General features: G+C 37.0%; 1 protein-coding gene across 7 annotated transcripts; it reads right to left on the bottom strand.

Annotated features, from left to right (window-relative positions):
* Nucleotides 1-52,106: 52,106 nt before the first annotated feature.
* On the bottom strand, nucleotides 52,107-105,854 carry LOC105033842 (uncharacterized). Of its 7 annotated transcripts, XR_012141541.1 has the most exons (14): nucleotides 105,474-105,854; nucleotides 105,092-105,213; nucleotides 104,853-105,001; nucleotides 97,934-98,057; nucleotides 67,312-67,361; nucleotides 67,095-67,149; nucleotides 66,928-66,970; nucleotides 66,539-66,765; nucleotides 65,540-65,794; nucleotides 57,230-57,328; nucleotides 57,040-57,090; nucleotides 56,102-56,188; nucleotides 55,568-55,655; nucleotides 52,464-52,506 (listed from the first exon to the last, which is right to left on the bottom strand). XR_012141541.1 is itself a non-coding variant. In XM_010908783.3 (13 exons), exons 1-13 carry the CDS (start codon nucleotides 105,652-105,654, stop codon nucleotides 52,340-52,342), a joined length of 1,605 nt encoding a protein of 534 aa, XP_010907085.1. In that variant the 5' UTR covers nucleotides 105,655-105,854; the 3' UTR covers nucleotides 52,107-52,339. The 7 variants fall into 7 exon arrangements, 5 of the variants coding, with proteins under 5 accessions (XP_010907085.1, XP_010907084.1, XP_073114063.1 ...); XM_010908783.3 differs by lacking the exon at nucleotides 56,102-56,188 and having other exon boundaries at nucleotides 52,107-52,506; nucleotides 67,312-67,355; XM_010908782.3 differs by lacking the exon at nucleotides 56,102-56,188 and having other exon boundaries at nucleotides 52,107-52,506; nucleotides 105,474-105,832.
* Between the last annotated feature and the right edge of the window lie 38,325 nt (nucleotides 105,855-144,179).

Here is a 144,179-nt window from a genome sequence, read left to right as displayed (position 1 = left end):
GAGATATGCTTCATAGTAAAAATTCAAAACTTCTTCGATGATGCCCTCAGGTTGAAACTATTCCCTTTTTCACTTAAGGACAAGGCCAAGCATTGGTTAAACTCCCTAGATTCCATAACCATTTCAACTTAGGACCATCTTCAGAGAGAGTTCCTTAAGAAATACTTTTCAATTGGAAAAACAAATCAAATTAGAAAATCCATCATTAGTTTTTCCCAATTGGATGGTGAACTTTTTCATGAGACATGGAAAAGGTTAAGAGACCTTATTCGTAAATGTCTCCACCATGCTGTCCCCAAATGATAATTTGTTCAGTATTTCTACGATAGTCTATCAAAGAAACAGTGATAAATGATCGATGTATCATGTGGTGGGATATTCATGCTAAAGAGTGAGGATGAGGCTTGGTAGCTCTTTGAAATACTTAGTGAGAACTCCCTGCATCACATGTCTGCCATCTCTAGAGAACAACCCATATCTCAACAAAAAAGAGATGGAATCTATCAGATTGAAAATGTTATGGATATCCATAGTAAGGTAGATGAATTATCTCAAAAATTAGATCGTCTTCTGAATACGGGACACTCTCTGATTCTACCTAACCCAGTCCAAGATGTTTGTGCATTGTGTGCAAGTCCAACCCATTTTGTTAGTGAATGCCCAACCGCACCTCAATTTTCTGAGTTTGTACATGAGCAGGTCCAGCAAGCTCAAACCCAACAAGTTCGTAGATTAGAAAATGATCCATACTCAAACACGTATAACCCCAGCTGGAGAAACCACCCAAATATATAGGCATGGATCGTACCACCAGTTTCAAAATACTCCTCAACCATCTACCACTGGTCACAATTCAGCTTTTGAGGAGAAGGTTTTAAAAGCGCTAGAATGATTAGAAGTCAACACCCAGATCCTTAACTCCCACACATAATCCATTGCTAAGCTAGAGACCCAAATAGGTCAACTAGAAACCGCATTCAGTAGGAGGAAAAGAGAAAAATTACCGAGCCAACTTGAGAGCAATCCGAGAGGATAATTCATGGCTGAGAGCTCCAATGCCCCAGAAACTTTTTCTGAACACACCAAATCAATCACGACTCTTAGAAGTGGGAAGGTCATTGAACATACGAGTAAAACCAATGAGACCAACCCTAAACCTTAGATAAAGCTCGAATCACCTAAGAGCAAGGAGGACACAAAAGTAGAGAATGGACCAACTGCACTGGAATCACCTTACTTACCTAAAACTCCATTTTTGAGTGCCCTCAAAGCCCCTACTCCTATGGATAGAAGGGAGGAAGACTTGATGAGATATTGAAATTATTTAAGCAAGTCCAAATTAATCTTTTCCTTCTAGATGCAATCAAACAGGTCCCAGCTTATGCAAAATTTTTGAAAAAATTATGCACCCAAAAACGTAAATCACTATCACAACTTTCGAAGAAAGTATGCCTAACCGAACAAGCTAGCTCTGTCTTCCAACATGCTATCCCTCCAAAGCTTAAAAGTCCAGGTGCACCTACTATTTCTTGCATTGTAGAGGACTTTCACATAGAACAAGCTCTCCTGGATCAAGGGGCCAGTGTGAACCTTTTACCTAGCTCGGTATATGAACTTTTTGGATTCGAAGAACTAAAACCCACATCGGTCACTCCATAGTTAGCTGATAGATCAATTAAGACACCACGTGGGATGATCGAGGATGTTTTGGTCAAGGTAGATGAGTTTTATTTTTTAGTTGATTTTTTAGTTCTTGACATGGAACTAAGTGGCAATCCAAGGCAAATTTCCATTATCTTAGGCAGATCCTTCCTAGCTACGGCAAACACGTGCATCAATTCTAGGATAGGAGTCATGGACGTATCATTTAGAAATAAAAAACTGAAACTGAATATGTTTAGTGCATCCCAGTGACCATCAACGGATAGTTGCTTCGAGATAGATACATTTGAGGACATTATAGAGGAAGCAACATCAACGATTTTTGCACATGATTTTCGAGACACCCATTTGACGTACTTTAGAGTGGATGACTGTGATATGGAAGGAAGTAGCGAAGAAGTAAACATTCTAGTTGATACATCAAATGATCAAACTACTCCCCCATGGACAATCAAGTACGAACCATTGCCTGCATTAGCCAATACACCCACAGCTCTGACATTAAAATCACCACCTACACTAGAATTAAAGCCACTTCTAGCCACACTCAAGTATGCATTTCTAGGACCTAATGACACCCTTCCAGTGATCATTGCATCAGACTTGACCCCAGATCAAGAAGCACAATTGGTTGGTGTTCTGAAGGAAAATAAAGAGGCTATCGATTGGTCCATTGTCGATCTAAAAAAAATTGATCCCTCCATCTGTATGCACCACATTCATTGCGAGACAGATGCCAAACCCCATCGAGACATGCAGAGGAGACTGAACCCAAACATGCGAGAAGTAGGGAAGAAAGAGGTGGTAAAATGATTAGATGCTGGAATCATCTATCCCATATCCGACAGTAAATGGGTTAGCCCTACCCAAGTAGTACCTAAAAAATCAGGTATTATTGTGGTGGAGAATGAAGAAGGTGAATTATTCTCCACTCGCACACCATCTAGCTGGCGAGTATGCATTAACTATAGAAAACTAAACGATGTACTAGGAAGGACCATTTTTCATTATCCTTCATCGACCAAATCCTAGAATGGCTAGCGGGTCAATATTTTTTCTATTTTTTAGATGATTATTCAGGGTGCAATCAGATACCTATATTTCTGGATGACCAAGAGAAAACCACCCTTACTTGCCCTTATGGCACTTTCATTTTTTGGTGTATGTCATTCGGGCTCTACAATGCACCCGCTACATTTCAACGGTGCATTTTGGCCATTTTTTCGGATATGATGGACAAATATCTTGAAATTTTTATGGATGATTTCTCTGTGTTTGGAACCATCTTTGAGGATTATCTTCATAACCTCTCCAAAGTCCTTAAGTGCTGCACGAAAACAAATCTGGTTTTAAGTTGGAAAAAGAGTCATTTCATGGTTCGAGAAGGAATCGTATTGGGATATATTGTTTCTGAAAGGAAGATTGAGGTAGACAAAGCTAAAATTGAGGTCATTTCAAAACTACCACCCTCCACTTCGATTCGACAAATACGATCCTTCCTAGGTTAGCTGGATTTACAAATGCTTCATTAAAGATTTTAGCAAAATATCGAGACCCTTATGCAATCTGCTAGCCAAAGACACGCTATTTATCTTTAATGAAGAATGTCTACAAGTCTTCCACATATTACGAGCAGCCCTGATAACAGCACCCATAATAAAACCTTCTGATTGGTCCTTCCCATTTGAAATCATGTGTGATGCTTCCGATTTCGCAATAGGGGCCGTTTTAGGTCAAAAAATCAATAAGGAGCCACATGTGATCTATTATGCTAGCAAAACTCTATCTGATGCCCAATTAAACTACATCATGATAGAAAAAAAGCTACTAGCAATGGTGTTCGCCCTTGATAAATTTTGTTCATATCTATTAGGGTCTAAGGTTCTAGCATATTCTGATCACGGGGCTCTGAAACATCTACTCTCAAAGAAAGATACTAAACCATGATTGATCAGATGGATCCTTTTACTTCAAGAATTTGATCTAGAAATCTAAGATAAGAAAGGTTCCAAAAATGTGGTCACTGATCACATTTCTAGAATCTTAGTTGATCATATGATGAGTACAGATGAAGTTAAGGAGAAATTCTCTGATGAATAACTTTTTGTAACTTCCTCTAATCAAATCCCATGATTTGCCCACATCATTAACTATTTGGAAATAGAGCAAGTTCCTCTCCATTGGACAAAATAGGAGAAGGATCGATTCTTCTCACAGGTTAAACATTATTATTGGGAGGAACCCGAATTGTTCAAATATTATCCTGACCAAGTGATTCGACACTGTGTCCCTGAGAGTGAGTATCAAAGTATACTTACCTTTTGTCACTCTCATGCATGGGGGGGATATTTCAGTGGGAAGAGAACGATCGTGAAAGTATTACAAAGTGGGTTTTACTGGCCGATATTGTTTAAGGATGCACATAAATTTTGCCTTGAGTGCTTACGCTGTCAGCAGACGACTTCCATTTTAGTCATGAAAGTTTTTGATATTTAGAGAATCGATTTTATGGACCCCTTTTCTCCATCCTATGGATACGAATACATTTTGGTTGCAGTAGATTACGTATCTAAATGGGTTGAGGCTATGGCAACCAGGATGAATGATCATAAAGTGATAATCAAATTCATTCAACAGAACATCTTAAGTCGATTCGGTTGCCCAAGGGCCATTATTAGTGACGGAGGTGCACACTTCACGAATAAACACTTTGAAAGTTTAATGAAGAAATATGAAATCACTCACAAAGTTGCCACACCATATCAACCCCAAACTAGTGGCCAAGTGGAAGTCTCCAATAGGAAGATCAAATAAATTCTTGAGAAGATGGTTAGGCCTGATCGAAAAGATTGGTCTGGATGATTAGACGATGCATTATGGGCCCACCATACTGCATACAGGACTCCAATAGGAATGTCTCCTTACCGACTCATTTTTGAAAAAGCCTGCCATCTGTCAGTAGAGCTAGAACACCGCATATTTTGGGTTATAAAGTAATTCAATTTCGACATGAAAAATACGAGTAGTAATAGGAGACTACAATTGAATGACTTGGAAGAGCTACGCAATGAAGCATACGAGAGTTCAAAAATTTATAAGGCTCGAATGAAAGCTTATAATGATAAATATATTTTATGAAAAATATTCGAACCTAATCAAAAAGTATGGCTTTATAATTCAAGGTTACGACTATTTTCTGAAAAACTCCATTCACATTGGGATGGATCATATTTTATAACTCAGGTATTCCCTCATGGAGCAATTGAAATCAAAGATCCTAAACTGAAAAATACCTTCAAAGTAAATGGCCAACGATTGAAACATTATGTGGATGAAATCAGAGATGGCGAGCAAGTTGACTCAATTGAATTGCAGGATCCAGTCTATAATTAAACTTTAGCTTGGTCTGGCTGAAGACTTTAAACTTAGCGCTTGTTGGGAGGCAACCCAATATTTTATTTTTCAGTTATCCAATTTTTTTTTTTATTTTGTAAAAATTTTTTAGAAAGATAATTAGCTAAGTTGGGAGGAGCACCACGATCAATGGAGTCAAGAACACACCATACCCAGTAATGAAGGACCTCTCAATCAAGATTACACACATCGAACTCAGGTGGTGTCCTTCCTTGTTACATTCTATTTTAGCTTTATTGTGATTCTCTTCTTCCATTGGGGACAATGAAAATTAAGTTGGGGGAGAGAATAACTAATTTAATTAAATCTTTGAGTATGGTCAAAAATAATTAGTTTTATGTATCTGAATTTTATCTTGATTTGAAGTTAACTAGACATCCTAATCAATGAGTGATTAATGATCTAGATAATTTTAGAGATATTGAAGAAAAAATTATTAAGGATGTCCAATTAATGAGAGAATTTAGATCAAACTAAATTTTAGAGTGATTCTGGAACCCTCTTCCCACCATCTCAATGAAGAATCTACTTTATGGGGCTATGCGTGGAAAGATCGAGGTATGCAAAAATCTCTTTTTATTATAAAAAAATAAAATTAAATTAAAATTAAAATTTCTCACTAAGTAACCGGGTTCCTTTGTCTAAGTAAACGTTGTTATTCGCATCAAAAGGTGAGAATGCGAAGAAACCTCTTGTATAGTTAGTTTTTAACTCGTAGCCTTTTTGACTCGAGTCAGTAAGCCTGAGGAGTATTTTACACTTAATGTCCTAAAGCCAACTAGTTTGGGAGTCATTGGCTTAAAGCTCACTATAAGAGTCAATTAGAAAGCTTAAGCGGTTAGGACATTGCACTGACTGTACATATAAATATTTCTACAAAAAAAAAAAGAAAAGAAAAGAGAAAGAATAAGGAGACTAAATTATAAGAAGACAATAAACTTTGCTCACATCAAGTTAGAGGACTTAAAGAGTAGAATAAAAAATTGATGAAAGAAGATCTTTAAAAAATTTTATGGCTAATACTCAACCATTAATTGGGTCAAATTGATAATCCAATGAAATATCTCATTAATAGTCTAGCCGGATATCCACTACAGTTAGAAATATCTAGGATAACTTTCGATTCAAGGATAATTTGGTGCACAATGCTAATGTATCTATTTTACTCGAGGACGAGTAAAAGTTCAAGTTAGGAGGGTGATGAATACTTAATTTAAGTCACTAAAGGCACTAAATATTGTAATAATTAATGTTATTTTATTAAAATTTGATGCTCTCTAGTCTATTTTGCAGGTAATTAGGAGTTTAGGTTCATATGACTCAAATTAGACTCAAATAAGATCAGACTTGAGTGAACCAGACAACCAACTCCTATTCCAGTGTGAACACGACTTAAAGATTAACGGAGGAGAATCAATATGAAGATCAAAGGATCCTTATTCACACTCCCACCTCTTTTTTTATGAAACTTTAGCTTCTTCACTCTATAAATAGAATCCCAAGGCCTCCATCTTCTTCAATCAAGCCAATCCTAAGTTCTCTTCAAGCTTCTCTCTTTCTCTCTCCTTCTTTTTCTCTTCATAAGTTTAGGGGAGGTACTAACCCTAGCACGACACTATATTCTTTCATAGATCTCTTTTTCACATCCCATCAAATCTAGGAGAGGTCCTAATCCTAGTGCCGCTATCCTTTCTCTTCTACATATCCACTTCCATCAACTTTTCTTCCTTGGAGTTCATAGACCAAGCCTTCCAGCTATCCTACGGCTATCTGCATGAAGGAAGATGAAGGATTCAAGGAGACACATCCACCATCAGACGCAGCAAGAAGATCAACTTGATTTAGTTATCTTGTATCATAATTTTATTTTTTTCTTTATGTATGCTTCTTTATTTGATTAATAAAAAGTACTTTTATTATAATTTCTATGCTTCTTTCTTAATTTTTTACAATCTATTATTTTTTTTTTATATTTTCAAAATAATCGATTAAGATCCCTGTGGATACGATCCCGACTTACCCTATCTACATAGTAGTGAGTAGGATTAATTTTGATATATTATGACATGCATCAGGTGACACCCTCAGGCTAATCAACCAAGGTCCGCACTTGGTTGGTGTACATAGAGTTCATTTGGGATTTTATGACTTCCAGCCATCTATCTAAGTTTCTACTCATGACAGCTTTCGAATAGGTCAGTGGATCATCATCTTGAATGATGTTGATCGAATTATTATTCTCAATGACAAAATTATATCTTAGAGGTGCTTGACACACTTTATCTGATCTTCGGAGAGGAGGTGTGATGTGCCTTATCCTTGGATACTTCTGGTTGAGGATCTCCTTATAGTCCAACCACAGGCATTCTTGGATCAGTTTGTAAGTCTTGAACTTTTTTAAGTTCAATATTCCTCCCATTGCCTCCTTCTTAGATGAATTCATTTTTCAAGAAAGTAGTGTGTCTACTAACAAATATCTTTTATTCAGTAGAATGGTAGAAGTAGTATCCATTAGTTTTCTTAGGATATCCTACAAATCTGTACTTATCTAATCTAGTACTTAGCTTATATCCAAAGATATTTTTGACATAAACAGGACAGTCCCAATCTTAAGATGTTTAATATTAGGCTTTCTTTCTTTCCATATCTTATATGGAGTACTAGTAATAGACTTTGAAGGCACCCTATTTAATATGTATGCGGCAGTCTCTAGCGCATATCTCCAAAATAATATTGAAAGATCAGTGAAACATATCATAGACCGCACCATATCCATCAAAGTATGATTTTTTTTTCTGCTACACCATTTAGCTGTGGTGTATAAGGAGGGGTACATTCAGAGAGAATACCTTTTTTCTTTAGATGATTAAGAAATTCACTAGATCAGTATTCTCTTCCTCAATCAGATCAAAGAATCTTGATATTTTTTTCAGTTTATTTTTTGACCATACTTTGATACTCCTTGGACTTATTAAAGGCTTCGAATTTATGTTTCATAAGATATACATATCCAAACCTTGATAGATCATCCATAAAGATAATAAAATAGGAGTACCCTCCCCTGACCTGAGCTGTCATCAGCCCACATACATCTAAATGTATTAGGGCTAGTAGCTCCTTTGCCCTCTCTCCATGTCCAGAGCGTGGAGTCTTGATCATTTTATCCATGAGACAAGATTCACAAGTTTTCAATGATTCATAATCATATAGGTCAAAGAACTATTCTTTGTATAACTTATTTATCCTTGACTCACTAATATGACCAAAGTGGCAATACCAAAGATATGTGATATTCACATCTTCTCTCTTTCTTTTCATATTTTTTTCAATATGAAAAATATTTTCATTGAGTGCAAAAATTAGAAGATTGTTATCAATATAACCACTATCATAAAATTTATTAAAAAATAAAATAAAGCAATCATTGCCCATTAACTTTATTTTATAATCTTATTTTAATAATAAAGGTACAAAAATAATATTTCTAATGATCTTAGGCATGTAATAACAGTCTTTTTAATTTTAAAACTTGCCCAAAGGCAAATTGAGCATACAGGCTCCCACAACCTCTGTGCTAATAGACTCTCTATTTATGTCGAAAAGCTCGAGGTTATCTCTTTTCAGTCCTTTGATATTCTATAGTCACTGCAATAAATTGTAAATATGTGATCTACAGATAGTATCCAATATCCAAGTATTAAAATTTAAGGCACTTAATAAAAAATAGATCGGTATCAATACACACCTTTCAGTGCAATCTTGCATCCTGCTTCAAGTTTGCAAGATAATTCTTGTAATTATTGTTTCAATGTCCTAACTTGTCACAAAAATAGTAGGTAATATCCATGAGGACACTCTTTGCCTTCTTATTATCACTGACCGAACCAAGGTCGAAATTTTTCAGAACATCGGTGATCTTTTTCTGTGCGAATCTAATTTACAAGTTCCTCAACCAGTCTACATAGATCGAGTCGATCAATATATTTTCATCTATAGTGTCATGTAGTGAGAATAAAGAAGTCATAATATAGAATTAAATCTATATAAATTAAGAATAATAGTATAAGCTGACCACTCATGATGATATGTATAACTAGATGAGATCTTTTATTCTAGTTATTACTCCCACTATTTTATCATATACCATAGTCCTCTCTATGGTAGATGAGAAAATCTTAAACAGATTTTTTAGTGGGGTTGAGATCCTAATTCTTCGATAAAATCTTATGGATATCACAACAAATCTCAATGAGTTCAAAAATAGAAAAATCTTTTCAATTGCATCTCATGCAATTCTCAACATAATCCTTGCCTCTAAAAATACTCATAGCCTTATGGATATCATAAGAAACTATAATATTTTTTAGTTAAGTCAGATCCTTCATTTTCATATAGTCATAACTGAAAAATTCTGTCCTTATGGATATCACAACAAAGTAATATTTTTAAAATATGTTGTAAGCATCTAATATGCATCAGGACAACCCCACATCAATCTCCATAGCAAGCTTTATGGATATCACAACAAACCTACTATGATTTTTAACAGGGTATACGCTTAGCACGAAGGAAGACATATATAGTGTTTAAAATACTAAGCAACCTTCATTCAAAATTTGAACTAATCCAATTGGCTAAAAAAATATTAAGATTGGTAGGGGTCCCTCCGTTACTTTCCTTAGACACCAATAAATTGGCCAAATCAGTGAATAGAACCAATTAAATAATCACCGTACTTGAAACACTCCTTAGACACTAATCAATTACTCGATTTAAAAAATTGATCAACTTCTAGGTCACAATATTATAACTTAATATGATTTTTAGGAGGACTTTAATGATCTCATGCACATCCTAGCTTAACCAATCATAATAATGCACTATTATAGTTGCATCCAGATAATCATGACAACTAAACATTAAATAAAAGCATCTAATCATATCTCATGATTATAATCATGATATCATACAACTAAATAGATCTCTAAGATATATTAACATGATCAAAATCATAACATTATGTATCTAATTAATATATCTCTAAGATATGTTAGGGTTTAGATGTTCAATTGGGTTCAAATGTTGACCAAACTTGAACCAAACCAAAAATCCTAGCTTGATCACAATTAGGACTACATTTCAACCTTTGATTATATAAATCAAGATAGGCTCTGATACCACTATTGGATTTCAGTAGCATTGCGAAAGGGCTAGTTGTTTAAAATTTTCATTCAAAATATCCTAGCACATCGAAACCCTAGAACTCAAAATCTCTTGACTATATCAATCAAAGCATAATAAAATAAATATGGATAAGAGGAATATCTGTAATGCTTAATCTAATTTTCACTAAGCATCCAAATGCTCATCCTCCAATAATGATCCATAAGGAAATTAAACCAAGAATAACGTTCCTCTTTTACCTTACTTCAAGAGTTCTAGCCTCTAGAACTCGATTAGCCTCGTATTGATCAGGTTTCACCAAGAACCTGACTTCACCCTCACTCTACCTTCTCTAGACTTCTAATTTTTCTCCTTTAAGACCTTCCTAACTCTTGTCTGGACCTCTGATTAGACTTTGTCTTAAGTACCAAAGCCTTGTCCGAAGACTAAGATGGGATGTAAGAAAGAAAGGAGAGCAAATGAGATAGAATTGGAAAGAAGTTTAAAATGCTTGGAACACCTAACATGCCATCTATTTATAGGTGTCAAGGGGATGCCCAAAAGAAAGGCCATACACTTTCCCAAAAAGCCTATCTGATATGCATATCAAGGATTTAAGAGTCTTCAAATAGAAGGACTCTTTCAGCCTAATACGTCAATCAGAACTCTCACCCGTGCATGCACATAGAGAAGGGATGCTTTGGCATCCCATCTCAAATTAAAAAAATCTAGAACATGCCACATGAAATGGGGATTTAATTTTGATTTCAAATCTACTGATAAGGAAAGAAGGAATTCCCTCAGAAGGACTCCTCTTCATGTCTCTTCGCATGATTCACTTATCACCATGCATGCACATGCTAAGGGGCATTTCTGCCTTCCGATTGACCATTAGATAAATCTAAAAATATTCTAGATAAACTATCACTTAATTATATAACCAATTAGGAATATAATCTGATAAGTCATGCCCCATTCAAATAAAATTTGAATGGCATAAAGATTTCTTAATGCAAGGAGATGCGTGAGTCATCCTCGTGCGCTACCGCACATCCCAAGCTTTCTTTCCAATTTCTACACCTCATAAAATTTTCAAAAAATGACATGTCATACTTTGAGATATGTGCCAAAGGATGGAGGGCAATGTGGGCTACCACACACATCTGAAAACCAAATCAGAAGGATTCATTCCTTCTGCTCATGCCAATACACACATGCCCATCATTTTTACGCACCTAGAGTCCAACCAAGCTTGGACTCTAGGTTATGGCACCCTATAAGGCCATGTGTGCTGGATGTATGCCCTAGAAGTCAATCTTGACTGACATATATTATATTTTTAGGATATAATTTTATACTTTTAAGCATTTATATTACCATTCATATTTTATGTATTGGACTCTAGGTTATGGCACCCTATAAGGCCATGTGTGCTGGATGTATGCCCTAGAAGTCAATCTTGACTGACATATATTATATTTTTAGGATATAATTTTATACTTATTAAGCATTTATATTACCATTCATATTTTATGTGTCCATGAATCATCCTAGGGATTAACAGAATGATGACACATATTCTCAAAGAGTTGAGAATTTGAGACATGTATCATTGATGGTTAATTTTTAAATTACTTTGGGTCATAGGATTATCATGGAGATGGTGATTGATCCAGATAGACTAGTGCACAGATCACTTCCTTCAGATAGATGGGTCTTGAGTCTACAGTGTAGTGACACTGGAGGGAGAGTGCAGGTGATTGTTAGAGAACAACTATTACTAAGCATGACCAACATAAAAAGTCACATGAATGTCTGCTCACTCGTTAGTGACTTTCTTGATGCTGCAGTTGTATGACTCGTCCTTTGACCTGAGATGGCATTACTACTCATAGTGAGACTGCTGGAGTTTGACTGACACATCAACATAGATCTCAATGAGCCCTTGTAGTGGATGTTGGCGATAGTTGGTCTACTGTAGGAGTAGAGTGTACATCAAGATAGAATCTATCGATCCTAGCAGAAAGAACTAGTCCTATGAGATTTAAGAAGCTAAGTCTTTAAGTCTATGGCCATAGCAGTGTAATTGATGAAAAAAAATTTTCATAAAATCACATATGGACTCGAGCTGATTGAATCTATCATATGACCAATGATGAGATTTGATGATTCATCCATGACCTGCCATCTGATCGGGACTCACGAAAGAGAAACTGTATCATGCGTTAATTACACCTAGAGGTTCATCATCTTTTACTCTGCTGGGTTGCTACTACATACTGCTAGGTGTCACTGGTGGATTGTGAGATCCATGAGTATCATCTTGATGATTGATGATCCTTGATGGGCAGAGTTGGAATGATTCCAACCCATTGAAAAGAGTTTTGATGATACTAGGATAAAGATCACAATATATCTCACTACCAAATAGAATAGAACCTATGGGGTCACACATAAAAGAAGCTTTTGACTGATCAGATAGTTGAATTATGATTATGAATCATAACGAGATTTGATTACCAATTTGATTGATGATTGATCTAATGCAAAAGTTGCAATCAAGTAACTCGCTAAAGAGTTGTGAGTTATAGGAGGATTAATTAGTAATTAAATTGCTATGTGGCTTAATTTAATTGAACTATGGGGCTTGCATCAAGTCTAATTAAATTAAATTTAATTTGGCTTGATATGGATTTGATTTGATCAAACCTGATTGGTTATAAGATAACCTAGATTGCATGGAAGAATGATTCCTATTTGAATTAGGATTTAGGTTTGACTCAATTTCTAATTAGACTAGGATGTATGAGTTTCTATTTGAACTAAAAATTTTTATTTTCATGGGTGCACCAAATCCTAATTGGATTAGGATTAAATTGAGTTTGACTCAAGTACCAAGAGAGAGTCCAAAAGGACTAGGACTCCTCTATTTAGGTGATATCTAATCTAAATAGTTTGAGCTCTAAATTAGATTTAATTTTCTATCTATTTAAGTCTAATCTAGTCTTAATATGATTAGGATTGATTGGAGTTTTATTGGGTTTAAAACACCCACCTAAAGGAGAGTCCCATGTTGTTTAAATTCTTCCTTCTATGCACCACAAAGGAGGTCCCATGTTAAACCAGTTTGGACACCACCTCTCCACTTCTTTTTAGCATGTAAGAGCCTTAGAAAATCCATATAATTCCCATGAGAAACCTGGGTGAAAAGGATGTGGGGTGGGCAGCATCAAAATTGCAAGAGTCCTAGTATCTTTGGACTCTTATCTCCTAATCAATATCTAGCTCCCTTTTGCCTATTTAAACCATGGACTTGTGGGATGGTTAGATGACTAGATATGGATCAGGTTTGATGCCCAAAAAGAGAAAAGTGTGTGTGTGAAAAATCAAGGGAGAAAAAAAGCGACGGCATGAAGATGTTGGTGTGAGGTATGAATCTCCATATCCCTTCCTTCCTACAACAACCAAGGGTTGGTTGTTTGGACCATCTCTCCCTCTCGTTTGTCCATGTTTAGACATGGGTTTCTCCTCTTCTCCTTATCCAAAAGTTGGATAAAAAATTTTTGCATCTCTATTGTAGAGATTTTGTGCATGGGTTAAAGGAAGAAAAGAGAGAAGAAAAGGTTCTTCTTATGATCTCTAACGTAGAGATCAACATCCTCTTAGTTCTTCTTATTCTCTAAGAGTATCTTAAGAGAAAAAAAAAAAATTAATCATCAAAATATGATCTCTACAAGAGAGCTAGCACTCTGATGAGATCAAAAGACTTCTGGTCAGATCAAAGTCTCGTATGGATATCCGTAGAGGTCGGATGCTTGTACGGCTACAAGAGACCTTCGGAAGATATCTATGATCATCAGTTCGTGATGAAGATTGATCCATATCAAGGTATGTTCTTTATTTATCTTTTTCTATTTGATATCTGTATCTGAATCCTATCTCACATATGATGATCTTGTTTGTGATTTGAAGATATGATCTTATGTATGCTTAGATTAAATTAGATTTAATCAGAAAATTTTTAAATTTTACTGCGTATTTGTTTTATAAATTTTGCATGCATAAAACTATGAAACTCTAACAGTGGTATCAGGGCCATGTCATATGCATAAAATTAGGATTTAGATCTAAAATCTGTAGAAAAAAAAATTGAAATCTAAAAGATTTTGATGTCGTTCTAACATAAGGTTGTCGTGGCATAACTTGTTATGCTGAATGATTGTCCTAGAATAATGTTAAAATTTTTATTCAAATAAAATTTTGGATCTGATTTTTATAGCATATATGTGATATATATTTTGTTGTTCAGATCTGAAAAGAGTTTTGAGATCTATTTTGATTCATATATATGATATATGATGATGTTTAGGACTGAAATTTATTTCTATGATCTGAACTTATTCATGTATATGATACATATTTATGTGTATGATTTAAAATTATTTTGAGATCAAAATTTACTTTTCATATAAAAAATTTAAATCTAAAAATTTAGATTTAAGATCTGAAATTAGTGTTTATTCATGAGGGATTGGTCATGGGTAGATCAAATTAGGTCATGTAGTTGATTACATCAAAAGATTTTGATTTGATCATGTTGGGTCTAAATCAATTTAGTTGTTGATCAAGCAGAGTCAAATATTGATTAAGGTAAGGTCAATAGAGCATAAAATCATACAATTATTGTTGATCGAATCGATTGACACCCATATGTAGAATCGATTAACCTAAGGACCTAATTCGACTCTATAGATCGAAACTGATTCACTTAGGCAAATCTATTTGGATCAATTATCCAATTGGTGTCTAAGATAAGTAATTGAAAGGTGATTATTTAATTGGTTCCATTCACTGACCTAATCAATTTATTGGTGTTTAAGAAAAGTAATGAAGAGATCCCCACCAATCTCCACTTACTTGGCCAATTTAGAAGATTGAGTCTCAAATATGGTTGTTTAGCAATTTGATTTAGCCCATGTCAATTAGATCGATCATGTGATGACTAATTAGGTGAGATCTAAATTTAAATCTCTCCATAAATATTAAGTCCAAAGTCTTCCACCATTGTAAATGTACGGACGTGCTACCGGTGTTGATTGTTCTCGACTGATCACAGTGGTTCAGTTGCATCAAAAACATGCAACCACTCTATTAGCAAAGAGTTACTCCAGAGTAAAGATAGGATTGGGCTCAATAACTGTTAGGTGAGGGATCCAATGATGGCTTTGCACCTGCTTGTGAACGATGGGTCTGACTTAACTAAGGAGTGTGAGCAATAACTGTTAGGTGAGCCCACATAACTTAGAGACCAAGTAGCTGCAACATGCTTAAAAAAGTATCTGGGCAAAGAGTTGTCTACACATCGATGTTTATTCGTATTATCAATAACTGTTAGGTGAGGTGTACAGCATCGGTGGGACTGCAACACCCACTAGAAATCTAGTTGTCATGTTAGGGATTTCATTTCTTCATTCGAAGAGTGTTGAAGATTTGATAAAATAGTGAGTCTCTTTTCATATCTAAAAATCTTTAGAATAAATTATAAAAAATAAGTATAAATATTTAATTAAAATTTTTGCTTTCTGTTGTTTATTGTGTCAGCTTCCAACCTTCTAGCTTGAATCCTAGATATCAACCCATTAACAGAAACTGATATAAAGATTGGCTCACAAACCTAAGAATTATTTTTAATTTTAAAAAATTAAGTAATATTCTCTACCAGATTATTCTGATGTTAACAATCCATCCAACCCATAGTCAATGAGCTATACTTGATGAGTGGATGGACAATGTCAATAAAGATAGGTGCTATATGTTGAAGTCCATGTTAGATGAACTCCAACATATGCATGAGAACATGTTCACTGTCAATGACACATTGATTTATCTACAAGTGTTGTGAGATGATTAGAGTCGCACAGTGCATCTGATGCGTAATGGGCAGTAAGTTTATGATCGTTTTTTGATAATGATCAAGGACATTAAAGAGCCTAAAAGGCTCGACATGACCATGAATGAGGAATTGCTTATGAATTTAATCGTGGATCCCTGATTAATTTATATGAATAGTTTATGATAAACTACTATATGAATGACCATCATGGCACCTTATCTGAATTGGTCAAAATATTAGTAACAAAGAAATTTTGAAAGAGTTTAGAGGTAAATATCTGAAGAGCCTAAAGAAACAAAGACATGCCTAGAGTAGGCATGTCGAAATTGCTCAATACGATCCTTACGATTTTCTCTTCTCTCAGTTGAGTTTTGGACTCTAGTGTAGAGTCTATGGGAAGATAGAGGGCAGAAGAAGCAACTCTTGAATTGGCAATAGGGTAAGAGTTGCTGCTGTCGCTATGGGTATCTATCCTTTGTGATTATCGTTTGAATTTAGTTCTTAGAGACAGTCTCTATCACTTGCATGGTGATGCATCTGTAAACTTAATTGAGCAAGTAGTGAATGCCATTGGACCTGAGAGATCCAAAGTTGAGATAAAATTTAAGTATATGTGAAACCTTAGGCTAAGTCATATTGGAGAAGAAATGATTAACAAACTGAAAAAATATGGGCTTTGGGCTCATTGACTGTTGAGTCATATCTAGTTTGTACATTATTTCTTTGAGAAAATATGATCAAGCTACTCTTATGGGATAAGAAAAAAAAGACTACTGAGATACTTATTCTTGTACATATTTGATGTGTGTAGTCCATATGATGTGCTAACCAAGGAGTTGTCTAAACTTTGTTATTCTTTATCGATGATCAGTCATGGTATGGGTAAGTGTATGAGATACAAATCTGAAATTTTTGAAAGGTTCAAAGAATTCAGATATAAAGAGGAGAAATAAATCAAAAAATTTCTATAGGTACTTCGATCGGATCGAGGATGCAATACCAATGAAAAAAAAATTTCGATTATCTCATAAAATGACATAGTTTCATACTAGACCCCTCTTATTACATCTCAACTCAATGAGATAAGAAGAGTTATGGGACTATATGAAATATGATCTGGTCCATAATAACTTCACTGATTTATTTTGTTAGGGATATGCTTTATTTCTATAAAATTAGATTCTCTCTAAGCTTATTCCTACCACACCGTATCAAATATGGCATGGTGAGAACTGAATCTTAATTATTTTGAGATCCAAAGATGTCCATCCTGTGTCAAGGACAACAGGTGGATGTGTTAGAGGATAGGTCCATAAAGCTCATCCTAAAAGAGTTTGAGATACTACTTTCTGAAAAGGATTACCATGTGATTGTGACCCGACATGCTCTCTTGAAAAATTATTTAACCAAGATGAAGCAGTGGGAGGAAAGTTTAGCTCTAAGAGAGTGTCTCTGAAGAGCAATGAGCTATAGGACCTAAAGAACCTATTCATGATAAGCCAGTAGACGTATATTCCTCTTACACCTTGTACACATAGTAGGATCTCCAATCCTCTCGAAAGATACTTGGGTATGCTTAACAGAGAATGTAGAGAAAGTCGTTTCTCATGGGAGATGGAGAACATAGAGATGATCCCAAAACCTACAACGAGGCGATGTGAGACATCGACTCCAAGAAGGGATGTGAAATAGCTTTTCTAATTAGATATCTTTTGAAGATTTCTAAATGGAATAGCCTTAAATTTTACTTCTCGTGATAGAAGATTACAAAGTCTATAATAATCTTAGAGTTGGAACAATTATTTTGATGATATGATCAAATTGTTTGATCAGAAAAGAAAAATTATGTATTTTCAAAAGGATCAATGGGAGTATCAAATACTGACATCTGTTAATATATGATTGTATATAGAATTCTCCATGAAAGACATAAAGCAGACATCCTAAAGATCTATAGAGATAGATGCAATTGGATGCTTGTATTTTCATAGATAAAGTACAAAGACTAGATACCGAAAGGATTCAGCATAGAAATCTCGAAGAGGGATCTGTTTCCCTCTTGGGCATAAATGTATGCCATGTAATGTACTTGAACTGATATAGATAATACTATGAATGTCACAAGTAGATATCAGTTGTACCCAGACTAAGAGCGCTGGATTACTGTGAAAATATTTTTAAGTACTTAAGAAGAACTAAGGATATGTTCTTAATTTGGAGAAATATCAAAGCTAGGAGTGGGAGGATACATCAATTCAGATTTTATCTATCATTGATGGTAGAATATCTACATCATGGGGTGTGTTCCTATGTTGATATCTTGGAAGAGTTCCAAATAATCAATCGATGGAAGCTGAATACACTGAAGATGTGTAGAATGCATTATGGTTCTTATATTAGTTGTAAAATTAGTTGTCATACCATCAAATACCATGACACTATACTGCAAAAATAATGGCACTACAGCCCTTGCTAAGGAGCCTAGGTCTCACCAGATATCCAAGCACATAGAGCAGCAAAACACGCAACTACCTCAAGTAGAAATATATTGAGGTGTAGAGAGCAAACTGTACATGAGATGTGAATGACCCACTGGTAAGTCACTTAGCTAGTCTAAGACTAAAGTCTATCTTGTGAAGATGGGGCTTGGTATATGGCAGATTGACTTTAGTGCAAGTGAGAGATGTTGGATGTATGTCTTAGAAGCCGATCTTGACTGATACATATCATATTTGTAGAACATGATTTTATATTTATTGAGCATTCAAATTACCATTCATGTTTTATGTGTCCATGAATTATCCAAGTGATTAACAAGATGATGACACATATTCTCAAAGAGTTAAGAACTTGAGATATGTGTCATTGATGGTTAATTTCTAAATTGCTCCTGGTCATAGGATCATCATGGGGATGGTGATTGATCTAGATAAATTAGTGCATGGATCGCTTCCTTCGAACAAATGGATTTCGAGTCTGCGGTATAGTGACACTAGAGTGAGAGTACAGGTAGTTGTTAGAGAACAACTAGCACTTAGCGTGACCAACACGAAAAGTTATATGGATGTCTGCTCACTCATTAGTGATTTTTTCGATACTGCAGTTGTATGACTGGTCTTTTGACTTGAGATGGCACTACTACTCACAGTGAAACTGCTGGAGTTTGACTGACACATCAACATTGATCTCAATGAGCACTTGTAGTAGATGTTGGTGATAGTTGGTCCACTATAGGAGTGGAGTGTGCATCAAGATGGGATCTATCGATCCTAACATAAGGGAGTAGTCCTATAGGATATAAGAAGCTAAGTCATTAAGTCTATGGCCATAGCAGTGTGATTGATAGAAAAGAGTTTTCATAAAATCACATATAGACTCGAGCTGATTGAATCTATCATATGACCGATGATGAGGTTTGATGATTCATCCATGACCTATCATCCAGTCAGGACTCATGATAGAGAGACTATATCATGCGTTAACTGCACCTAAAGGTTCATCATCTTTTATTCTGCTGAATTGCCACTACATACTGCTATGTGTTACTAATGGATTGTGAGACCCATGAGCATCATCTTGATGATCGATAATCCTTGATAGGCAGAGTTGGATCGGTTCCAACCCATTGAAAAAAGTTTCAATGATATTGTGACAAAGATCACAATATATCTCACTACCAAATAGAGTAGAACCTATGGGGTCACACATAAAAGAGGTTTTTGACTGATCAGATGGTTGAATTACAATTATGAATCGTAACAAAATTTGATTATCAATTTGATTGATGATTGATCCAATATAAAAGTTACAATCAAGTAACTCGCTAAAGAGTTAGTAAATTATAGGAGGATTAATTAGTAATTGGATTGCTAAGTAGCTCAATTTGATTGACCTATGGAGCTTGCATCAAGTCTAATTAAATTAGATTTAATTTTACTTGATATAGGTTTGATTTGATCAAACCTGATTGGGTTATAAGATAACCTAGATTGCATGGGAGAATGATTCCTATTTGAATTAGGATTTGAATTTGACTCAATTTTTAATTAGACTAAGATGTATGAGTTTCTATTTGGACTAAAAATTTTTATTTTTATGGGTACACCAAATCTTAATTGGATTAAAATTAAATTGAGTTTGACTCAAGCACTAAGAGAGAGTCCAAAAAGACTAGGACTCCTCTAATTATGTGACATCTAATCTAAATAGTTTGGACTCCAAATTAGATTAGATTTTCTATCTATTTGAGTCTAATCTGATCCTAATAGGATTAGGATTGATTAGAATTTTATTGAGTTTAAAACAGCCACCTAAAGGAGAGTCCCATGTTGTTTAAATTCTTCCTTCTATGCACCACAAAGGAGGTCCCACGTTAAACCAGTTTGGATGCCACATCTCCACTTCTTTTTAGCATGTAAGAGCCTTAGGAAATCCATATAATTCCCATAAGAAACCTGGGCAAAAAGGATGTGGGATGGGCGGCATCAAAATTGCAAGAGTCCTAGTATCTTTGGACTCTTATCTTTTAATCAATATCTAACTCCCTTTTGCCTATTTAAACCATGGACTTGTGGGACGGTTAGATGACTAGATATGGATCAGGTTTGACACCCAAAAAGAGAGGAGTGTGTGCATGAAAAATCAAGGGACAAAAAGAGGGATGGCATGAAGATGTTGATGTGAGGTATAAATCTCCATATCCCTTCTTTCTTACAACCACCAAGGGTTGGTTGTTTGGACCATCTCGCCCTCTCTTTTGTCCATGTTTAGACATAGATTTCTCCGCTTCTCCTTGTCTAAAAAGTTGGACAAAATTTTTACATCTCTATTGCAGAGATTTGGTGCATGGGTTAAAGAAAGAAAAGAGAAGAAAGGGTTTTTTTCATGATCTCTAGCGTAGAGATCAACATCCTTCTATTTCTTTTTATTCTCTAAGAGTGTCTTAAGAAAAAAGAAGATTTTCAACCATCAAGATGCAATCTCTGCAAGGGAGCTAGCACCCTGATGAGATCCAAAGGCTTCTGATCAGATCAAAGTCTTGTGTGGATATCCATAGAGGTCGGATGCTTGTGCGGCTACAAAGAACCTTCGGAAGATATCCATGTGTTGTCAATTTTAGTGCAGGGGTAAAACGGTAATTTTAAATTTTTTTCAAAATCACTATTTTACAGTAAAAATTATTAATTAATCTAATTAATTAACATGTGTTTATTCTACACTAGGATCTAAATATGATATATAGTATGCATGCATTTAAATTTAAAATTCAAATTTTTACAGTAAATAATTTACTGTTATGTGTTCAGAACATATTACTTTTGTGTGGATAGTTGATCACCGTAATTTGATCACCGTCGGAAGGATCTGATCATCACAATGCAGCCACACAGAGTGTCTGGCCTCTGTGGATCGTCCACACAAAGTTCTCGATCTGATCGGCTCCTCACGAATGCTAGTTCGTGACTGCACCTTTTTGATGGCCGATGTTGATCGAACTCCTTCGATCGATGTCTGCCAACTCCTCAGATACTCTGAATCATCAACAAAGATGGTAGAGAGGTTGATGATGCTCTCTCTGAAGTTTGGTGGGCTCACGATACTCGTAGCTCATGTTCTCACTTCCCGAACCCTAAGCCAAAACCCTAGAGTACACAAGAAAAGCTTGCACCCACTTCTCTCTCCTTTTCTCTTCTTTTCTTTTTTTTTCTCATGCAAGAAACCTCTCTCACGCCACCCTTTTTTTTCTCTGATTCTCTATGTGCACGCCCTCTCTTATCTCCCTTTTAAAACGATGCAAGACCGCATCTTTGCAGCATTTTTACCGTGTGAGAGGATAAAGATAAGTGGTTGCTCATTTGAATTCAAATCGAATTTGAATTCAAATGCCAACCAACTCATTCCTATCCACTCTATGCATGAGAAGAGAGGAGGCATGGCTTCTCTTGTGCATGGAGAGTTTTCATGAGAAACTCTTTCTCGTGTATGATAAATGGCGCACAAGATGGATAAGGCAAGAAGGCGCAAGGGATAAGTTATCCATTTAAATTCAAACACCCTTTGAATTTGAATTGCTAACAAATCAAGTTTATCCAAAAATTGGTGCACAAGTGTGGGCGTGAGATGCCTTCTGCATGGGAGAAAATTCACAAGAAGTTGCTTCTCGTGAATTCAAATGGGTGCAGATAAATGAGGTGGCATAGGGAGTTGAATTCAAAAGGTGGTTTGATCATAATTGAACCAACCTAATCAAAATAGGTTAAGCACAATTAGACTAAATTAAACCCAACTTAATTAGGCTTAATTAAGCTCAATAAAATCTTAATCAAATCAAAAATTGACTAAGCCCAACCCCTGATCAAATCAGGGACCAAACCACTTCGACGATTAGGTCAACACTTAACCTAATCGGGTCAAACCCAACTGAATCCAATTCAATTGGACTTGATCCAAAAATAATTACTCAATCAAATTGAGTTAATTAGTGATCAAATCACTAATTAAATCTCTCATAAATACTGAATCCAAATCCAATGGATAATCGGGTATCAAAGTCCATCGATATGAAACCTTGATCGAAGAGTCCCAAACCACTGGGACTCTTGACCCGGGTATCCAAAATATGTGGAACTCGTGATCAGAGAATCCTGATTCTTGATCACAGAGTCCCAGACACGTAGGACTCATAGTCTACAAGTATTAGGACTCTTCATCAGCCATCAGATCAGATAGGAACCTCTAATGTGTGTGACCCCACAGGTTCGAACCTAAGCCGGTAGCATAGGAACCAATTTCTGTACTAATCAAAGTGACCATCTAGCAATGGTACCCGACATCTGGATAGATCGAATAGTCATAATCGCAACACTCAGAACCTACGTGAATATGATTACTATATAATTCATCCCTTTTGACCCCTGTGTTTAGGACGACTCAGGGTTAAACTGTCAACCCTGATTAGATCATCCGAATCATGCTCAACTCAAAATAGTCCTGTGACTCCTCACTAGGACTACCCTGACCAAGGTTTTGCTAAATTGAAACATGACTATACACAGCTCCTGAACTGGAGTGGTCAATCCCATCTTGACACACGCACCAACAAGTCAAGTACTTGACTACACCCAGCATCCTTCCATCACTGAATTAGAAATTCAGGTAGTCCAGTGCCTAAGTGCAGTGAGTTGCTTGCAAGTCACCGTGGCGATCTCAGATCAGAGGGATATTTATACCCATATCCCATCAGAGCAAACTTGACAGCAGAAATAGCTCCGGAATCGATCACGTTCAGTGCAGATGTACCCTTATATCTCACCTGTATGCCATACCAGTGTCTCCACACTCCTTGGTTAAGAGGACAACCAACCCATATGGCACACAGCGACCTATGCTTGATAAACGTTGTCATCCTTGGTAACAGCATATCATTTGATCACGAACAGGTTTAAGGACTAAACGACAAATCCTCCTTTGTCGAGTCTACATAGTCCTAAGGACTTCACCACAACACAGGAGTTCATTAGAAGATGAAAAAATTTATGATGAAAAATACCAAAATAATTTTTATTTATTTATAATTTATATACTAATACAAGAAAGAGCACAACCATCAACAGGCTGATGATTGGCTTTGGGACACTATTCCCAACACCATGATCATCAATTCACGGTGAAGATTGATCCATGCCAAAGTATATTCTTTATTTATTTTTTTCTATTTAATTTCTGTATCTGAATCCTATCTCACATATGATGATCTTATTTATGGTTTGAAGATATGATCTTATGCATACTTAGATCAAATTAGATTTAATCTAAAAATTCTTAAATTCTACTACATACTTATTTTATCAATTTTACATGCATAAAACCTTGAAACTCCAACAATGTGGCACCATCTAAGGGATGCCACACCCAAATCTAAACTCAAATTAGCCCATGGCTCAATTTGGTTTGATCAAGAAGCAAGATTCAAATCAATTTTGAATCCAATTCAAAGAGCTAGGGTTTCCACATGTGCTAGCATGCTTACCAAAAGTCCTAATTGGATCCAAAACTCCAATCAACCTTATCAGAAAGGGTCTTTGACTAATTTTTTTTATGTATGTGATCCATTGGATTCCACATCCAACCAGTAATAGGTCTGGATGCAAGTTGATGTAATTTGATTAGACTCCTTCTAATTGATTAAGGTCTAAAACGAGCTAACCCAAGTCAAGCAATTAGAACCTTTTCTAATTGACGATCAAATTAAATTTTATAATTTGATCAAATCTACAAGTCAAAATTGACGTTTAGCAATATATCACGATAATTCAAAAGATGTGAAATTTGATAAAAATACCAAATATATCCTCCAGTAGTAAGTTACCGTACAATTCAATCCTTCGATCATCCCTATATTTCGAATATATTCATGAGTATGAAATTATATCAAACTCTACCATATATTCATATCAATTTTCTATCAACCATTGATGACTCTAATGATAAAGTATTAGAAACTCTTTCTAATCTTCATCCTATTTTTGACCAAAAAATTTTTTCTTAGTCATCTAGAGATGAAAATTCATAAGATGCCATCTCCTCTTACTAGGAGTGATCAATTCTTTGTTGACCGACTCACAACCTTCATATATACCTCACCATATTCAGAATATCCCGTATATATCTTAATATCATGTCTGTGTATGAATGAAAATATAAGTTCATGTGCACAAAATTCCATAGTGATCTCAGGTCTAAGGATTACTTACATAACTTTCATTTAGAGAACCATCTTTTGACATGCATGTAAGGCTCGATAAGAAGTTCTCTATCAATGAGTTAATTCAGTGACTCATTTTCTAATGAGCACTCACATCCTTGTATTAGTATCTCCACACAAGTGGCTAGTGAGGTCAGCCATCCTCTGTTAGAAAATGTAGATGATTTCATGCATCTATTTCAAAAATTTTTGAAACAAAACATAGCAAAAGTCAACTAGATTAATCAAATTAATTTAACATATATATGATTTAATTATTAAATTAATCTACTCTAGAATCTATGATATGATATGTTACATATAAAATCTGAAATAATCACATGATAAAATCTACATGCATAGATGTAAGCAGTAGATCAAATCTACACCTATCTGAGTACAGAACTCGATACCTAAGCACAGATTGACGATCGCCACTATTGAGAGATATGGTGAAGATGATCCTTGCTAGTTGCTCGCAGCCACACATACATCCGACCACTACAAAAAAAATTCACTCGAAGCTCTGATCTAATTGGTCTTTTCAGGAGTGCTAGCTCGCGCGAAGATATTCTTTTTGGCTGATCTGAATCTTTTCTTCAAATCTTTAGAATCTTTTTAAAGATTGAAGATGGACTTCTAGAGGAGATGAGGAGATAGAAGAAGGATGAAGAAGAAAAATAATTTTTCTCTTATTTTTTCTCTCTTCCCAAACCCTTAGGACCAAAACCTTAAAAATTAGGTTTTGTGCACACCCCAAGAGAAAGGACTCTCCTCTTCTTTTTCTCCATGAATCCAAGTCCCAAAACCTCCACAACATAGAGAACTCCTTCTCTTCTATCTTACACACACAAAAGAAATAATAAAAGCTTTTTTTATTAGCATGTAATAAGGTTGGGATGAAGAGTCCTAGAGATCTTGGACTCTTCCAAGAGAAGTCGCCACCCTTCACTAATCCACGCCAAAACAAGCATGGGATGCCTCTTTTCATATATTTTCATGGTAAAACCAAATCACATCTAATTTTCCACCATGAGAAACCCCAATGTTGTCACACAAAATAAAAGAATAAAAAGCAAGTGGCAGCAAAGTTGTAGATAATGTCAAACATTATCTATAAGGTATCCAATTTCAAATCATATTTGAACATACCAAATAAAACCAGATCTCATCTAATTTTGGATGTGAGAAAGAGAAGGGAAAGAGCTTTTGGTCTGAAGAAGTCTCACACAAAAACATTTTTCGCGTGATGAAAAGTGGGCATTGAAAATTGGTGGAACAAGGGAGAAGAGTCCAATGCAATATGGACTCTTAATTTTTTTATTTAAATCTAAATAAAATTACATCTGATTTAGCCCAAATAAAATAAATAAAATCTAATCTAATTAAGTTTATAAATTTTTAATTAAATTTTAATCAAATAAAAAATTGATTGAATCAAAGTCCTAATCAAATCAGGAACAATTCTTCCTTAGCGATTAGGTCATCTCATAACCTAAACGGGTCAAACCTAATTGAATCCAATGTCATTAGATTTTATTTAATCCTCTTTGCTCAATCAAATTGAGCTAATTAAAAATTTAATTACTAATTAATCCTTCATTAATTTACTAACACTTGATGAATAAATTTATTGCAACTTTTGTATTAGGTTAACCATCAATCGAATTGACGATTAAGCCCTTGAATGATTCTCAATTGTTGATCAACCATATGATCAATCAAAAAAATTTTTTGAGTGTGACCCTATATGTTTGAACCTAAGCCAATAGTATAGGAATAAATTTCTAAATCAATCAATGTAACCATCTAGCAATAGTGATCCGATGTCCGGATAGGTCGAATGATGGTGAAACAACATTCAAGAACCTATTGATGTATGGTTACCATATAATTCTATTGGGTTCCAACCACATAGTGAAAAATAATTTTTAAAAGTTTTAAAATCATACAAATCAGTAGTTCTATCACATAAAATTATCAAACCAAAATCCAAACCCTAGAATCACCTTGCCGATAACGATCAAAGCAAAATCAAGCATGCATAGGGATCTAATTTTATACTTTCATCAAAATAAAAAAGTGACACATTGGCATTCTCCATAAGACCCCAAGATAGAAGTCCTCTAATGGTGATCCACACAGAAGATGGCCAAGGTTCTTCCCAACCGGTGCACTGTCGCAGCCTTGTCTTCTTAAGAACATTGCTGGCTTCAAACTTGCATCATAGTCGCACCAAAGCCTAATTGCTTTTGATTTTATCATCAAAATGACACCAAGAAGACACTCTTCAGATGTCATATAATCTAGGATTTGATTTTTAGCTTCAACATATGGAAAAATCAAATCCTGGGGCACTCAAGCAACACTTGCTAAAAATCTCACCACCCTTGTAGCAACTTTTGCCACTCAAAATTTTCTCTTTTTTTTCAAACTTTTTTCAAATTTTTTTTTTATATTTACCACATCCTTTTTCTCTAATTTTATCTAAAAATCATAGCAAGAAACCATTTGGAGCATCCCCTATAAATAGGGACCAAGGGATGTCTCATGGGATGGAGGGGCGCCAACCTTTGGCGCTCCAACTTCCCACGCACCAAATAAATTCATCGAGTAAATTTTTGGTATTTTAATTACTTGGAATAGAAGAAATCTTAGTTTTCTATATGTCATAAAAAATTTAATAAATTTTGGTAACAAAACATAGGATTTCTGATCGAGAATTTAAGGCAATGCATGTTAGTTAAGAGCCTTCTTTAAGAAGGACTCTTTACTTCACACGCCAAAATAAGGGGGGCGACATTCATTTTTGTGTGTGGATTCTAGTGGGTGCAAAGGACTCCTTCTCCACTTGAAACTGATCCAAGTTGAATAAGGATCCAATCCAAATTGACTCAATCCTATTAGGTCAAAGCCAACTGGTCTAGGTTAGCTCAAACAATTTGACCTAAACCAATTTGGAAACTTGGGTTAATACAATGTGCTAGCATATCAAATTAATCTATAAAATTTATATTAAACTCTAATTAGATTAGATCAAGGCTAAATCTCAAAGTGCGTGACCCATTGGGTTTCAAATCTAGCAAGCAGTAAACCCAAACTTTCGATGTAACCCTAATCCGATGATATTAGGTTACCCGAAGAGTCCCAATCAACTTGGACTCTTCCAAATTGATTTCAGAATCAAATTCTTTCAATTCTAATTAGCCCATAAGTCAAGATTGATGTCTAGTAATGTATCATGACGATCTGAAAGATTTAAAATTTTGATAAAAAATTATCAAAATATCCTTCAGTGATAAGTTTTCATGTAATTCAATCTTTCAGTCAAACAACATCCCAGATGAGTTATGGGTATGAAAATATGTCAAACTCAATCACTTATTATTATGTATCTTGATCAGAAGGTGATGATTCAGTTGATGATACATTAAAAATATTTTTTAATTATCCTTCTGCTTTGGCCAAAGACTTCCGAATCAACGACCTATGAGATCACATAGGATGTTCACTCTCCTTATTAAGAATGACTGATCTCTTATTGATCACTCACAATCTCCATGCACTCTTCACCAATATCCAGAACACTCCACATAAGAATCAGAGAACCAAGTTAGGCAGTGAACCAAAATATGGATCCAAGTACATAAGGTACCATGGTGACCTCAGATCTAAGGATCACACACACAACTCTCACTAGAGAATTATCAGTTGATATGTAAATAAGACTCCATCTGATATTCTGTCATAGGTCAATTCAGTGAACTCATTCTCTAATGAGCACCTATATCTTTGTATTAGTGTCTCCACATAAGTAGTGAGATCAACCACCCTCATTTCTGAGCATACATAAGACATGTCAGTCTTACCGGTATCATTGATCCCTGACTCAATGTACCAATGACTAAAAATATTTTAGGTTAGGGCTATCAAGGAATTAGATCTCACTAGCGTGATCTCATCATGACCCTAAAACTATTGTCCAGACCTATGGGGTTCATTATAATCTTAAAATAAATAAGATGCAGCATATAATGAATCAAAAATATTTTATTTTAATAATAAATATTAACTACATGAGTTTGAAAGATAAATTATAATAAACATCCAATCATATCTCATATGCGATGGACTTGTAGGGTATTATTCTTTCAAATTCATCCCTTTGACCCTAATGCTCAAGGACGACCTAGGATTTAACTGTCATTCTTAGATAAGTCATCCACATTGTATTCTAATATTTCAAATCTATCACATGGATTATCCGAGCTTAGATTTTGCTAAATTGAAATACATTGATATATTAACTCCTACTAATTCAGAGGGGTCAATCTCATCTTGACTTGCGCACTGACTGACAAGTACTTGACTGCACTCAGAAACATTCCATCACTAAATTATAAACTCAGATAGTCTGATACTAAAGTACAGTGAGTTGCTTGCAAGTCACCATGGTGATCTCAGGTCAGAGGGACACTTATACCCATATCCTTCATGAGCTACCTTTGACAGCAGAGTGCTCCGTAATTGGTCACGTTCAGTGATGATATACTTCTACATCTCATCTGCATGCCATATAAGTGTCTCCATATCATTTGGTTACGAGGACAGCTAATGCATATGGCACACAACGACCTACACTTAATATCGCTATCATCCTAAAAATAGCATATCATCTGATCACGAACTAATTTAAGGACTACGTGATAAATCCTCTTTTATTGATCAAAATAATTCTAAAGACTTCATCACAACATAGGAGTTCATTAGAAGATGTAACTTTGTGATGAAAAAAAATCAAATAACTTTTATTATTGATCAATTCATTTATTGCGCAATCGTCAAATGATTAGCTTTATGATACATTTTCCAACAACTCTCACTTAGACTAAAGCCAATCAGTATAGTATCATATACCTATCTTTGATTTATCATTTAGAACTCCTAGATATTGAGGTTTTAGTAAATAGATTGGTCAGGTTCTCCTTTCTGTTGATCTTCAAAAGTTTGATGTCACCTTAATTCATGATTTTCAAATAAGGTGCTAGCGATACAAAATGCTTGGTAAGCTAATGGGACTTCAGCTCCTGACATAAGCTATGGCTTCGATGCTGTACAATACAGCAGGACCATCATCAAAGGGTGCCACTCCTAGTTTGTCAGTGAACCTGTACAATCACATAGCTTCTTTGCAAGCATTGAATGCAGCAATGCATCCTGCCTTGCAAATTGAATTGGCTATATTGCTATGCTTGAAATTTTTTCAATAGATTACTCTATTATTTAGGATAAAGATGTATTTCGACATGTTCTTACTATTATTATGTCTAACTAAAAATTGAAGTCATACTCTACAAGTTTTAAGTTAGATTCTCCATAACCGAGTCACTGATCCTTAGTATTTCTCAAATACTTAAGGATGACCTTTCAGTGGTTCTCATCCAGATCTTGCAGGTATCCACTCACTATCCTAGTGAGTATTTCATATCCTATCTCATACATGGTGTATATGATAGAACAAATTTTACTTATAAATATCCTATGTATGTTGGACTAAAAAAATCCAAGTAGCCTCTTAGATCTATCTCTATAGATCTTTATCCCTAGGATAAAAGATGCTTTTTCAAAGTCCTTTATGGAGAACTATGATAATAGCAAAATCTTTATTTTCTATAATGTAAGGAATATCATTTCTGATTAAGAAAATTTTATTCACATACAAAATAAGTAATACACTTACAGAACTATTAATCCATTTGTATTTGCAGGGTTTATCTTCATTCTTAACGAAGCCATGCATTTTGATCACTTATCAAAATGCATGTTCCAACTCCGAAATATTTAGCATTGCCACAGGAGAAAATATCTCATTATGGTCAATACCATAATGTTGACAATATCCTTAGGCAACTAGACGGGCTTTGTAGATCTTCACCTTCTCGTCTGTGCCATTCTGATCCTATTGAAGATCTACTTACACTCTATGGGCTTTACCCTTTCGAGTGGATCAACGAGTGTCCATATACCATTGACCTTCATGGACTCAATTTTAAACTTTATGGCTCCAAGCCACTAATCAAAGTTGGAACTCTGTATGGCATCCATGTAGATGATCAGATCCTTATTGTCCTCATCGAGTTCAACAAGATCACGTCCCAAAACTAGAAATTGAAGTATCTATCCGACGGATACGGTACTCTATCGGATCTCCTTAACGATGCCTGTACAATGAATTTCGAGTTTGATGTAATCAAATTCAGTTCTATAGGTTCATTAGATTGTATCGATTCTTCTACCTGTTAAACTTCATAAGTTCCATATTAAAGGTATCAGTTCCTTCACCAAGATACTCCTTTTTCTAAAAGAAATATAAGTTGTTGTTTAGTAAGGTAGAAGTTATATCCCTACAAAATAATACATATAGGATCAGGATCCAAGCTAATCAGTCTATAAATATTTGATATAAAACAAACACTCCCAAATCCTAAGGTAAGAGAGAATCACCTTACGTCTAATCCATATCTCATATGAAGTCTTTGCGACTGATTAATTCAGAATCTAGTTGAGAACATGACAAGTAGTCTCAAGAGCATAACCATAATAGAAGACTGGCAGACTTATAAATCCCATCATAGATCGAACTATATCTAACAAAATTGATTCCAATAGGAGAGAATCTTATTCTCTTCTAGATATATCAAAAATTCATCGAAAAGATATTTTCCTCTTGGTCTCGTCAAAAAGTTTCAATATTTTTCTCAGTATGTTTCTCTATCTTATTAAGAAATTATTTGAACATTTCAAATAATTCAAATTTATGATAAATATGTTCGTAGATCTAATACATCAATATGTATCAGACTCAGAACATCATTGGCTTGTTCATCTTTTCTAGCAAAAGATGACTTGGTCATCTTACTAAGGAGATGGGATTGACAGGTTGACAATGATTCACAATCATTAACTTCGAGAATTATCTCATGTTGATCCTATTCTTATCTTATATGATCATGCCTAAATTATTGAAGATAGGAATCCATGACATTATCTACTCTTAAAGATTTGTTTGATGTGTACAACACACTAATAGGCTATATAAATATCATTTCTTAATTGTCCACTAAGATTTTGACATCATCTATAATGATATCACAAAAATCATTCTATATTGACAATGTTAATCTATTCTTGGCCAAAAGGCATACGAAAATTACATTCATCAAAATGGATAATGGTGACAATCACCTAAAACAATATTATTAGAATTGAAAATAGACTTGACAATTCCTAAAATCAAGATTGGAACATAACTTCTATCTCCAACATTTAGGAACCTCTTACTGTTTTCAAACTTTCTACTAACTTGAAGTCGTTGTAATAATTTATATGAACTTTGGATATCCAATATCTAAGTAGTAGTGTCACTAATAGAGAAATCATAAGGTATTATCATATAAATACCATATCCAGCAACCCTTTGTTAATTTCTCTTCCTTAGCCTGTTCGAATCAAGAGACTTTGTCAGACTAGATTAACCTCAGACTCTTTTGTTAGTTTGGGCTCCTCAGCCCAAGCATGATTCTTTTGCACCTTTTTTTCTTTTTTTTTTCTCAAAAAATTGTTACCCCACTGAAGACACATCTTCAGAGGTGCAAAAGAACTCCTTTCAATATTTGAAAGATTTTCTTCCACTGAGCATCATCGAATTTATAATTAAATTCATGTTCTTCACTGCTCTCAAAAATACCATATAGTGATACGATTATTTGACCACTTCTGATAAGTGCTTTTGATCGCATCATATGTGTGGGATGTGCAAACTTCAGGTGCTAGATCTATAATCATATATATGATCCATTAGTACTCTAAAACTATTTACAACTTTCGATACCATCTATCAAAGGTGGATCCTATAAATAACTCACTGTCAAATAATGAACAGAGTACAGACATCTAACCATAACTGAAAGAAAAACAGAAGACCTCTATGTTTATAAATTGATTAAGCCTAAAGACTTGGACTTTAGACTAAAGGTTCTCTCACTATTTTAATCAAATTGGTAGCCTCTATCTCCAATCTGAGAAATTATCCTAATTTCTCAGCAGGTACTAGAATCCACACAGACTACACATGAGCCCGACTTTGGCCAGCTCATCCATGTACATCTATGGGTAGGTTCTTAACCAATTATTTCAGTAAATAATTTTAAATAATTAATTCAACCCCAGATAACTTTTTAGTTGACTTTGATCTTCTCTGCAAGCCCTGATTAGGTCCAACCATTAATGTGATCGTACTCAGAAATCTAACTACCAAATGATTAGGCCCGACTTTGATTAGTTAACCTGACCACTTGTTAGAGAGATTCGACTGAGTGATCATATTATAAATGATAATTTCAATAGCAGATGAGTACTAGGCTTTTGGGTCTCCAATGATCATCATACTAATGGACCCATTATCACCCAACTTAATGGGAGGCTATGATTTAGTTATCACCATAACTATCTCATTTAGAGACTTAATAATTTAAAAAATTTAATTTATAAATTGAGAAAAAAAAATCAACCAATAAATCATAATCCTCTCACTGACTTCACCAAGTCATTGAATTAGATTAAAATCATACTGGTTGAACTGGCATCTAGATCAGTCACACTGATCAACCTTAATGGCATGGGTCAACTCAAATCACTTAGCGATCTAATCAAGACATAATTCACTAAATTGATCAGGTAAGTAAGATCGATGGGAGGGTCTGCTAAGCTTGCCTTAAATACTATCGAAATGGTCAGGTAAGCTGCTCCCAATTAAAAATTATCGATCAAAATGCCAAACTTATCTTAGACACTAAATGATTAGTTTTTCCATTCATTTTTTCCAGACTTATAAATAGTTTCGATTTGACCAACTTAATGATTCAAGTTCAACCACTGAGCCACAATCAAGATCCATTTGGTTAAATCAAAGACATGGATTTGACCATCTACAACTATTGTATTGGTTCTAGAAAAAAATTAATTTAATCTAATTCAATATTTGATTAGATTTAATCAATTTCTCTACACAATCTATTAATTCTTTGATTCTAATCTTAGGTCTAACCCAATTAAAAGAACTTGATCTGAGCTAACCTTGTTGGATGTATGCCCTAAAAGTCAATCTTGACTGATGCATATGATATTTTTAAGATATATTTTTGTACTTCATGGATATTTATATTACCATTCATAATTTATGTGTCCATAAATCATCCAAGAGATTAACAAGTTGATGACATATATTCTCAAAGAGTTGAGAATTTGAGACATGTGTCATTGATGATTAATTCTTAAATTACTCTTGATCTTAAGATCATCATGGGTATGGTGATTGATCCAGATAGATCAATGCACAGATCGCTTCTTTCAAGAAGATGGATCTCGAGTCTGCGGTCTAGTGACATTGGAGCGAGAGTGCAGATAGTTGTTAGAGAATAACTAGCACTGAGCGTGACCAACACTAAAAGTCACATGGATGTCTGTTCACTCGTTAGTGACTTTCTCAATACTGCAGTTGTATGACTGATCCTTTGACCTACGGTACTACAACTGCACGCAGTAAAGCTACTGAAGTTTGACTACCCATAAACATGGATCTCAATGAGCCTTTGTAGTGGATGTTGGCGACTGTTGGTCCACTGTAGGAGTAGGATGTTCACCTAGATAGGATCTATCGATCTTAGCAGAAAAGAGTAGTCCTATGAGATTTAAGAAGCTGAGTCTTTAAATCTATGGCCATAGCAGTGTGATTAATAGAAAAGAGTTTCTATGAGAATCATATATGTACTCGAGCTAATTGAATCTATCATATGACTGATGATGAGGTTTGACGATTCATCCATGACCTGCCATCTGGTCGGGACTCATGATAGAGGGACTGTATCATATGCTAACTGCTCCTAGAGGTTCATCACTTTTTATTCTGCTGGATTTTTACTACATACTGCTAGATGTCAATGGTGGATTGTGGACCCACGAGTATCATCTTGATGATCGATGATCCTTGATGGGCAGAGTTGGAATAGTTCCAACCTATTGAAAAGAGTTTCAATGATATTGTAATAGGAATCACAATATATCTCACTACCAGATAAAATAGAATCTATGGGATCACACACAAAGAGGCTTTTAACTGATCAGATGATTGAATTATGATTATGAATCATAACAGAATTTGATTATCAATTTGATTGATGATTGATCCAATGTAAAAATTGTATTAAATAACTCACTAAAGAGTTAATGAGTTATAGGAGGGTAAATTAGCAATTAGATTACTAAGTGACTCAATTTGATTAAACTATGGGGCTTGCATCAAGTCTAATTAAATTAGATTTAATTTGACTTGATATGGATTTGATTTGATCAAACCTAATGCGATTATGAGATAACCAAATTGCATGGAAGAATGATTCTTAATTAAATTAAGATTTGAGTTTGACTTAATTTCTAATTAGACTAGGATCTAATTAAGAATGTTTGAGTTTCTATTTGGATTAAAAATTTATATTTTCATGGGTGCACCAAATTCTAATTGGATTAGGAGTAAATTGAGTTTGACTCAAGCACCAAGAGAGAGTCCAAAAGGACAAGACTCCTTTAATTAGGTGACATCTGATCTAAATAGTTTGGACTCCAAATTAGATTTGAATTTCTATCTATTTGGATCTAATCAATTTTTAATATGATTAGAATTGGTTAAAATTTAAATTGATTTAAACCAGCCACCTTAAAGAAGAGTCCTAAGATCATTAAACTCTCCCTCCATGCACCATAAGACAAGGTCCCACTCCAACCAAGTTTTAATGCCTAAATACCCCACGCCCCTTCTTCTTTTTAGCATGTAACAATCCCTCTCTAACTCCTTTCTTTCGTGAGGTATATGGGGCGCACAAAATTCTGGGTTGGGCGGCATGAAAAGATAAGAGTCCTAAATTATTTGGACTCTTATCTCCTACCCAATCTCTAACTCCCATCCTATTTAAACCATAGGCCAATATGGGGCATGTGAAAAATCAGATATGATTAGGTTTTAATGCCTAAAAAGAGAGGTTTGCATGGAGAAAAAATTAAGGAGAGAAGGGCATGGTGAATTGCTTCATGGCATGAGGTATGTGACTCCATATCTCTTCTTTCTTACAACAACCAAGAGTTGGTTGTTAGGACTCCTCTCTCTCTCTCTCTTTCTTGTCCATGTTTTGACATGAATTTTTCTCATTCTCTTTGTCCAAAAATTTGACAAAAATTTGTACATCTCTAGCATAGAGATTTGTTGCATGGGTTTTAGGAAGAAAAGAGAAAAAAGGGTTCTTCTCATGATCTTTAGAGTAGAGATCAATCAATATCCTTCTACTTCTTCTTCTTCTCTAAAATTATCTTGAGAGAAAAAAAATTTTTAACCATCAAGATACAATCTTTGCAAGGGAGCTAGCATCCCGGTGAGATCAAAAAAAGCTTTGATCAGATCAGAGTCTCGTGTGGATGTCCGTAGAGGCCGGATGCTTGTGCGGCTTCAAGAGACCTTTGGAAGACATCCATGATTATCAATTCATGGTGAAGATTGATCCATGCCAAGGTATATTTTTTATTTATTTTTCTCTATTTAATTTTTATATCTGAATCCTATCTCACATATGATGATCCTATTTATGATTTTAAGATTTGATCTTATGCATACTTAGATTAAATTAGATTTAATCTAAAAATTTTAAATTTCACTGCATACTTGTTTTAAAAAATTTTGCATGCATAAAATTATAAAACTCTAACAGTAATATCAGAGCCACATCATATGCATGAGATTAAGATTTAGATCTAAAATTTGTAGAAAAAAATTTCAGATCTGAAAGTTTTTGATGTCGTTCTGACATAAGATTGTCTTGGCATAACTTGTTATGCTGTATAGTTATCCTAAAATAATGTTAAAATTTTTATTTAAATAAAATTTTGGATCTAATTTTTCAGCATATATATAATATATGTTTTGTTGTTTAGATTTGAAAAGAGTTTTGAGATCTATTTTGATTCGTATATATAATATATGAAAGTATGTTTAGGGCTGAAATTTATTTCTATAATCTGAACTTAATCATGTATGTGATATATGTATATATGTATGATCTAAAATTATTTTGAGATCAGAATGTATCTTTCATGTAAAAAATTTAGATCTGAAAGTTTAGTTTTAAGATCTGAAATTAGTGTTTGTGCATGAAGGATTGGTCATGGGTAGATCAAATTAGGTCATGTAATTGGATTACATCCAGGATTTCTGATTTGATCATATTGGGTCTTAATTGATTTAGCAGTTGATCAAATCGAATCAAGTATTGATTAGGATGAGGTTAATAGAGCTCAAGATCATACAATTATTGTTGATCAAATCGATTGACACCCATATGTAGAATCGGTTAACCTAGGGACCTAATTCAACTCCATGGCTCGAATTTGATTCACCTAAGCTAACCTATTCGGATCAATTAACCAATTGATATTTAAGATAAATAATTGAAAAGTGATTATTTAATTAATTTCGTTCATTGATCTGGCTAATTTATTGGTGTCTAAAGAAAGCAACGGGGGAACCCCCACCAATCTCTACTTACTTGGTCAATTTGAAAGATTGAGTCTCACATATGGTTGCTTGACGTTTGATTTAGCCCATGCCAATTAGATCAATCATGTAATGACTAATTAGATGAGACCTAAACTCAAATATCTTCATAAATATTTAGTCCAATGATCTTCCACTATTGTAGATGTGCGGGCATCTACCCGTATTGATTGTTCTCGACTGGTCACAATGATTCAATTACATCGAGAATACACAACCACTCTATAGCAAAGAGTTGCTCTAGGATAAAGATAGGGTTGGGCCCAATAACTGTTAGGTGAGGGACCCAATGATGATTTTGCACCTACTTGTGAATGATAAGTCTGACTTAAAGGAGTACGAACAATAACTGTTAGGTGAGCCCACATAACTTAGAGACTAAGTAGCTACAACATGCTTAAAGAAGCATCTGGATAAAGAGTTGTCCATGCATCGATGTTTGTTCATATTACCAATAACTGTTAGGTGAGGTGCACGGCATCGGTGGGACTGTAGCATCCATTAAAAATTCGATTGTCGCATTAGAATTTTTATTTCTCCACTCGAAGAGTATGGAAGATCTGATAAAATAATGAGAGTCTCTTTTTGTATCTAAAAGTCTCTATAGTAAATTATAAAATAAGTACAAACATCTAATTAGAATCTTTGCTCTCTGTTGTTTATTATGTCAGCTTCCAACTCTCTAGCTCAAATCTTAGATATCGACCGATTAACCAAAATCAATTACATAGGCTGACTCGCAAACTTAAAAATTATTCTTACTTTTAAAAAAATTAAGCAATATTTTCTATCAGATTATCCTGATGTTAACAACCTGTCCAACCCAAAGTCAACGAGCCATACTTGATAAGTGGATAAATAATATCAATAAAGATAGGTGCTATATGTTGAAGTCCATGTTAGATGAACTCCAATATATGCATGAGCACATGTTCACTGCCAACGACACATTGATTCATCTGCAAGTATTATGAGGTGGTCAGAGTCGCATAGCATATGAGATACGTGATGGGTAGTCAGTCTATCATCATTATTTGATAATGATCAAAGATATTAAGGAGCTTAAAAGGTCTCGACATGATCATACACAAGGAATTGCTTGTGGATTTAATCCTGTAATCTTTGATTAGTTTATATGAATAGTTTATGGTAAACTACCATATGAATGATCATCATAGCACCTTATCTGAATTAGTCAAAGTGCTGCTAACAAAGAAACCTTGAAAGAGTTCAGAGGTAAATTCCTGGAGAGCCTAAAAAAATAAAGACACGTCTATAGTAGAATGTCGAAATTGTTCAATACTATCCTTACAATTTTTTCTTCTCCCAATTGAGTTATAGACTCTAGTATTTTTATAGAGTCGATGGAAAGGTAGAGGGCTGAGGAAGTAACCCATAAAATCAGTAATAGGCCAAGAGTTGTTGCTATGGCCATGGATATCTATCCTTTGTGATTATCGTTTGGATTTAGTTCTTAGAGACAGTCTCTATCATTTGTATGGTGATGCATTTGTGAACTTAATTGAGCAAACAGTGAATGTCATTGGATCTGAGAGATCGAAAGTTCAGATAAATCTAAAGTATATGTGGAACCTTAAGCTAAATCATATTGGAGATGAAATGATTAACAAATTAAATAAATATGGGCTTTGGGCTCATTGACTTTGAGTCATATCTAGTTTATGCATCATCTCTTTGAGAAAATATGACTAAGCTATTTTTGTGGGACAAGAGAAAATGGACCACTGAGATACTTATCCTGGTACACATTTGATGTGTGTAGCCCATATGATGTGCTAACAAGAAAATTATCTCTACTTATTACCTTTACCGATGATCAGTCATGGTATGGGTATGTATATGAGATACAAATCTGAAATTTTTGAAAAGTTCAATGATTTCAGATGTAAAGTAGAGAAGCAAATTGAAAATTTTTTAAAGGTACTTCGATCGGATCGAGGATACAATACTAAAGAAAAAAAAAATTGATTGTCTTATAAAATGACATGGTTTCATATTAGACTCCTCTTAATACATCTCAGCTGAATGAGATAAAAAGAGTCATGGGACTATATGAGATATGATCCAGTCCATGATGGACTTCATTGATTTATTTTATCTCTTTAGGGACATACTTTAATTCTATGAAATTGAATTCTCTCTAAACCTGTTCCTACCACACCGTATGAGATATGGCATGATGAGAACTGAATCTTGATTATTTCGAGATCCAAAGATATCCAACCTATGTCAAGGACAGCAGGTGAATATGTTAGAGGAAAGATCTACAAAGCTCATCCTAAAAGAATTTGAGATACTACTTTCTGAAAGGATTACAATGTGATTGCGACCCGACATGCTATCTTCTTAAAAAATTGTTTAACCAAGATGAAGCAGTGGGAGGAAAGTTAAGCTCAAAGAAAGTATCTCTGAAGAGCAAGAGCCGTAAGACCTAAAGAACCTATTCATGATGAGCCAGTAGATGTATATTCCTCCATCTCGTACACATAGTAGGATCTCCAATCCTCTCGAAAGATATTTGGGTATGCTTAATAGAGGATGTGGAGAAAATTATTTCTCATGAAAGATGGAGAATATAGAGATGATCACAAAACCTACAATGAGACGATGTAAGACATCGACTCTAAGAAAGGGATGTGAATTAGCTTTTCTGACTAAATATCTTTTGAAGATTGTATGTATGGAGTAGCTTATGAATTTCACTCCTCGTGATAGGAGATTACAAAGTCTATAATAATCTTGGAGTTGGAGCATTCATTTTGATGATATGATCAAATTGTTTGATCAAAAAAGAAAAATTATGTATTTTTGAAAGGGTCAATGGGAGTATCCAATACTGACATCGGTTAAAATATGGTTGTATATAGAATTCTTCATAAAAGACATAAAGCAAGCATCCTAAAGATCTATAGAGATAGATGTAATTAGATGCTTATATTTTCACAGATAAAGTATAAAGAGTAGATGCTGAAAGAGTTCAGCATAAAAATCTCAAAGAGGGGTCTGCTATCCTTTCGGACATAGATGTATGTCATGTAATGTACTTAAACTGATATAGTTAATACTGTGAATGTCATGTGTAGATATCAATTGTATCCAGATCAAGAGTGCTAGATTACTATGAAAACATCTTTAAGTACTTAAAAAGAACTGAGAATTTGTTTTTAATTTGGAGAAGGATCAAAGCTAGGAGTGAGAGGATACACCAATTCAAATTTTATGTCTGATATTGATGGAAGAATGTCTATATCAGAGGTGTGTCCCTATGTCGATATTTTGGAAGGGATCCAGGTAATTGATCGATGGGAGCTGAGTACACTATAGATATGTAGGATGTATTCTGATTTTAATATTAGTTATAGAAATGGATGTCATGCCATCAGATGCCATGACACTATACTGCAAAGACAATGGTACCATAGCCCTTGCTAAGGAGCCTAGGTCTCATCAGATATCTAAGCAAATAGATTAGTAGAACATGCGACTACTTTAAGTAGAAATACATAAGAGGTGCAGAGAGTAAATTCTACATAAGATGTGGATGAACCACTGGTAAGTCACTTAGCTAGCCAAAGACTAAAAACTATCTTTTGAAGATAGGACTTGATACATGGCAGATTGGCTTTAGTACAAGTGAAAGATTGTTGGATGTATGCCCTAGAAGCCAATCTTGACTGACGCATATTATATTTTTAAGATATATTTTTATACTTTATGGATATTTATATTATTATTCATATTTTATGTGTCCATGAATGATCCAAAGGATTAACAAGATGATGACACATATTCTCAAAAAGTTTAGAATTTGAGACATGTATCATTGATGGTTAATTCCTAAATTGCTCCTGGTCTTAGGATCATTATGGGGATGATGATTGATCCAGATAGACCAGTGCACGGATCGCTTCCTTTAGGCAGACGGATCTCAAGTCTACGGTGTAGTGACACTGGAGTGACAGTGCAGGTGATTGTTAGAGAACAACTAGCACTGAGCGTGACCAACACGAGAAGTCACATAGATGTCTGCTCACTCGTTAGTGACTTTCTCGATGCTGCAATTATATAACTGGTCTTTTGATCTGTGATGCTATAACTACTCACAGTGAAGCTACTGGAATTTGACAACACATAAACATGGATCTCAATGAGCCCTTATAGTGAATGTTGGCGATAATTGATCCACTATAGGAGTAAGGTGTGGACCTAGATGGGATCTATTGACCTTAGCAGAAGGGAGTAGTCTTATGAGATTTAAGAAGCTCAATCTTTAAGTCTATGACTATAGCGGTATGATTAATGGAAAAGAATTTTCATGAGAATCACATATGGACTCAAGCTGATTAAATCTATCATATGATCGATGATGAGGTTTGACGATTCATCCATGACCTGCCATCTAGTCGGGACTCACGATAGAGAGACTGTATTATACGTTAACTACATCTAGAAGTTCATTACCTTTTATTTTGCTGGGTTACCACTACATACTGCTAGATGTCACTGGTGGATTGTGAGACTCACGAGTATCATCTTGATGATTAATGATCCTTGGTGGACAGAGTTGGAATGGTTCCAACACATTGAAAAGAGTTTCAATGATATTATGATAGGGATCACAATATATCTCACTATGAGAAATAATAGAATTTATGGGATCACACACAAAGAGATTTTTGACTGATCAGATGGTTGAATTATGATTATGAATCCTAATAGGATTTGATTGTCAATTTGATTGATTATTGATCCAATACAAAAGTTGCATTAAGTAACTCATTAAAGAGTTAGTGAGTTATAAGAGGATAAATTAACAATTGGATTGCTAAGTGGCTCAATTTGATTGAGTTATAGGGCTTACATCAAGTCTAATTAAATTGGATTTAATTTGACTTGATATAGGTTTGATTTGATCAAACCTGATTTGGTTATGAGATAACCAAATTGCGTGAGAGAATGATTCATAATTGAATTAGGATTTGAGTTTGACTTAATTTTTAATTAGACTAGGATTTAAACAAGAATGTTTAAGTTTCTATGTGGATTAAGAATTCTCATTTTCATGGGTGCACCATATCCTAATTGGATTAGGATTAAATTGAGTTTGACTCAAGCACCAAGAAAGAGTCCAAAAGAACTGGGACTCCTTCTCTAATTAGATGACATCTAATCTAAATAGTTTAAGCTCCAAATTAGATTTGAATTTTTATCTATTTGGATCTAATCAATTTCTAATATGATTAGAATTGGTTAAGGTTTAAATTGGTTTAAACTAGCCACCTTAAAGAAGAATCTTAAGATCATTAAACTCTCCCTCCATGCGCTATAAGACAAGGTCCCACGCCAACCAAGTTTTAATGCCTAAATACCCCACGCCCCTTCTTCTTTTTAGCATGTAATAATCCCTCTCTAACTCCTTTCTTCCAAGAGGTATATGGGGCGCACAAAATTCTGGGTTGGGCGGCATGAAAAGATAGTCCTAAATTGTTTGGACTCTTATCTCCTATCCAATCTCTAACTCCCTTCCTATTTAAACGATGGGCCAATATGGGGCATGTGAAAAATCAGATATGATCAGGTTTTAATGCCTAAAAGGAGAGGTTTGCATGGAGAAAAAATCAAGAAGAGAAGGGCATGGTGAATTGCTTCATGGCGTGAGGTATGTGACTCCATATCTCTTCTTTCTTATGACAACCAAGAGTTGGTTGTTAGGACTCTCCTCTCTCTCTTTTTTGTCCATGTTTAGATATGGATTTTTCTTCTTCTCTTTGTCCAAAAGTTGGATAAAAATTTTTATATCTCTAGCATAGAGATTTGGTGCATGAGTTTTAGAAATAAAAGAAAAGAAAGAATTCTTCTCATGATCTCTAGAGTAGAGATCAACATCCTCCTACTTCTTCTTCTCTAAGATTGTCTTGAAAGAAAAGAAGATTTTCAACCATCAAGATACGAACTCTGCAAGGGAGCTAGCACCCCAGTGAGATCAAAAAAAGCTTCTGATCAAATCAGAGTCTTGTGTGGATATCTGTAGAGGTGGGATGCTTGTGTGGCTTCAAGAGATCTTTGGAAGATATCCATGATCATCAGTTTACGGTGAAGATTGATCTGTGCCAAGATATATTCTCTATTTATTTTTTTTTATTTGATTTCTATATCTGAATCCTATCTCACATATGATGATCTTGTTTATGACTTTAAGATTTGATCTTATGCATGTTTAGATTAAATTAGATTTAATCTAAAATTTTTAAATTTCACTGCATACTTATTTTGAAAAATTTTGTATACATGAAACTGTAAAACTCCAACAAATTCATGCCCCCATATTTTATGCAATGTCATTAGATCTTAAATTATAATTCTAGATCTAATCGATTCTATACTTAATTCTTAATTAAGTTTCAACATCAACATGAATATAGGATTAGGTTTAAAATAATTTTAATTTTTTATTTTATAAATAATTTATAATAAATTTTATATAAAGATTTTTTATTCTGAAACTAGATCAACTCAATCAACATCGAGCTGCTACACAAGGGGACTGGGTCAACTCAGTTCAAAATTGGGTCAGCTCAGTAATTGTGTGAGCACTTCTCAAAGAGTTTCAGATCTGAAAAATCTTACATAATACTAAAATAAAATCAATCATAAATACCTTTTAAATTATATCTAAATATTTTATGATTCAAAATTTTATTTTCTCATGATTAGATTAGATGTTTTATTTTTCATATAACTTTGTATCACATACAACAAACCTAGGATTTCAAGATCTAAAATTTTGCAGAAAAATAAGTTCTTCCTTTTGCATTCCTCTTCATGAGATTTAATCACATGGCACCTCTATATGTCCTAAGAGTACTCCATCGAATGGAAAGAGGAGGCCTTCGAATCTTTTTTGCTCCTATGACCAGACGACCTGATGATCAACTCAATCCAAGTACTTACTAATCGGATCATTTAATTTAATCACATATCATAATTTAATCGGATCATTTAATTTAATCACATCATTTACTAATCACATATCATTTAATTTAATCACATCTAAATTAGATTATAAACATCACATGCAATACATAAAATTAGATTTTATCAAAGATCAACTCAAATTAGGATAATCTATTCACTATAAGGGACAAATCCTACAGCAAGACAACCTTATTTCAGTTTGTATGATCAATCATTAATTAAATTTAGATCTAAAATATCACATAACAGATCTAAATAAAATTAAATTTTAGATTTAATATGCATATAAAATATATCATAATAATCTAGGTTTTGATACCACTGTTGAAAAATGTAAACGATTTCATGCATGTATTTCAAAAATTTTTGAAATAAAACACAGTAGAAGTCAACTAGATTAATCCAATTAATCTTACATGCATATGATCTAATCATTAAATCAACCTACTCTAGGATCTATGATATGATATGTTGCATATAAAATCTGAAATAATCATATGATAAAATCTATATGCATGGATGTAAGCAGTAGATCAAATCTACACCTATCTGAGTTCAGAACTCGATATCTAAGCACGAGTCAATGAGTGCCACTGCTGAGAGATATGGTAAAGATGATCCTTGTTGGTTGCTCATAGGTGCACACACATCCGACTTCTACGAGAAATTCACTCGAAGCTCCAATCTGATCGGTCTTCTCGAGAGTGCTAGCTTGCACGAAGACCTTTTTTTTGACTGATCTGGATCTTTTCTTGAAATTTTTGAATTTTTTTCAGAGATTGAAGATGGACTTCTGGAGGAGATGAAGAGATAAAAAAAAAGATGGAGAAGAAAAAAAAAATTTTCTTATTTTTTTCCTCTTCTCAAACCCTTAGGATCAAAACTTTAGAAACTAGGTTTTGCACACACCCCAAGGAAAAGACTCTCCTCTTCTTTTTCTCCATGAACCCATGCCCCAAAACCTCCTCAACATAGAGAACTCCTTCTCTTCTATCTTACACACACAAAAAAAATAATAAAAGCCCTTTTTGTTGGTGTGTAATAAGGTTGGGATGAAGAGTCCTTGAGATCTTAGACTCTTCCAAGAGATATCGCCTCCCTTCACTAATCCATGCCAAAACAAGCATGGGACACCTCTTTTCATATATTTTCATAGTAAAACCAAATCACATCTAATTTGCCACCATGAGAAACCTCCATGTTGTCATACAAAATAAAGGAATAAAAAGCAAGTGGCAACAAGGTTGTAGATAATGTCAAACATTATCTATAAGGTATCTAATTTCAAATCACATTTGAACATACCAAATAAAATCAGATCTCATCCAATTTTGGACATGAGAAAGAGAAGGGAAAGAGCTTTTGGTGTAAAAAAATCTCGCACAAAAATTTTCTTGGCATGATGAAAAGTGGGCATTGAAAATTGGTGGCGCAAGGGAGAAGAGAGTCCAATGTAATATGGACTCTTAATTTTCTTATTTGAATCCAAATCACATCTAATTTAGCCCAAATAAAATAAATAAAATCTAATCTAATTAGCTTCATAAATTTTTAATCAAATTTTAATCAAATTAAAAATTGGTTGAACCAAAGTCCTGATCAAATCAGGGATAATTCTTCCTTAGTGATTAGATCATCTCATAACCTAATCGGATCAAACCTAATTGAATCCAATTCAATTAGATTTTATTTAATCTTTTTTGCTCAATCAAATTGAGCTAATCAGTAATCTAATTATTTACTAATCTTTCATTAATTCATTAACACTTGGTGAATAAATTTATTACAACTTTCACATAAGGTTAACCATCAATCGAATTGATGATTAAGCTCTTGAACGATTCTCAATCGTTAATCAACCATATGATCAGTCAGAAATTTTTTTTGAGTGTGACCCTATAGATTCAAATCTGAGTTGGTAGTACAAAAATGGATTTCTGAATCAATCGATGTAACCATCTAGCAATGGTGACCCGACGTCCGGATAGGTTGAATGATGGCAAAGCAATATTCAAGAACCTATTGGCATATGGTTACCGTATAATTCATCTCTTTGACCCTAATGCTCAAAGATGACTTAAGATTTAACTCTCAATCCTAAATAAGTCATCCACATTGTATTTCAATCTTTCAAATCCATCACATGGATTATCTGAGCTTTGATTTAGCTAAATTGAAATATATTAATATATTAACTCTTACTAATTCGAAGGGGTCAATCCCATCTTGACTCGCACACCAACTTGATAAGTACTTGACTGTACTCAAAAATCTTTCATCACTGAAGTATAAACTCAGATAGTCCGACATCAAAGTACAGTGAGTTGTTTGCAAGTTATCGTGGTGATCTCAGATTGGAGGGACACTTATACCCATACCCTTCGCGAGTTATCTTTGAGAGCAGAGTGCTCTTCAGTTGGTCATGTTTAGTAATGATATACTCTTACATCTCATCTGCATGCCATACCAGTGTCTCCGCATCATTTGGTTATGAGGACAATCAATGTATATGGCATACAACAATCTACACTTGATATCGCTATCATCCTAATAATAGCATATCATTTGATCGCGAATCAGTTTAAAGACTATACGATAAATCCTTCTTTATCGATCAAAGTAATCCTAAGGACTTCATCATAATATAGGAGTTCATTAGAAGATGTAATTTTATGATGAAAAAAGATCAAATAATTTTTATTATTGATCAATTCATTTATATTTATAATTAGCACAATCATCAAACGATTGACTTTAGGACACATTTCTTAACACCCTCTCCATCGAGTATATATAGGATGTGTTAGTCTATCTGTAACATTGATCTCTGACTCAATACTCTCACAATCAGAAATATTTAAGATTAAAATTTTAGGATTTTAGATGTCACAGGCATGACCCATTCATGTCTCCTAAAATCATTATCCTAATCTTTGAGATTCATCATAATCTTAAACATAGTAAGATGCGTCTAATATGATGAATCAATGTCTCATTTTATTATCAAATAAAAATATGTCATTACATGAGTTGAAAGATTATAAAGAAAAATTTTATTGCATCACTCATGCGACTGGCTTATAGAGCACTCTTCTTGTACTAGGTACGGCTGATTGCAACATGAGAGATAGGGTTCTCATAGGCTTTCATAAGAGATGGGGTATTCAAGAGCTTCAAAGAATCTATTCTGAAAAGCTACTTTCATAGAATCTCGAGGGCATCACACTTTTATTGTCGCATGCCTTGGGAATGAAAGTTTCGTAAGGGAATAGGATTCGAATTCTCGATCGACAGTCGAGGTAGTTTTCACAGTTCTTCCCTAGCTAACATTCATCCTTAATAGGCAGGAGTTGTCAGGAGGGGTGGCCTACTTTCCTCTTCTTAAAAGAGGGACCCTTCATCATCTCAGGATGGAGATCCGCTCGCAATCCTTCATGGTGCGGCGGTGCGGTCCCTCTCTCCAACAAGCAACGGACGTCTTGTGGCTGGAGAGCTGGTTCTTCAAACAGGATCGCCACCAACCATGCAGACTTCGGCTTGGAATGGGAGGTATTGAAAATTCTTTACTGCATTGGGGGAGGATTCGGATCCATGGCAGCTGGGGGTTGTTCGCTTGCCATGCTCGAAGGGGAGGTCTTTGGCTTTTTAGCGCATTCCTCCTTCCTCTTCACCAGGATGGCTTCTTCCATAATCTTTGGTGGGGCATCTAGCCAAAGGATTTATCCATCTAGACCTCTCCTGCAGTGTACCTAAGAGATACGTGCTCCCGAGAGGGATGGCCACCTAGTCGTTGAAGGGGCGCACGAAGAGACCACGACCTTTGCTGGCGTTTGAGTGCGAAGATGATCTTCTCCAACTTGGTGTATCTGGTCTCGACATCATGGAGAGTTCTGCTAACATAATAGATTAATTTCTGAACCTTGTCTTATTCTCGAACTAGTATGGCACTCACGGCTACTGGAGAGACTGCCAAGTATAAGTAGAGTTCTTTGCTTGACTTCAACTTACTAAGTGGGGCGGAGCCGAGATAGTCTTTCGACTCCTCAAATGCATGTTGGCATTCTTCGGTCTATTGGAAACTCTTTGGCTGCTTTAAGACTTGGGAAAAAAAAAAAGATAGTGCTCGACTGATCCCAACAAGAAAACCTAAGACTTTCAATGAAAGGGTCCGAAACAAACAAAAATTGACCCTTCCACCCATAAATCGAAGAGGAGGCTTCCTTTATCAAAGCAAAGACCCCTTAGGAGAGGAAACATACCACCAGTCTCCGGTACATCTCTTTATGGTATAAAAGGACCAAAAAAGATGAATGGATGGTTGGACTCTGATCAGGAAGCAAACAGCAACAAAGCCGATGATAAAGCTGAAAGAGTTTGAGATGACAGAATAAAGAGAAATATTGAAGAAGTGAAAAATTTCTACAACAATGGGGTGAACAAGCAATCTAAGATAGGCTTTACATACTTCTTCATACAGGCCGATCCTACTAGATGGAGGATCACCGATCTTACTGCTGGGCCCTGGGGACTCCAACTCATACGAAGCTGGAATCCAATACTGGATCCGTATCAAATCCAGATCCTCTGAATCTAACCCAGATCCAATGGTGTCCGATATGAAAGGTGGTCCACCCTCATGCCTGACACCAGAACCGACAGAATTTCCCCCCAAAGAAGGGGGGACTCAAAAGACCAACTCTCATTAAAGGGTAAAGGGAAGAAGAAGAGAGAGACAAATCAGGAAAACTAACAAAACCAAAAGAAAGGGGAGAAACCAAAAATTGGTAGGGAAATGAAGAGATCAACCTATGACGGTGCAGGAGACGAGGACAGTTAACTAGAGGAAGTCACTGCAGGAAGTCGCCGGCAACCCAAGGAGATTGGATGAGACAGCCAGAAGGAGAACTTCTCTAAGAGCTCGAAGGAAGCCGAAAACTTGGTTAACAAGAAAGAAAAGACTCTGGGGGATTTGGTCAATACAGTTCGGATACCAAATCTCCCTGACCGTTAGATGGCTAACATCTGACACACCCCTGTGGGCCTACAGAAATCAATAGATGGCTCATTTATGAGTAACATCTAAAAGAAGCATGTCGTCCTTCGAATCCCACAAAATTGTCCTACTTTTCTCTGTCATAATTAACCCCTAACATGACCTTTCCATTCCTCGAAAAGGTGTAGATGCATCATCCCAACCGTGATAGGGGCGTGTCTTCAGCAGCCATCGATCAGCATACTCTCTTCGTCCGAAACCTACTCAATTCGAACTCGAAAATAGGGGCATATGTTGGGGGAAAGTACATCGCCCATGCTGAAAACACATAGCAATGGGGATCTTACTTCGAACCTCTCTGGTCCCCACTCTCCATGGTTGCTACCACAGTGCCAAGCGAAAGTAAATAAGTACAATCTCAATAGTAGATATGTCATCCCAGACTGTGAAAAAAGTCATACTAAAGGAAGTCATTTAATACATAATGAAGCAATGGATCTCACTTCGGATCTCATCGATTCTCACTCTCTCACTGACCCTTTCGGATGAAGCTTTCATGATAGTTGGTGGAAGATCCGGCCGATCTTGACTTCGGCCACCCATCCTATATTCGACTGCTAAGCTTGGCTCTGGCTGCCCATCATAGCTCTGCCTGTAGATCCTTAACCACTGACACTAGGGTGATACCCGAATGCTAGACATCGATCCAAGAAAGGTCCTGAGCCCAACATCGACTTCGACTGAAGGATCCCATACCAATCTTTGCTTCTAGCCATGAGCTACATTCCCTTCAATACTCACAGACTACCACATTTGGAAGAGTTAACCCCTATACCATCATATCAAGTCGCATCGCCCTACGTGAGGCCATACCACTCCAATGGCTGGTTGCACACCAAGGGATACCACATCAAATCAAGCGACCCCTGTGAGTGGCTGATTGCACATGGAATAAGATGACATCCGCCACCAAAATCCAAACCGAAAGAAATCATTACCTGGATCACGCCTCGGTAAACTACTCGAGTCCCACGATGGGTCACATGCCATGGCAACCCTTGTATTTGTCAAGTTTGGGCATCACGAGGGGTATGGGCAGAGAGGCCAGAACGGTCTCCCATCACTTTCTCTTTGTGGCTCTCGCCTCCCTATAAATAGAGATAAAAAAAAGACCCCCCCAAGTACACTCATACACACGTTCTCTATCCCTCTCGCTCTCCTTCTCATCGTTGCATTTTCTTGGCTTGACCGTCGGAGAATTCCAATCAGAGTATAGGAAAATCTCTACCGGAACCAACTTCGATCGGAACTTATTTTGCAAGTCTCACCACACCAGCCATCTCTAGCCACTCCAACTAGAATCAAAAATCTCATGCAACAATTATCATGAAGAATTTACATGTGTTTTCTTTAAAGTGATTGCATTATAGGAGGTCCACCCTCCCTCAAAGCAAGTCACTTTCTTATTCTTAATAATAGAAATCCATTGCAGGATTGGTATCAAAATTCGCTGGTTCTAGATAATGGTCAATGGCAGGATGAGGCTATTGCTCGCTTTGATGCCTGTATTCAATAAAGGCAAATGGTATCCAATGTTCAGGAGGTTCCCACACATCATTATTATTGTTGTTGAATGTGGCCACAATAAATAACGCTGCCGACTCCAAAGATGACTAATTCACTTGCTAGTTTAGTCATAACAAGGAAGAACGCTAAGTAGACACTTCTGTTGATCAGAAGAAAGGCAACAAACAATGGATACTTGAGCTATCCATCTTAATGTCTCTTCATTTGATCTATTGATGCTCCTTGGTTTGATGATTTTGATCCAATGAGGAGGATTTCATCTAAGTAATTTTTTGGATGCCACCAAATTTCTTCAGATTTGTGGCCACTGATTGCTTTTCAGTGGCACCGATGTTCTTTGAGCGTAACCGATGAAACACCTTGCTGACTTTGTTCATATGGTTTGGATGTAGCACTTTCGCACTGAAGTGACATGCTCGGACACCTTAGAGAGATTGTGGGAGCACTCTTTCACCAAAACAAATAAACTACTTTATAAATAAAAAGCCATCTATCACAAGATTATGATAATACAAGAACTATGTACGAAAACTTGTCATCTAGTTGATAGATCTGCAAAATTGCAACATAAACAAATATTCTGGACCTGGCTAGGCACTGGAACCGTAGCCCTCCACATTGATGGTCCAGACCTATGTTCAATCATCAGAACTGCTTCTTGCTCTCAAAATAATAATCAAAGTTGAAGGCTTATTTTAATAAGTGACCAGCTTATCCTGGTGATTTCTCCCATGAATATGGTTAAGCACGAAGAGACGAGGCAGACTCATGAAGAAGCCGAAGGAATTACCAGAATCTTATATCTGACAATCCCAAGGATAGGTTTCACCAATTATCCCACATCTATCGTCCCTTTCTCCATTTAGCAATCTTGCGGGGTAGATATCTCATAGTTAGGGTAATCAATAACCAAATTGAAGCTTAGACATAAAGAAAGTTACTCCATGAATTGAACTCAATGCCTCTTAAGGTGATTGAACTCCATTCATAATCACTAGGATGGTGCAAAAATTCCATTTCAAATACGGTTCACTCATTAAAGAATATCAGAAAATAAAAAATTGAAGCACGTGCTTGTTACTTTTTATCTTTTTAAAACTGGAACCCTGCTCACAGTTTCCAAAGTCAAAATCTCACATCATACCAACGTATATAGAGTGGATAAGGTGGCAATGTAAATCTAACACAAACTGTATGACCTTTTTGTCAAAATTGAGACCTTTGGCTGCAAATTTAGTGCAACCTGCCGGTGAAGATACCATTTCCACTTGGGACCATAATGGGTCGGATGGCAGGGAAAGGCTGTGTGAAGGGAATGTTGCTCGGAATCATCAAAGGTTGGTTACTGCCAGATACAAGATGTGGAGTCATGCAGAGCTGCAATGGCGGGGCTGCAGTACCTGAAAATAAACATGAATTCCCTGATTGATATCAGCAGCTCCATGAAAACAGAAGGCATTCACCTTAAGATAAATATATACTATAAATCTCCATAAAGGAAGCAATAAACCTTATGGTAATTAAGAAAACCACTAGTATATCACAATAACATTGACCACTGAACCAAAAAATTTGGAATGCACTTTAAACAGACCTGGAACATTGACCCCTAAAAAGTAAAAGTGGCCATACATATGTGATATATGCTTCTGAAAGATGAAAACACCACCATTATCACCTTAAGGCATTGAAATTAAGGGTGAGCAAAAACCGAATCTGAACCAATCAAACTAGTGAAACCGAACCAAACCATAGGTTTGGTTGGTTTGGTTTGGTTTAAAATTTTATTCGGTTTGGTTTGGTTGGTTGTTGACATATAAAAAATATATTTGGATTGGTTCAGGTTTGTCAGTAAATAAAACCATTCTCAAACCGAACCGGCTTTAATAAAATGATGTCATTTTGATTAGGATGTTATTTATGTTAAAGTATTAATGTATTAGAAAATAATTCTGGATTTATGGTGTTGTTTATCAATTTGGTTTTATGTTGATTAGCCTTAAATCCTAAGTGACTTACTTATTGGATTGTTTATTTTTTTTGTAATGTGTTGGAGATCTTTATCTTAATCTTTAATGATGATATTTGTTTAAAAATTTTATTTTATTGAGTGACAATATCTTATGTCAATTCAAATCATTTTACTTGATAAATTCTCTTGATGGTACTCTTATGTGAAAAGAAAATAAGTCTTCATGAATTACAAAAAATAATAATAATAATAATATAAACTGGTAAACCAAACCAAACCAGACCATTTAAATCATGCTGGTTTGGTTTCGTTTCAATGTTCTATTGGTCCGGTTTGGTATCTAGAAATACCAAACCATTTAGAACTGATTCGGCTTAGGTTTGAGCATGAAACCAGTCCAAACCGAACCATGCTCACCCCTAGTTGAAATTATTAGGGATTTGAGTCAGTTCACTAATAAGAACAACTTTGACAGAGTCTGAGCATCAAAATCCTTGATGTATAACAAAATGCTATCACAACATTGCCTTATCGCCATGTGTGGATCGTATGCACCATACTAATATACTGTGTGCCTTTTGGTTTAACATGACCAAGTAAAATCATGCTAAAACCATAAAGGATACATAACATAAGGGTTAACATGAAGAGAGACTGAAGAAGAGGGTGTGAATACCAAATAGTCAAAATAAAGCAACAAGGTGGAAGAAAAATGAAGAAAAACTAGGATAACATTAATGGAAGCTACACAAGAGGAGATCAAGTAAATTGCATTGGTATAAGATCAAGACCCTATATAACAAAATACAAATGATCATAGAAGGCTACCAAATTCAAACTTGGCGAGAAGGATTAACCTTAGAAGACTCTTTGAATGGTGATACGATCCATATGGAACAATTTTGCATCTTCTTTTAGATGGAGTAAAGTGCATCCTCCTATTTCAGTCTTAGGTGTTGTTTGGCATTGCTTTTGGTTGGCCAAAAAGTAAAGTGCATCTTCAAGGGATAGAAGCTTTTTCAGATGAATTTGAGGTGCTTGGTAAAAATTTTAAAACAGCTTTCTGCTGCCTACAAAAGCTGGAAAATGTCTAATAGGGAAGATTCAATTTGGAAATCTTAGGCAAAAGCTCTCCTTAAAATGTGTCAGGAAGGTGTTTTTCAAAACCTTACCTGAAAGACTCGGGTTTGAGTCCTATCAATGAATTTTTTTAATTAATATAAATTACTTTTATTACCATAATCATTTAAGTTTGTGTCTTTTTATTGCATAATCATGCAATTAAGGATTTTTGAGTTTCAACCTTATGATATTCTTTGTTACTTGATAATCACCCTAAAAAATAATTATACTATTTATTGTATTATTTAGATTAAAATATAAAAATAAATTTAATTAATAATACTTTGTACTATGATATAGTAAAATATAATAATATTGTATTATGTTATAATAGTTTTTATTTTTCTTATGATTATATATTTATAAACATATCATAGTAATATATTATATGATAGTAATATAACAACATAATACTATTATAATACTATATTACAATAATAATGTCATATTATATAGTATAATATAAATTTTTTTTAAAATATTATTATAATTTCAGAATAAATTTAAAATATTTTACAATAATAGTTTTTGATAGCACAAATACTTAGACAATTGAAAGCACAACGCAACATCCATTATTGTCATTTCTTGGTACTAAAAGCACTCTCTCAGTTTGGTTAACAAATAGATGTTAAAGTTCCATAACAATTCAAAAATATAGTTAACAAACAGCTTTTTATTAAAAGTTCTACTACTTAAAGCTCTATTTCCCAAATTCTACAAACAAAAGCTCTACTACCTACAACATTGCCAAATAGGGCCTTGGTGAATCTGAAGTTAACATTAGATGCATGCTTATGCACTAGTCTCATAACGATTCGCCATTCCCACAACTTACGAATGACTTAATAAGTTCTTCCTTAACAACTCTATAGAAGGAACCGGCTCTATTTAAGTGAGAAGTATTTATTGCACAGTCCGAAAGGCATGTGTTAGTTTCAAGGTCTAACATGTTGGCATATATCATACTACATCAAGCAGAAAATGAAATGTCATGACCTTGGTCGCATGATAGAAACATTGTATATTATAGCATCTTTTAGTGTCACTCTGTAATCTATTTATAAATGTACTCACAAATCTGTGATGATACACAAATATGTACTGATGTGTATTCATTTCATCAAGACTGTACATTTTGAAATTGTACGTTAAGTTTTCTTTCCACCATACTTAAGTAATATGTGCTCTTCCAGCAGCTTTCTATTCAACTGTAATAAGAAATATTCACCTTTTATATGAAGGTATCAGCATCGCCTAACTATATATCACAACCATTCAGAAATATGTGGCCAAGAAAAACAGACTAAATTCATTCACTTGCACAAACCAAAAGAATGTCAAACATAAAATTGTCAATCAACTACCTTGAAGCTTAGGCATATTTGCTTGATATGAAGTTAACAAAGAGTGTGGGACTCCTTGTGAGATAATCTGTGGTCCTTGAATTGGATCCTTAAAAACAAAGAGACAAATTCAATACAAAAGACAAAAAGAAGATACATGGATGGGTGACAAATAAAAACAAAATATGCAGGGGGAAATATTAAAAAGGGAACTGAAAGTGATGTACCAGCAGGATCATTGATAAATTGACTATACAACCCATTGCATGTACTATTACAAAGAAAGTTATAATCTCATAAAAGGAGCTCATAAATAACTGAATGCATGACATAAACCCCAACATGGTAATCTAAAACATTATTGGCCTAGTGGGAAAATGAGACAAAGTATGTCTTAGTGGTGGTTTCCACCACACGGTTGCTATTGCTCCAAAGTCTAGTTTCCAGTCCAGGCATAGAAAGAGAATCAAGTTTTTCTGGCTTAGAAATACAAGGGGTGTTCATGTGATATCACCTATCTATATGATAATGGATATATTGTGAAAAACAGTGTACCGTGTTAAAATTTTTGCCTCACTAGCTGCTGATTAGGAGAACAAAAGCCTCCACTAGTCCATTCTGCAGCGTGGCCGGTGTGCGCTTCTGGAGGTAGAGACCTTTTAGACAGCTGTGAGGTCAATCATATGGAACAGCAATAGCTTGGGAACCATATTTAAGAAAACATCAGTGGAAAAGCACAAGTCATGGAGCAGAAAGAGGTTCTCAAAAACAAAAAAAAGGGGGGGGGGGTTGTACGGAATTGTTTAAATAATACATGCCTATAGAGACATGCATTGCCTACATGAAATTTCTAACTCAAAAATGTTGAAGAACCACAATATCAAAAATGGCTGGAGCCTGATCACAGCACTTAACAGATTGCCTTGATCTCTTCCAGAAAAGCCTGGAGAGGTAAAATATAAAGACACCACTGGCAGTATTTGAATTTAAAAATCTCAGGTGATTTATTCTATGAATATTATAAGAAAGCAAAAGAGTAATGCTTAAGCATTATTTGGTGAATAATGTTATAATTGTTTGGGAAGGCAGTAATGGAAGATAAAAGTGTGAGATTAGCATGCATGACTGGTAGAAAAAGATGTGCTGGTTACAATTACTTAGATATTAAATAAAGATTGATGATCAAATTCCAGAATCAAAACCATTTCCTGAACCAGCACATTTGCTGCAACAAATATAAGTGAAGGTGATGCAAATGATATATGGCAATAAGCAAAATTTAAGAACTACTGTGATGTATATTGGATTATAGTCTCAGGAACAGATTTCAATGCATAATTTTAGTCTTAAAAAATTGATGCCCAGGCTATATTACCATTCACACCTCAAGCACAGAAGAGATAAACATGTAACTCCATACAAAGATAAGAAGCACTTGAGTTATAACAAAAGCATTTCAAAGATGCAAAGTCACAATAGAGATCTTTTTCTACCTGAATAATCGGATTAACAAACACAAGCTGACCCATCCGTCCAACCATTACCTAATAAGAAATAATAGTGACAATAGTTTGAACCACTAACTTTATGACAGATATAGTCAAGCTGCAACACAACAAACTGCAAAATAAAGTATTTCAGATGAAAATTAGAAATCAAAATTGGATTGTACCTACAACTTACCGTTTGAGGATTTGGATTTACATATGGTCTTGTCTGAACAGGATGATTTTCGGCACCAAATCTAGCAGGTTGTTGCCTAGCACTAGCATGCCCCATAACCTATCAAACAATAGAAAACAATATAATTCCTAATGTAGAATGTAAGCATTTTCACAGAAAAATATACACTCAACAAGCACGTATGGTTTTAATTTTTAAAAACTAGGATTGTAAAGATTTAGTCAAACTAAATATCAAATGATCATAATAAGCTCATTCAGTTCACACAAGGAAAAAGAATAGCAAGCCCTGAAATAAATTAATGTTCTTGTTTTTAAGAGTGAACTGTTAGGGTACACAAGAAACTAGACTGAAAGCAGGTAAGTCTAAGGATATTGGAAATGGTTACAAACTTAATTTTAGGTAAGTACAATAACAAAATTAGATAGTAGCAGATAAAAAAATGAACAACAAAATTGCAAACGTAAAAAGGATAAGTAATAGATTAATACTTCTGCACTGCAAGTAGCCTTGGAGTAGGGGACTAGCAAACACCTTTCAGAGATGGATGAATTCAAGAAAAAGCATTCCTGATGGAGAAATAATAGGTGACAACTTAAATGGGCATGTAGGGAAGAAGGGGAAGAGCAGCACAGGATGTGAAAGAGTTTATGGTGGATTTGGTTTTGGTGACAAGAATTTAATGAGAAGGTTGACAATTAAGTTTATAGTGGCTTATGATCTAGCAATTGCTAATAAGCATTCTAAGACGAGAGATGAAGATTTCAGAATCTTAAGGGTGGATCAAATTAGTCTTAAATAGATTAATTTTCATGGAAAAAGAGGAAAAGATCAACAATGTAGAGATCGTAATGAGATACTATGAAAAAGCTTCAGTACAAAAAATAGGTTAGTGGCTTTAGATGTACATAGTAAATGCAATAAGAAAAGAAACTAATAAATATATAACGATAAGACAATGCAACTTAAAAAGGGAAAACATTACATCTTCAAGAGACATTATTGAAAAAAAATTGAACTTAAAAATCAAAACAAAGAATGTGGGAGTAGATGAAAATTTATAAAAGCAAAGAATACCAATTTGAATCCTTATTTCAAAATTTTGAGAAAGATAATGAGAATAGGAAAGAGAAATCTCTCAAAAATTCAAAATTTTAAGCCAATGCAAAGAAAATACTATTGAAAATCGCCGATACTCTACGTGGACCTAAGGAGATATCAATTGTTAGGACTGCTGTGCATCTAAGTGGACCTGAGGAGACCTGCGACAAAGCCCTCTGCAAGAGCCCACTGCGATCCGGACTTTCTAAGGGCTGCAAACTTCATGCACTGGGTCGCTGCACACTCTAAACCCTGCGCAACGACCTAGTTCGTGTCCCCCCTCGCTTCTAGGGATCTGGGACGCACCTCCAGATCTGATCTTCCACCCCCAAGGTACCACACCCAAGCCCTAATTCTTAGGATGTTGAGAGTGGAAGATCAGATCTGAAGGTGCGTCCCAGGTCCCTAGAAGCAAGGGGGGACACGAACTAGGTCGTTGCACAGGGTTCAGGGTATGCAGCGACCTAATGCATGAAGTTTGCAGCCCTTAGAGAGTTGGGATCGCAGTGGACTCTTGCAGAGGGCTTTGTCGCAGGTCTCCTCAGGTCCACGCAGGTGCACGGTGGTCCTAACAAATATAAGATTACATCATTCTTTTACTGAAAGCTGAATCCCCAATTTGCTTAATACTTTCGATCATAATTGCAAAGAGAAACACAATAGCATAAGAGAAAGCCATCCTTCCTCTTACTCAGATCCAAGACTGTCCTAGATAAGGTATAACTAGACATGGATTGGGTTAAAACTTAAAAGAAACTAAGCCTAGTCCAACCAACAAGATGAACACCTACAATCATTTGATTGACATATTTTAAACCAACTTGAATCTAAATTTTTTTCTGCATATAAGACCACCTAGCCTAATTGAACCAACAAAATGTACAATACCACCTAACCTAACCTTACAATACACCTTATTAACCAAATTTAAATGCTAATTCCAAAATTAAAATAAGACAAGCAAAAAAAAAAATCTTCTAATTGGAATCTAATTTGAAACTTTCTTTATTTCAAAAATATAGAAAGAAAAGGATAGAAAAGAAAATGACATCTCCCCTATTCAAACCTAAGTCTTCTAGGTTAGGTTGAGTTAGAATCTCTAGACATATGGTAAGTTATGGGATAGATTGGTCAGAAATAATAAAAATATAGGCATGATAAGGTCAATTGGAAACTTAGTCACAGAAATTTGGTCTGATTCAATGAGGGTCAAGTTGTCCAAACCCTTAATGCTAGCCAAACCCAATGTAAAATTAAATTAGCATTTACAACTTCAGCCCAATAAGACATACAAATTAGGTTGGGAGAGGAGCCCCATATTCTACAAATTTGTTAGGTTTGGATTGGATGGGGTTAGAAGCTCTAAAATGCAGGTTGCATATGAGCTGGGTAGACTTAGTCAAAAGCTTGAGAAATATGAGTTAAATGTGGGCAATTTAATTGAGTTGGGCTACAATTAAAGTAATACTAATGAAAACAGCTTGCATGAGTTTTAGTTACGGTTAATCCTGTTTCCTCCAAAAAGAAAGTACACTTAATTTAAGGAGAATAACCTCATCCATAATTCAAAGAAGGTAATATCCAATTCCTCACAACAGTAATACTAAGATAAATTTGGTTTTCTTTGATTTTCTTTTACATGTTTGAATGATCCTTAACAAAGAATTTATTATATGTTTTCAAATCTATAATTTATAAAAGCAATGTGATCTGAATTTACTTTCAACTTTCCAGTCATTCGTAGATGCCATAAAATTGTATTTGAGAACTCGCACACAACCATGTGTAATGCACATTAAAAATATAATGACAAATAAAAAATAAAATAGACAATAAAAAATTAAATTTTCAAGAACAAATTTCCTACTAGAGATTTTAAATTGACGGTGTCAAAGTGGTAAAATATTTAGAGAAAAGCTATTTGGTAGATGTGGAATATCACCTAGAGTCCTAAATGTGAGTTTGGATTTTTCCACATCACTTCATGATTGCGATTCTCTTAATCAATCGTGAGATTAATTGATATGTCACGCTACATGGAAAAGCATGTACATTAGTATTTATTGTATTCCAGATTTGAGCAGAGATCGTCTTACAAAGAAACAGTGACAAACAGAATCAACAAATGATACTGTGATTTTGAAAACATCCTTTCCGTAATATTAGAATAAAGAAAAATTGTAGGATAACAATTTTGCTCCCATTATTTCAACTTTGTTGTTCTAATCTAATTTAGCAAGAATTTTTATATATATACATATATATATATATATATATATGAAGATTTTAAATTTCTTTTCTGTGTCTAAGTTTTGTTTCAAACCTTTTCTAAAAAATCTTAATTTTCTTTTATCACCCTCCATATTTCTAAGAGAGATGAAGATATAGGTAACAGAAATATAGCTAGTTGGATGGAGCAGAGAAGGGTCTCGAGGGTATTATATGATCAATGCATACCTTGGAGACTAACAGAAAACTTTAAAGAACAAAATAATGTAACGATGTTGCATGGCTCAGAATATTGAGCAATAGTGATGGTTCAGGAAAACAAGTTGAGTATGACAGAAATGAAAAAAAAAATGTTATGATGGATGCATGGTAAAACTAAAAAAGATAGATTAGGAAATGAATATGTTAGAGAGGTTGTAGGAGTTGTACAGACTAAAGAACAAATGATGGGAAATCAATTTGAGAAGTATAGCATGTGAAATGAAAATACGAAGGGCATCTAGTAAGGAAATGTACTTCAATTTGTACTAACAGTAGTAGAAAAAGGAGGGAAAGACTTAAGATAACATGGATGGAGTTTATAAGGTAGCCTTAATGAGGATCCATATAGCTGTCATTAAATATTTAGGATAAGGTTAGACAGTTATGCTCAGTAAATTGCTAAAGGATGTTCCTCATGAAGTCACCTACTGTCTTTCTTGAAAACCCATATCTCACTGATGTTTTCAAACCTGCCACCTTCATGGTTTAGTGAGTTTTATAGAAAAATTCCTTTTCCTTTATGTTTGGAACCAAGAATGTTTTAACTGATTGTGTAAACATGACAGATATGCTTTCTAATGCAACAAGTTTGGTTTATAAAGCCAATACATAGCATTTATATGATTTGCAACTAATCAATAATAATAAGCAAATTAGTCTTTTTGGTCGCCTTATACCACAAGCATCATGTTGACACACACATAAACACACAAAACACATGCACAAACCTACCAATAACTCCAACCAAGAACAGGTGGTTCATGTTGCTTCCTTTTATGGTAATCAGTGTTCATGTATATAACCAATTATCTGAAGAATCTCTATGCATTGTAATGTCAACACAAAAGTAGAGATGGCTGACTTGTGGACCATGTCTATTAATCTACTACTTGAACCAAGGTATGTTATATCATACCGAACCAGGCAGCACGGGGTGTATCATACCATACCGGTTCGGTACAGGGCATACCGGACCATATCGGTTTGGTACAGGGGCTTACCGACACTCAGTATACCAAGCCGGCTCAATACCAACACAATAATGGGTTCATACTGATAGGGGGCCTGGTATTGAGATGGCATACTTTGACTTGAAATCTTGGACTACTTGTTTAGGCTTAAGGTGTCCCTATTTTAGTTAAACTGAATATGCTCACGTTTCCTTGGCGCTAAGGTAAAACATGAATAATTATACCAAGGATCAGCAAGAAAGTTAAAGATGCAGAATGGATCAAGTTCTCAAATTATGATAACAAGAGAAATAGAATGAACCCCATTCTCTAGTGACAGAATGAGTCCCAACATATTCATTCACATTAAGTTTTTATAAATAACAAAGACATATGGGACACTCCTATTTTATAATTACCAATATAACCAAAAAAGCACTGTCAAACAAGCAGGCTATTCGTAAACCTGCTCATGTTCAAGATGAAATTTTGCTTGAGTTCATTACTAGGTTAACAAAGTGAGTCTGCGATTGCCATAGCTTGCTTGAGCCTGACTTGATTATGCTAAAAAATGAATACATGAGTAAACATGTAATTTATATAATATATTATTTTAATTATTTTTGCACAATTTGTTATATTTGTTTTTTATAAGTAAACATAATTTGGATAAAGTAAAATGCATTTTCATTTTTTGAGCTAATATATTATATTATTTTAGTTATTTTTGCACAACTTTTTACATTTATTTTTTTATAAGTTAACATAATTTGTATAAAGTAAAATGCATTTTCATTTTATGCTCAAAATATAATTGGAATAATTAGCTCAAGTGTATCAATGAAAGTCTTAAGAGACCTCAGCTCTCACTCGATCTCTTTCAATGAGCTGTTCATGAATGACTCTAGTTTGGCTCAAAATTTAATGAGCTGGCTCAAGTTCAACTCCATTACCAAACGAGCCAGGCATGAGCTAGGCCTAACTTGCTTGAGCTCAGCTTGTTTACACATCTAAGAAACTAAAATATTTATCAAATCAATGAGCAGATTTTTTTCTTATAACATGAGATCTCTGGGAGTACTTACTATGATGCATTAAAAGATGTGACCGCATACTGCTCATAATTGAGTGACATGGTGTTATAGCCCAAAAAAAAAAAAAAAAAAAACAGAAAAAAATAGAGGATTCTAAAACCGGGAAGAAGACTCCCGATAGGAGTCTTCTTCTCCGGCGAGACCGGGCAAAATCAGGACTCCTAGGACCCCTCGGAGTCCTAGGATCCTCTATAAGAAGACCCCCTCCCCCTTGAGACCGAACATCGGCCTCCTCCCTCTCTCTTTCTCTCCGATTTCCTCGAATTAGAGCTGCGGACACCGCTTTGTCTTCGCCGTGATTGCTCTCCGACGAAGTCACCGGAGGTCAAGGTAAGTTTTCCTCCTTTTCCTCCCTTCCTTCCTCTTCCTCCCATGCCCTGTGCGCGGCTGCCGGCGACGAGCGTCGCCGGTTTCCGGTCGGGGAAAAAGACTCTGTTTTTGGTCTCTTTCCCGTGAACTTTTCTGGCACCAGCGATCGAAATTGACCGCCGGCCATACTCCTCCGTGACCGGGGGAGTGGCCCCCGTCGGCCGCCGGCCTCCGCCGCGGCGGCCATGGCCCGAACGGCCAATCAAGGCCGGAGGACCAAGAGTCCTCTGTTCCGGCACGGGAAGAACCAAGAAAAGAAGAAAAGAAGAAAAAGAAGAAAAAGAAAAAGAAAAAAAAGAAAAGAGAAAGAAGGAAAAAGAGAAAAAGAAAAGGAAAGAAAAAAGAAAAAAAAAAGAAGAAAAAGAAAAGAAGAAAAAGAAAAGAAAAGAAAAGAAAAAAAAATAAAAAATAATAATATATATATATATATATTTATATATATATATAAACAAATAAATAAATAAATAAATAAATAAATAAATTGAAATTGATGAGAGAGAGAGTTTCTCTCTTCTCTCTCTTCTTTCAGTCTGAACCCTGACTTTCTCTCTCTGAAATTGGACTTTCTCTCTCTACTTTCTCTCTCTAGAATATTTCTCTCTCTTGATGGATTCCTCTCTCTCTAAAGTTATTCCTCTAGGATTAGCGTAGTGGGAGGTCTCATCTGATGATTTTGATCGAGTTTAGGAAAGAGTCGATTTTAAACGAGATTTTGATTTTGGGATTTGTCAGATTTAATTTTGAATTAAAATTAATGTAAAAATATAATTTTGGATAATAGGCACGGAAGAATCTCCTAGAAGTTAGTCGATCTATTCATTCAGTGCTCCGTGAAAGGTAAGTAATGAATCATCTTCTCGAGATATTCCATATTTATTCTGAAAATAAATAATTATTCTCTGAAATTATGTATGATTTATGAAATTATGTTTTGAAAGAAAAGTGCTTTTGAAATATTTTGGTATGTCGATTTATGCACATGTTCAGTGAAATATTTATGATATAAAGTGTTTTGATACAGATCGGATTTATGCTCTCAGCCTAACTATGTTTCAGTGGGCCCCGCCAATGGGGATTATACGTTGGTATTTGTGGACCCTGCCAGTGGGGGTTGTGTGCTGGTGTTTGTGGACCCTGCTAGTGGGGGTTGTGCGCTGGTATTTGTGGACCCCGCCAGTGGGGGTTGTGCGCTGGTATCATGTGGACCCCGCCAATGGGGGTTAAACGTTGGTCATAGTCAAGACTGTTGAGTTATGAGTGTTTTGAATCGAATCGGATTTATGATTATATTATATGTGAATATTTGAAAATATTTGATTTGTATTAAATCAGCATGAAATATACTCTTATGTTTATTTGCAGCATTATTCTTGAAAATTATATAATATCTGAAATATCTGGTAGAGATACTTGTTACTTACTGGGCTGTCTAGCTCATTACCTTTCTTTCTATTTTTCAGATTCAGATAATTAATTTCGAGCGTGGGAAGAAATATTGAGACAGAGCTTTAAGAGGCGAGATTTAGCATTGTCAACTTCATTGAACTTAGATCTATTGTTTTATTGTTACCAAAAATTTTATTGGATGTAAGACATTTGATTTAATTACTTGAATTAAAGTTGAATAATAATTATTTGAATTTATTCCGCTGCGATGCATTGATATCGTGATGAGATGCCTTGCATGCTTATGGAGAGAGTTCTTCATGAGTATGCGGCGGTTGCCGTGACCCTCGATTCACAATCTCGGGTCGGGGGCGTGACACATGGAGAAGCAAAAGCAGCAAAAAGTGTTCGAAGCTGTCAATTCCAATCTAATCTATGTTGACTCATCATCTAAGCCTTTTGTCTCTCTTACCTTATGCATTGTTTTCCCTTCAAGTTTCCATATTTTAGAATGAAATATGATTAGAATGCTAAGCATTTAAGAGCAATGATTCTGAATATACTCCAACTCAGTTTGTAGTGAGACTTGGACATCTTATTTTGTCATTTGATCATTTTAAATTCCATTTGTCATTCATTGATTATTACCAACAAATGTAATCATATTATAAGATGTAGCATAGTTATTGGTGTCCAGGTTGTTGCGCCCATTACTAGAAGTCTAGAAAATTATGATGTCAATATCCTAAAACAAATAGTGTTTCTCAAAAACAAGATGCATCCTTGTCAAAATTTGCATAATAAACAAGAAAACACACAAGAAGAATAGGAAAAAGAAAACCAATACATCTAAAAACTGCCATTTGTAAATAAATTATCTCAATGAACATCATGGTTTTATTCATAAAAGAGAAACATACAGATCGAGGATATTGAGCACCAATTCCACCATGTCCAGCAACTAGGCTGTTGTAAGGGACAAATTTACTGGGCATAGATGAAAGGCTTGCAAAAGGGCTAATCTCAATTCCGGATTGTACACCAGCAATAGGCCTAGCAGGAAGGCTGGTCGGCATATAGATGGGGCTTACAACAGGTGTTGCAGTAGTGGATGTTGATCTAGAATTTGCAAATGATGGTGAAAAAACTTTTGCACTTGGATTGAGCTTGGACTCCTGCAAGATTTTCTTGAAGCCATAAATAAATACTAGCATGAGTGTATGACAGAAAATAAGTTAATCTGAGACTAGCCTGGGCACAGACATCAAAACCAACCTGCTACAGAATTGAGAATAGATTAGAACCTAAAATGGAACACACAGTACAGGAACTGTTTCCCCATTCAACATATAGATCCACTAAGGTTTTAAACCTTTTTTGGTAGATCATATATGTTATTGATTATGTCTGGCATGTTCTCATGTAAGCAGATATTAAGTGACCCATTCACTCAAATATCCAGTAGTGCACCAGTATCCAGGTTTCAAATGTCCAGCAGAGATAGATCTTATAGATGCATCCCAAAATCATTAGTTTCAGAAACAATTTTAGTTATTCATCACCTTACCATCACCATTTGTCCATGTTTTCCATATGTGACGACCTATTAGGTTGGACACAACATGACATATAACCAGTAACCATGAACAAATATAGGACATTTCATGAACTGCTGCTTTTTCTTTTTCTTTTTTTCTGAAAATCCAGCAAATAGTGCATTCAAATAGATATGATCATTGAGTTTGAATAGACATCATTATCTGATTGGTGTGATTCTAGGACATTACTCATTCCAGCAATAGCTTTTCCAATTATCAATCTTTAATTAAAAAGATTCAGGAAAGTGATCTTATAAACTTCCATTCAAATATGACCTGCGTCTTAAGGATTTCCATCCAAAATATGTAAAATAGCCTCACCTTGGCACTAATGGTGCCAAATGTGTTCTTTTTAGATACTGACAAAATCGTAGATTCTGATTGATGGAGGTATGAAGAGGCTTTATCATCTGAAACTGAAGCGAAAGAAGTGGAAATAGCTGAAGTATTAGCATATGATGATGGAGAACTTGTACAAGCAGGATCTTCACTCTCAGTGGCTCCCTTCCAGGAAGGGATAGTAGCAAGACAACCACATCCCACTGCATCTGCATTTATGGAACAACAAGAATTAAGCTAAAAAGCTCCCAAGCTGATCAAATACCCATATGCCAAAGATGACTAAAACAATACTAAAAAAAGTTATTCTTTTAATTATGGATGGATAGACCATTAAATGATTCCAGAATAAGGGAACTATACTGACTTACAACTAGGACTCAGACAACAGTCACAACACCTGTCATGCATTATCTGAACCAAAAAAAAAAAAAGGATATAAATACATGCCCAACATAAGGAATATGAATATTAGTTATTACACAGAAGATAATGTCAAATTATGTCTGCTTCAACATAACAAAAATGCAATGAGAACCTCATCCATATGATTACAATCCCTTTTCCCTTGTCCTCTGCATTCGGTGACCCGTCTGCAGAAGAGAAAATTGTTTAAAAACCAAAGGTTAGTTGTTAACAGTGAAAAGATAGCGTCGCATGGTTGAGAGGCACATATGCAATTTCAGTTTATTGGACCTTATATCATTAGGAATGTACAAATTGAGTAACATATTTGACATGGTGACAAATCTCACCTGGCATGAACGGAAACAATTGGCATAAGATATGGTTCTTCAACCTGTAACTTTAAAAATGTCCAAATAACAGATGATCACGTATCCATACAAGAGTAAATGATAATACACAGCAGAATATACATACTAGTGAATGCTGGAGCAAAAATAATAAGATACACAATTTAAACTCAAAATGTGAGCCTTGGCACAACAGTAAGGCAGCTCGATTTGTGACAAAGAGCAAGCGTCTCTACACGCAGGGTTAAGGTGTTAGAAGTATGTCCTAGAAGCTAATATGGCAGACATATTGTATTTTTCTAGGGTACAAAATTTGTACTTAAAACATTGATTTGATCAATAAAAGGGCAGTTTTTATTTTTCATTCAAGTGCGATATGTTCTTGAATCGTCCAAAAAATTAATGCTTACGATACATATTCTCAAAGAGTTGAAACTTAGAGATATATATAATTAATTCCTTAATTGTTCCCAATCATAGTATCATCATGGAGATGGTGATCGATCCAGATAGACCGATGCACGGATCGCTTCTTTCGAGGTAGATGAGCCTCTAATCTACAGTATAGAGACACAGAACGGCAAGTGCAGACAGTTGTAAGAAAACAATTAGTACTGAGCGTGACCATACGAAAGATCATGTAGATTTCTAATCAATCATCAGTGATCATCTAGATACTGTAGTTGTGTGAATGGTCCTTTGACCTGCAATGCCACGACAGCTCACAGTGAGATTACTGGAGTTTAACTGCACAGAAACATGATCTCTTAGCCACTTGAGTCCTTGTAGTGTATGTTGGCGACAGTTGATCTACTGTAGGAACAGGATGCGATCTAAATAGAATCTATCGATCTTAATAGAAAAGAGTAATCCTATGAAATTTAAAAGGCTAAATCCTTAAGTCTGTAGCCACAGCAGTCTGATTGATGAAAAAGAGTTTTCATGTGAATCACTATTGAACTTAAACTAATTGAATCTATCATATGACTAATGTTGAGATTTGACGATTTATCCATTACCTGCCATCAAGTCGGGACTCACAATAGAAGGATTAAATCACATGGGAACTACACCTAGAGATTCTTTATTTGGTTCTGCTGGATTGCCACTATATACTACTAGGTGTCACTGATAGATTATGAGAGCTCACTAAGATTGTTTTAGATCGACGATCCTTATTGAGAGAATGAAATCATTCCGATCCATTGAAAAGAATTTCAATGATACTATGATAGAGATCATTATATAAATCTCACTACCATACAGAATTAAACCTATGGGATTACACAAACAAAAGAATCAATTTGGATTGACCAATTGGACTTGTGAAGTCCTAATGAGATTAAGATTTAGTGAAATTCTATTGAGTTTAGAAAAGCCTTGCTAGCACATAATTAAATCCAATTCTTCTTTGGATTTGAATTTCTTATTTGATAAGGATTAGACCAAGTTAGTTACATGCATTAGACCTAATCCAAATTGGATTTGAAATTGAGTTCAAAAAGCTCAATTGTTAGATGCCTACATGCTTTAGATAAAGCCTTTATTGCGTCATTTGATTTGATCAAATTGGGCGCACCATATGTGGATAAATGAGAGGGTCCACGCCTTCATCAAATCTGATTTTGGGCGTTGGCTATTGGATAGCATGAGAGAGGCGCACGCCCATCTCCTTGTGGCGTAAGGAATTCTAGAGGACCAATAGTTGGCGCCTTATCTCTTTTCTTTATGAGATAAAGAATGCCTTGGGTTTAAAAGAAAGAATCCTAATGAGATTAAGACTCCTTTTTAGATAAAAATTAGAGTTTGGTTTGGACTCCAATTAAAGCATTATATAAGAGGACCTCCTCTTAGCCTTTAGGCATAACAACCAAGCCATCAAGAGAGCTCCTCCAAGCCTCCATGCCTCTTCTCTCTCCCTCTTTTTCTCATACACCCAAGGGTTGGGCCGTCGAAGGTTCCACACGCCCAAGGTGTTGGGCGGTTCATCTTCTCCACGCCATATCCTTTGGTGGCTGATTGTTCTACATCAAGTAGAGTAAAGGAAGAAGAAAGGCTAATCAAGGTGTTGACCAAGAAGATCAAAAGGCTGATCAAGGGTTGATCAATTGCATGTAAAGAAAAAAAAAAGAGCAAGCCAAGTAGTTCCTGCGAGGATATCCGTAGAGGCTGAATATTTGTATGGCTAAGATAGAACCTGTTCATCTTCCAAATCTAGATTTGAGAAAAAAAATGAAACAGATATATGATTTGATCACATATTTTTTATTTTAGATTAAAATCTACATATGTTATTTTCAGCATGTGAACTAGATCTTTAAGTGCTTTGATCATATGTATGCATGTTCTAGATTAAAAGAGGTTTTAATCTATTGTTCCGCTGTGTTGTTTTTCAAAAAAATTTTGAAATCTACATGCACCAACACCTATGAAAATTCCAATAGTGGTATCAGAGCTATGGGTTCATATGTATGTAAATAACATACAAATTTTGAAAAAAAAAATTCAAAATCTGATTTTTAATCATACATGAGATGCATGGCTGTTTCATCTAGATCTAAAAATTATTTTAGATCTAATTTCAATTTATATATGAGATATATGAAGGCATACTTAAATCTAAAATTTATTTAGATTTGATTTTCAATTCGTATATGAGATATATGAAGACATATTTAAATCTGAAAATTATTTTAGATCTGATTTATAATTCGTATATGAGATATATGAAGGCATGCATAAATTTGAAATTTGTTTAAGGTCTGATTTTTGATTCATATATGAGATATATGATTGCATGTCAAGATCTAAAATTTAGTTTAAATCTGAATTTTGATTCATATATAAGATATATGATTGTATGTTAAGATTTGAAAATTAGTTTCGAGATTAAAAATTTACTTTTCATGCAAAGAATTTAGATCTGAAATTTAGTTATAAAGATCTGAAATTTGTGTTTACGCACGAGGGTTTCGTTATGGATAGATCAAATTAGGTCATGTAATTAGATTACATCTAAAATTTTTGATTTAAACATAATGGGTCTAAATCGATTTAGCGGTTGATCAAATAGAGTCAAATATTGATTAGAATTAGATCAATAGAGCTTAAGATCATACAATCATTATTGATCGAATCAATTAACACCCATATATAGAATCGATTAACCTAAGAACCTAATTCGGCTTTATAGCTTGAGCCTCATTCGTTTAAGCTAACTTATTTGAACCAATTGACCAATTGGTGTATAAGACAAGTAATTGAAAGATGGTTATTTAATTAGGATCCCTGATCCATCAAGAGGGAGCCTCCCATCGATCCCTACTTACCTGACCAATTTAGAACTTGAATATGGTTGCTTGACGGTTTGGTTTAGCCTATGCTAATTAGATCAATCATTGGATGATTGATTAGATGAGAACTGAACCAAATCTCTCTATAAATATTAAGTCTAGAGGTCTTCCACCATTGTAGATGTGCGGACGTACCACTGGTGTTGATTGTTCTCGACTGGTCATAGTGGTTCAGTTGCATCGGGAACACGCAACCACTCTATTAGCAAAGAGTTGCTCCAAGACAAGGATGAGGTTGGGCCCAATATCTGTCAGGTGAAAGATCCAACTACGGCTTTGCACCTGCTTATGAATGGTGGGTCGGACTTTAACTAAGGAGTGTGGTCAATATCTGTGAGGTGAGCCACAACTTAGACACCAAGTTGTTGCTACATACTTAGAGAAACATTTGGACAAGGACTTGTCAGCGCATTAAGATACGTATTACCAATATCTATCAAGTGATGTGCACGGCATCGATGGGACTGCAACACCCACTAGAAATCCAATTGTCATGTTAGGATTTTCGCTTCTCCATCTGGAGTATAAGGATCCGAAAAAATAGTGAGAGTCTATTTGATTCTTAAAGTCCCTAGAGCAAATATAAAATTTAAGTACAAATGTCTAACTTGAATCACTACTCTCGTAGTTAAACCATGTCAGCTTCGAACCCTCTAACCCGCATCCTTGAGTCCAATCGTTTGATCGAAATTAATTTTAAAGACTGGCTCAAAAATCTCAAGATTATCTTGATATTGAAGAAATTAAGATATATAATTGACCAAGACCCTCCAGTTTTACCAATCCATCCTAGTGCTGAGCAAGGAATAGCATTTGACAAATGGACAGATGATGACAGTCAGATTAAGTGCTATATGCTAGCTTTCATGTCAAACGAGTTGTACTAACTTTCATATCAAACGAGTTATACTAAGTACAATGTGCTGGCTTCCATGTCAAATGAGTTGCAAAGCCAGCATGAGCATATGCCTACTGTCAGGGCGATGATCGCCACCTACAAGAATTGTAGATGAGCAGAGTCAGACTGCACGTTTTAAATTGTCCAAAAGACTTTTCAACATGAAAATGCACGAAGGACAGTCGGTCTATGAACATTGTTTGATAATGATCAAGAACCTTGAGAAGCTCGAATTAACAATGCAGAAGAAATTGCAAGTGGATTTAATCCAACAATTCCTTACGAGTTCATATAGTCAATTTATCATAAATTTTCATATGAACAAGTTGGACTATACTTTATCTGAACTGGTCAACATGTTGGTCACTACTGAGGGTACTTTGAAAAGTTCAAAGGACTGTTCTTGCTGTGGAGCAGGCATCTTCCAAGAGAAAGTCTATTTGGAAGAAGAAAAAGAATAAGCCTGTGAAGAGGCAGAAGGAGAACAGGCCAAAGAAAAACACTCCAAAAAAGATTATAGACAAAGAAAAGTATTTCTACTATAATGCTAACAGCCATTGGAGGAGGAACTGTCCACTATACCTGAAAAGCCTAAGGATCAAGAAAGATGACATACCTTTGGAAGGTATGTCTAGTTTGCTCGTAATTGAATCTAACATAACGGTTTCTTCTACTTCTAGTTGGATATTGAACTCTGGTTCTAGTGCTCATATATGTACTTCAATGCAGGATCTAATAGAAAATAGAAGGTTGAGGCAAGGTGACATGATCCTTTAATTCGGCAATGAAGTAAAAATTATTGCGGAAGCCGTTGGCACCTATCCTTTTCGAATACTATCAGACTTTAAATTAGATTTAAAGAACTATTATTTTGCATCTGTAGCTAGTCGAAATTTGATTTTCGTATCTGTACTAGCACAGGATGGATTTGATTTTTATTTTAATAAAGACTTTTATTTTATTTATTTGCGAAATAAATTAATTGCATGTGATCTTTTAATTGACAGTCTTTATCACTTGCATATTGATGCGAATGTGAATATAAACGAGCAAGTAGTGAGTGCCATAGGTCAAAAGAGACCCAAAGAAGAAGTTAACCAGAAGTATATGTGGCACCTTAGGTTTGGCCATATTGAAGAAGACAGAATAAACAAACTGAAAATGAATGGAATTCTTGACTCTTTAGATTCTGAGTCATATCCAGCTTGTGAATCTTGCCTTCGAGAAAAAATAATCAAGTTATCCTTTGTGGGACATGGAGAAAGGGCCATTGAGATACTTGCCTTGGTACACACCGACGTGTGTGGGCCATTTGATGTGCAGACCAAGGATGGTTATAACTACTTCATTATCTTTATCGATGATTTTTTACGGTACAAGTATATATTTCTAATGAGACACAAATATGAAGCCTTTGAAAAGTTCAAAGAATTTATAAATGAAGTAGAGAGACAAACAGATAAACTCTTTAAGGTTCATCAATCAGATTGAGGAGGAAAATACCTTAATCGAAAATTTTTGAATTATCTTAAGGACAACGGCATAGTCTTTCAATGGACTCCTCTTGATACACCTTAACTCAACGGGGTATCCGAAAGGAAGAATAAGATCCTATTAGATATGGTCAGATCCATGATGAGCTTCACTGATTTATCTTTATATCTTTGGAGATATGCTTTATTAACCGCAATATATTTATTAAATAGTATTCTTTCTAAATCTATTCCTACCACACCATATAAGATATAGCATGGTAAGAAGTCGAGTCTAGATCATCTGAAGATTTGGAGATGTCCAACCTATATCAAAAAACAGATGGCTGACAAATTAGAGGATAGATCTATCATAGCTCACTTTATAGAGTATCCGAAAGGATCCATAGGATACTACTTTTACTTTCTATACGATCACAATGTGATTGTGAGTCGTCATACCACATTCTAAGAAAAATAGTTTATCCAGCATAATGGCAGTGGGAGGTTAATTAAGCTCGAAGAGAAGATCTCTGAAGAGCAACAAGCTATAGATCCTCAGGAATCCATAATTAATAAGCCAGTAGTTAATGTTCTTCCACCATCTCGTCGATTTAATAGGATCTCCCATCTTCCTGAAAGGTATATGGGTATGCTTATAGAGGATGTAGAGAAAATATTCCTTATAAGAGATAAGGATCATAGAGATGATCTGAATACCTTTGACGAGGTGATATCTAACATCGATTTCGAGAGATGGTTAGATGCAATGAAGTCAGAAATTGACTCGATGCACTCGAACCAAATATGGACCTTAGTGGATCTACCAGAAGGTATAGCACCCATTTGATGTAAATGGATCTACAAAAGAAAAATAGATGCAAATGGTAAGATAGAGACCTATAAAGCTAGGCTCGGTTCAAAAGATTACAATCAATGCGAAGACATTGACTATCAAGATATACCTTTTCGTCGGTAGCCATGCTTAAATCCATCCACACTTTGCTTGCTGTTGCAGCTTATTATAATTATGAAATCTAGTAGATGGATGTGAAAACTACTTTTCTGAATGGATATCTTGAAGAAGATATCTATATGAAGCAGCCTTTGAATTTCATTTTTGATGATAGAGATCACAGAGTCTACAAACTATAAAGGTCCATATATGGATTAAAGCAAGCTTCTCGGAGTTGGAACCTTCGTTTTGATGATGCGATCAAATCATTTGGTTTCATCAAAAATGAGGAAGAACCCTGTGTATACAAAAGGATCAGTGGAAGCGCAATAACATTTCTCGTACTGTACATGGATGATATCCTCCTTATTGAAAATGATATTCTCATACTGATCTCAGTCAAAAGATGATTGTCCAAGAAATTCTCCATGAAAGACTTAGGAGAAGCATCCTATATTTTTGGAATAAAGGTCTATAGAAATAGATCTAAAAGGATACTAGGCCTGTCACAAAAGCTGTATATAGAGAAAGTGCTGAAGAGGTTCGCATGAAAAACTCTAAAAAAAGACTTCTATCTTTTAGGCATGGTATTCGTCTTTCCAAGACGATGTGTCCGACCACATCTGAAAAAATTCAACACATGAGTAGGATTTTTTATGCCTCGACGATAAAGAGCCTCATTTATGTTATGCTGTGTACTCAATTTGATATTGTCCTTGCTGTGAGTGTCACGAGCAGGTATTAGTCGAATCCAGATAAAAAATACTGGATAGCTGTGAAGAACATCCTTAAGTACTTGAGAAAAATTAAGAATTTATTCTTGATCTTTGGAGGAGGATCTGAGTTGCGGGTCGAGAGATATACTGATTCAGACTTCATATCTGATCCTGATGATAGAAGTCTAAATCAGGATATGTGTTCGTGTACAATGGTGATGCAATTAGCTGGAAGAGTTCCAAGCAATCCTCATAGCATATTCGACCATGAAAGCTGAGTATGTCGCTGTTTCGGATGCTGCAAAAGAAAGCTTCTAATTCAAAAAATTCATCGCAGAGCTTAGTGTAATAACATTAGATGCTATACCATTGTACTGCAACAACAACGAAGACATAGCACTTGCTAAGAAGCTCAGGTCTCATAAAAAATCCAACCACATCAAGCGGCGGTTCCACATCATACGCGACTATCTCAAGAAGAAATATATCTAGGTGCGAAGAGTAAATTCCGCGGACAACGTGACAGACCCACTGACAAAGCAGTTGAGCCAGCCAAAGATTAAAATCCACCTTGAGAAGATGAGACTTAAATTAATAGCCGATTGGCTTTTAATCCAAATGGGAGATTGTTAAAAGTATATCCTAAAAGCCAATATGGCAGATGTTGGGTGTAAAACCTTCCCTAGCCGAAGTTCGTGTTCGGAGTGACCCCTCGGGGATACTACAGGCAAACTTCGCCCAGACTCCTACGGGAGCCGGACTCCGTCTTCTACTTCGACTGCAAACAAGCTTCGTCCGGACTCCTACGGGAGCCGGACTCCGTCTCCAACTTCGGCTGCAGGCAAACTTCGCCCGGACTCCTATGGGAGCCGGACTCCGTCTTCTGCTTCGACTGTAGACAAGCTTCGCCCGGACTCCTACAGGAGCCGGACTCCATCTTCTGCTTCGACTGCAGACAAGCTTCGTCCGGACTCCTACGGGAGCCGGACTCCGTCTCCAACTTCGGCTGCAGGCAAACTTCGCCCGGACTCCTACGGGAGCCGGACTCCGTCTCCAACTTCGGCTGCAGGCAAACTTCGCCCGGACTCCTACGGGAGCCGGACTCCGTCTTCTACTTCGACTGCAGACGAGCTTCGTCCGGACTCCTACGGGAGCCGGACTCCGTCTCCAACTTCGGCTGCAGGCAAGCTTCGTCCGGACTCCTACGGGAGCCGGACTTCGTCTCCAACTTCGGCTGCAGGCAAACTTCGCCCGGACTCCTGCGGAAGCCGAAATTCGTCCCTGACGTTAATTGCAGGTAGACTTCGTCCGGACTCCTACGGGAGCCAGATCTCGTCCCCGACCTCGACTGCGGGAAGGCTTCGCCCGGACTCCTACGGGAGCCGGGCTCCGCCCACGACTTTGCTTACAGGTAAACTTCGTCTTGACTCCTACGGGAGCCGGACTTCGTCCCCAACCTCAACTGTTGGAAGGCTTCGCCCGGACTCCCACGGGAGCCGGACCCCGTCCTCGACCTCGACTGCTGGTAAGCTTCGTCCGGACTCCTACGGGAGCCGGTCTTCGTCCTCGACTTTGAACGATGGTAAGTTACGTCCGGACTCCTACAAGAGCCGGACTCCGTCTCCAACCCCGGCTATGAACAAACTTCGTCCGGACTCCTACGGGAGCCGGACTTCGTCCCCAACTTCGACTGCAGGAAGACCTCGTCCGAGCTCCTACAGGAGCCGGACTTCGCTTCCGACTCCAGCTATAGACTCCAACCGAACTTCAACCGACAAGTCTGGAATCCCTGGCAGGCCGTAGTAACGGTCACGATTCTGCTCCACTCCCTGCGGCGGATCCTACGCGGCTCCATTACTCCCTAGCAGGCCGCAGTAACGGCCACAGCACTGCTCCACTTCCTGCGACGGATTCCACACGGCTCCATCACTCCCTAACAGGCCGCAGTAACGGTCACAACACTGCTCCACTTCCTGCGACGGATTCTATGCGGCTCCATCACTCCCTGACAGGCCACAATAACGGCCACGATCCTGCTCCACTTCCCGCGACGGATACCGTGCGATTCTCCCATCCTCTGGCAAGTCGCGACAACGAACGCCGCTCCACTCCCCGCGGCAGATTCCACGTGGCACGCCCCGGCGATAGCCACGGGTCCACTCCACTATTCTTCGCAACAAACTCCGCCTGACCCTGGACAGCCCACCGCCAGACGATTACAGATATCGCTATCAGTCTGCTGCCCCCTCCGCCTATAAAAGGGAGGCCCCAGATACGTTATTCTCTAAGCTCTATTTTCTATCCCAAAACTCTGCTAAAATTTTCGTTCGAGCACTCCATTCTTGTTGAGGCAGAGAACTGACTTGAGCGTCGGAGGGTCTTGCCGGAGCAACCCCACCTCCGGTTTAGACTTCTTTTGCATGTCCCAACGGTGACCGCGACTCCCTCGACTCCAGCTTCTCCGACGCAATCGGATTTTTGCACCAACAAGATTGGCGCTAGAGGAAGGGCTGTGTCTTCGCAGTACCCTTGTTCTTAAAGGAGCGCTCAACGGGACCGCCTCTGGTCATCTTCTCCGACATCCGCTCCTCCTTCCCCCACTGGATCCTCGCCCGATGCTTTCTCGTGAAGCATCCACATGGCGACCCACGACCTCCGCGGCCAGATCTCAGGCTCCGGCCTCGCCTCTGGTTTTTCAGGCCCCATATCCTCCGGCAATGGTTGCCAACATGGAGCGGTCGGACAATCGGCCTCCGACGGATTTCGCCAACATCATCTCGGGAGTATCCCGGCAGGAAGCAACCAACGTACTGGCCGTACCCCCCAAGCGACAAAAGATTGAGGAGCCCATAACCTTTACTGAAGAAGACGCTCAGAGAGTCCAATTCCCTCATAACGACGCGGTTGTGGTTTCCTTGAATATAGCAAACTACGACGTCCGCCGCATTCTTGTCGACAATGGAAGCTCGGCCGACATTTTGTTCTACGACGCCTTTTCGAGAATGTCCATCCTTGACGGCCACTTGAGGCCGATTACCTCCCCTCTAGTAGGGTTTACCGGCGACGCTGTCCCGGTGGAGGGAGTGATGACTTTGACTGTAGCTGCGGGTCGATATCCAAGACAATCCAGGGCTCTGGTGAATTTCCTGGTGGTAAAGGCGCCGTCAGCCTACAACGCAATCCTCGGCCGACCTGGCCTCAATGCTCTCCGAGCCGTCGTGTCAACTTACCATTTGAAGTTGAAATTCTCCACCGACCAGGGGATCGGAGAAGTCCAAGGAGACCAAGCCCTGGCCAGACACTGCTACAACATAGCCTTGCAAAGAAGCGATCAATCCGACCCCTGTCCAGTTGATGGGCTAGATGCTCGCGACGACCTCACTGAAGAGAGGGGCGGTCCAATTGAAGATCTGGTACCGATCCCTTTGAACGACGGGAATGCGGAGCATGTGGCGATGATCGGCTCCAACCTGGGGAAAGAGGTGCGGATGCGTCTCATCGATTTTCTACGAAAGAATGCGGACGTCTTCGCTTGGGTTCCGGCGGACATGTCGGGGATCGACACGGAAGTCGTGGAGTACCACTTGGCCGTTGATCCCAAGCATCTACCGACAAAAGAAAAAATCCGAGGTCGTGCACCAGAGAGGCAGAAGGCGATAGCCGAGGAAGTGGACAAACTCCTTAAGGCCGGATTCATTAGGGAAGTCAATTATCCTGATTGGATTTCCAACGTTGTCCTAGTCAAAAAAGCAAACGGCAAGTGGAGGATGTGCATAGACTTCAAAAAGCTGAATAAAGCCTGCCCCAAGGACAGCTACCCCCTGCCCAGAATTGATCAACTGGTGGATGCGACCTCGGGCCATGAGCTCCTCACCTTCATGGATGCATTCTCCGGCTATAATCAAATCAGGATGGCGTCGGAAGATGAAGAAAAGACGGCTTTCATTACTAACCGTGGCCTTTACTGTTACAGGGTCATGCCTTTCGGCCTCAAAAATGCAGGCGCAACATAGAGGTCTACGTGGACGACATGCTCGTAAAAAGCAAATCCTCCATGAACCACGTCGCCGACCTCGAAGAGACCTTCAGCGCCCTCCGAAAATATAAAATGAAGCTGAACCCGACTAAATGCGCTTTCGGAGTGACCTCAGAAAAGTTCCTGGGCTTCATGGTATCGGGGCGCGGAATTGAGGCCAATCCGGAGAAAATTCGCGCCATCCAGGAGATGACCGCCCCAAGGTCGATAAAAGAGGTTCAACGCCTTACAGGGAGAGTAGCAGCCCTGAATCGCTTTGTCGCGAGGTCAGCCGAACGGTGGTTACCCTTTTTCCAAACTCTCAAGCAGCCGAAGAACTTCTGTTAGACCCCTGAGTGCCAACAGGCGTTCGAAGAACTGAGGAGCTATCTCGGCTCACCCCCGCTGTTGGCAAAGCCAGAGCCTGGAGAGGAACTGTTTTTATACCTGACGGTCTCTCCCATGGCCCTTGCGACAGTCCTTGTCAAAGAAGAAGCAAAAGTACAACGGCCGATCTACTACGTCAGTCGCGCGTTGAGAGATGCCGAGACCAGGTATACCAAATTAGAAAAACTGACTTACGCCTTGTTGATTGCAACCCGGAGGCTCCGACCCTATTTTCAAGGGCACACCGTAACGCTGCTCACCGACCAACCGATCAAGAGGATTCTACACCGGGCGGATGCCTCTGGAAAGATGGCAAAATGGACGATCGAGCTCACAGAATTCGACATCAACTATCGACCCAGGCCAGCAGTGAAGGCCCAGGTATTGGCAGATTTCATAGTGGAGTGTACTATCCCAGAGGAGGCCGAACCTGAACAATGCGAAATTGACGGCCTGAAGTCCCGACCGAACTCCCCCAAAGAAGAGGCAGATCCCTCTGGTTGTTTTTGGGCCCTCTACGTGGACGGGTCTTCCAATATGTCAGGCGCAGGTGCGGGCCTGATCTTGATCAGTCCAGAAGGAGTCGTCGCGGAGTACGCTCTGCGCTTCGAGTTCTCCGCAACAAACAATGGAGCAAAATATGAAGCTCTGATCGCAGGACTGAGGATCGCCAAAGAGCTGGGGATAGATCGACTCCAGGTCCACAGTGACTCTCAACTGATAGTGGGACAAGTCAACGGAAACTACGAAGCGCGGGAGGACAGCATGGCTAAATACCTTGAAAAGGTAAAGGAGCTCGTCCCCGCCTTCAACAGCTTCAACATCAGACAGATTCCGAGGTTGGAAAATACCAGGACCGACCTTCTCTCCAAGCTGGCAACGCTGGCTCCGGCCGAATTGCCCAAGGGCGTTCTCTTTGAAGTTCTAAAGTGCCCGAGTACGGAAGAATCGCGGCCCGTGATGAAAATTGACCACGAGCCCAGCTGGATCGACCCACTGATAACCTATCTCAGAGACGGGGTTCTCCCCCAGGACGCGAAAGAGGCTCGGAAGCTCAAAAATCAAGCCTCCCGATACATCCTTTATGAGGGCAAGTTGTACAAGAGATCATACTCTTTGCCCCTTTTGAAATATCTCCGGCCTTCGGAAGCTGACTACGTCTTGTGGGAGGTGCATGAAGGAATCTGCGGAAACTATCTGGGGGCTAGATCTTTATCCCACAAGCTGCTCCGCCAAGGATATTACTGGCCGACGATGCATCATGACTCGATTGAATACGTCAGAAAGTGTGATCGATGCCAGAGATATGCCAACATCCAGAGACAGCCCGCCACCGAGCTTACACCCTTGAGCGCCCCATGGCCTTTTGCGCAATGGGGGATGGACATCCTTGGACCCTTTCCCGTGGCGTCGGGGCAGAGAAAGTTCCTCCTTGTAGCAATCGACTACTTCACCAAATGGGTTGAAGCCGAACCACTAGCAAAAATCACAGAAGCAAAAGTGCAAGATTTCGTCTGGAAGTCAATCATATGTAGGTTCGGTCTGCCCAGGACCCTAATCACTGATAATGGGCGGCAATTCGCGGGAGCAAGATTTGCCGAATTCTGTGAAGATCTAAACATCTCCCACAACTTCACATCAGTAGCCCATCCTCAGGCGAACGGCGAAGCTGAGGTGACCAACAGAACCCTTCTGCAGGGGATCAAGACAAGGCTTGAAAAGGCGAAGGAAACTTGGGCAGACGAACTTTATCATGTGTTGTGGGCGTATCGAACTACCCAAAGACTGCCCACAGGGGAGACCCCCTTTGCTTTAGCCTTCGGAACGGAGGCCGTCATCCCAATTGAGCTTAAACTCCCATCGGCACGAGTCGTGGCATTCGACGAACATCAAAATTCGTAAGGTCTTAAAGCCAACCTCGACTTGCTGGAAGAAAGGCGGGAGGTAGCTCAAGTTCGAATGGCAGCCTACAGACAGAAAGTCGTCCGCTATTACAACTCCCGGGTCAAGAATAAAGTCTTTAGAGCAGGAGATCTAGTGCTTCGACGAGCCGCTGTCTCGCAACCTCAGGATCGAGGGAAGCTCGCCCCAAACTGGGAAGGCCCGTATAAGGTCAAAGAAGTAGTCCGGCCCGGAACTTATTATCTCAAGGAGCTCGGAGGAGCAGACCTCCCGCGACCATGGAACTCGAAAAACTTACGGATGTATTACCGATAACTTTATTTTAAATAAAAGTTGCATATCTACATGTCTCCCCTCTTGGCACTATCTTATATCGACAGGGCAGTCAAAACAAACTGTATCGGAAGCAGGAGGGGGACTCCCACAGCCCTGTTAGGGACAGGAGGAGAACCTCGCCCTAACTTGAGCAAAGTCGAAGGCCCGATTTTCTTTAGACCGGATGGGGGGAGAGGCCCTGCAACGCCCATATGCGCCCCCACAACCCTGTTAGGGACAGGAGGAGAACCTCGCCCTAACTTGAGCAAAGTCGAAGGCCCGGTTCTCTTTAGACCGGATGGGGGAGAGGCCCTGCAACGCCCATATGCGCCCCCACAGCCCTGTTAGGGACAGGAGGAGAACCTCGCCCTAACTTGAGCAAAGTCGAAGGCCCAGTTCTCTTTAGACCGGATGGGGAGAGAGGCCTTGCAACGCCCATACGCGCCCCCACAGCCCTGTTAGGGACAGGAGGAGAACCTCGTCCTAACTTGAGCAAAGTCGAAGGTCCGGTTCTCTTTAGACCAGATGGGGGGAGAGGCCCTGCAACGCCCATATGCGCCCCCACAGCCCTGTTAGAGGTAGGAGGAGAACCTCGCCCTAACTCGAGTAAAGTCGAAGGCCCGGTTCTCTTTAGACCGGAAGGGGGGAAGGGCCCAGCAACGCCCATATATGCCCCTACAGCCGCGTTAGGAACAAGAGGACCTCGTCCTAACCAGAGCTGAAACCTGTTACGACAGAAATAGGGAAAGAACCTCACCCCGACATCAATTAAAGTCTGGTCATTCAAGAGCAGAAGAGAAAAAAGGGGACCTTCCCCAGCGGCCCTTCGCAATAAGACTTCGTCCGGACTCCTACGGGAGTCGGACTTCGTCCCCAACCTCAACCGCTGGAAGGCTTCGCTCGGACTCCCACGGGAGCCAGGCCCCGTCCTCGGCCTCGACCGCCGATAAGCTCCGTCCGGACTCTCACGGGAGCCGAACTCCATCTCCGACTTCAACTGCAGACAAGCTTCGTCCGGGCTCCTACGGGAGCCGGACTCCGTCTCCAACTTCGGCTGCAGGCAAACCCCGTCCGGACTCCTACGGGAGCCAGACTTCGCCCTCGACTTTGATCGAAAGAAGACTCCGTCCGGACTCTTACGGGAGCCGGAACCTCATCCCCGACCTTGACTGATGGTCAACTTCATTCGGACTCCTACGGGAGCCGGACCTCGCCCCTGACTTTAATTGCAGGTAGACTCCATCCGGACTCCCACGGGAGCCGGACTTCGCCCCGACTTCGCCTACGGGAGCCGAACTCCCGTAGCCCCACCAAGAGCGGAGGAAAAATTCCACTCGAAGAAGAAAAAGGGAGGGATTAAAAAGGAAAGCGATGGACTACATCAGTGACGAATGGAAAACAAACAGCGTCAAAGATGCAGAGAACCCCGTCTCAGCAAGGATGGGGGTTCTTATCAAGAACCCCAACTCTCAAGGAAGCTCTCAACACAAGCCCGAGATGAGACGACTTCCTCGGGGTGACGGAAGCTCAAACCTTCGAGCTCGAACCCTGGTGGGGGGCACCAAACCCGAGCGGCCCCAGACAAATCTGCGGCCACGGACGAAAAGGACGGGTCGATACGATGGCAATCGGGTACCTCCGAACGACGCGAAGGCCGAAAAGAAGCTCGGCAAGCGACAATTCAACACGTGAGTATAAGAGGTAGCAGAAATTCCCCTTCTCATATTATTCATCCAATATACATTATAGAACCATTAAGGTTGAAGGAGAAGGATGACTGAAAGGCGAGCCGACGTGACAACTACGGTAACCTACAGACGACGTCAAAAAAAAAAAAAAAAAAAGGAGATAAAGAAGAGAAATAGAGAGAAGGGAATACAACAATAACAATGGTAAAGGAAAGAAATTCGGCAGACAACAGTTTGACGCAAAATGCGGACGAAGTAACAAAATCTCCTTCTCATTCTTCGATTAACAAGATGTACGTTACAAGACCCGGAGGGCCAAAAAAAGAAAACATTATTACAAAACTCGAAAGGGATACACCGGAGGCCACTTCAAGCTGTAGACTTCTCTTCCCGGTTCTGTCCTTCCCAGCAGCATTTTCCAGTACGTGTGATAAGCCTCTCGGCTCTCGCCCCCTGCCTCGTTCCGCTCCATCTCCAAAATCCCAACCCTAGGGGGAAAAGGATGGGATAGAATTCAGGGAGCAGCAAAGGCAACGGCAACGGCGACGACGGCTTGTTTCAAGAAGAACCAGGGTTACCTCGGAGGCAACGATGGCGTCGGAGATATGCGCCACCACCGTGTGCTCCGCGACAACCACCGTCCTAGGTACTCCGACAAGGTCGGCATGTGCTACTTCCACCATCTCCGCAACAAGTTCTACTGCCCCACCGTCGGCGCCAACCACTTCTAGTCCCTCGGCCCCAACGATATCAAGGATCCCGCCACGGCTTGTGACAACAGCTCTGCCCCCTTAAACGGTGTCGTCCCGTTCAGCTACTTCAAAGTTCTCAGGCGGGACGCCTTCACCGGTTGTCTCCGTTATTAAACCCCTGTTGTTGAAGGAATTCTCCCTCGAGCCCCCTTTAAGGCGACGGGAACCCTCAGCGGCAATTTGACAACTGGAGAACTCGTAGACCGCTGTTCTCCTCCTCGCACTCTTCCTAGTCCGTGGCATCCTCTTGAGGTTGGTCTCCGGGGCGGAGGCCCCGGCGGGAGAACCCCTCGGAGGGACTCGGGGGATCGAAGACGACGGAGAGCCGATGGAGTGGCTGAGTGGCTAGGCTCTCAGGCGGAAGAAAGGTGTCGACCCACAAGCAAAGTGAAGCCCCCGGAGGAAAGGCGGGAGCTTAAATAGGCAACAGAGCCTGGCGCAGTTATGGTGGCAGATGTCCCTAGGCCAACCAGTACCCACCACGTGTCCCACAAACCGCGGCATAGGGTTGACCGTTCGCGGATTTTTATGGCGTGACGCTTAGGATCACATCCTGATAGGAATTCCAAAAAGACCTTTCGGATCGCCCTAATCGGAAACAGGCTCCAACATGCGCGTATTAAATGCCAAGATTTTCGAGGGTGGTCGTGGGCAGAATTCAAGGAAACGACTTCGGCTGTGAAAATTTTCTGTACTTCCTCCGATCGAAACTCGAACTCGGAAGTAGGGGGACTGGTGTTGGGTGTAAAACCTCCCCCAACCGAAGTTCGTGTTCGGAGTGACCCCTCGGGGATACTACAGGCAAACTTCGCCCGGACTCCTACGGGAGCCGGACTTCGTCTTCTACTTCGGCTGCAGACAAGCTTCGTCCGGACTCCTACGGGAGTCTTCTGCTTCGGCTGCAGGCAAACTTCGCCCGGACTCCTACGGGAGCCGGACTCCGTCTTCTGCTTCGACTGCAGACAAGCTTCGTCCGGACTCCTACGGGAGCCGGACTCCGTCTCCAACTTCGGCTGCAGGCAAGCTTCGTCCGGACTCCTACGGGAGCCGGACTCCGTCTCCAACTTCGGCTGCAGGCAAGCTTCGTCCGGACTCCTACGGGAGCCGGACTCCGTCTCCAACTTCGGCTGCAGGCAAACTTCGCCCGGACTCCTGCGGAAGCCGAACTTCGTCCCTGACGTTAATTGCAGGTAGACTTCGTCCGGACTCCTACGGGAGCCAGATCTCGTCCCCGACCTCGACTGCGGGAAGGCTTCGCCCGGACTCCTACGGGAGCCGGGCTCCACCCACGACTTCGCTTACAGGTGAACTTCGTCTGGACTCCTACGGGAGCCGGACTTCGTCCCCAACCTCAACTGCTGGAAGGCTTCGCCCGGACTCCCACGGGAGCCGGGCCCCGTCCTCGACCTCGACTGCTGGTAAGCTTCGTCCGGACTCCTACGGGAGCCGGTCTTCATCCTCGACTTCGAACGATGGTAAGTTCCGTCTGGACTCCTACAAGAGCCGGACTCCGTCTCCAACCCCGGCTACGAACAAACTTCATCCGAACTCCTACGGGAGTCGGACTTCGTCCCCAACTTCGACTGCAGGAAGACCTCGTCCGAGCTCCTACAGGAGTCGGACTTCGCTTCCGACTCCAGCTACAGACTCCAACCGAACTTCAGCCGACAAGTCTGGACTCCCTGGCAGGCCGTAGTAACGGCCACGATTCTGCTCCACTCCCTGCGGCGGATCCTACGCGGCTCCATTACTCCCTAGCAGGCCGCAGAACGGCCACAGCACTACTCCACTTCCTGCGACAGATTCCACGCGGCTCCATCACTCCCTAGCAGGCCGCAGTAACGGCCACAGCACTGCTCCACTTCCTGCGACGGATTTCACGCGGCTCCATCACTCCCTGGCAGGCCACAATAACGGCCACGATCCTGCTCCACTTCCCGCGACGGATACCGCGCGATTCTCCCATCCTCTGGCAAGTCGCGACAACAGACGCCGCTCCACTCCCCGCGGCAGACTCCACGTGGCACGCCCCGACGATAGCCACGGGTCCACTCCACTACTCTTCGCAACAAACTCCGTCTGACCCTGGGCAGCCCACCGCCAGACGGTTACAGATATCGCTATCAGTCTGCTGCCCCCTCCGCCTATAAAAGGGGGGCCCCAGATACGTTATTCTCTAAGCTCTATTTTCTATCCCAAAACTCTGCTAAAATTTCCGTTCGAGCACTCCATTCTTGTTGAGGCAGAGAACTGACTTGAGCGTCGGAGGGTCTTGCCAGAGCAACCCCACCTCCGGTTTAGACTTCTTTTGCAGGTCCCGGCGGTGACCGCGACTCCCTCGACTCCAGCTTCTCCGACGCAGGTGGATTTTTGCACCAACAGCAGATATATTCTATTTCTCTAGAGCACAAAATTTGTACTTAAAATATTGATTTGATCAATAAAAAGATAGTTTTTATTTTTCATTCAAGTGTGATGTATCCTTGAATTGTCTAAGGAATTAATGCTTACGATACATATTCTCAAAGAGTTGAGAATTAGAGGTATGTATAATTAATTCCTAAATTGCTCTCGATCGTAGTATCATCATGGAAACGGTGATCGATCCAGATAGACCGACGCACGGATCACTTCCTTCGGGATAGATAAATCTCTAGTCTATAGTGTAAAGATACTGAGCGGCAAGTGCAGGTAGTTGTTAGAGAACAACTAGTACTGAGCGTGACCATACGAGAGATCACGTAGATTTCTAATCAATCGTCAGTGATCATCTCGATGCTGTAGTTGTGTGAATAGTCCTTTGACCTGCGGTGCCACGATTGCTCACAGTGAGGCTGCTGGAGTTTAACTGCACAGAAACATGACCTCTTAGCCACTTGAGTCCTTGTAGTATATGTTGGCGACAGTTGGTCCACTGTAGGAGTAGGATGCACATCTAGATGGAATCTATCAATCTTGATAGAAAGTAGTTCTATAAGATTTAAGAGGCTAAATCCTTAAGTCTGTTGCCACAGCAGTGTGATTGATGAAAAAAAAATTTATGTAAATCACTATTGGACTTAAGCTAATTGAATCTATCATATGACTGATGTTGATGTTTGACGATTTATCCATGACCTGCCATCAAGTCGGGACTCATGATAGAGGGACTAAATCATACAAAAACGACATCTAGAGATTCTTTATTCGGTTCTATTGGGTTGCCACTACATATTGCTAGATGTCATTGGTGGATTGTAAGAGTTCACTAGGATTGTTCTAGATCGACGATCCTTGTTGAGTGAAAGTAGAATCGTTCCGATCCATTGAAAAAAATTTCAATGATACTATGATAGAGATCATGGTATATATCTTACTACCAAACAGAATTGAACCTATAGGGTTACACAAACAAGAAAACCAATTTGGATTGACCACTTGGACTTGTGAAATCCTAATTGGATTAGGATTTAGTGAAATCCTATTGGATTTAGGAAAACCTTGCTAGCACATGGTTAAATCCAATTCCTTTTTGGACTTGAATTCCTTATTTGATAAGGATTAGATCAAGGTAGTTACATACATTAGATCTAATCCAAATTGGATTTAGAATTGGATTCAAGGGGCTCAATTGTTGGGCGCCTACATGCTTTGGATCAAGCCTTTATTGCACCATTTGATTTGATCAAACTAGACGCACCATATGTGGAGGAATGAGAGGATCCACGCCTTCATCAAATCTGATTTTGGGCATGGGCTATTGGATAGCATGAGAAGGGCGCACGCCCATCTCTTTGTGGTGTAAGGAATTCTAGAGGGCCAATAGTTGGCGCCTCATCCTTTTTCCTTATGAGATAACGAATGCTTAGGGTTTGAAAGAAAGAATCCTAATGAGATTAGGACTCCTTTTTAGATAAAGATTGGAGTTTGGTTTGGACTCCAATTAGAGCCCTATATAAGAGGATCTCTCCTTAGCCTTTAGGCATAACAACCAAGCCATCAGGAGAGCTCCTCCAAGCCTCCATGCCTCCTCTCTCTCCCTCTTTTTCTCATATGCCCAAGGGTTGGCCGTCCAAGGTTCCACACGCCCAAGGTGGTGGGCGGTTCATCTTCTCCACACCATATCCTTTGGTGGCTGATTGTTCTACATCTGACCTCCTCAGACCCTACAATGGAAGGAGCCTCATGCACTGGGCTGCTCTTTAAGGATGCAAATAATTCTGTTTACTTGATTGCAAAACAGAATATTGCTAAGAAGGAAGATGAAAGATGAAAAACTATTTGCGATGATGTTAGGCTCTACCAAGAGACATAGATGGAAGAACATATGCATAACATTGGATCTCCAAAAAGGAAACAAAACAACCCTAACTCCCTAAGTGTCTGCAACCAGGAAGAAGAAACCTAGTAGCCCACACAGCCTTTGGCACTAAATGAAATCCAGTAGCACACCAACCCTCTGAGACCCCCTAAGACATTCATGATATCCTTTATTCTTTTCTCAAATCCTGCAGGTCTCTTTCTGCCCAATCAGGGCATGAACAAGAAAATAGTAATAGGATAGCTTCTTAATCCTTTTATTATTATCACAGCATGCTTTAAAAGCAAGAAGAGGAAAAAGATGCAGAAGCCTCTATCAAGAGATGAAATCTTGGATCCTGGTTCTCTACTGCATCACCATATAAATTTATGGTGGAAAAGACGTCAATCTCGAAGTGATCCCATAGACAAGAAATTTTCCCTAAGATTGCAATCCGTAAAAAAAAAAAGGGATGGGGGGATAGCAAAGCCGATATTAATCAAAAAGGCACAGAACTTCAAGACAGCTCCATACTTCCTCTTCCAGCATCTCTAGTCCTCACAAACAAGAAAGTCAACATTTGTAGACAAGATAACATTACATACATAAAAATCAAACTTAGCACAGGAAAATGGAACTTCGTAAGCAAGTGTTTGAAAGGTTCAAAATTTCTAAATAGGTGAAAATTCTAGTATGTACAATGCAAAAGGCCATAGGCCCTCTGATGTACTTTCTAAAAAAATCTATCTACCCAGGTAATAAATACAGAACCTTATGTCACCCATGCCAAGGTGTCAGGGTGCTCAACGAGTATTTTGGGAATATCTCCTAAAAACCCAACTCAGGGCCACTTCTATAAAATATGACATATAACAAATTAACTACGTATACAAACACATATGCAGAAGTATATATTAAGAAATATGTTATTCATGAGAAAGTGGGACTTTATACCTTAAAAAAATGAATCATTGATATACTATATTACAAAATGCAAAAAAAAAAAAGGATGGGATATTTCAGAAGAAGAGTATAGGTACTAATGATCAATCTTACTTGGCAGCTAAAATGGCTGAGAGTTGCAGAGTCAATGCTAGCAGTTTTGGTTCCTCTAACAAGGCATTCTATAATTTTGTGCCACGTTTCAACTAAACTGTTGTTACTTGCAGTGTTCTACATGTCCACACATCAAATGGACTTATATCAACTAGGCAGCTCTCCCCTGAACCACCATATTTATAAATACACATGCATACATATTCATATACATACTATAGACCATAGATGTGTGCACACCTATTCTACAAGATAAAGAAAAGTGCCTAATGTCTTCATGCATGAGGAATGTCTAACCATCCATGTTTCTCCACATGCTTTTAACATCTCACTCATTTTCTTGCCCCGCCTCTCCCGATCCCAAGTATTTCCTCTTTCTTAGTGGACTGTTAACCACAGGATCGAAGGTTCAAGTCCTTCTGCTAACATGTATTCTTTATTTTATATACAATAACACAAAGACATGCCACATTATAGTATTCATGTAATTACAAGTCTACAAAAATATATGCACGTGCACAGAAGAACATATATACATATATACCAAAATGTAAGCATGGAAATGCAAATATAGACACATTTTTTGATACTCATGCATGCACACATACATATGATTATATGAACATATGCATTCATATATTTAATATCTATATATGTATATCTATAAACAATGAATACATAATACATTCTATGATTAGACATCCATATCTAATATATATAATATAAAACGGAGCTTGCGCGTTAGTGCCTCTCGATTTGACACGTGGATAAGCGCTTTCGTGACACGTTGACAAGGATTTTTGTGGTGTTAGGTTGTGCACGCATTTATGATGGGAGAAATTGAGAGGAACAACGGCAACATGGGATTTGATGACACAGAGGAGGGTGGTGAATAAAACGGATCGAGGAGTGCCGGAAGACTATGTTGCTGATCTGAGAGGAAGAAGAGGATGAGGTGCAACAGAGGCATCCGATCTCGAGACCCTGGATCTAATCACCGATGGATGGCTGGGGTTCGATGATGCCCTGGAGCTCGACGATGGCCCACTTGGCGCAGGCCCCTTCGCCGTAGTTGCAGCAGGGGTTCGAAGGCCTAGCGGCAGGAGGGACGACCGCCGCGAAAAGTTGAAGAATCGAGAGAAGAGGGGGGATAGAGAGAGAGAGAGATGGGAGGGGGAAGGAAGAAGAGAGGGGAGAGGGATGGGAAGGAGCGGCGGCATGGGATTTGAGGACACAGAGGAGGGTGGTGAATAGAACGGATCGAGGAGTGCGGGAAGACTATGTTGCTGACCTAAGAGGAAGAAGAGGATGAGGTGCAACAAAGGCATCCGATCTCGAGACCCTAGATCTGATCACCGATGGATGGCTGGGGTTCGACGACATCCTAGAGCTCAATGATGGCCCACTCGATGCAGGCCCCTTCGCCGCAGTTGCAGCGGGGGGTCGAAGGCCGGGCGGCAGGAGGGACGGCCGTCATGGGAAGTTGAAGAATCGGGAGAAGAGGGGGGATAAAGAGAGAGAGAGAGATGGGAGGGGGAAGGAAGAAGAGAGGGGAGAGAGATGGGAAGAAGCGGCGGCGTGGGATTTGAGGACACAAAGGAGGGTGGTGAATAGAACAGATCAAGGAGTGCTGGAAGACTATATTGCTGACCTGAGAGGAAGAAAAGGATGAGGTGCAACAGAGGCGTCCGATCTCGAGACCCTGGATCTGATCACCGATGGATGGCTGGGGTTTGACGACGCCCTGGAGCTCGACGATGGCCCACCCGGCGCAGGCCCCTTCGCCGCAGTTGCAGCGGGGGGTCGAAGGTCGGGCGGCAGGAGGGACGGCCGTCGCAGAAAGTTGAAGAATCGAGAGAAGAGGGGGGGATAGAGAGAGAGATGGGAGGGGCAAGGAAGAAGAGAGGGGAGAGAGATGGGAAGGAGTGGCGGCGTGAGATTTGAGGACACAGAGGAGGGTGGTGAATAGAACAGATCGAGGAGTGTCGAAAGACTATGTTGCTGACCTGAGAGGAAGAAGAGGATGAGGTGCAACAGAGGTGTCCGATCTCGAGATCCTGGATCTGATCACCGATGGATGACTGGGGTTTGATGACGCCCTGGAGCTCGACGATGGCCCACTCATAGGCCCTTTCGGTGCAGTTGCAGTGAGGGGTCGAAGGTCGGGTGACAGGAGGGACGGCCGCCGCAGGAAGTTGAAGAATCGGGAGAAGAGGGGGGGATAGAGAGAGAGAGATGGAAGGGGGAAGGAAGAAGAGAGGGGAGAGAGATGGGAAGGAGAATAAGTCTGGGAGAGCTCGCCGGACTTCGGGGTATCAGAGGTATTTGGAGGTGGAGCCATGAGTACAAGGGAGTATCGGAGCCAAAACTCAGTAGAGTAAGGAAAAGGAAGAGTACGATGGAAGCGACAGTCTAGAAGAGAATTTGAAATTTTGAACGGTACCTTTATACTCTTGGTTCTGCAAATAGGTCCTACCCCCGTTGTTATACAAACAGGCACAATGAGGAATGACTTTTTAAACCACATGATGCTAGAAAAATCTTTTTATAAATAAATGAACAAAATTTTTCACATATCGATGAATAAAAATGATCTTCCATGATTGAATGAGGGTGCATTTGTCAAATTTGAGGAGCCCAATATGTTGAATTTTTCATTCAAAGCCTATATGCTTAGAAGTGCTCTAAGATAATTCACACAATGCCTTCTTTCATGGTTTTGCAATGAAAATCAAGATAGAGATTTCAACAGTATTATCTTTTACTCTCCCACCTAAAGATACGACTGTCGCTCATATACTCAGGCCAACAAGAAATGGACACTTGGTGGTAACGGATAAATAATTATAATAAATATGAATATAGATACTAGATACAAATTCAAATTTTATTTATGTTCAGATGAATTCAAATACAATAATTGATTAGATTTTCATTCAATTCATTTTCATCCTAAATAAAAAAGATAAAAAAAATTTAAAATATATCTTTCTTTAAAGAGGAGAATCGAGAAAGAAAGAAAAGAAGAGATGAAAAAATTTAAAAATAATTAAAAATAAAAATAATAAAAAATAATAAATTTAAAATAATTATATTATTTTACTAAAATTACATCCCATGCGTCACATGGGTTATAACCTCTAAGCTATTTGATATCATCTATTATATGTTTTTATTTTATATTAAATTTTTAATTTATAAAAATATTATTTGAAGAAATAAATACATGTCGTGCATTGCACAGAGTTCTAAGCTAGTATAAATGTATAATACATATACCAAATATTAAAGTGTTAATAGTGTTGTATATCTGTATCATGCACTTGTTGTTCAGGGGCCAGCATGCTATGTGTAGGGTGTCATATTCTGTTGATAGTTGTCAAGCAAAGATACAGCGGTTTGTACAGAGGGATAGTTTAACGAGAAAGTGAGGGAGCGGGAGAAGGAGGACACACACACACAGAGTATGGGGGGAGGGGAGGAGCACTGGCCCGATCCCAGAGGATTAAAGAAGGCTTCAAGAGGTCCTTTTCTTCATCTAGAGGAGATTGGGGCCTGTGGCACCCATGATCTCCTTCCCCTTGTCTCACTAGCTCCCTTCCTTCTTCCACATTCTCTCTCTCCAGCCAATCCTATCAGATCTCAAGGGAAGATTCCGAACAGGCCCTAAGCATTCTACAAATATTGCTGGTATTATAGAATATTATTGTACTGCAAGTACTATGGGAAGTTTATATGCGATCAAATATGATAGAATTTCACCTTTCATCTAATGCAGATGATGAATCTGTAATTCTGTCTCGTTATCATAATCAATCCATAAGAGAATAAATAATGCAGGTGTTGCAGACCATATAGAGAAGAAGCAATGGTTTGTGTATTAATCAGAGTTATATGCCTGAAGTGAGAATGTAGCACACAAGCCCATATTGCTACTTGCTGACTTGTATCAGTGCACATCAGTGATATGCATTGACAGAAGACTTTATGTATCAATCAGGGCCAGTAAACAAAGTCTAACTCACACAACACTGTACCAACGAGTTGGTGGCATGACACGTAAAATAGCTATATTATGATACATGCAGCACTTTGAAACTTTATTTATACACAGAGACATGAGAACATCAAAGTTATGAATAGATGTATACATATAGCATATTTTGTTAATACATTTTACATACCAAGGACACTAATGAGGAAGTGAGACATATAAATGTGGACATCATAGACAAATAAAAATTATATTAAGAAAGAACAGGATGAATTAAGTTGTCAAACAAGTACCTAAATGTAATTTCATTCAAAGCCCTTGCAAACTCCAACATCTAACAGGTTGGATAGCCAAGAAGTTTAGAATCTTTATGTTTTAAGTTATGACAACATTAATTTATATCAGTACTTCTATTCAAGGTTTTGAAGTGCCAGTTGGACGAGAGGTATCTTAGCCATCTAGTTCTATTCCTATGAGAAAATGGGATCAGGAAGGGGTCGGGATATCGAACCCATCCATATGGGGAGAGAAGAAGAAAAAAGAAAGAAAGAAAGGAAAAATAAAGAAAAGGAAAAAGTGAAAAGAAAGAAGAAGAAGAAAAAAAAGAAAAGAAGAAAGGAAAGAGAAAGAAGAAGAAAAAGGGAGACAGTAAATAAAAGAAGGGATAAAAAACCGAAAGAAAAAAGGAAGGGACAAAAAGGAAGGTGGAAAAAAAAGAAAAAAAGAAAGGAAACAAAAGAAGAAAGAAGAAAAGAAAGAAAGAAAGATAAGAAAGAAGAAAAGAAAGAAGAAGGGGAGACAAACAAAGGATATCTATCGAGATCGATGCCAAGAAGGGGCAGGACAATCAGGCATCTTGTTCCATGGAAAAACTAGGACACCCCTGTCCTACAGGATTTAAAACCTTGCTTCTATTAGGATTTATTTATGATTCTAGTATAGATATCACAAACAACAATAAAAATTTTTCCCAAACTCATATAATAGCCAGTACCCACACTATCTATGCTTTGGGGAATGTTACAGTGTCAATTCATTGAAAATAACATATAATTTTAAGTATAGTGAAGTAGTAAACATTAGAAACTCATATCATTGCCCTGCTGATAGTTGCATCATTACTAGATATTAATAAGCAATGAGCTTTGTCTCATCCGCATGGGACCAAATATGACTGATTATGCTTTCAGAGCAATTTCACTATGCAAATCATATATGCTATAGGTTGAACTCCTAAGTTACTTGAAAGGCTTTCTCATTATCTTATCTTATGCAAAATCTAGAATAAATGTGTTCGATCAAATATGATGAGGTGCTTACCCTTCATAGAACCTGTTTCGGAGAAATTGACAGCTCCTGAAGCCTGAAACTGTTATATAAAAAATAAGTTGCTTCTTTTTTTTTCACGTAACTATTGTAGAGATGATTGGTTTACAATTGCTTGTTTTAGTGGAAAACACAGCTGACCGATCAATAAGTATAAATAAAATTTTTCGAAACACCTCTAAGCAAGTTTAAGCACCTTTTGGTATTTAGCAGTTGCTCATCGCCTTCATTGCACATGATTAAATCATTTAACCAAGATTCTGTTATGATAATTCTTCAACATACACTAGATGCCTCAGCGCATGTAAGGAAGTTCTAAATCTACCTTTATGTTTGCATTCAAAATACCCTAAATTACCACTTGATGATTTTCCTTATAAAAAGTGGATATGTGGCAAACACTAAGGTCGGGCTAAAAAGTGAACCCAAAGGAATATGCAACAGACACAAAATGAAAATAATATGGAAGGTCAATTTCTGGGCCTCAGTTTTATCTCTAGAAAGCTTACGTACCTAAGGGTGTGTCTGTTTGTGGAATAAATTTTGATGGAATAAGCAGAACTTATCCAGGTAATATTGGAATTTGGAGGTACATAACTTATTCAGTGGGACATGCAGTTTTTGTGTTCAGTTAAACAGATAAGTGCATGGGATAACTGTTTGGATGGGATTCACGATGATTAAATTGTCCTCCCACTCTTTTATGTATTTAGAAAGAGATTAGAGGCAAACAAGTAATTGGGAGGGAAAGACCGCCCCCAACTCCCCCGCCCCCATGGAATAAGACTATTCCACCAAAATGGCAAAATAGAATTATATTGTCCAACACCAACCTATAGCCCAATATGATAAAAATCTATCCCCCTCACTTTTTTGGGCGTATGGCAAGATATCCCTGACTTGGGAAATATCTAAAAGTAAAGGGATAGTTAACAGACTGTCATAAGGATCATTCTAGCAAGGGTTAAAACTTAATGGGAATATAATATTCATCGTGTTGCTGCCGATCTCCCCGTCTGAGGTCGGACGCCGAGATGGATGCGGACGAGGTGGAATCGCCACTGAAGCTTCGTCCGAACACTTGCAAAACAAGTCCACATCAGGGTGACATTCTTCGGTGTAGACCCTCCGACGCTCAAGTCAAGAAATTGGAGAACAATGAAAGGAAAAAAGGAGTCGAGTGATTGCATACCTTGGAGGTCCCGGAGCCTTAATTTATAGGAGAAGAATTTGAGTCGTATCCATCTCGGAGTCCTGATGATTTACGGATTTGTCATATAGATTGATTCGGAGAAGAATTTTTCTGTTACAAAAGATTTGATCGCGGAGAAGTTTTTACCTCATCTAGACTTTCCTAATTTGGAGGAAAGATGGATCTATTGGTGGAAGAAATAATTCGACCACTGCCGATCTAGGATAGGTCGTTCAAGCCAACCTTCAGTAGGTCGTCATGATCGAGGTAACGGAGTTCATGGAGCGAATACTTATCCTCTTGCAGATAGGGATAAGTCGATCAGGTACGAGCTACATTAGGTCGTCCAAAGCCGAGGTCATGGAGATCTGTGATGTAGACGTCGATCTTTAGGTGATCTGAGATAGATCGATCGAGGGCGATTTAAAAGAGATCGTCCGAAGCCGAAGAATCGAGGTCCACTGCTGACGGGATATCTGACTTTTCGTCACATCTGCGTTCGTGTTGAGTCGTCCATCTCCCATAGCTTGGCCAGAACCGTGGATGTCTCAGCCGAGGTCGAGGTCCAGATCTACAACAAAATCTACCTTTTTATCTTCCCAAAATGGGAGAAGCACCTAGTCAGAAAAAAAATTTAGCTATGACCGACCCATTTTGAAGGTTGAATAATGAAATTTGCCTCTGATTGCTAAATGCAATGCACCATTTAAAGGGCGCATTGCATTGTAGATCTCAAAAAGTTATTCAATTTCAACAAAAAAAAAAAAAAGAGAACTTCAATCAGGCATCATATGAGCAATTTATAGACTACAGATGTTTGGCGGGCAATTCAGCTTCCCGATGCAATGAATCTTGCTCCTGAACCTTATCAAATCTTCCCTATGGGGGCCAAAATGGTCCACATTGAGTCTTGTAATCCTCCTAGATTACTAGATAGAATTAGAAATGAAACCGGATATTCAGATACAAATGGGATATTGGTGACCCATAGGATACAAAAAACTGATGCAAAAACTAGTCAATATTATAATTTGTATCTATATCCAAACAGATTCAGAGAAGGAAACAGATCTAGATTGATAATATCTGGTCCATTTCCACCCCCAATGCATCAATATGCTATCAATTCCATTTTCTTTCATACAAAAACATTTAAATTTGATAGATTGCATCTTTAAACAATTACTCCCATCAACCCAAAAGCTTAGCAACCTATTAGGATCCACTAAAAGAGTCTTTATGATTAAGTGGATGGGATTATTGCTTGGTTTTTTTTCATGTAACTATTTGTTTCCTTAAGAAAAATTACAATGAGAGTTGGGGGCTTGAACTTTGAGCTAACGAAACATAAAGTGGAATCATATACTACACACAAAGCTTAGATTATAAATAAATATGTACAAAATATCTGTATCAAATTAGAATAAACATGTACAAACTTTACCATATGTCCATATCCATATTTATATTTGTATTTGCCAAATAAAAACAGCTGCAGTCGCCAATATACTAAGATCCAATCTGCATCCAATCCATTTTCAAGAGTACTTTCTTGGTCATTCCCTTCTCTCCCATAAGCTCTATTCTTTGTTGTCATCCTTGGAATGTGTACATACATGTGACTTGTTTGAAGGTATACAAATATCAGGTCAACAGAAACCACACCAGTTCGCACTTTAGAAAATCCACTTAAGACACTACCAGAACATACACTCATGGAGAAACCAAGAAACCTATTGTAGAAATAAAGGAAATGGCTGTAAATATCCTAGATATGCACCAACAATTTCGGTTGATATGTGCTACTTATCTCTACCTTTTTCATTATCAGCTGCTAAGTACATAAAGGAGCAAATGAAACATGAATAGGCAATTAAATATCAATCTAAATAGATTGATTTATAATCAACAGGAAACCTTTTTAAGAAGGCACAACGTGAAATATTCTCAAACTGCAAACGCGGGTGGAAACACTTTAAAATGCATGAACGATGCAGAAAAAGTTGGGACACAAGGTTAAAGTATGGGCTTAATTATCTAAATACATTTTAACAAAGTATTACATGTCCCTCTCTTCCTTGTACTGTTTAGAGTAATTATCCAAAGAAAGATTCATATTTGCCAAATTATAACAATTTCCATTGGTCATTTCCAAATTTCCTCAAATAGTTTCAATGCAGGTGATACCCACAATGTAGCTTAACATAAGTATTTTCAGAATAATCTAAGCAGAACTATAATATGATGTAATCAAACTCGATATATAGCAAGTCCTAGTGAGAGTGGCATTTAATGGATAAGCAAGTAGCTGAAAAAACTTACATTTTCCAGGCATATATTTTCTTGATTTCCATGTCTTTCCAAAGGCTTTGCTAGAACTTCTCTGACTTCTATTGCATCCTCAGGACTAGAAAGAGATTCCTTTCCTTCAATGCGGTCCATCATCCTGTATTGATGAATAAAATGCCATAAACACTCTTCAGATAATGCAAAGGAATAGAATGCTCATCAATTATCAACAAACAAGTACATTCTTTTCCAAGGTAAGCTTGACCATGATGAAGGATAACAAGAATTTTGTACAAGACATCTCAAGGATATTTGTATTAGATATTAACATGAAAAGATTGCTTGTGATTTTGGTCCAGCATTGTCAGAAATTTTAAACTATTATGTTTCCATATCCAATCAGAGTTTCATAACAAGAAAGAGATAAACCAGATATACAGGAATTGTTAACCAGTGGAACAAATCGCAATAAACACAAAACAAAAGGTATTCCTTTGTTCATTATCATATATTTCACCCCTGATACTTGAGCTTGGAGAATTGGTTAGTGTGATACAAATTGTAAAAATATCCACAACAGTTTCAACTGACTATGATGGCCATAACTCCCCATCTCATGGTCATGTATTTAATATAACTGGCTTAAGAGGTTCGCCTTTTTCCATTATTTAAGTTTGTTTATGTATAAGTGTGCTCTTTGGAAAGGTAGGATAATACCACATGTGCAAAGCAAGCAGGTGCATGCAGTTCATGTTAAACTAACAGGGCAAATGTAAGATATAAAAATCTGAATTCTGAAAAAAGAAAACATAAAAGTTAAATTGTCAGATTAGAAATAAGAAACAATATGAAGTAAATTAAAACAAAATGTAGTTGACAAAAACACAAGATATAATTAGCTAAATTACATATATAAGAAAACATAAAAGATGTTAAGAAAAAATAAAATAAAATAAGGTGAATAGTTGATGAATGATATGATATAATTGATAATTGACATACATAGAATAAGATATCAACCAACTATTTACATACTTAGAATTACTAGTTATAATGTGTGCACAAATGCACATGACTCTCAAGTTTTAAAAACTGCCATTATAATTTTTTCATCCAAAAGAATAGTTGTGCTACCTGAAAATAAGTATTTTTATGAAGCAAGCAATGATTTGGACAATACACTCATGGTTGTTTTGTTTGTTCTTCTTATAATACTGTTACATAGCTGTTATGAACGCTGCTATGTTGATATCAAGTAACTCCAAAATGCATAGGATAGGGCAAAAAATGGCCATTATAACCATTACAATGGTCAATAATGGTTTTGGTGGCAATCCATTATAATAAAAAATGTTATTATTGAAACCTTGACATAGCTAGTACCATGTAGAATAATCTAACACAGCATGAATTACTAATATGTTTTCCACATGAAATTGTTTAAGAGTTGCTTGCTATATTACATTCTTAATTTAGTTAGCCTTAACTTTTTTTATAACCCTTGAATCACTTGCTTAGGATTTTGGAGTACGTGAGACCAAGGTTTTAAATCCCATAAAATAGGGGTGTCCCAATTTCTCCATGGAATATAGTGCCCTACCATCCCTGCGGTTGTCCAGGTCGAGCATTTAGTAGGTACCCTCCATCTCCCTACTTCTTTCCTTTATTTCTTTCTTTTTTGTTTTTTTTCCTTCCTTCCTTTCTTCTTTCTTTTCTTTCTTTCTTTTTCTTCTTCCTTCTTTCCTTTCTTTCTTTCCTTTTTCTTCTATCTTCATTTCCTCCTTTCCTTCATTCCTTTCTTTCTTTTCTTCTCCCTTACTTTCTTTCTGTTCTTCCCTCTTTCCTTGATTTCTTTCTTTTCTTGTCCCTTCCTTTCTTTTTTTCCTTTTTCTTCCTCTTTGCTTCCTTTTTCTTTTTTTCCTTTCTTCTTCTTTCCTTCCTTTCTTGCCTCTTTCTACTTCTTCTTTCCCCTTGTGGATGGGTTCAAAGTCCAGCCACCATCCCAAACTCATTTTCTCACAAAAACTGATGGGACAACCAAGACAGCCTTGGTACCGCTAGGATTTAAAATCTTGCATCAGACTCCTACTATCCATACAATCACGAAAATTCCAACTCAAGGACTGTTCCTCCGCAAGACACCTTAAGTCTAGTCACGATCTATAAAGTGTATCTATGTATGTATGTATGTAGAAATATTGACATTTCTAGAAAGTGTTATGTACATTCCTCCTCCATAAATATATATACATATATATTTACATATATACATATACATATACATATATACATATATACATATACATATACATATATACATATATATATATGTGTGTGTGTGTGTGTGTTGTAGATTGTTTGTTCTTTTTTTCTGAGAGTGAAAGAGGGAAAGAGTAAAAAGTGATTGCACACAATAACATACATTTATGTTTTTTTCACAACAAAGGATAGCAACATACTAAACAAGGGCAGTGGTACAGAGACTTCAATGGTAAAACAAGGACAAAAAGGGCCAAGTCCATTAGGGATAGATAGTTGGGAAGTGGTCCATTAATCCATTTGCATAGGCAGCTATGATACGAGATTAAATGGGCGTAAAGAGGAAGCCAGAGGGAGTTTATAGGGAGGATATCGAGCAAGAGAGAAAATTATGCATAGTAAGTATAGTAGGAACCGCAATATGGAGAAAAGGGGGGAGAGAGAGAGAGAAGGGTCTAGTTAGATTTAGATTATTAAAGAGTCCAATATGAAAGAGATTTTCGGAGTGACTAATTGGGTTCTTTGCTTTTTTAGATTGGATATTGGTTCAAGAGAGAGGATATTTTTGAAAAATAGTTAATGGCGGCCCCATGCAAGAGGCTCCTATCATTGCAAGGTCTAGAAAGCATTAGATGTACATGACCTTATCTCCACTTGCAGAGAGGCTATTTTCATATTTCAAACCCATGACCTTTGGGTGACAATGTAGCAACTTCACTATTGCACCAAGGCTCACCCTTGTACTCTGGGAAAATAGTTGACATATGGAATCCTCTTGGAGCAATCCAAAATTTAAAAATCTCATTCTTTAAAAGCACAAATAATGCGAGGCCGAAGAATAGAACATATGATTAATCCAATGGCAGACATGTTCACCAATTTTTAGGATAGAATAATATTAAGTTAATGTAAAAAAGAAAGTGCTTGAGTGATGGCAGATAAACAAGGACAAAATAGAATTCCACCAATAACAAAAATAGGAACCTAAAGTAGAATGCAACGACAACTCAAGCATAAGCTGAGAAAAATCATTTCTACCTGTCAAAAAGGATCCCTAATGAAAACATTCTAAAAGGAAATGTTAGAGGGTTGAGGCTCGTCATCTCAAAGCCCAAAAGCCTATTCCCAAGCATAATTTCTGGCAAGAAAAAACTTCATTAAAAACATTGCTTTGAGTCTCACCCATAGTTAACCATCTTGGTATCAACATTGCACCAATACCATCCTATTACAATTAGAGATGCAAATGAGTCGAGCTACTCGTGCTCGACTCGACTCGCTTATTATCGAGCTCAAGTGGTAGGATACTTGGCTTGAAAGCTCGTGAACTTATTCGAGTATATATATTTTTTTAATAATATTATTTTTATTTATCATATATATTAATATGTATATTATTAGTAGGTCAAGACTTGATTTTGAGCTCAAACTCAAGCTGGAGTATGGCTCAATTGACATTTGAGTCGAATCAAGTTGATCTCGAGCTTTGCTTATTTTTTATTAAGTCAAGCTTGAGCTTGGGATACTGAGGCTTGATTGATCTCGAATTGAGTTTCGAGTCCTAGTATTTTGAGTCGAGCTCGACCTTCCAGCTACTCGACTCGGCTTGGCTCGATTGCACCCCAAATAACAGTATTGATATGCGGTATGGTATGATAAGGTTCAGCATACCGAGTATTGGTATAGTGCCACATACTGATTCAGCACCAGTATGGTATAGTATATCCAATATGGTACGATCGATAAAGCACAATACCAATCGATATAACAAACCTTGCACCAAATCCAAAAGTATATCTCCAAGCACAATTTCCAGCAAGAAAAGCCTCATTAAACACCTAATTCTTCACTTTCTTGTTCTTTCACACACCACTCTTATTCCTTAGATTATGGAGTCAGATACTATTGTATATTTAAACAATAGTTACTCATACAAATAAAATGCATAGGTAAAAGCTTCTTCCTTGTTTAATAAAGCACAAGCAGCAAAAGTGGGAATCAAAATACTTCTCCAATTAAAAAAGTCATATGGGACTGTTATTAGACCCTATCTTCTGGAAAGAATTTCACCCCATCTTCCTAATGTTGTAAACAGAAGAATTCTCCTTTTAGTTAACCCTTGGCTAATAATTAAAGCAGCACTAGGTTCAGATGTGCCTGGGGAACAAAGCTCTCAAAAATAGCTTATAGTAAATAAGTAAAGAAGCACCTTGAAGCCAGCACAAGGGAAAGATTCCTTTGAGATTCTGAAGCAGGTACTGCACCCTAAGTTGAACTTGTTATTAGGATCTAGCCTAGGAATGCATACTTTAATTAAGCATCTAAGGTAAGGAAATGCTTTAGAATTTAATTTTCACCCATTTGAACAATTACTATGTTAGAAACTAAGAAACAAAATAGCCTTTTATCCCATGAACTTTTGCTATCTTCTTTTCTAAGAAAAAATTTTCATCCTGCGATATGTTTTGAGCTATCTACAACTGCTGCATATTCTTTTCAGATTTTCTTGACAATCTCAATAGTCAACTATATTGGAACTTATATTGAGTTTACATAAGTAGTCATGAAAGGATGCTAATTTTATGTCTCTAAGCCAATGGAAAAGGTTCAAGATATCCACCAGCACCACATGTTTTCTACAAAGATGTAATATCATTATCTTTGTTTTCTCACCAGAAAATCAACAAGTCTAAACAATTTTTATGCATTTTAGAATGGCTTTCAAAATGCTTGAAAAAGTCCTTTATCCAGGTCAATGGTTTCCAGTATTTGTCATGAGATATCAATAAATATTTCAGAAACTTCTTGAGTGACTTTTCAAAAAAAATAACAATTCATTCATTTGAGAAGTCTGACGCCAAGGCCTTCCTATGTTCTTCAAGACCCTATTTACAAGTAGAAGAGCTGTTAACTTTACATGAAGTTCACCCTACAGATCTATTATCTCAATAATTTAGTTTTATTCTCAAACAAGGATTAGAATGTCAAGATGTACAATACTCATAATGTGGACCACTCAGTATTAACCAGTATTTAGAAGTGTTGCCTTCCTACTCAGGCTCCCGACCCAAGATTCTGCACTCTGCTATGCACATATCTTTGATCGCGAAGTACTTCAAGATGTCAATGACCCTACTCTTATATGGCCTTAACCAAACAATTCATTGAAAAAACAACCCATTTAGTTATTGGAAATTTATTTGAAAATCAAGGGACTCTATGCATGAACCATGTCTCCAATACAGTTGTAGATTAATGAATAATAATCAGCACAAGAATAAGTAGGCAATGATGTGCATGTATGCAAAAACCAAACAAAACATATGAAAGCATCACATCCACTACATAAGAATCCCAGATAATACTAATGTATGAATGTCCATAGCTAGGTGCCTGGGGCTCCAACTTGGAGTTTTGTCCAGTCTCCTTAAGGGCTGATGGCTTTGGGTATTTGTAAGTATACCCTAGCCCAACCTGATTTTGATGGTTGTATTGGCCCAATCCATGAATCCCATGGGATTTTGGGCCCAGCCATCCAAACAGGCCCTAAAAGGGATAAAAAAACCAGCATAAAATCAGAAAAGGGAGATGTATGCTAGAGAAGAGGAATCTCACTCTACAATGGTTAGCATATATACAAGCTATTCTGGCCCATCTACAAAATGTAATAGATGAGATATGATTCCATTGAATGTCTATCAGCACTACTAAAAACTGCCGTGCACCTGTCCTTTTCCCCCTTTTATATCACAAAATTGACCTGGTACTTGTCCTATAAAAGTTGGAGCTGGACTTCATTCTATGGCTGAGGTGACAAATGAGGATAGATGTGAGGGAAAGAGAAAGAACCAGGGGAGAAAGGAGTGGGACACTCAGCAACAAATGGCCAGCTACAATTTTTTTCTTTCTTTTCTTTTACTTATTTTCTTTGGTTGTCTCTTCCCATCTTCTTATTTCTCTATATTTTCCTATTTTGTTCTGCATTTGTACCCATTTTCCTTCCTTTTAGGTGCCACAGAGAAATTGAATGCCCCTCTTAGGCACAGATGAGACATGGAGGTCATCCCCCCCCCCCAACCTATAATTGTTCCTTATGTTAATAATTGCTGATAGCGGCTGGCCTTCATAAAAATGTCCGATAAACTCCAAACAAGATAATCAAAAATCCAGATTCAAAAGATTTACCAATGATGGTCACGGTAAAATCTAATCTTAATTTCTTATCTAACAGACATATTAAACATTAAATTAATCCTTAAATATTTTAATTGCGAAAGACCCCTACTTCTCTTTGAATTAACTCCCTGCAACTCGAAAGGCAAAAAATATTGATTGTTATTGGACCAATTATGCACTGCTCTTTGATTTAAAAGCCTGCAACTCTAAGTCAGGCTGCATCATCTTACCTACATTCTAAATGTTTAGAAGTGCTGCCTTCCTACTCATGTTCCCGACCCAAGATTCTGCACTTTGCCATGCACATGTCTTTGTTCATGAAGTACTTTAACCAAACAATTATTTAAAATATAGTTATTGCAAAATTCATTTGGAAATAGAGGGATTCAATGTGTGATCTGTGACTCCAAAACAGTTATAAATTAATGAATAATTATCAGCACAAGAATAAGTAGACAATGATGTGCATGTACGCAAAAACCCAACAACATATAAAAGCATCACTTTCGCTACATACGCAATGGGAATAACACTGTCAGATCTCATTATGTCTGCGCCCCTTTCCAGCTCCCCAGCACAAGCTCGGGACTCAATGTCCCTGGAAGCCACCTCCACACCATCATCAACAACACTACCAACAATTCCTTCTGCGGGCAGTAGAAAATCCTGCAGAGAGAGTGCAGTCAATCTCAATCATAGAACATCAGCTAATCATCAAAAGGAAGTTCTTTTATCGCTAAAAAGCATGTGATCTACCTTGACAACAATTTCAGCAAGGTCAGCGGACAGCACAACAAGAGTATCTATAACAGCTCCTGTCGGTAAACTTGCATCGCACTTCCCTTTCCCTATCTTCCTTGCTTTCTTCAATACAACACCTAAACAATGCCAAAATCCACCAAATTCGATCAATCCAACAATCAAACCCATCTCCGAAATCCGAAAGATAACCACAAATCCGATCTGTTTATCAATTTGTTGATACAGATCAAAAGTGACGACAACCTCAGCACCAAATAATGTAACCAATCCAATAAAAACAAGAAAGAATTCGGTCGTTAGATCAAAAAGAACTCCGGATTTTAAGAAGAAATGGAATGCGAAAGATTGGAGCTTGGTTGGGGAGGGGCGTTCTCACCGTAGCCGTCCTGGAGGCAGGCGGTGTGGAAGACGCCAGAATAGACAGAGCCGTCCTTGACGAGGACGTCGACGGGGAGGCCGACGATGCATAAGGTGGTGAAGAGCAGCGCGTCGCACAGAGAAGAAGCAGGCGTCGAGCTCTCTCCCGCGGGCTCGTCTCCTCCCTTCTTGCGAGCCATCCCAAAGGCCTCTTCTATTCCAGTCTCTTGCCCCTCTTCAAGTCTCTTCGCTTTCCAAGTACGAGCGCTGTGCTCTCTGGCTCCGTTCGTCTTCTCTCTCTTTTGCGGGACTTCGTAGAGAACTTTGGTCTGCTGCTGCTTGGAGCAGGCGTCTCGAGGGGTGGAGCCTGGTTCGGGTGAAGTTTGGCTGAATGATACGTCCAAATGCTGCGAGTCCAGATGGATCGATTTACGTTTTACACCTAAGGACGCGTTTGGGTCGTAAGAAAAAAAAAAAAAAACAAAAAATTATTTTTTTAAAATAAAATTTTAATATATTTAATTGATCATAAAAATATGACTTATTATGAAATAGTCCATATTTGGATGAGCACCTATTTTTTTTGAAAAAACTATGTAACATACCTATTATATCTTTATTAGATATAAAATCATACATTTTTACTCATAAACTTTATATAAATATTAATATTATATTTATATTAATATAAATATAATATTAATATATTATAATATAATATTAAACCATAATAATTTATTGTGTTAATATAATATTAATATATTAATAGTATATTAATATAGTATAAATAATTTAATATAATAAATTTATTAATATAGATATAAATATAACATTATATTAATATAAATATTACATTAATATTAATAAAAATATTATATTAATATAAAAATTAAAATAATATTAAAATATAATAAATATAAATATTATATTTATATAAATATTAGAATAATATTAATATAATATTATATTATTATTCAATATTTTATTCTAACCATATATTGATATTTTACTAAATTTTAGCTATGCATCTTAAAAAGATATTTTAGTAAAGAAAAAAGTATTATCACTTTTCATGTCACGGGAAGTGCCAAAACCTACTTTTCCTATGAGTTTCTACTTCCCATAAAATGTGAAAAGTGACTTTCCATGGAAAATATTTTTTTCACTCTCTCTCTTCTTAAAACTCCAACCAAATAAGAGATTCTTTCTTTACTTTCCAGAAAGTATCTCTTCCCCCTCCACTTCCCGTCAACCAAACTAGTCCTAAATTTTTTTATTCACTTGTCTACATTCAATGCATTATATGTATAAAAAATCCCCAAAAATTCTAAATAAAAACTATATAATTGTGGGTATAACCATATAAAACTTTTATTTATTCCCAAAATACCCCCTACTTCCATAATATCCTTATAATTTAATATTTTAAATTATTTTTTATGAGACTGAGGGTTCATACAAATCTAGTATAAATACATGCAAATAAATCTAAAAATAAAATATCACAACTGTTAGAAAATCAGGTAGGCAGTATGTGTAAATTTTAAAATTTTTGAAAAATACAGCAGAAAACAAAATGGATTAAACCCTTTAACCTCACATGCAAAAGATCAAATCTAATCCTACCCAAGTCTAAAAGAAAATACATATATATAATCTGGAGTTTAGAAACAAATATGAGATCAGATCTTATTACCTTGGTGCCAGTAGATATTCATCGCTTTCGATGATCATGGATTCATAAATGCTCGAGTCGCACACATGTCCAACCTCTACGGATATCCATCGGGATCAATCTCTAACTGATTTCTCTTCGTAGAAGACTCTTCTTCTTAAGAAGAATCTTAATCTTGAGTACTTTGATCAACACCTTGATCTGGACTGCGGGATCAACTCCTTGATCAGTAGTCTTCTTCTTCTTCTCCTCAATCTTCACTCTTGAAGACAAAGCAGCATCTCTTAACGTGTGGAAAAAAGGGATGCCCAACTCTTGGGTGTGGAAGAGAAGAGAGGGAGGAGAGGAGGCGTGAAGAAGGGAGAGAGAGAGATTTTTCATCAAAAATCAATTAGCTAGAAATCCTAAAGACATACCCTTTATATAGGCACTACCCTGACACATAATAAGAATCCAACTATCTTAAAAAGGTAGATCATTATCTCATAAGAATTCTCTACTTTTTTAATCTGATTTATTTTAATTAAAACTAGATATGAATGGTATATGATCAGTCCCTTTAAGTATGTACAAGAGGCACCTATCTAAAATATATCAGGTAGTGGGGTGCCAACTCTTGACGCCCCACAAAGGGGTTTCTAGCCAAATCAAAAGGGGGCATGGCCCCACTCTCTCTCCTCCACGCCATGCCATATAAGAGGAGGCAGGTCCCTCTACCATATCTTAGGATTTGACGCCCATTTCATGCCAAAAACAAAAGTAGGCGCTACCCATTCTTCCATTTATTCCACATGCATACTTAGAGGTAATTAAGAGATAAAAAAGAGATAATGTTAGGATAATTATGCCAACTAATTGACTTAATCAAATCTTTTTGGGCTCACAATTAAGAGTCTAATTAAATCCAAATGGATTTAAGTTAGGTTTAAAGCTATGGACTTGATCAAATCAAAGTTCCAAGAAGAATTAAGTTTAACCGCGTACTAACATAGTTCTCATAAACCTAATAGGATTTCAATAAACCATAATTCAATTGGAACTTCATAAGCCTAATTGGCAAATTCGAGATTAAATCCCTTAATGTGTGACCCCATAAGTTTTATTCTATTTGATAGTGAGATATATTATGATCTCCATCACAATATCATCGAAACTCTTTTCGATGGACTGGAATATTTTTAATTCTACCCTTCAAGGGCCATCGATCATCAAGACGACACCCGATGAGTCCCACAATCTACCAGTGACATATAGTAGTATGTAGTAGCAATCCAGTAGAATAAAAGTATAAATTTTTGGATGCAGTTATCGTATGATTCAGTCCTTCTATCGTGAGTCTTAACTTGACGGAGGTCATGGAGAACTCGTCAGACCCCATCGTCAATCACATGCAAGATTGGCTCAACTCGAGTTCATTTGTGAATCTCGTGAAAATTTTTTTCAGTATTCACACTTGCTTTGGCCAAAGACTTTTTGAACTCAGTCTCGCAAATTGTACAGGACTTCTCTTTTTCTACCAAGATCAATAAATTTCATTTAGGTGCATTCTACTCCAAACAGCAAACCCGAACCTACTGAAGCCAACATACACAGCAAGGACCCGAATGGCTAAGGATCAAGGGAATGTGCAGTCAAACTCAGCAGTCTCGCTGCGAATAGTCAATGGCACCATAGGTCAAAGGATCACTCACACCACTACAGCATCGAGAAGACCACTGACGAGTGAGTAGACATCCATGTGGTTCTCGTGTTAGTCACACTTAGTGCAAGTTGTTCTCTAACAACCACCCATACCTTCACTCCAGTATCTCTACACTATAGATCCGAGACTTATCTACCCATAAGGGAGGTGAACCGTGCATCAATCTCAAATAGATTGATCACTGTCTTCTGTGACGATCCTCTGATCAGGAGCATTTAGAAATTAACCACTAATTAATGTATGTCTCAAATTGTTAACTCTTTAAGAATATATAAAAATCATCTTTGTTAATTTCTAAAATAAATCATGGACACATAAACATGATTGAAAAGAAAGAGTTCTTTATTGATAATAAAAAGATTACAAGTACAAATTTTAGTCCTAGAATTACATAATATGTCAGCCAACAATTGACTTTTAGGGCAAAAATCCAATAAACTTTCACTTGACCTAAAGCCAATTAGCCATATACATAAGACCCATTTTCTCAAGGTGAGTTTCAATCTTCTGCTGGCTGAGAAACTTGGTCAATGGGTCCGCCACGTTCAGCACAGAGTCGACCCTCTGCACCTCGATGAATTTCTTCTCGAGGTATTCGCGTATGATGTGAAACTGCCACTCTATATGCTTGGACTTCTGATGAGATCTAGACTCCTTAGCGAGGATTATGGCATCATTGTTATCGTAGTGCAATGTAATGGCATCACACCCAGCTCCACAACAAATTTCTTGAACCAAAAGACTTCCTTAGCAGCTTTAGAGGTGGTGATATACTTGATTTCTATGGTCGAATCTGCAATGATCGACTGCTTGAAACTCTTCTAGCTAATCGCACCTTCATTACACAAGAAGATACACCTCGATGTAGACTTTCTATCATCGACATCAGTCATAAAGTCTAAATCGGTGTATCCCTCAACTTTCAGCTCCGATCCTCCATCAAAAACCAACATCAAATCCTTAGTCCTTCTCAAGTACTTAAAGATGTTCTTGACAGCAATCCAGTGTTCTTCATCTGAATTCACCTGATATCTACTTGTGACACTCACGACAAGTGCTATATTAGGGCATGTATATAACATAGCATACATGAGGCTCCCTATTACTGAAACATAAGGGATCTTGCTCATGCGTTGGATCACCTCAGGTGTGTCAGGACACATCTTTTTGAAGAGATGAATGCCATATCTAAGGGGCAAAAAATCTCTCTTGGAGTTTTTCATGCTGAACCTCTTCAGCATCTCCTTTATGTACATATGCTGTGAGAGTCCCATCATTCTCTTAAATCTATCTCTCTAGATCTGAAGGGAAAATGAGTAGTTCAAAGCATGTATTTTTAAAATTTTATAGTAAAAAATAAAAGATTAAATACTTTAATCTTCTAAACACGTCTTGGATCAAATCTAAACAATCAATTAAAGATTTATAATATAAAAAATTTATATATAAAATTTGATATAAAATAGAAAACTGCATCGATCACATCGATGCCCTGAATCTGATCTAACCTTTAGATCACATTGGTTAAGTTCAGAACTCATCACCTTTTCACAGATCGATGATCTTCACTACTGGTAGGCATGGTATGAAGCTCTTACTGATATTGAGCAGCTGCACAAGTTATCCGGCCTCTACAGATCGTCCACTCAAAGCTCTGATCAGATCTTCATTCATGGGAGTGCCAGCTCACGTCGAAAGCTCTAGATGACTGATCCAAGCTTCTTTCTTCGGATCTTCCAGACTCTTTTGGATCAAAAGATGAAACTTTACAAAGAGGTGGTGGTGTGAAAGATTGAACAAGACTCACTCTTGTATTTTTCATCTCACAAAATCTAGAGTTGAAACCCTAGACCCTACACCTCACACCCGAGAGGAAGAATACTTTCTTTGTTTCTCACGCATGGAAGCCCAACCCACTCTCAACTTTTCATGCCCCAACTCTCAGATTTCTCATGCCAAAAATCACTTCTCATCTTGTATAAAACTAATCCCTTCTTAAAGGTGGCATCCCATGGAAGATAAGGATAAGGAAGAGGTAGTTTCGGTTCAATTTCAAACGTTGGTTGATCCTTATCACCAATTCAAATCAAATTTGAATTAAATTTTGAATCAAATTTTATTCTCATCTTATAAACTTAGAGAGAGATCGATCAACATTAGAATGGCATAAAAAATCTCATGTAAAAATACTTTATGTATAGAGAAAGGTGGTGGCGTGAAAAGAAGAGTCCAACTTAATTTGAACTCTAGATTTTCATTCAAATTCAAACATATTTGAACTCAAATTTAAATTAATAAATTTTTAATTCTAAAAGAATCAGATGTAAATATGAAAAAGCTTTTGAGAATGAAAAAAATTCACATAAAAAAATTTCTTGCGTGAAGAATAAGAGGGCGCAGAGAAAGAAGGCGCAAGAGATTTGAATTCGAATTATTTTCTCATCCAATTAGATTTTTAACCCAACTGAATTAGGTTAGATCCAATTAGACTACTAAATTTAATCTAAGTAGATAACAAATAATTTTAATTAAATTTTAATCAAATCAAAAATTAATCGAGCTCAAATCCTGATCAAATCAGGAATCGAACATCCTTAGCGATTAGGCCATCTCATAATCTAATCGGGTCAAACCAAATCGAATTCAATTCAATTAGATTTGATCCAAACCTTAATGCTCAATCAAATTGAGCTAATTAATAATCTAATTACTAATCAATCTTCTTACAATTTACTAACAATTAGTGAATTAATTTATTACAATTTTTGCACATGGTTAATCATCAATCGAATTGACTGTTTTACCCTAGAATGATTCTTAATCGTCGATCAGCTATATGATCAGTTAAAAATTTTTTTTTAGTGTGACCTCATAGATTCGAACCTAAGTCGGTAGTATAGAAATAATTTTTCTATATCAATCAAAGTGACCATTTAGCAATGATACCCGACATCCGAATAGATCGAAAGATTGTGAAGAATCATTCAAGAACCTATTGGCATATGATTACCATATAATTCATCCCTTTAACCCAAATGCTTAAGGTGACCAAGAGTTAAACTGTCAACCTTGATATGGTCATCCATATTATATTTTAATTTTTAAAATCCATCACATGGATTATCCCGGTCGAGATTTTATTGAATTGAAATACACTGATACATTAACTCTTACTTATTCGAAGGGGTCAATTCCATCTTGACTCACACACCGACTTCTCAAGTACTTGATTGTGCTCAAAAATCTTTCATCACTAAATTAAAAATTTAGATAGTCCGGCACCAAAGCATAGTGAGTTGCTTGCAGGTCATCATGATGATCTCAGGTCGGAGGGATACTTATACTCATATCCTTCACGAGCTACTCTTGACAGCAGAGTACTCAGCAGTTGGTCACGTTTATTGAGATATACTCCTACATCTTACTTACATGCCATGCCAGTATCTCCATACTCCTTGGTTAAGAGGACAACCAACATACATAGCACAAAATGACCTATATTTGATATAGCTATCACTTAATAATAGTATATCATTTAGTCATGAACTTAAGGTTTAAGGACTAAACGATATATTCTCTTATATCGAATCAAATAGTCCTAAAGACTTCATCACATAACAGAAGTTCAAAATGAGATGTACACAATGATGAAAAAATTAAATAATATTTATTAATTCAATAATTCATATATAATTACAATAATAAGTACAACCGTCCACAGACTGATGATTGATTTTGAGACACAATTCTCAATAACTCCCATTTGGACTAAAATCAATTGGTACAATATCGTATATCCATCTTTGATTGATAGTCCTCGAACTCCTTGACACTAAGGGCTATAGTAAATGGATCGGTCAGGTTCTCCTTTCCATCGATCTTCTGAAGCTCGACATCATCTCGATCCATGATCTCCCAGACTAGATGGTAGCAGCACAGAATGTGCTTGATCCGCTGATGTGACTCGATTTCTTCGCTTAAGCAATGCCGCCAGTGCTGTCATAGTACAACAAGATGGGGCCATCAAGAGAGGATGCCACTCCAAGCTCGTTGATGAATTTTCGTAACCACACAGCTTTCTTTACGGCATCAGATGCCACGATATATTCTGCCTCGCTAGTAGAGTCGGCCACAGTGTGCTGCTTGAAATTTTTTCAGCAGATTGCTCCATCATTTAGGATATAAATATATCCTGACATGCTCTTGTTGTCGTCATGATCCGACTGAAAACTGGAGTCTGCAAATCTCACAAGTTTTAAGTCAGATTCTCCATAGATAAACCACTGATCCTTAGTATTTCTTAAATACTTAAGGATGGTCTTTACGACCTTCCAGTGGTTCTCATCTGGATTGAACTAGTATCTACTTACTACTCCTAGTGAGTATGCCACATCCGATCATGTATATATCATGACGTACATAATAGATTCCACTGCCGAAGCATATAGAATTCTACTCATACATTCTCTCTCTTGAAGAGTTATCAGATAATTACTCTTCGAGAGAGAAATTTCTTGGCCTATCGGAAGATAGTCTTTCTTGAAATTCTCCATGCTAAACATTTTTAGCGTAGTATCAATGTACATCAACTAAGATAATCCAAGTAATCTTTTAGATCATCTCTAATGATCTTCATCCCAAGGATGAAGGATGCTTCTCTCAAGTTCTTCATAGAGAAATGTGATGACAGTCAAACTTTTATTCTTTATAATGCAAGGATGTCATTCTCGATTAAGAGAATGTCATCCACATACAAAATAAAAAATACTATCACAGAGTTATTAACCCACTTGTATATACAGGATTCTTCTCTATTCTTAATGAAGCCATACGTTCTGATCATTTTATCAAAATGCATGTTCCAACTCTGAGATGCCTGCTTAAGTCTATAAATGGACCTCTGAAGCTTGCACACCTTAGACTCATCTGTAGATATAAAATCTTCAGGTTGTATCATATACACCTCTTCTTCCAGCTCTCCATTTAAGAAGGCTATTTTCACATCTATTTGCTAGATTTCTTAGTCCAGATGTGCTGCTATCGTAAGCATGATCCGAATGACTTGAACATTGTCATAGAAGAAAATATCTCGTCATAGTCAATACCGTAACACTGACGGTAATCCTTGACAATCAGATGGGCTTTATAGGTCTCTACCTTTCTGTCTATGCCCCTCTTCCTTTTGAAGATCCACTTACATCCTATGGATTTTACCCCTTCAGGTGGGTCAACCAATGTCTATACATTGTTGACTTTCATGGATCCCATTTCAAATTTTATGACTTCCAGTCACTTATCGAAGTCAGACCTCTACATCACATCCATATAGATGATCGGATCCTCATTGTTCTCATCAAGTTCAACTGGATCACCATCTCGGATCAAGAAATCGTAGTGTCTATCTGGTTGATGCGGTACTCTATCGAATCTCCTTAAAGATATTTCTACAACAGATTCTGGATTTGATCTAATCAAGTCTAACTCTATGGATTTACTAGATTGTGTCAATTTTTCTACCGATCGAACTTCATCAAGTTTAATTTTTAAGGTATTAGTTCCTTCTCTAAGGAACTTCTTTTCTAGAAAGACTGTCCTATTGCTGATGAACACCTTCTGTTCATCAGCAAGGTAGAAGTAATATCCCTTGATCTCTTTTAGATATCCTACAAATAAATACTTGTCAGACCTAGGTTCAAGCTTGTCAGTTTTCAAACATTTGACATAAGCCGGATATCTCCAAATTTTAAGGTGAGAGAGTGCTAGCTTACATCCTGTCCACATCTCATGTGGTATTTTACTTACGAACTTACTTGAAACTTTATTTAAAATACGAGTGCATATCTTCAAAAGGAGATTGACAGACTTGCAAAGTGCATCATGGATCGAACCATATCTAACAGGATTCGATTCCTCCTTTTCGATACATCATTATGTTGTGGTGTTCTAGGAGGGATCTATTACGAGAGAATCTCATTATCTTCTAAGTATGTCAGAAACTCACTGGAGAGGTATTCTCCTCCTCGATCGGATTGAAGAGTTTTAATACTCTTTTCAGTTTATTTTTCTACTTTATTACGGAATCGTATGAATATTTTAAATGATTCTGACTTATGTGTCATTAAGTAGATGTGCCCATACCTCGATAGGTCATCTGTAAATATAATCAAATAATAATATCCACCTCTGGCACCGATGTTCATCGATCCACATACATCAGTATATATCAAATCTAAAACTTCACTGGTTTGCTTACCTTTTTCAGTAAAATGTGATTTGATCATTTTTTCAAGAAGACAGAACTCATAGGTTGGAAGTAATTCACAATACTGACTTCGAAGATTTTCTCTTGTATCAACTTGTTTTGTTCTTATTAACATGACCTAACCTACAGTGCCAAAGATAGATATCGAAGACATCACTAATTCTAGGATGTTTGCTGGATGTGTACATTACACTAACAGATTGTGACAATATGTAAATACCATTATTCAGCTGTCCATTCATCACATTAACACCATTCATAATGATATTAAAATTATTTTTTTTTATTAAAATTTCATAACTGTATATAGCTAAGAGGTCTATAGAAATAATGTTCCATAAAAAGGAAGGACAAAAGTGATATTCACTAAGAACAATTACATTGGACTTGAATACAAGCTTAACAGTCTCTAACGAAATTGAAACTGATCTTTCATCCCCAACATTAAAGAACCTTTCGTCTTCTTCAAATCTCCTACTGACCTGCAGACCCTGCAATGAATTACAAATATTAAAAAGACTTTCGGTATCTAATATCCAAGCAGTAGAATCATAAATTGAGAAATTACAAGATGTTATCATATAATTATCTTGTCCAACAACAACTTGCTTCTTTTTTGGCCTGTTCGGATCCAAGGAGGTAATGTACTGAGGATAATTTCTCTTCCAGTGCCCCTGCTTCTTGCAGTAAAAGCATTCCATCTGACTCTGATTGGACTTGGGTTTCTTGATCTTACTAGACTTGGGTGTCCCAGCACTTTGCACCTTTTTTTTGTTCTGCTTATCCTTTTTCTCTTTCTTAAAGGGTCGATATCCAAAAGAAGACCTTCCCATAACATTCACCAACTCCTTGTGGAGTTGGTGATCCTTCTCAAAGTTCTACAGCAACCCCAGCAAATCGTGGTAGTTGACCACATGTTTTGTTATTTGAAAATGAATAAGAAAAGGGAGGTAGGACTTGGACAGAGAGTTTAGAATGTCATCTTTCTCCAACTGCTCATGTAGGAGAAAGTCGAGCTTGCTTAAGCGCTCAATCATCTCGATCATGGATAGTACAAAATCGGTGACTGATGCTCCTTCCCTCAGTCGAACATTGAAGATGGCACTACTAGTCTTGTACCTCTCAACATCATCGGGTGTGCCAAAGGACTCATTCAACATGTCCTGTGGCTGAGCATTTTCGAAATGATGGCTAAACTCATCATTTATTATCGCCAGCATAATACAACGAATCCTAGTTCGATCACTGAGCCACTTCTGATAAGTGTCTCTGATCATACTACGCACGTTCGGAGCTGACTCCTCGGATGCTAGATCTGTCAACACATACAAGATCTGTTCATGCTTCAGGACTATTTTGAGTTTTTGATATCAGCTATCAAAATTTGATCCCATCAATTTATCACTATCTAATAGTGATCAAAGCGACAAGGTGGTGACCATAACTACAAAAGAAAAATCAAAATCTAATTAGTATATGAATTGATTAAGCCTAAAGATATGGATTTAGTCTAAAGGTTCTCTCACTATTTTATTCAAATTAGTAGCCTTTATCTCTAATTCGAGAAATTATACTAATTCTTTAGTGGGTACTAAAATCTACATGAGCTGCATACAGGCCCGAGTGTGGCTCAGTCAACCCCTGTGCACTCATGAGTAGGTTCGTAATCAATTATTTTATCAAATAATTTCTAGCATTCAATTTTGCCCCAAACACCTCTTCAATAGGTGTGTGACACCTCCATTGAAAGTTCTCGTTAGGTCCAACCATTAACATACCAAAATTTAGTGCATCTAACAAATGAGTGACCAACCCCGAGTGTGGCTTGGCCAACTTGACTATCATCAGAAATACACAACTAAATCAACATATTATGAATGATAATTTTGATAGTCAGATGAATACTAGGCATGTGGCACCTCCAATGTTCATCTAAACTATTGGACCCATTATCATCCAACATAATGGGAGGCTATGATCTAGTTATCATCATAACCATTTCATTTTAGAGATCTAACAATTTTAGAGGATTTAATTAGTTGAATTGAGAGATGAGAAAAGACTTGATCAATTAATCTTAATCCTCTCACTGACTTCACCAAGTTAGATTAAAGAAGATCAGACATAAGCTAGTCCAGCCAACCAGTCATAAATTTTCTTACTGACTTCACCAAATTATAAAGAAGATTCAAGATAAATTGAACTAGGGGCACCTAAATCAGTCATACTGATTTTCTAGTTAGCATGGGTCAACCCCAATCATTAAATGATCTAATCAAAATATGATTTACTATGTTGGCTAGATAAGTGAGATTGATGGGAGGGATATGCTATTAACTCGATATAAATTCAATCTATGTGAATAGCTCCCAATTAATGACCATCAATCAAAACTGCTATACTTATCTTAGACACCAACTGGTTAGTCATTTTCAATTTGATCAACTTATAGACTTGGATTCGATCACAGAGCTACGATCAAAGTCCATATTAGTCTAATCAAAGATATGAACTTGATCAAGTACAACTATTGAAATTGATCAAGAGAAGAAATTGATCCAATCAGAATTAACTTTTAATTAGATTTGATTAATTAGTAACATGGTCCATTATCAATGATTTCTAATCCTAAGTCTAATCTAGTTAAATAGACTTGACTCGAGCTAACCCATTAACCCATAAATTATGAAATTAATGCCTTAGATCTTTGATTCTCAAATCTAGATCGCTTAATTCTCAATTAAATTTTGGACTGACATGGATTCGGGTTCAGTATTTAAAAACAGTTCTTAATTTTATAAAATATTTTTATAATCAATTATCTAATGATCAAAATACTATTTTTAGATCTAATATATATTATTTTAGATTTAAAATAATATTTTAAAATTTTTTACATTATTCATCATCATGAAAAAGACTACACAGTACCCCTACACGCCGTAGGAGATCCCACCGAATGGATAAATAGAGTTATGAAATCCTGATTTCTCCTATGATTGGATGGCTTTAAGGATCTATCCAATCAGATTACTATACTACTTAGATTTTAAATTAATTATTTAAATCTAATCTAAATAATTAAAATTAAATTTTATAAAGATCAACACAAACTAGGATAACCTTTGTATTGTAAGGGTAAACCTTACAGCAGGACAACCTTATATCAGTTTGTGCGATCAGATTTATAATTAATTTTAGATTTAAATATTATATATTAAATTTAATTTAAATTAAATTATAGATCTAAATATATATAATATCAGATTATATGCAAAAAAATTTATGTCATAAGAAACCTGGCTCTCATACCAATTGAAGGAAAAATGGATAGTTCAAAGCATGTATTTTTAAAATTTTATAGTAAAAAATAAAAAATTAAATATTTTAATCATCTAAATATATCTTAATTAGATTTAAATTATCAATTAAGAATCTATGATATAAAAAAATTATATATAAAATCTGATATAAAATAAAAAACTGCATCGATCACATCGATGCTCTGAATCTGATCTAACCTTTAGATCACATCGGTTGAGTTTAGAACTCATCATCTTTTCATGAGTTGATGATCTCTACTACTGATAGATATGATATGAAGCTCTTATTAATGCTGAGTAGCCACACAGATCGTCCACTCGAAGTTCTGATCGGATCTTCCTTCGCGGGAGTGCTAGCTCGCGTCGAAGGCTCTAGATGGCTAACCCAAGCTCCTTTTTTTGGATCTTTCGGACTCCACCAGATCAAAAGATGAAGCTTTACAAGGAGGTGGTGGTGTGGGAGATTGAACAAGACTCACTCTTATATGTTTCTTCTCATAAAATCTAGAGTTGAAATCCTAGATCCTACACCTCACACCTGAGAGGAAGAATACTTCCTCTATTTCTCGTGCACGGAAGCCCAACCCACTCTCAACTTTTCACACCCCAACTCTGTAAATTTTTCATACCAAAAATTACTTCTCATCTCATACAAAACTGATCCTTTCTTAAGGGTAGCATCTCATAGAAGATAAAGATAAAGAAGAGGTAGTTTCGGTTCAATTTCAAACATTGGTTGATCCTTATACCAATTTAAATCAAATTTGAATTAAATTTTAAACTAAATTTTATCTTCATCTTATGAACTCAAAGAGGGGTCAACCAACATCAGAATGGCATAAAAAATCTCATGCAAAAATACTTTATGCATGGAGAAAGGTGGTGGCGTGAAGAAAAGAGTCTAACTCAATTTGGACTCTAGGTTTTCATTCAAATTCAAATCCATTTGAACTCAAATTTAAACCAACCAATTTTTAATTCAAAAAGAATCAGATGTGGACATAAAAAAGTTTTTAGACATGAGAAAAATTTATGTAAAAAAATTTCTCGCGTGAAGAATAAGAGGGCCAGAGAAAGGAGGTGCAAGAGATTTGAATTCGAATTGTTTTCTCATCCAATTAGATTTTTAATCCAATCGAATTAGGTTAGACCCAATTAGACCACTAAACCTAATCTAATTAGATAATAAATAGTCTTGATTAAATTTTAATCAAATCAAAAATTAATCAAGCTTAAGTTCTGATCAAATCAAGAATCGAACATCCTTGACGATTCGGTCATCTCATAACCTAATCGGATCAAACCAAATTGAATCTAATTCAATTAGATTTGATCCAAATATCAATGCTCAATCAAATTGAGCTAATTAATAATATAATTACTAATCAATCTTTCTATAATTCATCAATAATTAGCGAATTGATTTATTACAACTTTTACACAGAGTTAATCATCAATCGAATTGACTATTTTACTCTAGAATAATTCTTAATTGTTAATCAGCCATATGATCAGTCAGAAATTTTTTTTGAGTGTGACTCTATAGGTTCGAACCTAAGTCGGTAGTATAGGAATAATCTTTCTATATTAATCAAAGTGATCGTCTAGTAATGATACCCCACATTCGGATAGGTCGAAAGATTGCGAAGCATCATTCAAGAACCTATTGGCATATGGTTACCGTATAATTCATCCCTTCGATCTAAATGCTCAAGGTGACCTAGGGTTAAACTGTTAATCTTGATATGGTCATCCATATTATATTTTAATTTTCAAAATCTATCACATGGATTATCTCGATCGAAATTTTACTGAATTAAAACACACTGATACATTAACTCCTACTTATTCAGAATAATCAATTTCATCTTGACTCACACACCGACTTCTCAAGTACTTGACTGTGCCCAAAAATCTTTCATTACTAAATTAGAAATTCAAATAGTCTGACACCAAAGCACAGTGAGTTGCTTGCAAGTGACCATGGTGATCTCAGGTCAGAGGGATACTTATATCTATATCCTTCATGAGCTACTCTTGATAGTAGAGTGCTCAGCAGTTAGTCATGTTCAGTGAGATATACTCCTACGTCTCACTTGAATGCCATACCAGTGTCTCCACACTCCTTGATTAAGCGGACAACCAACATATATGGCACACAACGATGTATACTTGATATAGCTATCGTCTTAATAATAGTATATCATTTGATCGTGAACTTAAGATTTAAGGATTAAACGATATATCCTCCTATATCGAATCAAATAGTTCTAAAGACTTCATCACATAACAGGAGTTCAAAATAAGATATATACAATGATGAAAAAATTAAATAATATTTATTAATTTAATAATTTATATACAATTACAATAATAAGCACAACCATCAACAGACTGACAATTGACTTTGGGATACAATTTCTAACAACTCCCACTTGGACTAAAGCCAATCGGTACAATATCATATACCCATCTTTGATTTATAATCTTCAAACTCCTTGACATTGAGAGCTTTCGTAAATGGATCAGTCAGGTTCTCCTTTCCGTCGATCTTTTGAAACTCGACATCACCTCCATCCATGATCTTTCAGATCAGGTGATATCGGTGCAGAATGTGCTTGGTCCGCTGATGTGACTGCGGTTCCTTCACTTAAGCAATTGCACCAGTGCTGTTGCAGTACAATAAGATGGAGCGATCAAGGGAGGGTGCTACTCCGAGCTCGTTGATGAATTTTTATAACCACACATCTTTCTTCGCAGTATCGGATGCCGCGATATATTCCACCTCGCAAGTAGAGTCGGCCACAGTGTGCTACTTGAAACTTTTCCAACAGATTACTCCACCATTCATGGTGTAAATATATCCTGATACGCTCTTGCTATCATCATGATTCGACTGAAAACTGGAGTCTATAAACTCTATAAGTTTTAAGTCGAATTCTCCATAGATAAGCCACCGATCCTTAGTATTTCTCAAATACTTAAGGATGATCTTTACAACCTTCTAATGGTTCTCACCTGGATCAGACTGGTATCTATTCACTATCCTTAGTGAGTATACCACGTCCGGTCGTGTATATGTCATGACATATATAATAGATCCCACCATCGAAGCATATAAAATTCTACTCATACGCTCTCTCTCTTAAGGAGTTGTCGGATAATCACTCTTCGAGAGAAAAATTCTTTGGCCTATCGGAAGATAGCTTTTCTTAAAATTCTCCATGCTAAACCTTTTCAGCATGGTATCAATATGAAGAATGTGACAGCACTCCCACTAATCTTTTTGTATATATACGGCTCCTCATTTTTGATGAAATCAAATATTTTGATCACATCATTGAAGCGAGTGTTCTAACTCCGAGATACTTGCTTAAGTCCATAAATAGATCTTTGCAGCTTACAGACCTTGTGATCACTATCAATGGATGTGAAATTCAGAGGCTACTCCATATAAATATCTTCCTCAAGATATCCATTTAGAAATATAATTTTCACATCCATCTGTCAAATTTCATAATCATGAAATGCTGCTATGGCAAGTAAAGTACGGATAGATTTCAGTATGGCTACAGACGAAAAGATTTTGTGATAGTTAATACTTTCGCGTTGACTATAACCTTTCGTGACTAGCCTTACCTTATAAGTCTCTATCTTACCATCCGACCTAATCTTCTTTTTGTAAATCCATTTACACACAATAGGTACAATACCTTCAGGTAGATCTACTAAGGATCAAATCTGGTTGGAATGCATGGAATCAATTTCCAACTTCATCGCTTCCATCCATTTCTCGGAGTTTATATCTAACATTACCTTATCATAAGTTTTGAGATCATTTCTAATATCTCTATCTCCCACAATGAATGCTTCCTCTAAATCTTCTATAATACCTAAGTACTTTTCAGGAGGATAAAAAACCTTACTTGATCTATGAGGTGGAGGTATCATATCTACTGGCTCATTATTGGGTTCAGCTTCTTAGACTCGATACTCTTCAGAGACTTTTTCTTCGAGCTCAATCTTCCTCCCATTGCCTCCATCTTAGATAAACTCTTTTTTCAAGAAGACAGTATGGCAACTCACAATCACATTGTGATCCTTAGGAAGATAGAAGTAGTATCTCATGATTTTTTTAAGATACCCTATAAAATGAGCCCTAAAGGATATAGCCTCTAACTTGTCTGCCTGCTGTCGCTTGACATGGGCCAGACATCTCTAAATCTTGAGGTATCCAAGAGTTGGTTTTTTACCATGTCATAACTCATATGATGTGATAGGAACAGATTTAGAGGGAACCCGATTCAAGAGATGAATCGCAGAAAGCAAAGTATGTCTCCAGAGAAAGTCAGAAAGATATGTGAAGCTCACCATGGATCGGACCATATCTAATAGGATCTGATTTCTCCTTTTGGATACCCTGTTGAGCTGAGGTGTCCCTAAAGGTGTCTACTATGAGACTATGCCATTATCCTTGAGATAGATCCGAAATTTTTTATTAAGGTATTTTTCTCTTCGATCTGATCAAAGAATCTTTATGAATTTTTCGATCTATTTTTTTACTTCATGTCTGAACTCTATGAACTTTTCAAAGACTTCAGACTTTTGATGCATCAGATACATAAATCCATACCATAAATAATCATCGATAAAGGTTATGAAGTAGATATAGCCACCTCTAGCTTGTACATCAAATGGACTATACACGTCAGTATGTACTAGGATTAATATCTTAGTGATCCTTTTCCCTTATCCCACAAAGGGCAGCTTGACCGTTTTTTCTTGAAGACATGATTTACAGATTGGATAAGATTTGAAAGTCAATGATCCGAGAAGACCATCTTTCTCCAGTTTGTTGAGTCTATCCTCTCCAATATGGCCAGCCTAAGGTGCCATAGATATTTTTGGCTAATCCTATCTCTAGATTTTTTTAGATCTTATGGTATTTACTATTTACTTGTTAATATTTACACTCACATCCGTATGCAAATGGTAAAGACCGTCAATCAAGAAAGTACGTGCAATAATTTTATTTTTGAAATAAATTGAAGACATATGTTTGTTGAAATGAAAATTATAGTTATCTTGTGCCAGCACAGAGATAGAAATCAAATTTTTACTGGCTACAGATACATAATAACAGTCTTTCAAAAGCAAACTAAGTCCTAACCGTAGTCATAGAGGATAGATTTCGATGGCCACAGCAGCAATCTTTGCTCCATTGCCGACCCGAAGAGTGATCTTGCCTTCCCTCAGCCCCCTAACTTTTTCAAGATCCGGCATTAAAGTATACAAATAAGTACTTGAACTAGAATCAAGAATCCAACTAGAAGAAGAGGAAATCATTAGATTAGTTTCAATAATGAGTATTTTAGATGTACCTTCAAGAGGTCCATCCTTCTTCCTGCTCTTGATAGTTGCTAAGTAGGTCGGACAGTTCTTCCTCCAGTAACCTTCGATGTCGCAATGAAAATTTTTTTCTTTGTCATCAATCTTCTTAGGAACCTATTTCTTGGGCTTGGCTTCATTCTTCTGCTTCTTCATGGGCTTTTTCTTCTTCTTAAAAGAAGACTTCCTTTTAGAGGAAGCCTGCTTCACAGCTAGAACTATACCCCTTGAACTCTTCAAAGTACCCTCTGCAGTCACTAGCATATTCAATAACTCTGACAAAGTAGCATCGATCTTATTCATATGGTAGTTCATGATGGACTATCCATATGAATCAGGAAGAGACTGGAGGATCGATCCACCTACAGTTCCTTGTCCATGTTCATTCCGAGCTTCTGAAGCTCCTCTATATCCTTAATCATTATCAGATAATGATCGTTGACAGACTGCCCATCATGCATCTTCACTCTGAAAAATCTCCGAGAGACCTCACGCATCTTCGCTCTGAAAAGTCTCTCTGACAGTCCTCATGTCTTCATGCTGTTGGTGAAGATCATTGGACATAGATGCTAAGATGTAGTACTTCATCTTGTTATCTTTATCCATCCACTTCTCAAGTGTAGCTCGTTGACCAGTAGATGGGCGAGCAGGTAACACAAGTACTTTCTTGTCTAGGACATGTGTGAGTTTTTCAAAATTAAAAATAATTCTCAGATTTCAGAGTCAGTCTTTGTAATTGGTGCTAGTCAACCTATTTGTATCGAGGATTCGGATTAAGGAGTTTGAACTTGACATGATTATCTATAGAGAGAACAATTTTTAGTTAGATTTTGTGCTTATAAGATTGTTTATTCTAAGGACTTGAAAAATAAACAAAGGTTTCCACTATTTCCTCGGATCTCCTATATTTTTTGGATGGAGAAACGAAAATCTATATGTGATTAGTTTCAAGTGGATACTGCGATCCCATTAATCTATAAATACCTCACCTAACAATTATTGGTGAGTACAGATCAATGAGTGGATAATATTTTATCCATTGCTTCACTAAGCAAGATGCAGTGGGCTTGATCTCTAAGTCCTGTGGCCTCACCTAACAGTTATTGGCACATTTCTTAGTTAAGTCAGACCCATCGTTCACCCATCGTTCACCAGCGGGCACAAAACCATTATTGAGATCCTTACCTAACAGCTATTGGGTCTAACCCCATCTCTATCCCGGGACATCAAATATCAATAGAGTGGTTGTACCTTCCCGATATAACCGAGCCACTGTAACCAGTCGAGAACGATCAATGCCAAGAAGGCACCCGCATCTCTATAACGATGGAAGACCTCTAGACTTAATATTTAATGAAAAGATTTGGATTTAGGTCTCTTCTAAATTAACAGATATGATATTCGACTGATTAAATTAGGTCAGTACATCAATATGTCTAACCATCCTAGTCGGCATGGATGAACTTGAGTCAACAAATAATCTAATACAAAATTGAATCTCCCAAGATGACCAGGTAAGTTAAGATGCATGGGGGTCTCCCCATTGCTTTCCTTAGACACAAATCAGAATTGATCAGGTTAGACAATGGAATCAATTAAATAACCATCATCAAAATACTTGTCTTAGACACCATATTGGTTGATTAGAATCGATTAGGTTAATCTATTAAAATGGATCCGAACCACTGAACCAAATTCGATCTTGAATCAATCAACTCACATCAAAATATGAATCGATGTGACCAACTATAACTAAACTCGACTTTGAGCTCCATTGATCTAATCCTAATCATCCATCGATTAGGTTCAATTAACTGCTCAAAATCGAAAACAGATTCTAACCTGATCTAATCAATTAGATCCTAATTATAGTTTGATCACTAGATCCAATTTATTCAACCCATACCCACATGCAACAATATAATTTTAGATCTAAAAATAATTTTTAAATTATATTTTATTGCATGTAATTAGTGGCTTATGATCTTGAAACTATTTCAAATCTAAACCTAATTTCATATATCAAATATATGTAATTTTAGATCTAAATTAAATATGCATCATATATACATTAGATTTTAGATCTAAAACTAAATTTAAATATATCAAATATATATATATAACCAAATCTAAAATAATGATTAAAATATTTGGAAAATATTTTTTTAAAAATCTATTCATATCAAACTAGGATAATCTTTATAATATAGAGGATAAACCATATATCAAGATAACCTTATATCAGTTTGGTATAAATTTTTAATCATTTTAATTTCAGATCTAAATATAAAATTAAACATATCACGCATGCTAATTTTTAAATCTAAAAAATTTGATTTAATTATTTTAAAAATAATTTTTAAAATCGATCAACTTGTACTAGGATAATTTTTGCAATATAGGGGATAAACCTTATACTAGGACAACCTTATATCAGTACAAAATTGATTTTAAATCAGTAAAACTTTCAGATCTAATCTAAAAATCAGATCATATGTGTTTTCAAAAATCTATGGCTCTCATACCACTGTTAAAAAATCAGGTAGGCAGCATGTGTAGATTTTAAAACTTTTGAAAAATACAGTGAAAAACAAAATAAGTTAAATCCTTTAACCTCACATGCAAAAGATCAAATCTAATCCTACACAAGTCCAAGAGAAAACACATATATATAATCTGGAGTTTCGAAACAAATATGAGATCAAATCTCATTACTTTGGCATGGGTAGATATTCACCACTTTCGATGATCACGGATTCGTAGATGCTCGAGCCATACACGTGTCTGACATCTACGGATATCCACCGGGATCAATCTCAAATTAATTTCTTCTCGTAGTAGACTCTTCTTCAAAAGAAGAATCTTAGCCTTGAGTACTTTGATCAACATCTTGATCTGGACTGTAGGATCAACTCTTTGATCAGGAGCCTTCTTCTTCTTCTCCTCGATCTTCACTCTTGAAGACAAAGTAGCACCTCTTGGCTTGTGAAAAAAGGGGATGCCCAACTCTTGGGTGTGGAAGAGAAGAGAGGGAGGAGAGGAGGTATGGAGAAGGGAGAGAGAGAGATTTTTTATCAAAAAATAATTAGCTAGAAACCCTAGAGACATACCCTATATATAGGTACTACTCTGACACATAATAAGAACCCAATTATCTTAAAAAGGTAGATCCTTGTCTCACACAAATCTTCTACCTTTTTAATCTCATTTATTTCAATTAAAATCAGATATAAATGATATATGATCAGCTCCTTTAAGTATGTACAAGAGGCATCCATCTAAAATATGTCAGGTAGTTGGGGTGCCAACTCTTGGCGCCCCCCACAAAGGGATTTCTAGCCAAATAAGAGGGGGACGTGGCCCCACTCTCTCTCCTCTATGCCATGCCACATAAGAGGGGGCGGGCCTTTCTGCCATATCCTAAGATTTGACGCCCATTTCATGCCAAAAACAAAAGTAGGTGCCTCCCATTCTTTTATTTATTCCATATGCATATTTATAGACAATTAGGAGATAAAGAAGAGATAATGTTAGGATAATTATGCCAACTAATTAATTTAATCAAATCTTCTTGGGCTTACAATTAAGAGCCCAATTAAACCTAAATAGATTTAGATTAGGTTCAAGGCTATGAACTTGATCAAATCAAAGTCCCGATAAAAACTAGGTTTAATCATGTGCTAGCATGGTTCTCATAAACCTAATAGGATTTAAATAAATCCTAATTCAATTGGATCTTTATAAGTCCAATTGACAAACTCGAGATTAAATCTCTTAATGTGTGATCCCATAGGTTCTATTCTATCTAGTAGTGAGATATATTGTGATCTCCATTATAATATTATCGAAACTCTTTTTGATGGATTGAAATATTTTTAATTTTACTCTTTGAGGGTCATCGATCATCGAGACGATGCCCGATGAGTCCCACAATCTACTAGTGATATCTAGCAGTATGTAGTGGTAATCTAGTAGAATAAAAGTACAAATCTCTAGATGCAATTATCATATGATTTAGTCCTTCTATCATAAGTTTTGACTTGATATAGGTTATGGAGAACTCATTAGAGCCCATCGTTAGTCATATGCAAGATTGGTTCGACTCGAGTTCATTTGTGAATTCTATGAAATTTTTTTTTCAATATTTACACTTGCTTTAGCCAAAGACTTTCTGAACTCAGTCTTGCAAATCATATAGGACTTTTCTTTTTCTATCAAGATCGATAGATTTCATCTAGATACATTCTACTCCAAACAGCAAACTTGAACCTACTAAAGCTAATAAATACAGCAAGGATCTGAATGGTTAGGGATCAAGAAAACGTGCAATCAAACCCAGTAACCTTGCTATAAATAGCCAATGGCACTGCAGGTCAAAGGACCACTCACACTACTGCAGCATCGAGAAGATCACTGACGAGTGAGTAGACATCTATGTGATTCTCGTGTTGGTTATGCTCAGTACAAGTTATTCTCTAACAGCCATCCGCACTTTCATTCCAGTGTCTCTATACCACAGACTCGAGACTCATCTGCCTACAAGAGAGGTAAACCATGCACTGATCTCAAATGGATTGATCACTATCCTTTGTGATGATCCTTTGATCGAAAGTATTTAAAAATTAATCACTAATTAATATATGTCTCGAATTCTTAACTCTTTAAGAATATACAAAAATCATCTTTGTTAATTTTTAAGACAAATCATGGATACATAAACATGATTGGAAAGAAAAAATTCTTTATTGATAATAAAAAGATTACAAGTATAAGTTTAGGTCTTGAAATTACATAATGTGTCAGCCAACAATTGACTTCTAGGACACAAATTTAACAACAACAAGAGAAAGGAGTCTAGTAAACATCATTCTAAATCAATCCACCTGAATGCTTCACAACAAAAGAGGCAACCCAGTTCGCAACCCTATTCACCTTCAATAGATGTTCACTGCTCTAAAAATTTTCCAAATCCCTACCATCCTCCAATCCTACAATACGGGGTGACCATCCCCCGTAGACAGTTGCCTCGCTATCCACTGGATCACCATCATATAGTCACCTTCGAGGATGATGGACTCTGCTTTGAGACAACATAGTGGATCCCCTCCCAAGCCACTCTAAGCTTTGTTGTAGGTATGGAGATATCTAAGATCTAGCTATCTCCAGCAACAATAGTATAGAGTCAAGACCTCTGATCATAAAGCCTGCCCCATCCCTCTGACCATTGTCTTGCACACTACCATCGAAGTTCACTTGGAGGAAGCAAGGGCGTGGGGGTTCCCAAGTGATGAAAATTATTGCCACTAAAATTTGAGATTTGATCAGAAAAACTAGAATGATGGCACGTACTCCCGAAAGAGAGACTTGTAAAGATAAGTTTTGATCAGAGTTAGCTCTAGTAGGGGCCTACCGATGCTCAAGTTGGATCTCAAAAAAAATAGAAGAGGAGTGCTAGGAGAGATTGTGTGCACCTACCTTAGGGATCTCCTGGAGGCCATTTTGTAGGTGAGGGCTGAAAAGCCATTTTGGATAGATTGCATGGCTGATTTGAGCATGATATGGTGAGATTTCAAACTAAGATCTTTGGGACTAGGTGGTTATGCTTGCTTTTTCTGTTTCAAAGTTAGTTGTGGTGTCGCAGGTGCTTTTGAATTTAAAATGAGGGTGCAAATAATATTGGATTGAGCTAGCTTCGGTTGAGGAGGGTCCGACATGGTCCAATGGAGATGGGTGCCGATGGAAGGAAATGGCTAGGGATAGTCATGCTTATGGGAATAAATATCGATAGTGTTGGTGTTGATTTCTATCTGACGCTGGAACGGCTAGAGCTGGTGAGCCAGGCCTCTGGGGACGAGACTCACAAAAAAAGTCCTGGCCAAAGGTTGCTCCGGTGGAGATCCTCCGACACTCAAATTAGAAATCTAGTCCAACAGAAGGAGTGTGAGAGGCACAATTTGCATACCTTTTTTTTGGGATCCCCTTTTAGGCCTCCTTTTATATACGAAGGTGGGAGCTTCTGAAGGATGGTCCTGCCATCATTTTCTCGGAGTCATGGCCAACTATCGCCTGATAGCCGTCGGTAGGTCCATGGGGGGCTTTGATGGGATTGAGAGGATATTCGAAGGAGGATTAGTCGACCATAGATCGATCACCTTTTGGTTGACCTCTGAGGAGAGAGTCATAAATGGGAGGTAGAGAGGAGCCATTCCTGGTCCACCCAGCTGCTTCAATCCATCATATCTTGTCAAGGGCCATGGCGGTGGACCCTACAGTACGTGCAGTGTAATTAATGACTTCGAGATGGCTTAATCTAGCATATCTTATTATCGCGGAGCATAGCTGACCACTCAGGATATGGCCCCCAGATGATGTGACTCGATGGGACTGCATTGCGGCCACGCTTGGCCTTCAGTTGCTTGGCCGATGTTTGTGCCATGGGATCCTGGCCCATAAGCAAGAACCGTGGTCGGTAGATGAATGAGAACCTGAAATTGAGACTGGACTTGGTGTGGATTGGAGGAAGATGACCCATAAGTCGGCTGAATGAATCCATTGAGTGTTGCCGCCTGGTCGGCCTGGGGCAATCAGTTGCAAAGAGGGGAGCTTGTCAGAAGCTAGCTGGTGAAGTCTCGACCGCTTAGACAATGGGGCATCGATCGGTCTTTCGAGAGTCCAGAGCTAATCAGTCGTGAGGGTAACAGATGAGGGGTCGGCGGCAATGATCAATGCATTAAATATGGCATAAAAAGTATTAAAACATTTGCTATTTAATCTTTATTGTTTTATATTTGATACTTGTTATGCTCTTTTTTAAGAATTATTAATCATGAAGATTTAATTATATCAAGCCCAATTAAGCCCAAATCCAAGCTCAATTTCATCACATACATAGCAAGGAACGCTGGATATGGAGACCAAGCCAAAAGCCTAAAAGCCAAAAGCAAAAGAGACCCAAAATCAGCCCAAAACTAGCCCAATAGACTAGTCAGTGTACCGTGGATCAGTGGCCAATCCACAGAACCTGGGGCATGGTCCACATGAATAGTGCAACGGTCTTTATCACAGTTCATAGGGGTGGGAGGCTTTTGTGCATTGATCAACGGCTAAAAATGGCTGAAACACCCGATCGAATGGCTAGAAACACTCCTTCGCATATACTTCGATGGTGGCCCACTTATTTGGTGCAATCGGATGGCTAAAAGTGATCTTGGGCATGATCAGATGGTCGAGATAGGCTGTCGACTGAGAGAAGAAGTCTGGGAGTAATTTTTATGCGATCCGATGGTCTAGAGCAAGGTTTGATCGTGATCGAATGACCAATATTGGTTTCCACTTTGATAAGGTATTTGGCAATGATTTTCTGGAATAATTTAGGCAGTTGGATGTTGATCAGATGGCCAGAAGATTTTGATGCAATCTAAACATAATCTAGACACATTTTGGATGCTGTTTTCACAGGAAAATCTCTCCTATTTAAGGGGAAGGCCATGAACACAGAGAGATAGAGAGAGCAGGAGGGCCACAGAGCTTTTTTATTTTCTTTTTATTCTAGAGTTTTGTAAGGAATTTTGAGAGAGAAAAAGAGGGTGGTTGCTAGGAGTCTTCTTCCTTGTCTTCCTCCTATGAAGAGGATGCTTACAGACACCATGTGTGGCTAAACACTGAGTCTCCAGGGGAGTAGATGAGGTTCTTTTTAATATTTATATTTTAGTTCCTTTGTCATGTAATTAAATCTTGATTGTAATGATCTTTTCTTTCATGAATAAAATCTCTTTTTCATTACTTCAAGTATTATGCTTGTTGATTGGACTATAATTTAGATCTTTGAAAGCTTATGGCTATGTAGAAATGAGTCGTGATCTACAGGTATGGTTCGTGCTCTTGGGATAGATTATCTTTAGGTTATAATTTATCTTTTGTATCTAGATAATTTAGACTAGCCTATAACTTTAAGGGATGGGCTGTGATCCAACGGATATGAGCCATGCTCTTTAAGATAAGTCATATCTTTATTATTTAGATACCTAAGCAAAGATATGTTAACGAAGATGTTAGAAATTGTATCCTAAAATCAATCGTGAGATGATTGAGTTTCTCTTTGTATATAAATTATTAATTAATAAATAAAAATTATTCTGATATTTTTTATCATAAAGTTATATTTTTCTTAAACTTTTGTATTGTGATGAAGTCTTTAGAACTATGTCAGTGTACGATAAAGAGAGGATTTATCATGTAGTTCTTAAACATGTTCGTGATCAAATGATATATCATTACAGGATGATGACGTTTATTGAGTGGAGATCGTTGTGTGCCATATAGTTTTAGTTGTCCTCTTAACCAAATAGTGTAGTGACATTGGTATGGCATACAGGTGAGATGTAGGAGTATATCATCACTGAATAAGTGACTCACCTGTTGAGCATTCTATTATCAAGAGCTGCTCACAAAGCATATGGGGATGAGTATCCTTCAGACCTGAGATTATCATAGCGACTTGTAAGTAACTCACTATGCTTTGGTGCCAGATTATCTAGATTTCTAATACAATGATGGAAGGCTACTGGTTACAGTCAAGTACTTGTGAAGTCTGTGTATGGATCAAGATGAAATTGACCCCTCTAGATTATTAGAGTTGATGATCACTGTATTTTAATTTAATAAAATTTTGGCCAAGATAATTCATGAGATGGATTTGAAAGGTTGAAATACAATGAAGATGAAGCAATCTCAATTGATAGTTAATCTGAGACCATCTTAGAGCATTCAGGATCAAAAGGATGAATTATGTGGTAACCATATGTATGGGTTCTGAAATATTTTTTTTCGATAATTTGACCTATCTGGACATCAAAAATCATTACTAGATGGTATCTTGATTAGTACAAAAATCAGTTCCTATGCTACCGACTTAGTATTTGAACTTATGGAGTCACATACACAAGTCAGACATTGTAAGAAAGTATTGGCCTATGTTTATATATCTAATTTAAAAGTACTTGACTTGATTGAACATGTAAGCTAACTTGATTGAGAATTAAGTTATGGGTCAAATGAGATTGAAGAGTTGACTATGTCTAGCTAGCACTATATATGAGGTTCAAGTTCGATCTCGGAGATGAACAGTTTCTGATCAATGATTCATGGAGCATATGAGAGATTGAATTTCAGTGCTAATTAATTTTAAATTAAATTTAAATTAATTAAACTTAATTGAGTTCAAAATTTTAAGTTAGATTTGGTACAAAAATCCTATAGAGTTTGGGATTGACAGTCTTTCAAAATTATTTCGAACCAGCTTCGAATTGAATTCGAATCGGATCCATTTTGGATGAGATATTAGGAAATTTTTCCTCTCACTTGGACCGACTAGCACTTGGGATGTGCTAATTGTGGGCATCCCGTATGGGTGTGGGAATGGGTGCATTGTGGGTGCCTTGTGTGGTTCCATTTCTATCTCATGTAGGAGTCCTTCTTTCATGAGTATTGGACTGATTCAAAGTATGTTTGAATTAGGAGTCCTATACTTATTGGGTCATATGATTCATTTATAAATAAAGAGGGTCTCTACCTATAGATGCATAAGAAATAATCAGATTGAGAGAAGAGAGAAAGAGAGAGAGAGGTGCGAGAAGAGAGAAGCCCTTCATTCTCCCTTGGTGTCTTCCTTGTGGCCGCCCCCTTTCTCCTTGATGTGGGACCCATCTTGGGCATCTCCTCTTGTTGGTGTGAGGTATCACACCAGCACCTCTCCTCCCTCATTTGGTTGGATTACGAAGGTGATTCGATTAGAGTTCATCCCGCTTTCCTATGTTGTCTAGCATGTATGCGAAGTAAAGAGTCTGCACTTCCAGGCCTCTGCAAAGGTTTGTTTCATATTTTTAAAGATTTGATCTTTGATTTTACTACTAATCAGATAAAAATTTAATCCTTATTCATATAAATTAATAAAAAAAAATTGATGCAACCTGAGCTATCTGAAGAAAAATAGTTTCCCTCTCTTTCAATTGGTATCAGAGTAGGCCTTTGATTTATGCATGCATAACTGAATTTTTTTAGATTATTTATATATTATATATAATTAAAATTTTATATTAATATAAAATCTAATTTAAATCTATTTATATAAAATTTTTGATCTGATTTTGATGGATTAGATGAGCCTAATCAATTGTTGATTAAGGTTGTTATAAGTTTATTATAATAGAATTTTGCTGTTGCTAAATTTTTGATGAAATAATAATGAGATTTAAAATTTATTTTAGATTTATTTTAATAAAATTTTAATATTATTATTTTTATTATGAAGTAAAATTTATTTTAGATCTGAATTAGATTCATTTTGATGGATACTTAGATCTGAACTCTATCAAAAATTAGTACTACACTAAAATAGATTTTATCAAAAATTTATTTCTTATACATTCATGTTTGCATCTAATTAATTTTTTATATGATATTAAATCTGAAATTATTATTTTATAATTAATATAAGATATATTTCAGATCTGATATGATGTATATGATGCATCAAATCTAATTAGATTAGATGAAGAACATGATTGATAAGATCAAGGACATGTTCATGACATAAAATTATTTTATCAATAATTATATATTGATGTAATTACATATAAAATTAGATTTTAAATCTTAGTAGCCTAGTACTTGGATTGATGAGATCACCAGACCATCTGATTATAAGAGATCGAAGAGATTAATCTCTTTTTTACCTATTCGATGGATTCTCTTATGACGTGGAGGGGTGTCATTATGATCCACTTTTATGAAGAAAAAATATGAATAAATTTTTATATATTATTTTGATTATAAATATATTTAGATTAGATCTAAAGTAATTTATAATTCATTACAATAAGATAAATTCAGATATAAAATTATTTTAAATCTGAATAACATATTACATATGATGTAATCGGTATTAATCTAAAAGTTATCATGATGCATGAGATGTATGTATGAAGTTTAAATCATACATATGCATGTTTAATTGTTAAATATATTATAAAAATTTATTTTTATGAATTGAAATATATGGTATGCTTTACCTAAAATCCTAAAATAGTTCTACAGATCGAAACATATATTTCACACACTTAATTTTGAATTAAATTTGAATATTTTAGTTTTGAAGATTGAAGATTATTAAGACACCACATAAATCGATGGATAAAAAGTTAGTTTGAATCAGATATTTCTAATAGGTTAGACTTAGGGTTAGAAATACATATGGACCAAATAGAGAAATTGGTTAAATCTAATCAAGTATCAAATTAGATTAGGTCAGTATTTTTCTAGATCAATCTCAATAGTTGAAGTTTGATCAAGTCCATATTTTTGACTTAATAAATGGATCATGATTATGGCTCCATGGTTGAGTCTGAATCTTCTAGTGGACCAAGTCAAAACTAATTAATCAGTTGGTGTCTAAGGTAAGTTTGGTAGATTCAATCAACTGATTTTTAATTGGAAGCTATTCACCTAGATGCATCTATAGTGAGTTAAGGGCACATCCCTCCTACTGATCTCACTTACCTGGCCAACATGGTAGATTATATTTTAATTAGATCACTAGCCGATTCGTGTAGACCCATGCCATCAAGATGAATCAGTGTGACTGATTTAGGTGTTTTTAGACCAGTTTGTGTCTAATCCTCTACATGACTTGATGAAGTCAGTGGGAGGATTTACAGCTTGTAGGTCAACTTCTTCTCTTATTCTTAGGTCAATGAAATCAAATCATCTAAATTATTAGGTTCATAAAATAATAGAGTTATGAGATAACTTGATCATAGCCTCCCATTAAGGTATGTGATAATAAGTTCAATATTCCAAATAAGCATTGGAGGCGCCACACACTTGGTATCTATTACGTATTGAAATTGTCATTCATCATATGACTATCATGATGTACCTTCAGATCAATGCTAAGGTTGGTTGAGCCACACTCAAGTCTAGACATCTATTTGTTGGATACACTTGGTGTTATCATATTAATAGTTGGACCTAATCAGGATGTTTAATGGAAGCACCACACGCCTGCCGAAGAAAAGCCTAGGGCAAAACCTAATTGCTAGATGTTGTTTGGAGAAACAATTGGTTTTAAACCTACCTATGGATGCACTAGGGTTGGTCGAGCTACACTCGGGCCCGAATGCAATCTGTTTGGATTCTAGTACCCACTAAAAAATTAGTGTACTTCCTCGAGTTAGAGGTAGAAGCTATCAATTCGTAAAAATAGTGAGAGGACCTTTAGACTAAAGTCCATATCTTTGAGATTAAAAAGTAATTCATATACTAATAGATTTATATTTTTTCTTTCAGTTATGGCTAATACATTATCCCTCCGTACGTAATTGGACAACGACAAGCTCACCAGATCCAACTTCGATAGCTGGTATCAAAAGTTGAAGATCGTCTTAGAGCACAAAAGAATTTTATACATCCTTACGGATGAGGCACCTGAAGAACCTACTGTCAACACTCTTCGTGCCGTGAGAGACACTTACATGAAGTAGCTCAATGATCGCACGACTGTGCATTTCATGATGAGGGAAACTATGAACAACAAACTTAGCTGTAAGTTCGAGGATGCACAGTCTGAGGAGATCATTCAAATGTTGAATGAGTTTTTCGACACTCCTAAGAATGCAGAGAGACATAAAACCTCCTGCACAGTATTCAATACCCATATGCAAGAGAGGGCTTCAATCACCGATCATGTATTGTATATGATTGAGTAGATTGAACGTCTTAGTAAACTTGACTTTCTATTGCATGAACAGTTAGACAAAGATGCTATCTTCAATTTGCTACCAAAATCCTACCTATCCTTTCTCAGTTATTACAGAATGATGAAGCTTACAGTGAACTACCATGATTTGCTAGGGTTATAGCAGACTTTTGAAAAGGACCATCAGCTCCAGAAAGAGCTGATAAATTTAGTGAGAGGTTCATCTGCAGGACGTTGATCCTCTAGGAGAGGAAAAAAGAAAAAATACAGAAATCCCATGTCGTCGATCCTAAACAGAGTAAAACATCAAAGGTTGACAAGAGCCAGGCAGAATACTTCTTCTGTAAGAAGCTGGATCATTGAAAGATGAATTGTTCTGCTTACATAGCCATCCTTGATCCAAACAAGTTTAAAAATAAAAGAAAGAAGCAAACGGTTGCTTCACAATGTACTTATATGATAACTCTTTATAATTTCTCTTTTTGTGATACTATTACCTGGGTATTGGATATCGAAAGTCTGATTAATATATGTAATTCGTTGTAGGGACTGTAGGTAAGTAGAAAGTTTCAAGAGGGCGAGCGGTTCCTTAACATTGGAGATGAAAGTCTTGTTCCAGTTCTGGGCTTGAAAATTTTACAGCTTGTCTTTGAGTCTAGTAGTGTCATATTAAATAATTGTCATTATTGTCTCTCCTTTTTGATGGATGTTATCTCTATAGGCCTTTTGGCCAAATTTGATTTTAAGTTTATAATAAAGGATGATTTTTGTGATATCATTATGAATGATACTGCAATTATGTATGGACAATTAAAACATGACATGTACATAATATCACGGCTTGTTAGTATAATGTATATAGTCAATAAACGTCCTAAATTAGATGATGTCAGTGAATCCTACCTTTGGCATTATAGGCTTGGTCATATAAACAAGAGTAGGATTGACAGGTTGATCAAGGAACGTATCTTTAAAATAGATGATTGTGAATCATTACCAACCTATGAATCTTTTCTACTTGATAAGATGACTAAGTCACCTTTTAAGAGAAAAAGTAAAAAAGCCAGCAATATCCTAGGTCTAATACATACTGATGTATATGGACCTATGAACATAAGTGTCAGAGAAGGATACTACTACTTCATTACATTTATAGACGATCTATCGAGGTATGGATATGTCTATCTTATGAAGCATAAGTCAGAATCATTTAAAATATTCAAATGATTCTGTGCTGAAGTAGAAAAACAGACTGAGAAGAGTATTAAGACCCTTTGATCAGATCGAAGTGGTGAATATCTCACCAGTGAGTTTCTAACGTGTTTAGAAGAGAATGAAATTCTCTCACAGTGGATCCCTCCTGAAACACCACAACATAACAGGATGTCTAAAAAGAGAAATCGAATCTTGTTAGACATGGTCCGATCCATGATGAGCTTTGTGAGTCTGCCAATCTTTTTTTGGGGATATGCTTTAGAAATCATCTGCTACATTCTAAATAAGATGCCGATCAAGTTTGTCGATAAAACTCCATATGAGATATGGACTAGGCATAAGCCGGTGCTCTCATACCTTAGGATTTGAGAGTGTCCAACTTATGTCAAGTATTTAAAGATGGATAAGCTTAGATCTAAGTCTAATAGATGCTTGTTTGTAGGATACCCAAAGAAAACTAGAAGGTACTACTGCTACCTCGTGCAGAGCGAAAGGTGTTTGTCAGCAGCAGGACAGTCCTTTTAGAAAAGAAATTCCTTAGTGAAGGAGCTAATGCCTGTAAAATTGAACTTGATGAAGTTCATGAGGTGGAAGAACCGACACACACAGAATTAGATTTGATTTGAGAATCGAATCCGGAGCCAGTAAAAGCATCATTAAGGAGATTCAATAGAATACCCTGTCAGCCAAACAGATACTATAATTTTTTAGTCCAGAACGGTGATCCCATCGAATTTGATGAGAATGATGAGGATCCGATCACCTATATGGAAGCCATGCAAAGGTTCAACTCCCAAAAATAACTTGAGGCCATGAAGTTTGAGATAGAGTCCATAGAGATCAATGGTATATGGATACTAGTTGATCTACTCGAAGGGATAAAATTCACAGGGTATAAATAGATTTTCAAGAGAAAAAGAGGAGCAGATGAGAAGGTAGAGACCTATAAAGTCCGTTTAGTTGCAAAGGATTACCGTCAATATTATGGTATTGACTATGACGAGATGCTCTTTCCTATGACAATGCTCAAGTCCATCCGAATTATGCTTGCATCGCTAGGTACTTAGATTATGGATCTGACAAATGAATATCAAAATTGGTTTCCTTAACGGAGAGCTGAAAAAAGAGGTGTATATGATACAGCCTGAAGGGTTCACATTCACAGATGAGTCGAAAGTGTACAAGCTGAATAGGTCTATTTATGGACTTAACAGGTGTCTAGGAGTTGGAACATGTATTTTGATAAGGTGATCAAAATGTATGACTTCATTAGGAATGGAGAAGAGCTTTGTATCTATAAGTGGGCTATCGATTCTGTTATCATTTTTTTGTACTGTATGTGGATGACATACTGTTATTAGGAAATGACATCCCGACTTTGCAGAGTGCGAAGCTATGGTTATCATTACAGTTCTCCATGAAGGACTTGGGAGAAGCTTCCTACATCATAGGGATGAAGATCTATAGGGAGATCTAGAAGGTTGCTTGGATTATCCCAATCCACGTATATCGATACCTTGTTGAAGCGGTTCAATATGGATAATTTTAAAAAAAATTATCTTCTAATAGATCATAGAATTACTCTCTCCAAGAAAGATTGTCCGATAACTCCTGAGGAGAGAGAGCGTATGAGTAGAATACCATATGCTTCGATAGTGGGATCTATCATGTACGCTATGACGTATACGTGACCGGATGTGGCCTATTCACGGGGGTAGTGAGTAGATACCAATTTGATTCAGATGAGAAGCATTGGAAGATTGCGAAAGTAATTCTTAACTATTTGAGAAATACTAAAGATCAATGACTTATCTATGGAGATACTGATCTGAAACTTGTGAGATATACTGATTTCAATTTTTAGTCAGATTATGATGACAGCAGAAGCATATTGGGATACATATTTACCTTAAATGGAGGAGCTGTTTGTTGAAAGAGTTTCAAGCAATATACTATAGTCAATTCTATATGTGAAGTGGAATACAATGCTGTATCGGATGCTGCAAAGGAGGTTGTGTGGTTGCAAAAGTTCATCACTAAGCTAGGAGTTACACCTTCTATTGATGGCCATATCCTGCTGTACTGTGACAGCTCCAGTGCCATAGCTCAGATGAAAGAACCAAAATCACACCATCGCACCAAGCATATTCTATGCTGCTATCACTTGGTACAAGAGATTGTGAACCGAGATGACGTCGAGCTTCAAAAGATTGATGGAAAGGAGAACCTAGCCGACCCTTTTACTAAAGCTCTCATGATCAAAAAGTTTGATGACTTCAAATGGGAGATAGGTATAAGATACCACCCCGATTGGCTTTAGTCCAAGTAGAAATTGTTGAGAATTATGTCCTAAAATCAATCGTGTGATAATTGAGTTTTTCTTTGTATATGAATTATTAATTAATGAATAAAAATTATTCTGATATTTTTTATCATAAAATTATATTTTCTTTGAACTCTTGTGTTGTGATGAAATCCTTAGAACTATATCAGTATACGATAAAGAGATGATTTATCATATAGTTCTTAAACATATTTGTAACCAAATGATACGTTATTATAGGATGATGACGTTTATCGAGTAGAGGTCATTGTGTGCTATATGGATTAGTTATCCTCTTAATCAAGGAGTATGGTGACATTGGTATGGCATACAGATGAGATGTAGGAGTACATCGTCACTAAACAAGTGACTCACCTACTGAGCATTTTGCTATCAAGAGCTGCTCATAAAGCATATGGATATGAGTGTCCTTTAAACTTGAGATCATCATAATGACTTGCAAGTAACTGACTGTGCTTTAGTGCCGAACTATCTGAATTTCTAATGCAGTGACGGAAGGCTACTGGGTACAGTCAAGTACTTACAAAATCTGTGTGTGGTTCAAGATGGGATTGACCTCTCCAGATTATTGGAGCTGATGTATCACTGTATTTTAATTTAGTAAAGCTTTGGCTAGGATAATCCTTGAGATAGATTTGAAATGTTGAAATATAATAAGGATGAAGCAATCTCGGTTGACAGTTAATCTGAGACCATCCTAGAGCATTCAGGGTCAAAAAGATAAATTATACGGTAATCATGTGCATGGTTTTAAAATATTTTTTTATGATAATTTGACCTATCTGGACGTCAAAAACCATTACTAGATGGTATCTCGATGAGTACAGAAATCAATTTCTATGCTACCAGCTTAGTGTTTGAACCTATGGAATCACACACACAAGTCAGACACCGTAGGAAAGTATTGGCCATGTTTATGTGTCTAATTTGAAAGTACTTGACTTGATAGAGTATGTAAGCTAACTTGATTGAGAATTAAGTTATGGATCAAATGAGATTGAAGAGTTGACTATGTCTAACTAGCACTACACATTAGGTTCAGGTTCGATCTCGAGGATAAACAGTTTCTGATCAATGATCTATGGAGCATATGAGAGATTGAATTTAAGTACTAATTAATTTTAAATTAGATCTGAATTAATTAGACTTAATTGGATCCAAAATTTTAAGTTAGACTTGGTATAAAAGTCTTAAACAGTTTGAGATTGACAGCCTTTTGAAATTATTTTGAATCGCTTCGAATTGGATTCGAATCGGATCCATTTTAGATGAGATATTAGAAATTCTACTTGCATTGAGATTTTTCTCTCACTTAGGCCGACCAGCACCTGGGATGTGCTGGTTGTGGGCGTCCCATATGGGTGTGGGAATGGATGCATTGTGGGTGTCTTGGTGGTTCCAATTATATCTCATGTAGGAGTCCTTTTATAAGTATTGGACTGATTCAAAGTATGTTTGAATTAGGAGTCCTATACTCATTGGATCATGGGATTCATCTATAAATAGAGAAGGTCTCTATCTATGGATGCATAAAAAATAAATCAGATTGAGAGAAGAGAGAAAGAGAGAGAGAGACATGAGAAGAGAGAAGCCCTTCCTTCTCCCTTGATGTCTCCCTTGTGGTCGCCGCCTTTCTCCTTGGTGTGGGACCCAACTTGGGCATCCCCCCTTACTGGTGTGAGGCATCACACCAGCATCTCTCCTCCCTCATTTGGTTGGATTACGAAGGTAATTCGATCAGAGTTCATCCCGCTTTCCTGCGTTGTCTGACGTGTATGCGAAATAGAGGATATGTACTTTCAGGCCTCCGTAAATGTTTGTTTCAAATTTTTAGAGATTTGATCTCTGGTTCTACTACTAATCAGGTAAGGATTTGATTCTTATTCGTATAGATTAATAAAATTTTTTTTGATGTAATCTGAGCTATCTGAAGAGAAATAATTTTTCTTCTCTTCAGAAGGGTATCAGCTGTCTAACAAGAAAGTAGTTGAGAACCTAAGAAACCATCTTCATACTTGAACCCAAACTTTAATAGTTCTTTATTTACTTGTTCATTTAATTATTAACCTTTTAATTAATCCACTTTTGTTTTTCTTAAAATTTAAAATTAAAATTATCCAACCACAATTAAATACGATCCCTATGGATACAATCTCGACTCATACTATCTACATAGTAGTGAATTAATTTTTATTTTTGACCGTCTATGACAGCAATCAAATTTTGGCACCATTGTTAGAGATATTGGCATGGTTAGTTTATAAAAAAATCATAAAAATAAAAAAAAATAGTTAGATTCCTTTATTTGCATACAGAGAAAAATTTCTTGCTTCCTATAGTTTAGTAATTTACTGCTTTTTATAGCTTAGAATAATTTACTTTCCATTTAGTTAGATTCTTTAAACCTCTTCAAATCTAATTAACTTAATTAAAACTCTCTTTTATTCTTCTTGCTTTAAATAACATAACATTAAAAGAAAATAAGGACACCATATAACACTTAACTAGAATAGAAAAACTAATTAAACCTTAAAAGCTTCTTACTTTATTGGACATCTTTTCTTTTTGCATTGCATATTTTCATAAAACATCTTAATGGCAAAACCTAAACAATATAAGGTGAAGATTTCATCATCCTTCTTTGGTCCAAAAACCACAACCTTCATATTACATTAATCTAAACTTCTAATTTAAAATCAATTAGACATTGGCCCCTAAGGACTCTCAAGCTCAATAGGACAAGAAACCCTAAGAGTTGAATCGGATTAGGATTAGTCATTTTGACTGGTGTCTAGAAAAGTATTTCAAAGATTACGTCTCGAAGGAAGATAATTCATTAATTGATTTCATTCGCTTATCTGGCCAACTCAGTTGGTGTCTAAGGAAAGCAACGGGGGGACCCCCCACCAACCTTACACTTATCTGACCAGTTGAGTGGCTAGTCTTTTACTTGGAGTGCTTGAAGACAACCTTGGCAATTAGGAGCTGTCTAAATCTAGGATAACTCTTAGTTAGGATTGCTTGCATAACTTGATTACTAACTGATAAATATTAAAACCTAATAAAACTCTTCATATCTATTCCTTAGATTTAGGACTCTCTAGATTTTCATCTTTAAAATTTCTTTCATCCTTTTCTCTTATCTAAAAAGAAATTAAAAAAAATCTTAAATCTATGTTTATCAACATGGCTGCACCCATTGAGGCTGAACATTTTCGCCAGTTGAGGAAGTACTTTATCCCTTCTTCTTACACTTATGACCCTTATAGACCCATGTATGAACCCAATAGAGGTGGACGCTGTGAGGTTGGAAACTCCATAGATATCCATAATAAGGTAGAAGAGTTATCCCAGAAAATTGACCATCTATTGAATATAAGACACTCTCTTGCTTCATCTTTGCATGTGTGTGACATACGTTTGAGTCCCACCCACCTGATTAGTGAATGTCCAGCTGTACTTCAATTCTCGAGATTTGTGTGAGGGAGTTTATCAAGCCCAAACCTAGGCTGCTCATCATAATTCTCTTTCTTACAATCTGGATTGGAGAAACCATCCCAATTTTTTCTGGACACCACAACTAGTGTTTAACCATGAACCTAGTTATCCAGAGGAAACTTAGATAGTGTACCACTTTTAGAATATTCAGGAACCCTTTCTAAGTGCCTATAATTTGATATTTGAAGATAAAGTGTTACCCATATTAGAAGGGCTAGAAATGAACACCCAGATCCTCCACTCCCACACTCAATCTATAGCCAAGCTAGAGATCCAAATTGGTCAGCTAACTGTTGCACATAATAGAAGGGAGGAAGAAGAATTATCTAGTCAGTCCATAAGTGACACGAAAGGGCAATATATGGCTTAGAGCTCCAATACCATGAAACCTTTCTAGAGCATACTGAAGCGATGACACTTAAGAGTGGAAAGGTCATAGAATAGCCTAATACACAAACTAGAAACTATTTTGAGGAGGTGTACCTAAAAATATAATAAAGGAAGCTACCCCTAGAATTATTTCTCAGGACCCAATGCATACATGTTGGGATCCTTTTGGAGTGG

The sequence above is a fragment of the Elaeis guineensis genome, chromosome 5 (genome assembly GCF_000442705.2).
Source record: "Elaeis guineensis isolate ETL-2024a chromosome 5, EG11, whole genome shotgun sequence".
NCBI classification, from domain to species: domain Eukaryota; kingdom Viridiplantae; phylum Streptophyta; class Magnoliopsida; order Arecales; family Arecaceae; genus Elaeis; species Elaeis guineensis.
Note: the sequence above shows the minus strand (reverse complement) of the source record. Positions and strands in the feature narration are given on the sequence as shown.

What these genes read in the sequence shown, in the direction of transcription:
- LOC105033842 (XM_010908782.3), bottom strand. Translation starts at nt 105,654, where the DNA reads ATGGCTCGCAAGAAGGGAGGAGACGAGCCCGCGGGAGAGAGCTCGACG. An exon ending in ATTGTTTCCGTTCATGCCAG is followed by an intron (nt 67,150 to 67,311) that starts GTGAGATTTGTC and finishes TCTCTTCTGCAG; the next exon opens with ACGGGTCACCGAATGCAGAG. An exon ending in TAAATCCAAATCCTCAAACG is followed by an intron (nt 57,091 to 57,229) that starts GTAAGTTGTAGG and finishes ATTTCTTATTAG; the next exon opens with GTAATGGTTGGACGGATGGG.